Source organism: Pan paniscus, chromosome 2 (genome assembly GCF_029289425.2).
Source record: "Pan paniscus chromosome 2, NHGRI_mPanPan1-v2.0_pri, whole genome shotgun sequence".
NCBI lineage: Eukaryota > Metazoa > Chordata > Mammalia > Primates > Hominidae > Pan > Pan paniscus.
In genome coordinates, this window is record NC_085926.1 from 26564997 (window position 1) to 26709175 (window position 144179).

Genomic DNA, 144179 nt, shown 5'->3' on the forward strand with positions numbered 1-144179 from the left:
GAGCTTTATCAGGCAATTTGATGCAATAAAGTTTAGCTTTTGGTTGAAAATATTGAATTATTATAGTCACTGTTGAGAATTATTTTGCTACATCACGTTTGTTTCTTTGCCCAATTAGAGCTGTCCATAAGCAGATAAAAAAGTCAAAACAGACAGAAAGATTTAGTAACAACCTCTTCTAAATTATTTTACAAAACTCCTAAGAAGTTTTTGAAACTAATTCCTCTAAGTAATTGTATGATTTTTCTCATCCACTCCCAACTTTGAAGTGGAAGGGTGTTCATCATCTAAAGAAGTACTTATATAAATATACTGAGGCTGATATAGGTCCACCTCTAACCTCTCCTCAGTACGGAGCTGGAACCGTAGCTTAGAACTCGTCTTCTTTAGTTCTTGAGCTTTGATCACCATAACTACAATGTCTATGTCTTTGCCAGATGTTGAGGAAGCAGGCAAGCACACAGATTTATTGGATGGGCTATAAAGGTATATTTACAAATAATAGATAGAGCATAACGTCAAATGACATGGCTACATATGTGTGCATGTGATGTAAGATGGCTAAGAGCTATTCTCTCCCTCCCTCCATCTCTCTTTGTCTGTCTCTCTATGTGTCTCTGTCTCTCTCTGTTTATCTGTGTGTTTTCTTTATTTGGATGACCTATATGCAGGGTTTCTTCTTTATGAAATCTATAGATTTTTTTTTATTAAATGAAAAAGATAAATCAATTTTCTATATTTAGCCTTGCATTCTAAGCTTCTCTAAGTTTGACCACTTCCAGAGCCATTTAAGGGAAGCAGAGTCACCTGGATGGAATGCTTCTGTCCCTTTTAGGCTTTTCGTGAATTCTAGGAAGCCAGGGATTTCTTTTCTGACCTTATTCAGTGGTCAGTTCTTGATACTAAATGGTGGATTGATTTGTGGCATTGATTACTTTAAATTAAGAATCTGTGTGTTTAGAGTGGTACCAATAGGGCTGGATTTGGTGATTTTAACAGGGATAACCTTGAGATGATGTTCATTATTCCAGTAACAATGAGGCAATAAAGCTTTAGGAAAATGGCAGTGATGTGGCCCACCACAAAGAAGATCCAAGATTATGGAGCATCTTGACTCTGAAGAGCTCTGTGGAACAGGGCTCTATCTGGAAATGTGTTTGCATAAGAAAATGGAATACATTCACAGCCTAAGGCAGATCATCAGCATACCTTAGAAATCCATTGTACCTAATTATTGGAAGTCTAAAATTCTCATTGGCCAGAGGAATTTCAAAGAAATGATTACTCTTTATTCTTTCATTCAACAAGTATTTCAATGACTAATTTTCACAGGGCTTAATGCTAGGTAGCAAGGGAAATGCAAAAGTGAATAGGATATACAGCCTACCCTTAAAGAATGTGTAAATTGCACGGGTCAGATGATCATAGATAGTTTTAACCATTCTACATACACATGACAAAATAAAATGTGTTTTATGATAGAGGAGGTGGTCAAATATTGTAGAATAACAAAAAATGCAATCAATTCTAGTTACGAAAGGAACTGTGTGTATAGTGCGTATGTTAATTAGGATGCCTCCAACTCCAAACAACTAAATACCCAATTAAAAGTGGCTTAAACTTATTCTGGGAATCTTGTTAAAATGCATGTTATAATTTAGTATTTCTGGAATACTGCCCAGGCTTCTGCAGTTTTAGCAAGTTCCAGGTGATATTGATACATTTGGTCCACTGACCTCACTCTGAGTAGTAAGAACTTTTAAAATGAGATTTTGTATTATCTTATGTAACCAAAGTTTGGATGTAGGTGTTGACCTCAGTAAGGACACAGGCTCTTTCCATTGTTCCACTTCCCCATACTGGTTTTTCCCTTAAGGTCTCAAGATGGCTGCACTGATTCTAACTAGCCCATATAGACACGGCAAAGCTCATGATTAGTAGGATAAGGATATTGTTTCTCTTGTGATCTTTTTATAAGGAGAAAAGTCTTTGCTACAAATCTCCCAGCAAGCTTCTTCTTAGGTTCCTTTGACTGGAATCCTGTCTGTTTCCCATTCTTCACTGCAAGGGCATCTGAGAAAGTAGATTTTCAGCTTCTGTAATGAGAAATGGGCTCTACTGGAATAATGGTGAAGAAGATGATGGTCATTGGGTGAACAACTAACCATGTCTGCCACCGTGGGTCTGGGGTTCTCTTAGTTATGGCAATCCTGAAGGGCTAGAAATGCCTCATTAAGTTAGTACATGGAAGGGATGACTGGACTCCATCATAGCATGGGTCACTTAGATAAGGCCATATGCCTTAATTTACCTCAGAACCTTCTTCTCTTATTGGTCTATGCCTCCCCATGCCCTCTTGTCTTCTTGATTTAGAACAGCAACTTTTCTTACCTGGAGTGTTCATATGGTTTGGCTGTGTCCCCACCCAAATCTCAACTTGAATTGTTCCTCCCAGAATTCCCACATATTGCAGGAGGGACCTAGAGGGAGGCAATCAAATCATGGGGGCCAGTCTTTCCTGTGCTATTCTTGTAATAGTGAATAAGTCTCACCAGATCTGATGGTTTTATCAGGGGTTTCCACTTTTGCTTTTCCTCATTTTCTTTTGCTGCCACCATGTAAGAAGTGTCTTTCACCTCCCGTCATAATTCTGAGGCCTTCCCAGCCATGTGGAACTCTAAGTCCAATTAAACCTCTCTTTCTTCCCAGTCTCATGTATATCTTTAACCACAGTGTGAAAATGGACTAATACAAGTACTGTGATAAAGTCCTAAATGGTCTCACTATTCCCATCCCTTTTACACATTCCCACTATGTTGAATACAACTGTCAAGAGATTTCTAGCTTGAAAATGTGCTTGTGACACAATTTGTTCAAAATTATATTATGGCCCCCATATCCTTTATGTTAAAATGTTAACTCTGTATTACAGTCTTCAAGTCTCATTATAATTTCCTTTCTGCTGCTTCTCTAGCCTCACCTCTCAATACTCCCCACTAAAAGTCAAAGTCTTTGATGTTTAAGACAATAAGAGAAAAATTCTGCTGTAACCTGTGATTAAATTCTGTGGATATACAGTTGTGTAGTTAAAAATTTCTTTTAATATCTCTGCAGGTTATGAAAAGTGATCGTTGAACTTCCCCTTACTTGGGATATTGACACTTTCCAATCCATTCTGCATGCTAATGCTTGATCATCAAGGCCATCCTTAAATATGGCAGGAGGCTTTAATAGTGAGGACTCCAGAGTCTTTTTACTCCCTGTAGGGGGAAAGTCACTTGGAGCCAAAGTTCTTATTTCCTTAATATTATGCTTAGTTTGCCTTCCCTTTCATGATTTATTAGTTTTTCTTTCTGGTTTGTTACTTTTCAAAACACATGATTTTTATTATTATCTTCCCCTCCTCTCATTACTTTTATCATTCTACCAGATATAGCTCATAAAGTATGCACTGTTTCCCTCCCTGTTCCCCACCTTCCAAATATCATAGCTTTAGTAAAAATTACAAGTATGCATATGACATATTTTAGGTGTTTAGTAAATGTTCTTTCCATTCTCTTCCTTAGGCATGTATTGAGCACCTTGTATCTGGTTTGATGGTAAGGAGATGAAGACCCAATACATGGTCTCAGCCTTTAGATGATCGCACTAGAGTTTACCAGGACAATGCTAGTTTGATTATTGCCGTGTTGGAAGAATGTAGATTGAGCATTGAGAATGAGAAGGAAACAGTCCTTAGGTCTGCCTGGAGAATCAGGAAAGGGCGCTCAAGAGGGTGTTAGTGAGAGACACACAAAAGATGAGAAGCTGGCTGAATGAATTGGAGATTCCAGGCTGTATTTCAGTGAGAGGCATAAGAATGTGGTGAATTTTGGAGAACTGTGAGCATCTAAGCTCAGCTGTACCACAGAAGAAAGAAGAATGACAGGAGGTAAGGCTAGTGAAATAGGCAGACAGGAGATTATAATGAGACTTGTGGGCTGTGTAATGAAGTTAAAATGTTATCATGAACCATTGAAGAATTTTGAGCAAGGCATGTCACAGTCACATTAGCAGACTAAAAGGATCACTCCAACTGCTGTGCAGAGAATGGAAGGGAGGTAAGGGGAGAACTAGGGATGGTGAGACCTTTTAGGAGAATACTGAAGTACTCAGATGAGAAATAATAATGTTATGATTCAAGACAGCAGCTGGGAAGAGAGGAGAGAGATGGTATGCTGTGGGCCATTAGATAGTTATTTAGGAGGTACATTTGGTTGCATTTGGTGGTGCACATGGAGGGTAAGGGTGACCTAAAAGTGAATATGTGGTGTGTGAAGAGAAGAATATAACTTTCAGGTGTTCTCATTTTGGAAAGATCTCTGCTTGCTGAAATCGTTAATGGCTCCTTGTATACAAAGTTGTGTGTCAGACATACCCAACAACCTGTACATACAACTCAACTTTGATTCTTGTTAAAACTCCAGCAGGTACCTGTCTCCATTTAACTCTTGAGGAACTGAGTACCATGATTCGTAGAAGCAGGGCATTGGCCGCGAGTAAATATTGTGCTTTTTCTCTAGGGTAAGATCTCTATTTTTATTGAGCAACTGTCAGTAGGCCATGCAACACTGCCAACAACACACTGAAAATAGAATGAAGACAATTACCTCAGCAAAGATTAACGCAGAAAGTAAAATTGCACTTATGTAATACTCATCTTTCAGCCACTAAGACTAGCCTTCGGTTGGTCTCTCTTTGTCTGCATGAACATCATAACAGAGCAACAGCATCTGTGCTCATGTTGGAGGAATCTACCCTCTGTATCACTCCCTGTTCCTGTGTTCTCTAAAGCTTTCCTCAGAGCAGACATCAGAACACTGAACTGCTGTCATTAATGATCTCCGAGCAAAATGCTGCAAACAGATGAGAGATAATATTAGCTAGCAACATATCAGCACTCTTCTGGTGTTTGGCAACTGCTTGTCACTAAACTTCAGGAAAATGCTTGCATTTTGAGAGAATGTCAGGCCTGAGTGAAACTTTAGAGACATTCAAGCCAATCCTCTCATTTTACGGAAGAAAACACTGAAGCCTGAAGGGATTAGATGGCTTGTCTGTGGTTTCCTTAGTTCCTTTTAAGTTTAGAAAAAGGAACATATGTATATATATATGTATATATACATATGTGTATATATGTATATGTATATACATATATACACACGTGTATATATGTATATGTATATACATATATACATATACACACGTGTATATATACATATATACATATATACATGTGTATATATATACATACATATACATGCGTATATATAATATACATATATATATATACACGTGCGTGTGTATATATATATGTGTGTATATATATATATCTCCACATGGGTCCCTATTTTAGTTAGAGGGAGAAGGAGGAGGGGGAAAGAGAGTATTTTGCCAGGTACAGTGGTGTCATATATAATATCTCAATTGATTATTACAACCTTAAGAGATGACTGTTTTATATTTACAGAGGAGTCGCAAAGATAGCACAGAGCTGTCATGTATCTTTCACACAACATTAACATTTTGCATCACCATGTGGGGCTAGCTTTTACCACTTTTTTGAGATATAATTCATCTACTTAAAGAATACACTTCAATGGCTTTTATTGATAGATATGGGACAACCAACACTTCAGTCAATGTTAAAACATTTTTATCACCTCAAAAGGAAACCTCACACTCTTTAGTTATCATGTTTTTCATCTCCAACTCATACCACAGCCCTAAGCAACCACTAATCTACTTTCTGTCTCTGTAAATTTCTCTGTCCCAGACATTTCATGTGAATAGAATAACACAATATGTGATCTTTTGTGACTGACTTATTCTACTTACCATAGTATCATGGTCTATCCATGCTATAGCATGTATCAGTACTTCATCCCTTTTTATGGCCAAGTAATATTTCATTATATGGCTATAATATATTTTCTCTTTCCATTTGTCAGTTGATGGAGACATTTGGGTTGTTTCTACCTTTTGCCTATTATGAGTCGTGAAGCTAATTTTGATGGAAATTAAAATGTCTACTGTATTGCAAATAAAGTTGATTGGAAACGTGATTTTAGATCTATAAGGACTTTGATGTGTCCTAATACCTTACTTTTGAAGTAAACTGACTTGTTCATTCAGTGACTAAGACCTTCCCCAAAGTGCAAGTCCTTAAGCACATGGCAGGGTGCAGTCTGAACACGTTTGTGTCCTATGTACTTGATATCTTCAAAAGAGATAAATGTAAGGATAATTTTCAGTGTCTTCTTTTAAACTGATCAATCAGGTAATTTGACCCTCTCTTTTAGAGTTCAAGAGTGAATGGGCCAGAGACATGCCTTAGCTGGGGGTATCCCAGATGCAAACCTTTGGGATAAGGGTGTGAATTCAAGAAATTTATTTGGAAAATTCTGGTAGAGTTAGGGCAGTGAGACAAGGATGGGAAGGAAGCCAATAAAGGGTTCGCTTTTGGGCAAGCTAGTGTTGTGTGTAACGAGTGCTTAATCATATACAGGACTTCTGGGGCACAGTGTACAACATGCCTTAGAGACATCTCAAAAGAGGAGTTGCATGTGGGATATTTATCCATCAACTCTCATCAGTTATTGGTAATGGAGCAGTAAGTCCCCTGGCACTCGTCAAAAGACCAGGCATAGAGAAGCAGGTGCTTCCTTGCAGTTGGAAGCTGTGTGGTAGAGCAGCAACATCTACAAGAGACTAAGATGTTATGAAGTCTCTTCATGGGAAGGCAAGAGGAGCAAGAGTGGAGCTTCCATCCTGATAATAAGACTTTCAGAGAAGACATTGATGAATACTGAGGCAACACCATAGACCTCCACTTACTTGTCTATAAAATGGGAACTAATTCTTTATTCATTAAACCCTTGATATTTAAAGCTGCAATTATATATGAAGCAAAATACCAGTCTAGCTCTACACCTTACATCTTAATACCTCAGGAAAGATTTCTGCCCTATAAAGAAACACATTAATATGTGATTGTGGGATGGTAGAAAAAACACATGTTTTGGAGACAGGTGATCCTGGGTTTAACCCCTAGCCTCAATATATAGAACCTGTGTGCCCTTGAGCAAACTGTTTTATCTATGAGAACAGTTGCCCTCCATCCCCACCCCAACATCTGGTAAAAAATGAAATTTTGACAACATTTTAGCACGATGGCTGTTTTATAGCATGAGTTCAATAAATGAGAATTTTTCATATTCCTACTGGGATTAAGGAAGAGATGCAACAAGGGAATACATCAACTTATTCAATAAATATTAATATCCTACCCTACGTAGAATTCTATTCTAGTTGTTGGAATATAGTAGCAAAGGATCCAAATCTCTGCCTTCATGAAGTCTACATTCTAGTAAATTACAAACACTGGGATCACGTTTTCACATTTAAGGTCCTATTTTTACTGTCTTGAAAAATAGTTCAGTTTATGTTGCTTTTGGGCTTTTAACTTTGAAAAATGTAAGCCTTATATCAAAGCATCCCCAAATACTTCTCTCCAACTTTTAATTAAACATTTTCTGAGAGTCATTCCTCAAGTCTTTCTTTGATGTTGCATTAGTTGAAATTTTTTGGGTCCCAAATGATGGAAAGAAAATTTGAATGACTTTAAGTAAAAAGGGGAACTTATTGAAATGAGTGGATACATAAAAAGCTATGGGAAGAACAGAGACATGGCTGGACCTTTAAATAGCTGTATCCAGGGGCATAGAAGCTACAGGGAATTGCCCTGTCTCTCACATCTGTACCTGTGTGGCAGCTTTATCACTCATACTGCAGTGTGGCTTTTTCCACATGGCAGACAATATACCTGCTCATTGCACCTGTGATTTATATCTTGCGGCTTTAGCTACCAGAGAGGTTAACCCAACACTCCCAGTTTTCTTATACAAAATTTCCAGAGGAGAGACAGTTCCACTTTGGGGCAAGGATTCTCTATTAGATCATGCAGCTTTGTAGTTACATCACAGTAATTATGTGGCTGGGGCACTCCTAGAATTGTATAGGTACCCATACTATCTGTTAAGACATAGAACCCCAAGAAGGCCGATTCTCATGTCATGGTCACCTTTCTGGCAAGAAGCATGTATAAATAGTGGCTCTGAAAGTTGGAGAAATAAACAAATAATAGAGCTAGAAGAGACCACATCTTATTCAGTCCACACAGGTGTCCATTAGTAGAAATGAGCCAACAATACATTACTTTCTGCAAATTTGTCCAGTACATCCATAACAAACACATTAAAAAGGGATTATTTACCATTTATGTGGCAGGGAAGTAATAATAATGTATGTATTACACATATTAATGTTCCTATGTGCTTCTAAAGTACTGTGGAACTGCAAAACATTTTTCCAGTTTCAGGGAATTAATTAGCTTACCTGTGAAGTAACTCATGACCAATATTGCCATTTTGGAAAATGAATGATTGAATTAGAAAGCCAAGGGATGTTGAATTATTCATTTTTTCAATAAGGGTATATCAAGCACATACTTCATGCATGTCTCAGGGCTGAGGGTTGTGGGGACATAAACTGAAAAAGTCTCTGCTCTCAAGGAACTTAGAGTCTAGTAAGAAAGGGAGACTTCTCAACATTCAGCCCTAATACAAGTCAAAACAAGGCTCAGGTAAGATGGATAAATATGAGAGACTAGAGGAGGTGATGAGATAGGACTGGGAAGAGAGTTAAATTGCAGAGGCCTCTAAAAATACAATGAGAAATTTAGTCTTCCCTATGTGAAGACATCATTAATTTTTTTAATATAGAAACTATTATGAATTCATTTAATTGACTAAGACTCCAATTGTTGATGAAATTATCTCAACAAATAAAAGAAAAATTGATCCATTTGCCTAAATCGTTCAAATGATTCGTTAGTTCACTGGTTCAGTTTGCCTGGTGTGTTCTGGGCTAAAATTTATGATACTGTTTGAAGACTGGATGAATTTGTACAATTGATAAGGCTAAATTGTTCAGGTTTTCATTATCTGGAAAGGGTCTGACCCCTGTTGGAGCTCTCCTGGTGAACCCAACCGCTATGCGGTGAGGAAGTCTTTGAGAACCTATGGTGTGATGCACAGGGAGAGCCCCTCATGGAGAGAAACTAAGGTCCCTGGTTCTAAACTCCTGTCGGATGCTCAACCAATAGCCAACAGCCAACACAGCCTGTCAGGTATATGGCGAGCCATGTGGGAAGTGGATCAGAGGTGCGCATTACTCAGTGAGCCTTGTCCAAATTTTAGATTCAGGCTAAATAAATGATGGCTGTTATCTTAAGCCAAGAAGTTTAAGGATGGTTTGTTATTAGTAGTTAACTGGATCACCTTGTACAAAGGATTCATGGTAATCATATCTTCACATTTTCAACCCATTCATCCATTAGACAGCAGAGTTTCAGGCACCTCAGTGATTCAGATTTCAGAAACTCAATTTCTGGGCTCAGAGAAATGCATTTTCATTTCTGTAAAGAGTGTCAGAGAGAGAATACAATTTAAAATTCAAAGAATTTCCTTTACATGAAAAGTGTTCTGGAACATATTGATTTTTAAATCGTGTGCCCCTATTTCTAAAGAAAGTTAAACTGAAAACACCATAAATCATATTCCCCCCTGTATTTCTATAACATTTTTAATATACATAGAAAACTTGTACAAACCATCCATCTCTGACCCAGAGGGGCCACTAAAGTAGATGTGAAGGTCAAGGTCCTGCAGTGTTAGGCTTCCTTCTCTAGTTCACTAATCAAAAGTTAGAAATATAGCTTCTGATCCCTCCTTTTTCTCTCTCCCTCTCTCTGTATTCGCTGTCAAAAGAAGGCAAGGGTAGCAACCAATCAGCTCTTTATATTAAACAGCATATTTTGCTGAGCTGGACTTGACTTCTGGTTGCTACAAAACAAATCTAAGTTTATATCAGAGGTGACAAACTCCATGCCCTGTCATTTATCCTTTTTATAGCATGGGTGACACCAACAGTCAACAAGTAATGTTGATGACTTGTTGATGAATCAACAAAAACAGAAAACTTCCAAATCTAGAGGTTTCCTATGTCCATAGTCGTATTTTAATTAAAAGACAATTAAATTAAAAACAAATTCCACTGTTATTTACTATATAATTTTACTTTATGATTACTACAGAATTTTTTTAAGACACCCCAAATCCCAGTGCCAACAGAGACAGCCACTGGTAATATTGAAGTATATCTTACTGTAGAAATGAGTCTATATATGTATATATTTTTACCAGAAAATATATCATACCTTAAACTCATGTTTATACATTTGTTTGCCAGATAAATCTATTTAATATATTGAGATTTTACTATGCATTAGGCACCATGCTAAGGGCTTCATAAATGCTATTTCACTTAATAGCAACAATACTACAATGTAAATAACATCAACCCAATTATACAGTCGATGTATTGGAGGTTCAGGTCCATAATCACATAGTCAGCAAGTAGAAATGCCTGGTTTCAAACCCAGATTTGTCAACTCCAGATTTTATTTTTTACTATTCTACTTCTCACTTTGTGCATCTGAAATTTTTGACTAAAATTATATTACAACCATAAATCATGATAATATTCACCTACAACATTTTAGTGTCTGACTGATATTCCATTGTATAGATTTACAAAATATTTTACCATTCCTCTCTTGGTAGACATTTGAGTTTAGTTTTGTTTCTTTTCAATTTTTCACAAATATAAACAACACTACAATGAATATCCAGGTAGATAAATCTTGTTGCTCAACCTTAGTTATTTCCTGAGGATGAATTTGAAGAATTAGAGTCACTGGAAAAATGAAATGCAAAAATGTTATGCTTTCAATAGCATGCCAAATTTCCCTTCAGAAAAACTACACCAAATTACATACCTGCTATCCACATGTATCTATGTTTGTGTTCTAAAATCTCCTTTAAAAAACAAAAACAAAAATTAAAAAAAAAACAAACTTTAAACCACAATCTTTTAAATCACAGTATCATAACGTCTAAGAGACAGAAGATATCTTAAGAGTCATGTAGTCTAATCTCCTGCATTGTGGACATACTTTTTCATGCAGCATTCCTGATCTGAGGTATCTATCGTGCAATTTGTAGAAGGTGGGACAGAAAACAAACAAACAAACAAATCTTAAATATCCTTAAACTACAAAGCAATTTTCTTCACCTCTGAGCAATGTAACACTGTTCAAACTGTTCTAAAATGCATCCAGAATAAGAGTGCTTCAATAGAAATGAGGAAACTTTGGCAGGCTTTCAACATACTTGACACAGGTCAAGAAATAATCAAGATTTTTTGGTCATTCTCCACTTGGAATGGGTTTGCTCTAGGTGCTGGCAGCTGAACATATATGTCTTGCTCTAGGCAGTTGCTTAGCAGTTTGGTTTTCTTTTGCTTTTGGGAATTCAGGAAACGGAGGTGGGTGGTCAGTGGGAGAAGGTTGATTGTCTAGAGACCAAAATGAATTAAATACTTTATTACCTTTCCAGTAAAGGGGCTGTGAGTCTAACTGTATGTGTGGCTCCCTCCACCACACCCTAAATCAAAAGTTCCATCCCTGGAGTCTCTTTAATTCTAGAGACACTGAGATTTAGCTCATACAGAAGGAGAAAATGACCTTCAACTGGATAAGCTTTCCTTGAGTACCCATTAGATACAAAACACTGCTGGATGTTGCAGTGAGAACAAACAAACAAAAAGCACAGGGAATACTCATATGTGAGTGAAGAGATAAATCTATAAATATATAAGTTCCGCAAGTAATTGGCAAATAAAATTCTGAGAGGGCAAAGAAAGGGGAAAGATTTCTGCCTCGAGTCAGAGGACTGGGGTAGCGGAAAAAAGCTTTAGAAAAAAAAGGTGGTATTTGTAGAGTCTGGAGAGGCGGGTTCCTCTGCCCCAAACTGGTGTCTACTGCAGATATGGTAAATAATTAAAATCATGAAATAAGAACATCACTAAAACCATTAATTTGACTTACTCTTAAAACACACGCGCGCACGCGAGCGCGCTCGCGCACACACACACACACACACTGGCGTGCGCGCGCTTTTTTAAGGGGCCTATAGACTCCATTTCGGCTGCAGGTTAAAGTCATCCCAGGAAGGAGAAAGGAAAATTGAATTCCACCTTCTTCTGATTTAGAAAGCTAGATTGGTTGAGGATCGGGATCAGGGACCACAACTCAACCCCGAAACTTTGGGCTTCCAGAACTGCAGGGGAAACTGATTCTGAGATCTGACAACGGACCCTGGGGCGGGAGGCGGGTACCTTATTCATAACCCTCCCTCACAATAGCGGAGCACAGTACTCGGCACCCAGTAAACACTCATTTGTCGAATTGATTTTAAGCCTCCGCTTTTCCCCCAAGGAGGGCAATCAATCCATTGCACGTTTTGCTCCTTTCACCAGCTTAATTCAGCTCTGATCTCAGTAGTTAGAAAAATAGGAGAAAGAATGGGGCCATAGCCTGCTGCAAGTAGAGCTGTGTAAGGGGGTGCGAGGAAGGAAGGCGAGAGCAGCAGAGGGAGTTAATACTCCTACCTCAGCTGGTCTCCGGCAGCCAACGCTCAGCCCCCGCCTCCTCTCCATTCCGGACCCCGCAACCGCGAGGCGAGAGAGCAGCGCCGGCGAGGCGCTGGCTGGGCTCTGACTGTCACGTTAATTCCCTGCTGCTTTTCTAGTCCCCAGCCGCCTCGCCCCTCCTCCCTCATTCCCAGCCTGGGTTTGGAGGCGATTTCCCTCTATTGACTGAGCCGACTGCATCTGGGCAAGCGGCGCTTTGCCTCTCTCCTGTCTTTGTCTGCTCTTCCTGCAAGGCTACGGCGCCTGGAGCAGGGTCTGCAGCGGCCGCCGCAGCAACGCGAGCCAAGTCGTGCCCCGCACGGCGGCCCGGGGCCGCACCCTCGCTCGGTGGCGGCGCCCGAAGACGCCAGCCGCGCCACGCACTGCCTGCGTCCCGCGCCCCAGCCGCCGCGCACCAACGCCGCCGCCTTCGCCGGGAGCCAAGCCCGCTGGGCCGGCCCGGTCCCAGGTGGGCAGCTCGGCTTGCAGCTGGTTGGAGGTGGCGGCCGCTGCAGCCCTGGCAGCGCGCACACCCCTAAGCATACGCACCCAACGCCTCCTCCCTGAGCCACGAGGATGGAGCAGCCACCCCGGCCCGGGACTGGCGCAAGGTAAGGTGCAGCCGCCTGTTGCTTTTCGCAGAGCGCGGGATCATCCCTCTGCCCGGGTACCTAGGCCGTCCCTCCAAGGAACAAGTAGAGGAGAACTATTACACCAGTTCTAAGCCATGCCTGTCTAAGCCTCCCTGATCCCTTTTGCGCAGACCCTGGGAGAGACCTCCTCCTGGAGAGAGAGAGTCGACCCTCTTTGCTCCTGTTCAGCTGGCTGCTATACAATAGTCTGCAAACTTTTGTGACCCCTTCCCTGCGCGGTGCTCACCCGGTGCTGTGCAAGTTGCAGGTTTAGTTCTTGCCCTTCCCCCAGCCCCTCTTGCCATATGCATCTGCCCATTTCTTTCTGTGTGTTCTTGCCAGTCGACTTTTCACTCCCCGCAGCTCTGGCTCCTGAGGCGAGGGTTTGGGACCCAGCAGTGCTCGTCCTGCCTCTAGGAGCTGGGTAGGGACAGAGAAGGTGAAATAAGAGAGGTGAGACATGGAGGATGGCTGCGGCCACCCCTGAAGCTTCGTCCAGCGCGATGGGAGTCAGTCCATCCTTGCACACGCCACCCCCAACTCGGCAATGAAACCTTTGGAGTGGCTTGCGGCTGTGCGCCGTAGGAACTGCAAGTGCAGATATGGGTGGGTGAAGTAAGTGGCTCAGGGAGGGAAAGGCTGCTCGTGCGGTGGAGGAGGAAGCTGAGGGTCGGGTAGATCTGCCCACGGTTGAGGGAAATGAAAAGGTACTGCTAATGTGGGCGAGCGGCCAGCCCTGAGAGGCCATCTGACGAAGAGGAAAAGGGATTTGAGTCCGGAGGGCGCTGGCCTGGGTATGTAAATACAGATGGGGGAGGGGCTGGGTACCTGGGGGCGCGTGGAGACAAGGAATGGAGCCCCGGAATGCCGGGCCCTTGGGTACTTGGGAAGGCAGGCTGCTGAGTGCCTGGGATGGGGCGATCTCCCTCCCCAGAAGCAAACAAACCTCCCCGCGAGAATCTGAATGCGTTGGCATCTTGGGTGGTGACTGAATGGTCAGATCGTGGACTAGGGATGCTTCTCCAAGCTCTAAGAGGACCATAGTCTGCTCTCTTCTCTGGCACCCGCTTGCTTCTACGCTCCTTCACCTCCGCAGCCAGGTCGGTAGACCCACGCCCACCTTCCCTGCCAGGCACTCAGGAGTCAAGGATGTTTCCACAGCCGCAGTGTAGGAAGGGGACTCCTGCCTCCCAGGGGGAGACGTGTGTGCGGGGTAGAGGGGAGTCCCCAGCGCGCGGCGAGTAAACAGGGGTCCAAAGTGGTTGAAAGAGAGCGCAGGAGCGGAGGCTGCGGTGGGAGCCACTTTCCCCCGCCCCTCCACAAATCGCACCTGGGCGGAGCGAGGGAGTGGGGGGAGCCCTGTGCTGCGCCCGGGAGGCTGGGGAGCGCAGAGCTGGAGGGCGTGCAGGGAAACGCAGAGCTAGGAGGTGTGGGCCTCGGGTGAGGGGAGACCCAGCTCTTAGACCTGGGAGCCCAGACAGAGGTGGATCTGCCCACCTTGCAGCTTCCAGGTAGATTCTTCTTGTGGCTCCAGATGCTCTGGCGAATGCAGGAGGGGGAGGCTCTTTTCTCCTTTGCACCCCAGCAATCTGGAGTGCAAGACCGTTTGCGGGAGGGGGCTTAGTCAGCTGTTTCGAAGAGGCAGCCTCCCCTCCCTTTTATCCATCAAGCCCCCTATTTCCGGGTGGGGGCACAGTGACTGCCAAGGCCAGTAAGCACCTCACTTAACCCTTCTCTCCCTGAGGAGGTGCATGCTTCTCTCCCAGAGGTGCCTTTGGCTGAGAGTGGATCCCTGGTTCCTAGTAGCCCTATAGGGAAACATTTGGAGGTTGGGTGGGTTTGGAACCCTGTACAACCTTTAGGTCCTCCCTTTTCAGACCTTCCATGTGCAGGCTTTTCTTACTTTCTCCGCGGGTGCCCTACAGAGGACTCCTGCTGCCTTGTACCAGTTGGGAAAAAGCAAAATTCAGAGCAGTTCCTTTTTCTGGGTCCCTCGCCTTGGCCACATCGGAGGAAACGTCGACTCGCCAGGGCTCCCGGGAGAAATCCCGAGGTCAGTCCCTCCCATTCTGGGGCACCCCTGGAGCAGCTAGCTCCCTGCCTAGCGGTGGCAAACTCCAGAGCCCCAAGGAGCAGAACGGGGATTCCCTGCGCGCAGGCTCCTGGTGCAGCTCCTGAGCACAAAGGCCACACCCTCACAGACCAGGCCTGGTGAGAGAGCCGGGCTTCTTCAGAAGTACCTGGATACCTGAGGTAGGATCCTAGACTTAAAACTCGCACTCCACGAGATTTAGCTCTGACCCCCCAAGGCTCATTTCTTTCTGGGTGCTTATCTATCGCCTGAATTTGCGCTCTGGCCACTTCTTTTTGCATGTAGAAACAAGTTAGACCATGTTCCTTGGCAACTTGAGGAAAGACTCCAAATCCACACCAAGGTGGGTTTATTTCAGGTTGCTGAACTGTTCTGGGGAGACAAATAGTAATGTAACAATCAGCGCTAGCTAGCAGTTGTGGAGTTCTTACTATGTGCCAGACACTATCTTTGATGTTGTGTGTGTTTGTGTTAGATTTAACCCTCACAACAACCCTGAAAAATGGGTAGAGTTATTTATCTCATGTTATAGATGGAGAAACCCAGTATTGAAGAATTCAAGTTATTTGCTTATTGACATTCAGCCAGGAAATGGTGGGGCTGAGTGGTCTGGTGAGCAGAGAACACTGAGTGTGTCCCATACTCCCAGCCCTATTTGGTACTAAAAACCATTTGTCTAGAAGGAAGCATGAGTGAGGCCCCTAACCCTTTACTCCAAACTGCAGCGGCGTACTATAAGTGCCAGTCCTGGCCTGTGAGCACCTGTGACTAGAGTATTAGGGAGACTGATGTTACATATCGCCTGTCTCAAAGTTTGTTGGGGTACACCTTGGTATAGTGGAATACTAGTAGTGGAAATCGATTTGGAGAACTGGCTACTGTTAATGGACTTCTCTTCTGAACCTTTTGTAGACATTCCCTTTTTAAATAGGAAGGTAAATGGAAGGAGGGATCCAAATATGAACAGAGATTTGCTCTGTAGTCAAAAACTAGAGGCAGTTTTATGTAGCAATTGTATTCTGCAAATGAAAGCCTCTCTCTGAATTGAGTCACATAATTAGTTAGAGCTAAGAGGGATCTCAGACATCATCCCACCCAATCCAGACTCAGGGAGGAGATTCAATGCTGAGCTCAAGGCCACTTGGTGCCTTTGTAGCATAACTAATGCTGGAACCACTGCCTTTTGACCCGTGCTCAAATATGGTACCCTTATACATCAATAAATTATGCTCACTCCTGCTGTTTTTTTAGCATCTTAAAATTAATTAGGAAAAGGCTTTTCATTTTTAAAAAGACTGTTTTGCTTATTTTCATATAAATGCTTCTCAATCAGCATAACCAGAAAAACTCTATATCATATATAATGAATAAGCTACCACAAATGTGACTCTTTTTGCAAAAATAAAAAATTGCAGAATATTTATAAGCCTTCAACAAAAATTAACTATGCAAACTTCTGGATGATTCTAAATAAGATTAAATGATTTCTAATGATTTTAGCAGTCTTCTGTTAGATTGAGTTGCTTCATCCTTCTGCACTTCCAGGTATTTGTGAAAATAACAGGGAATTTTTCCTATCACAGGAAACATTCTTTTGAATACAATGGCATAAATTCTTGGATTTCTCCTGGATTCTTGACTTTTCATTAAAGTTTATGCTGATGTAAAGCTGAGGCAAAACAATATATTACTGTACTTGGGGCTCAGAAAGAGGAAAAATAGTTCTTTGTCACTTCCGATAATATTTGCCACTTCCTCGCCTACCTGGCCCCTTCAACAAAGGGGACTTTCTCCAGTCACTTGAGGACTTCATATACCTTTAAGCATTTTTGTGGGACAAAGTTCTAGTTTCCAAGAACACCTCATGTCTTTTCTCTGTAGCTGTAGTACCAGGATGTCCTCCCCTTGGAGACAAACCAACAGAAAGTCAGCCAGGGTAAACAGGGAGGAGGGATAGAAGAATCCTGTTTTTCAGAATCAGATCAGCGGGGCAAGAGTCATAGACAGATGGTGGAAACCTGGTGCCTTTTAGGTCACCTGGAATAGGATTTCCATCTCTAACGCTGTGGCACACTAGGACCTAGGCCATCCTATAGTGAGGACCTAGGCCATCCTATAGTGGAGGAAGAAAAGAAGAGAGTGAGGCAACAATATTGTCAGAGGAGGGATGGGGTGGAGGAAGATGGAGGTGAGGCTTGGCTGCTGAGGGACCCAAGTGTGACCAAAATGCCCACAGAGAGCCAACGTGCACTAAGAGCTGCTCATCCTCTTCCTTTTTTTCCTACCCTCAACCTCAGTCTGCGTTTTGTGTCAGGTTGACTGTTCTGAATCCCCAAGACCCCAGTTATCTCAAGGAGAAGCATTCATTTTCCGGAGCATTCATTAGAAGTCAATTTTGTTTTTATGCAAGTAGGAAAAACTTGCACAGCTGCCCCACTCTTCAGGAAGAGCCATTCAAAACGAGATCATCCAGAAGGGTGACCTTCTGGAGGTGGGGATACCGGCTTAGTTGAGTTGCAGCAGTGTTAAAGAAAAGAGACGTAACACTGAAGTTAAGTGTGACAATATCCAAAAGAAATGGTCTATGTCCTAGGAACCACAGGAAGGGGAATCCTTTGGAACCTGGGCAGACGATTCTGGTTTCCAATTCCTAGTTTATTCAGGGGAGCTCTATCCTCATCTTACTTATGTGGTCCAATCCCCTCTACTTATTTTACTGTGGCTGCTAGGTGGTGCAATATCAAAAGTCCCACATGACACTTCTGCTGGGGAGATTCTTTGGGGTGTACCTTTATCTTAAATCATATAAATATGAGTTCATTGACATTTAGAATAACAATTACTATTAAGCAATATGCTCTAAGACAAAGGATATGGAAAAATAAAAACTTTTATTCAGAACACAATGAATAGATATGTTTATACAATACATAGTATGAGTTAAAAGTCTTGGGTAAGATATTTGAAAAAAATAATCAAGATTCGGAATATCTGATCTTGATTAATTTTAATAGCAAGAGAAGCTAAATAATAAGGTTCTGTAGAAAGAGTTTGAAGAAGATAATGAAAAAAAAAAAAAGCTCAGAGTAGGACCTGAGAAGCTTTACCCTTATTGATTTTATTTAAAAAAATATAAAATATCTTAATCTATATTTAGATTTGAATAATCCATAAGATTAATAAATTTTGTATTCATTTTATTATCTGAAGATTGTGACTTTGATGAACTTTATTTGATAAATGGTTTGGAGCCATGATGGAGGCTCTGAGATGTTAGTATATATCTACATATACTTTATAAAAACTTAGTGAATTAATACATCTCAACATGATAATGACATATGAAATGGCCATTTCATATGAGAATGAAATCTGGAATCTTCTCAAAAGCTGATAGGCTTGAACATACTATTTCTCCACCACAGGTGGTAAGTTAATAGTAAGGGCCATTTAGTTCTTTCAAAATAGATAAATGAGTAAATACTAAAAAAAAAAAAAAAAAAAAAAAATCCTCCACAAATAAAAACAGATTTTATTCTTTAGGAGGATAAATGAACAGATTAGGAAAGGTTATGAAATTTACAGTTTCATTTGATCCTAAGCTCTCTAAGCTACCTTTTATGTTAATACTTGTCCAGTGCAAATGTCACTACATTTTCAGACAGTTTAAAAAATGCTTTAGGTGCCTTTTATTAGAAATAAAATGGAAACAAATATTATTTAAAAATGTGAAGCTATTCTCAACCATGGAGTAATATTTGACAAAGTGGTAAGTATGTTTTCAAATACAGATTAGTTTCCTTTTATTCTCTTTTCCTCCTCTACCCCTCCCCCTCCCTCCCTGCGTCCTTCCTTCCTTCCCTCCCTCACTCCCTCCCACTCTTCCTCCCTTCCTTCCTTTCTTCCTTTCTTCCCTTCTTCCTTCCAATTTTAGGTCATTGATAGAAGAAGTATTCAGTAACTTACTGGGAGAGACTGCTATAATATTTCAGGACAAATACGTCCTCTGGCGAGGACAGTGCTGAAGGCACAGTGCATAGTTCTCTAAAGCTAAAGCACAAAGGTCATGAGGTCTCATGGCTTTCCCCTGAGTCTTCTAACCTGAGCTCTGATTTGGAGAAATAATCATTGTATAGGCCTGCTACAGAGGGCTCCCCCTGTTAGCAGTGACTAAGCAGTATGCTTTCCCTATGCTGCACTGGGAATTTATGCACTGAGAAGAGTCCTGGTCCAGGCTGCTGATCTTCTCTAGATGTCTGGCCATCAGGGATTATTAAGTGGAATACTTTTCACCCTTTCCACAATTATATTTAAGCTTAGGGTTTCAAAGTTTTTATTTTCCTGCTGCTATGTGTTGTGTGGTTTTTTATTGGGGTGGCTAGTTTGTTATTTTAACTGTGGCTCAGAAACAGTGTCTGTTAGTAAACTGAAAATGATTCCCAAAGGGAAGATGTACTGTGGACTGTTGATACCCAATGTTTCTGCTACAAAACCTATGAAAGGGGTATGGTGTGTGGCCAGCCAAGTCAAGAGGGCCAAGCAAGAGGGAGCAGACAACAGCAGAGAAAGGTGGGAAAGGTGGGGGCAGGAGAGAAAGAGGTGTAAGAGAAGCATGGCAAAAAAAAAAAAAAAAAAAAATCTATTCAAAGGAAGATAACCCAATACTTAGCACAGTAAGACTAAGAGATATCTGATAGTAAACCTAAACCAAAGGATAAGGGGGAAAAAAATCCCATAAGAATAAGAGAAGACAAAAAAAAGAGAATGGGAGTAATAAAGACTGAAAGAAGAGGGCTTATAAGGAAGAGGAATGTACTAAATAATACCTCATAGCATAGATCAATTCAAAGGCAGCCTAGCTCCCCAGCCAGAGGGCAAGGTCTGTTTCTCACATATCAGAGTGCCACATTAATGTGGCTTTATCAATCTCCAGGCCAAGGTCTTCTACTCTGATTTACTCCATGGTGCCCTTTGACAGTCTGACAAAGCCTGTGGGCCCTGGAATGGTGTTTAAATGCATAAAATATAATACATAAGATTATAGCACAAACCAATTTTATTGAAATATCTGTTTATCGACTTATAAAAGAAACCACTGTTACTAATATATGTGCCTCTTACATAATGCCTCTATAACAAGATCTTGTAGTGGGACTAGTGGCTACTATTGTTTCGAAGTAGGAATGGGCATAAATGCTACTATGAGATAACTGTGGCAGCTGTATTGTGATATGAAAATATTTATATTGGTGACATAATCACTAGTATGGCTACTATTGAGGTTTATGGCCTGTGTTCAAATGGGAATAAGATGGTACATTGCCATTTAAGCTTCACAAACAAAGTTGCAACTTTTTTTTCCATGCAAGTTCATGGATGCCTTGAATTCTATTGGTGGATGCCTTGAATTCTATTGGTAGATGCCTTGGAGGTCTCTAACCCCAAGAACTCCAGACAATGGTAACCATATAATTTATCATTTCCCACTGGGACACTTTGGAGAATGAAAGGGCTCTCAGTTGTTTTTCCAAGACAGTAGGTATAAATCGGGACAGGCCCGGGCAAATGGTAATACAGCTGCTTTAGCTCTCTGGGATCTTCTAGCTGTGTTAGCACTTTGGGATCTTCCTCCCCAGACCAGTTTTCACTTCTCTGGCTCAGGGAATTGGCTTTTTCTGCTCTGTTCTTAAGGATCAAGACTGTGGATACTGGTATTGGAAAGTAGAGAAGACCTTCAGCTGGAAAAGGATCCTTTATCAGGGCCACAACCAAGATATGGGATGCCTTTGTAAGAAATGAAAAATGTGCTTCCTTGGAGCAGCAATAGCCTCCTGGATCCTGGCCCGATGAACATTGGCTTGTGTTTTAGCTCCCAGTGGCCCCCTTGGCTAGGTTCACTGTAGCCTTGGCCAATATCACCTGAAATGAGGGTGAATTATCAGACTACATTGCATTTCAGCCAAAAGTTTCAACTTCCCCTCCAACAATTTCTCTTAAGTAGACTTGCCAAAATAGTTTTTAAAGATTCACTTCATTTCCCTTCCCACTTCCCAGTTATCAGGAAATGGCTTTGGCACAGGCAGGTAGATGGAGAACCATGGGAAAAGGTCAGGATCTGAAGAATTTTTAAAGTAGATAATAAGGCCCTGAGTGATAAAGAGGGAACTGTGGTCATGGAGTGTTTCCTAAACAGATGGCTCATGTTATCCAGTGTTGGGAGAAGATAACAGAATGTCCCTGCTCCTGGAAATTAGCATGTTTTTGTTTGTTCTATTTGATGAAATAGAACCTGCTTAGTAGAAGAAGAAAACTCTTCTAAGAAAGCCTTTGACCTTGTAAGGGTGGCAACATCTCAGAAAATGCCCTCTTTTTGTGCACGTAGACTATTTGGGAACCAGGCAACCTAGTTCTAGTTCCAGCTTTGACTCTAACCATCTCTGTGGCACTGGGCTGGTTACATCAAATGTTCTGGGCTCTACTTCCCCAGTAAGAGGGAAATTAGGAGTTAAATGGTTTCTAAAGTCCCTTTCAGTTATATGGGTTTATAATGTCAAGGATGTGTCTGACATTCTTTTATTTTTACTCCATATGATGTCTTCTCTGTTTGACTCAGACTCATTTCTTTGCTTAGGCCTTCCAGCCCTTACATGTTACAGATCCCACAATGATAGATGGACACTCTACAGTCCTGAGGGTCTGTTACATCTAGAGCACTTCTGGGAGCCTACAATAAAAGGATGAGGGGGAGTGACACAAAAAGAGCAATAGCTGACTGGTAAAGGGACAAGGTACAAAGGGGTGAAACAATTAATAACTTCTCTTGCAGCAATAATTGCCATGCGAGCAAGATGTTGGAAGATGAAGAAGGTTCCTAAGATTTTGACTGTGTGTGCCCATCTTGTGTCCAACTCTTTATAACCATATGATCATATTACTCTGTGCTAAAAACCTTTAAATCACTCCTGCTTGCATGTAAGAGGATTACATCCTTAGTATGGCTTAATAGATCCTTGTTTAGCAATGGGCAGGTCTATGCAAACCTATCTCAAAGTTCAAGGAAGCTGAGAGGCTGAAGAAAGAGGCTGACAAATCTAGTTTATCAGAAAGAAACCTATAATTGGGACTTATGAATAGAAGCCATGTCTGTATCTCGGGCGATGGCGAGACAAGATGGTGGATCCCTGAGCCGTTACCCCCTAGACCCAGGGTTTGTATATGGTAGGAAAGGGGTGATTCAGAAAGGATTTGTAGAACTATTGAAGTAGGGTAACATCAAGTTTGTTTGACCTAAGGGCAGGATTTATAGTAAGTAAGTACCTGTTCTTACACAAGGAACATTAGATAAGTGGGAAATCTTAGAGGCCTTCCAGGAACTGAAGTTAATCAGAAGTCAACATGGTGGATTAGCATCCAAGATGGAGTTGCTTTGGCCTCCACAGTCCTTTGTCACCTGGCTGTTACCTGTCGCTTTACCTGCCATTTTCCTTGGCATACCCTGTGCCCTGGTGTGTTCGAACTGGCCTGTACTGACGATTGTCCACATTTTCTCTCTCCAACTCTGTGATCAGATATCTCCAACTCTGTGATCAGATAACCTGCCCATTGCCATGATCAGATCATGGCATCATGAAATCAGCCATGGTAGGAGGATTTACACCACTATTTATACTACAAAGCAAGCATTTTCCCCTAGAAAGCTGGTTGTAGTTTACAAGCATATACCACTGCCCCTGCCCCACCAAAAGACTTGATGTTCCTGCAACAGAAAGCGCTCTTTCACATCTGCCTCCACTGCCATTCCCTATTGCTGACAGTTTATCTGTCCTCCCCTCTCTTCTTCCTTTCTCTTCTTCTCTCTCTCTCTTTCTTCCATGTAATTATTCATCCACCTACCCATCCACCCATTCATCCAAAGGTAGCCCGACTAAGTTCTAATTAGTCGGCCATTTAATAGCTGAGTGAGTGACTGTGGGAAATTTTTCTAACCTTTAGTATGCCTCAGTTTTCTCTATGTGAAATGGGTATAATAATAGGTAGTCGTGAGGCTTAAATGAATTTACATGAACAAGGTGCTTTTTAACAGTATCTGGCACATGAGAAGTACTACTTAAGTCATTATTATTAGTATTGAACAAAATATTATTGATTGCTTACAGTGTACTCAGCACTGAATATGCACATATGAAAACAGGTTTGTAAAACAAGCATAAGAAAATGTTCAAGAACCCTGAACAAAGCCTGGTTATTCCAGGGGTATCAGAATTGACTTCACGGTCAATTCTTCATGGAACCAGGGACGTTTGAACCGAATCCTGGAAGATGATTACATATACCCACAAAATTGATAAGACAGGGATATCCCAGGAGGAGGGAAAGCACAGACACAGGAAAAGGGAACAGAATAATGACTTGTTAGGGTTTTGTGCAGCTGAGCATGAGGTCACGGACAGAGGACATCTTTGATCAGCTCTGGGTTATGGCAAGATCTTCCAGGGAGTGAGCTGCAGTTTCCTTTTAGTCCTTTTTTTAAATTTTCCTGTTGCCTGCACTAATATAGGGAACTTTGGGTCTTCCAAAAAGTGTCAGAAATCCATATTTTTATGTGTAAGCTCCTAATGTTTGGTAGAACTAATTCAATTAAAACATGGTACAACTAATTAAATTAAAAACAAAATAAAACAAAACAAAATAAAACACATATGCAGGCTATATACAGCTTTCCACAGCAAAGTGGAGCCCTGGGTTGCCAAGCTTGGTTAAAGATGATAAGCTCTGCAATTGAAATTTCTGATTTTGAATATGATTCTGCCATTAGCTGTGTGACCACAGGTGAGAGTTTCTTAAGCTCTCTGAGCCTTGGTTTTCTGCCAGATGGCTATATTTCTTGTCTTTCATGCCTTGCTGTGAGGAGCTTTTTGGATGATGGAGATAAAAGCCCTTGCAAAGAATCAGACAAGTGTTAGAATTCTTCCTGGGTCCTAGCATGCTGTGGCAGAGCCATACACTCAGTACAGCCCTACGCATGGTTTAAGTCACCCAAAGATACCTGAATGTCCTCACCTGCCTTGTTAATTTTAACAATAGATGGGGGAAGAAAAACGTAGGTGTAGTTTTCCCCTTTATTCTGTTAAAAACATCACAAGGAGCTTGACATTCCATTTTGAATGTCTGTGTGTCAAAGATCCCGCCAAGAGTTATTTATTGATTCTGCATGGATTCAGGGTGACAGGGAAAAGGTTCAGTTCACCTTGACATGGTGTGTGTTGGCTGTTCCCTTGAGATGGGGGGAGGATTCTCTGAAAAGGAATCTGCTGCACTACTTGTTAGTAGGGATTATGTCAAAATCTGCACTTGCATTTGCGTAATTTCCCATCTTTTGATCTCTTTCCATTCCAGGTTGGCTTTGATCATAAAGGCTTTTAAGGAAATGATCAAACCCTATAAAAGTCAAATTATTTCTGGTTGAGGGGCTGAGCTTGGTGGATGTTGGCTTTGACACTGCTGAGAGTTGGATATGTACCCAGCTTGCTTCATTGGGCCTGGTTAAAAGCTCTCTGTAATTGCAGCTTTGCAAAAACTCCAGGCTATTATAATATGTTGAATGTTGGTGTTGTCTGATCTGTGTTATCTTTATTTGTTTTGTTGTATTGCCTGGTCGAACATGATCATGAGAAGCTTCAAAGATACAGGCAGACCTTGAAATAAGGATACCTAACTTACAGAAGCACATTCATTTGGAGTTTTGGCTCCACTGCAGAAATTTTACTACCTCTGCTTCTGGAACTGACCTGAGCCTCAGAATGTGTTTTAGTCTCCTCTGAGCCTCAAGCCACCTGGACCTCAGGACTGCAGTGTCTGATGCCTCTATAGCTCCCATTTCCTGCCAGTTTCTGGAGCCCTATCCCCTGAGCCACTGCAGGAGTCCCAGAGGAGCCAAGGTTCCTCTCCTCTGAGATGGATTTGAGACACCTTGGTCTACTGAACTAATATTATAGATGAAATACCACATTTGCTATTAAGGAGGTATCAAAGTCCTAACCCCCAATGTGATGGTATTTGGAGATAGGGCCTTTGGGAAGTAATTAGATCTAGATGAAGTCATGAAGGTGGGGTCCTCAGCATGAGATTAGTGTTCTTACAAGAAAAGACAACAGAAAGCATGCTTCCTCTCTCTCTGCCTGCACACACCAAAGAAAGGCTATGTGAGGACACAGTGAGAAGGCGGCTGTCTGCAACCCAAGGAAAGAGCCTACACCAGGCATCAACCCTGCTGGTATCTTCTCCAGAACTGTGAGAAATGAATTCCTGTTGTTTAAGCCACCCAGTCTATGGCAATTTGTTATGGCAGCCCTAGCGAAGACAAGAAACTAATGTAGGTTAGCCTGGGCATCTAGTCACCTTGTAAGCATCTCTTGGGATAAAAATGGACCTCGCTTTTGCATCTGTGTATACCACCAGCCTGGCACATAATTGGCACTCAGTAACTGTTGAATGAATCAATGAACACTAATGATTTAAGTGAAAAATATCCAATTTATAAATAAACATTTAGTGAACAATTTATTCTAGTGTTGAGGACTTCTTGCAATCATGGAATAATGGTTTGAGATTAAGAATAAATAAATTATTTTAGGATGTGCATACACACATACACACACCCCAAAATATTAGCAGCCTCTACTTTTTTTACTAGCTCACCCCACGGTGATATAATGATACAAAAATAAATACAGTCAGCATGCTTTCCTATTTACCCATCATGCAAGCAAGTGACTGTTTCTAAGCATTTGCAATTTCATCAAGATCTCTTAGAACCATTCTCTATAAAGAGATGCTGAGTGGAGCTGCTGACCTGCCAAAACCTAATTAACTTGAGTTTAGTAAAATAAAGAAGTCCTTTAAAAAAAGAGAGAGAGAATTACAAGAAGGGAATTCTAAGGTGCCTTTTAATTTGAAATCCCCAGTGGGCAGGTTGCCATAGAAGGATGTGATTTTTTTTTTTTTTTACAAAATGGTGACTTTAGGATGCTTTCTTGTTGCTCTTTGAAATTCCTTAGACACTATGAGGAGTATACTCCATGGCTTTTGCCATTTGAGAATGGAGAAGCAATTTCCTCAAGATGCTATTCATCTTTATTCATATCTGGATGCAGATGAGTTCAGAATGTGTGGGTGTGGGATTTGAAGAGTCTGAAGTGCTTAGGTAACAGTTGGCGTGCCAGTTGTGTAATGAAGAGTATGTATTGACAATATTAAATTGTGGGCTAAATCTCATTTTTTAGTGTGAAAAAAAAAAAAACAGAACACAATTTCTAAAAGCTACGATGTTGTTTTTATGCCAGGGGTGTTTCTAAATGTTAGGACAACAGTGCTGAAAAATATGGGCCTCCAATATGCATCACTTTCTTCTGCCCAGCCTGGGTTTAGTGTGGAAAGCCCATATAGCTTTCTTTTTAACTGGAGAGTGCTGTAGTCTTTCTTTCCCTCCCTCCCTCCCTCCCTCCCTCCCTCCCTCCCTCCCTCCCTCCCTCCCTCCCTCCCTTCTTCCTTCCTTCCTTCCTTCCTTCCTTCCTTCCTTCCTTCCTTTCTCTCTCTCTCTCTCTCTCTCTCTTTCTTTCTTTCTTTCTTTCTTTCTTTCTTTCTTTCTTTCTCTTTCTTTCTCTCTTTCTCTCTCTCTCTCTTTCTCTCTTTCTTTCTTTCTTTTGAGACGGAGTCTAACTGCCACCCAGGCTGGAGTGCAATGGCGTGATCTTGGCTCACCGCAACCTCCGCCTCTCGAGTTCAAGCAATCCTCCTGCCTTAGCCTCCAGAATAGCTGTGATTACAGGCGCCCACCACCATGCCCAGCTAATTTTTTAGTAGAGACAGGGTTTCACTGTGTTGGCCAGGATGTGTTTCTAAATGTACATTCATGTTGTATTCAACTGAGTGAGGGAAATGGCATCAGTAAGAACAGGTAAGAATAATTCACTTTTCATATTGAAGAACCAACTGGTTTCTAGAAAAATTAGTGGTAATTTATGGAGTTACCATGAAGTTGTTGTTTGCTTCTCAACCTCCACCACCTCAAATTCACCGTCAACTTCTAGGGCTTTCTCAGGTGAAATTGTGTGCCATTACTAGTTTTATAAAGTCATGTTCTTTTCTCTACCTTACCTTTCCTTCATGTGGATGGCAATGAAGAGGTCTTCTTTCCACTGAGTTGTAAATTGACCAGGAAGTCTGGACACATTGTGTCCAGGGCTAGGAAACACTTGTGGATTCTGTGGATAGCAGCCATGTCTAGTAATACGTGGATATTCAGGGTCCTAGATTAGTCATGGGATGCCTAGAGCAGGAGATTTAGCTATTTTTCCTACTATAGATCCCTGGGCAGTCTGGTGAAACCTATGTACCCTTTTTCAGAATGATATTTTTAAATTTAAAAAAGTACATAGGATTACCAAGAGCAAGACAATAACACAAAGTACACTGAATCTCACAGAATTTACAACATTATGGATGACTAATATCATCAGCCAATGTGTCATCAATAATAATCTTAAAATTACTTTGAATAACACATTTCAACATTTTGTTTAACCATCAGATGTGTTTGAACTTGCCTGGTCTAGACTTGTAGCCTACATGTATATCATATTTCAAACAACAATAATAAGTTATGAAGAATCAAAAATTCTCCTTTGAACTTTCCAATTTTGCAAAATTGTAACAACTAATTTAAATGGCAGACTTCTTTCCATTGATGAAGAACAAACAAGTATGAATAAGGAATTCCGCAAAGCATTGTAGATGTCTAAATATCTAGGGTGGGATAATGCATCTTCCGCCTTTCATGGCTGAATGACTGCCAAGTGAAGAATTGACCAATACTTGTTTCTGTATATTATGAGGTGCTATGATCAGGAGAAATTAACTATCATGACTTTAATGTCATGATATAAAAAAAGTTTCGGGATTTGTAGAAAACATATTGTCATATGAAAAAAAAAGTTGTGACTTTTATTGGTGATGTCATAGGTACTATAAAGGTAGTGTAGTCTGTTGCCTGCCTTTTAAATGGAAGGAAATGCCAAATTTCAATTAAGGGTCAATGGAAAAAAAAATCAGAAAAGATCCTATACAGTTGTGGAACCCTTGCATTCTAGCCATGGCCTCATCATGGACCTGTCAGACCCTCAAGTTATAAACTTCTGTCTCAAAGTGTGAATCAATACCTGATGATGTGGAAAATAACAACTAAAGCAGTTCTTAGAAAAATAAGACCTGCAGATGGGATTATAAAAAGAATGTAATTTACTGGTTGTTAACTTATTTAACAAACATGCCATAGTTCAACCTAAAGTTTGCAATTGACTTCATAATTGGTCCCTTTGGAGAGAGATGCTGTTGCCTTTATTCAAAATAGTGTTGGGTCTTCTCTGAGAACCAGTGGTATAATGCTTTGAATATTGTCATCAGTGTTCATTCTTAGACTGTTTTGGGGTAGGTCTGGTGTTTTGAAATGAGCCAAAGTCAATTGAAGTAAGGCTGCTGAATGAAGAAGGTAATCAAGGTGTGTGAACACCAGATTGGGACTTGAAAGTCCTAAGGATTTTTTTGGAAGGGGCTCATCAGCTACCCTGAAGGTTGCTTTGTAGCGGGTGGAGACGAGGTAGGGATGAGATTCAGAAAGGATTGCATTTCCAAAATGATAACATCCTTGGAGTCAGCTTATAATCCCCTGGAATGAATACCTTATAGAGGAACACTCTTTTCCCTCATTAAATAGTCCCATTCTATATAGTCTTGAATAGAGCTGCACTGTTCAATACAAATATAATGGTAGCCACTTGTGTAATTAAAAATTTTTTTCAGTAGCTACATTAAACATGTAAAAAGAAAAAGGTATAGTTAATTTAAGTAATATACTTAACCCAGTATATTCAAAATTATCGTTTTGACTTGTAATCTAATAAAATGTATTGAATTTTACAGACTAAGTCTTTGAGATCTGGTGTTATATTTTATACTTACACCATGTTGCACTTTGGACACTAAATTTTCATTAGAAATACTTGACCTATATTTAGATTTTATAAAATTTACAGTTGAAAAAAAACAGGTTCATATGTCTAAGTTGTTTCAAACATACTTAAACATTTTCCAATGACTGAATTGGATATTAATCTTTAAATTTAAATTAATCACAGTTAAATAAACTTAAATATTTAGTTCCTCAGTCACACTAGCTACATTTCAAGTGCTCAATAGCCACATGTGGCCAGTGATTACTGCATGGACAGGACAGGTATAAACTATACGAAGAAACAATTGGAGAGGAATTCATAAGCACCTTGTGGGCTTTAAACTCACTGGAAATGTTAGAGTCCTGCTTGTCTTTCCAGTTTTTAGTTGTCTTTTCTATGAGTCACTTTGTTTAGTCTTTTTGTTAATCTAATATTTTTCCAAAAATCTCCCCACCTTCTCTTTAGAATCCTTTTGTGTGACCCTTCCCAAAGGCCTTTCCTTATGAGTATTTCTTATTTATATCCAGAGACACCACATGGTCTCTGCTTCATAGACAGAAGGTTCAGGGGTGAGTTTAGGTGACTAGATGAAGACAGGAAGTTAATGTCTCTACACCAAGTCAGGATGGATAAACAGCTAAACCACAAGAGTGAATGTCCCTTGCTCCAAGCCCCACAAGGCAGCCATCACTTTTAAAGCACCTCTGCCTCTGATTATGAAGATTTGGTGTGGGATCTAGGAAACTGCATTTTTGTTAAGTTTCTCTTACTCCCCCTACTCTCCCCACTAAGTGATTCAAAGAGCCTAATTTAAGAATTGTTACCCTAAACCCCTATCTTCCCACTATATTCTTTTTACCAGTGGTCCTCAAGCTGTGTTCTTCTCTCTTCGTGAGATCACCCTGTGTCTTGTTCAGTTGAAGAATTCTAGGCCCTGCCCCAAGTCTGCAAATCAGAATATATGAAAGCATGGCACTAGGAATCTACTTTAAAACAAAACAAAACAAAACAAAACATACCCCCAAAACTCCCTAAGTAATTGTTATGCCTTATAAACTAAAAAAAAAAAAAACCCAAAAAACAAACAAACAAACAAAAACACTGCTTTATGCAGACCCCAGCTTAGAAATAAAGAATTTGCTAATCCCAGCCTTTCTCATTCATCCTCTTTTCCAGTAACTGACATTTAAAAATCCATGTCATATTTATTCTGCCTCCCCTCTGTCAGGGTTATTTTTAAAATATGGGACTGGGATACAAAGGTATAGATCATGAGATCCTGTTTCTGATCTCAGAGAGCTTGCAGTTGTAGGAGGAAGAGAGACCTGTGGAAAACTGTGTTTATAAAGCACTATAAGTGGAGTACTGCATGTCATGCTGGGTGTAGGAAGGACATGGAGAGCACAAGAGTCATATCCATTGGACTGTGAGCTGGCGAAATGGCTTAAAAAGGACTTTGGGAATCCTGAGTTGATCCAGGAAAGGTCAAATTGGTGTTCTCCCAGACAGCTAGAGGCAGGAAAGGACACCTGGAGACTTCATATGAATTGAGGTGTGAACAGGGAAGCAGAGTCCTTATGAATGACATAGAATAATACATTTATTACTAGAATAAACAGACTTTCTACAGTTGTGGGAGATGTTTGGAATGCAAAGGTCTGGCAGCGCACAAAAAGTCACTTAGTAGGGACCGTGAAGGAAGCTGGTGAAGAAATCTATGGCAGGTATTGCCTCTACTGCTAGTGGTGGGACTGAAGTTGCTCTAGGTCAGCAGGGCTCAGAGAAGAAGAAATCGGGACTGGTGTGAAGAGAAGCAAGGGCAAACTAGAACCTATGAGGATGAACTAGGACCTGTGCCCCAGTAGCATAGGTGGCCTAAGGAGGAAGCAGGCACCCTTTGCCCTGGAGCTGCACACCCAGACTGGGAAACTGGGGGTGGAGACCCAGGGGGATGTGGAAGAGCTGTGGGCCCACCTGTGCTCTCCCCAACACTGCCAGTCAGGAGATTAGCTGCAATGTGTGTTAGCTGAGATGATGCCTTCCAAGTGTAATTCTGCATGGCATGTCTGCCTTCCAGATCTCAGGATGACTTTTTTCATGGCCAACCTCGACTGGATTCCCACAGGAAAGGGAAATCTGGGAAACATGTTCCCACGTAGCTAAGTCAACACCATAGAAAACCACTGCAGTTGGCTTAGGAAACCCGAGCTGGAAGTGGCAGGATGGAACGTGGGCACGTTGGGGCAGGAGACTGGGGTGGTATGATAGGGCGTTAGCCTATGTACAGCGGTAAAGCAGCAATGATGACCTTGAGGAGATTTATCCTCTGTATATCAATGGATTAAAATGGTGGAGTAACTTGATAAAATAGATTTTCTTTAAAAAAAAATAATAAATTTAAAAAAATCAAATTTTTAAAAAATTAAAAAATGTTAAATGTCAGAGTAGTTCTCAAACTTTTTGGTATCAGAATCCTTTTAGACACTCAGCAATTATAGAGGATCTTAAAGAGGTCTTGTTCATGTGGGTTATATTTATCCATATTCACCATATTAAAAATTAAAACTGATGAAATTTTAAAATGTTTACTAATTGAAAAAGGTAAGCCTATCACATGTTAACATGAAAACACATTTTTATGAAAAAATTATGTTTTGCAAAACAAAAAATATTTCCTGAGAAGAGTGGTATTATTGTATAGTTCTGCACGTCTCCTTCATGTCTCACTTAATAGAAAACAGTTGAATTCTCATATCTGCTTCTACATTCACTCTGTTGTGATATTCCATGTCAGGAGGCTTCAGAAAACTCCACTGTATGTTTGTGAGAGAAAGAATAAAAAAGGCAAATCACATCTTAATCACATTGTACAAATAGTCTCATCTTCAGGAATCCCCTGCAAGGATCTTAGGGACTTCCTGGAGTCCCTGGACCAAACTTTGAGAGCCACTGGTGTGGTGTAGGAGATGGCTCTACCAGCAAGTGGGGATACCAGCAGACCTTGTAATAGCTTAGGGGAGAAAGATGAAGGCCTGCGCCAAGGTGTATCTTCAGGAAAGGAGAAGAGGATGAATGGGAGAGAAGCTAAGGAGACATAAGCCAGAGAACTTCATAACCCATAGGATGTGGGGCTGGCGGAGAAAGCAGTCTCTGAGAATTACTTGGCCAAATGCATAGCTGGATGTCAGCAAGCTGCTGGTACAGGTATAGGGTGTTCCTCAGCCACCCCGACCCCACACAGGCCTGTTTCTCTACAGGCTTTGACACGGTGAAAAGGCAGCAGGAGGTCCAGCTCTAGGTCAATGACTGGACTTTAAGAATATCACTACACATCAGCAGGAATTAAATGCGCAGAGTTGCCCGGGCACGGTGCCTCATGCCTGTAATCCCAGCACTTTGGGAGGCCGAGGGAGGCAGATCACGAGGTCAGGAGATCGAGGCCATCCTGGCTAACATGGTGAAAGCCTATCTCTACTAAAAATACAAAAATTAGCTGGGTGTGGTGGTGTGTTCCTGTAATCCCAGCTATTCGGGAGGCTGAGGCAGGAGAATCACCTGAACCCAGGAGGCAGAGGTTGCAGAGAGCCGAGATCACACCACTGCACTCCAGCCTGGTGACAGAGCGAGACTCCGTTTCAAAAAAAAAAAAAAAAAAAGGCAGAATTACCAGAAGCATTCAAGTGTGGGCTGGTTTAGTCTGCGATGTTCACATATGCAGCGACACAGGGAAAACTAATTGGTGGGTGAGTGACAAAGACAATAAGGGATGAAGTTTGTGGAATACCCTTCTCCTTGGGGCTGGACACATTCATGGTTGTAAGAGCACTTGGGAGGGACTCAGGAATCCAGAATGGTGATGTGGTTTTGTATACACACACGTGTGTGTGTGTGTGTGTGTATACATGTATATGTATACATATATATATGTGGTTATATGAAAACACATATATAAAACCATATACACTAGACACATACATGTATGTACACATATATATGTGTCTGTGTTTATATGTGTGTGATATACCTGTATAGATGGTTTTATAGATAAATGGTTATGTCAGCCCAGGACTCAGCATGGAGTGGTGGAATGAGCTGGTCTGGGCATTTAGAGTCATCTCCCAGTTTTCCCCCCACCCACCCACCCACCCACTAGCTGTGTGATCTTGGACAACTCACAAGGGTCTCTGGGCCTCAGTCTCATTGTCTGGGATATACAGTAGGTGTGAAGTGTCAGGAATTCTGTGATACGATGTGCCTTTTTTACAGGCCACAAAGAGTGATCTTCTGGAGGACACAGGGATTCCATCACTGTCAGAGTTTGGCTGAGTAGCATTTTCCTGAGCCCCTTTTCAGTCTTGTCTGTTGAATGATTTGAAAATGAATGAGGATGCAGTGAGTCTGATGTCAGGGGACTATATATAGCAGCTGCAAGTCTCAGGAGTTACAGGTCTTGTCATTTATTTGGATATGGTCCCCAGTTTGGCCGGGCAACCTTGGCATTTTCTTGTTTTCTTAGTTCTAGAGAAGCCTTTTCTTACCAGCTAATTCTGCATAGACACACACTCATGCGCAAGTATGCACACACATATACACACAAAGAGCAATTTGACCACGCTCTGCTCAGCATTTCCAAGTATACCACTGCGGTGTGCAAGGTGGTTTAGATGTGTACGAATTATTTTTTGGTATTTACATATGCTTTGATAAGTATTAGAAAAATAAAACAAGCATAACAAAGCCATTTATGCAGATATTATTTCTTAGGATGAGGAATCATTTAAATAAGTTGACTTCAAGAAGAAGATTACATAAGTATGAACACAGGTAGAGCTTAGATATAGCAGAAATCTTGAAGGTAGTATTTGAGTGACTAATATGTGGGAAGCACTAACTTAATTGTGTTCATGAGGCTTTTGTTCTAACAAATTCAGAAGAGGAGACTGCCTTAGCAGGTAATACCTGGTACCTATGTCAGAAGTGTTTTTATTCATTCATTTGGTAACTCAGCCTAAAAATTCCTTTGAGAATCTGAGTTATTTCACATCTACTTCATATTGGTCATATCTGGTACTTAGAATGTTAGACTTTAACCTGGATACATTTAGGGGGAACAATCAGACACATTTAAATGAGGAAAAATTATGCAAAGCAACTGACCCTGGAATCTACGAAAATGTCAGTGTCATAAAGGACAGGGTAAAAAAACCATGCTGGAGAACAGTTCTAAATTAAAGTAAAATAAAGAGCTATGACAATGAAATATAATGTGTGATTCATAATGGAACGCTGGATTAAAAATAAAAAGTTATTAAGGGCATTTTGGGACACTTAAGGAAATCTGAAAACCCACTGCTTATTAGAAAATAGTCTAGGTATCAATTTTGGACCTCCAAAGTGTGATAATTGCAGTATAGGACCATATTCCTGGTCTTAAGAGATTCATATTGAACTATTTGAGGATGAAGTACATCAGTGTCTACAACTAACTCTCAAATGGTTCAGCCAAAATACACATACATAAACATACACTCACACATATAATGCCCATATATACACAGGTAATATACAAATATACACATATACATATGCATATGAAAACATAGACCTGCAGACACATACACATACAGACATACATATATGCATAGATACAGACAAAGACACAGACATACATCCATACATGGAGAGGGAAAGCAAACATGACAGAATATTAACAATTGGTCAATCCAGAGTGTTTATTTGCAATTCTCACAACTATTCAGTAGACTTAGACTTAAACTTTTCAAATTAATAGTTGCAGGAAAAATAGACTTTTTGAGTTAAAGAAATCTCAGAGATAAATCTTTGTCATATGGATTAAGAAGCAGGTGTTGAGAACTTGGATAAAATTTTTTGAGCCTACTAAAGAGGATGTTTACATTGTGCAGAGACCCATAGTTCCTTCCCAACTATTCCACAGACAAGATTCCCTCCACAAAGTAACTATGAGACATAAAGATGGTCTCTGGTAAGCAAAGAAATCATTTAAATAAGTAAATTGACTTGCTCAGACAAACTCAGCAAAGATAGTTCATAGTGACTGCCTGGATTCTAGCTTGCATAGACTTTACTGTAACAGCTGATCAAACAATACTATTACACACAGAATGGCCTCTGCTATTATATATGTGTGTGTGTATATATATATATATATATATATATATACACATATAATTTTTATTCAATAAATATTTTTTGAATGCCTACTATGCTTCAGGCATTGCTCTTAGGCTCTGGAGGTAAGAAAATTAAGATCCTACTTCTCAAACACATTACTTTTTGGAGTGTGAGGGATAGAAAATAGCCAAACAAGTAATTAAAGGAATGGATGTATTTCAAAAATTGCAGTCTTGTAATGGAAAAAAAATTATGAGGGTATCATGTCAGAAAGTGATTGAGGATGGGTTCTCTGAGGAGATGGCCAACCATTAAGATTAGAAGGAAGAGTATTTTATTTTTCATGTCTCTGCTATTTATTCTTAATTCCCCTAGCCTTTGAGTTTGCCCTAATATCAAGGTCAAAGGCCTTCTGAAACTTGACCATTCTGCTGGACTACCCCAGGATCTGTTTCTGACTGTGGTCCATTCCAAGTGACCATACAATGTGGCCAACCCAAGGGTGTGCGCTTGTTTCCTTGTTCTCTTGTTGATGAATGCAGACATTCTCTATATACTTATCATTCATAATGTAGGCCACCTCATCTTTATGATAAACTTTCAAAGAAGCTTAATCCAAAAACCATAGAAATCTCCTCATTTGTTCATTCTGATACATGGTGATGAAAGTGAGTTATAATCCCTGAATAATGCAGCAGGAAGCCTTCCAACCAGCGATTTTCAATAATGCCACATTGGCACCCCTCTGAATTATTATCTGCTTTTACTAATTCAATATGACAGGTTTCTAAAGCAATTTGAATTCATGTAAAAGCAGTGAGAGAGAGAGTATTCAAACTTGCTTGAAGGAGAGTCAGGGTAAAGAACTTATATTGCATTCTCCTTGCAACACCGATCAAGATCCATTTGGATTCATTTCCTGGAGGCATTAAGTATGTTTTATCTTTCTTTTGCAGTCACCTTTTCAGTTTCCTCTGATAATTATATACTATCTGCAGTGCTTTGAATTTACCCCAGAGTGTAGAACCAGTAAGCTGATTCTTCAGCCCAGAGGCCACTAAGGATAGGAGGTTAAAAAAAAAAAAAAAACAGATTTTAACATGCAGGCCAAAAATATGCTCCTCATGCAAAAATCACTCAAGAGATAGGCTAGCAGGTGAAGAGGATCCTGTGGAGGATGCAAAATATTAATGTTTTTTCTATTTCCCCTGTTTCCACCTGTGTGAACCAAAGCTAGCCTCCAGATGGTAGGGTGTGGGTAAGGCAGTGTGGTATAGTGTCAGATGTACAGGATTTGGAGTCAGGGAACCTAATTTGAGTCCCAGTCCCACCACTTATGGCTGTGAATTTGGCTCAAGGCCTGGCTCATAGTAAGTACTCAGCAAATATGAGCCCCACATCTTCCTTCTCCATCTTAATTCTTTTTACTCAAGTGGGTAGCTCCTTCTCACCTTTCCAACTCATCTCTTTCCATCCGCTCCCTCAGCTACAGCCATACTGGCCTTCCTTCTGTTTGTAGAACATACCAAGAACCTTCCTGTTTCCAAGCTGCTGAACTTACACTTCCTTCTACTTGATGCATTCCTCCCTCCAATCACCCCATGGCATGCTAATCGCTTTTTCAGTTCTCAGCTCAAATGTCACCCCTAAGAGTAGCCTTTCCTCCCTCTGTCACCCTCCAACACATGTTACCCTGAGGTTTTTCTTCATGACGTCTCTCACTATCTTAACGGTTTTGATGACTCATTTGTGTTTTGTGCCTATTGTCAGCCCCTCTCTCTCAACCCAGAGCTCCTGGGAGCAGAGACCATAGCTTTTGTGCTTTCACTCCTGTATGCCAGCACCTGGCACATACTAGTTGCTCAACAAATATTTTTGGATGGAAGTTACTTGGAACTCTAAAAGCAGCAGAACACCCTTGAAGGGCTGTTCTGAAGATCAGATAACACAAGGCTTCTGAGAGTGCCTTAGAAATTATAAAACATTATGTGAATACAATGTATTATTAAGCCTTCCCTACCTGTCCATGAAGAAACTCTTCCATTGCCCCAGTCCAAATTATCCTCTTCATATTCTTACAGCGTTATGCATCACTCTAAAGATACGGCGTTTCTGACACATGATTTAACGCCTGATACAGCTCATTGGCAGGAGTTTCAAATGAAACTCGGAGGAATTTGAAGCAAGAGAAAAAAAGTCTCCTAGCTTGGAAATTGCCACTAGGCAAAGAATTTGCAGGTGTAAACTTCAATCCCATGGAGTACACAGAGCATGCCATGTTTAAACAATACCCAGCTTCAGAGGGAGACTATTAAGAATTTAAGCTACATATAGCTTCCCCGCACCAAGCTTTGCTTAAAGAAAATGTCATATGCCTGTGTCTGGGGATGAGGAGGCAGAAATCTATGCAGAGGAGAGTTCGGCTTGGAGGCCCATTTTTGTTCATTGTGTTCCTTGACTCGACAGTGCCTTGATGAAGGACAGAACTGATGAGGAAGGAGTACATCTTGCCCATGTATGGTATAAGAAGTTTGGGATTTTTTTTTTTTTTCATCTACTTACCTTTGTGGAAAAATTTCAACCTTTACTTTTATAACATTTTCAGGCTTCAACCAAGATGTAGTATGTTGGCTTTGAAAGAGCTTGATTTAAATTGTGGAGGGAAAGAAAGGGGATTTCAGAACTCTCAATCCATTATTCATGATGTTTAGAAAGATGTGTTTTTTTTAGAAGTGTGAAAATCATCCTAATAAAGACTAAATCAGACAGCGATTGGCACTGATTTCAGAAGGTGGAAACCCCTCCTTCCCTGGCACCTTGTAGATACAGTGCAGAATAGTACTGTGCCTTTTTGTACCCACACTCCATTTTTACAAGAAATGAAAAGGACTTTTTTTTGTTTCAGTAAAAATTTAAATCTCCAGTTTTCAAGATAATGAAACAAAATCCTGAACCTGGTAGAAATCATTGTACTTGGGGCTTTCAAAATGAATACTCTCCATTTTTCTTAAAGTATCAATAAAAGGATTTTGAATCCAGTCTGTGTTTCTCCTGTGCCCTCCCTAGAGAACCAGAATCCTGCCACATCTCCTACCATACGGTCTCTCTTTGTTTGACTCCTAAGAGGACCCCTCACACAAATGCGCATGTCTACTGGGAAAAATGTGTATAGCACACCAAGATTTTGATGCTTGATTTGTAATGTTTAAACCGTAGCATTTTAATGTTTAATCTGAGTGCTTTGAAGAATGGGCATTTGCAACACCGAACTTGTAATATGGACTCTGCCTTAACATCAGCAAATGATCTGTAATAAAGACAATGAGTATACTGGCTGTCTTAAACTCTCAAAGCTTACATTCCTCCCTTGAGGCAACTCAAAAATAAGAATGGGGCATTTTTCTCCACTTCAGAGCTGAAGGTTTCTTTTAGGGAGCTTTGTTTGAAGAAAGAGGTGGATTAAGTAGTACAGAATAAATCACAAATTAAGTGCAGCCCTGAAATACAGCTCATTTAGAGGATTAAAACACTACCTTTAAAAAAGTGTTTATAATAGAGGCTACTTATGTTCTTGAGAAAAGAATTAGAAATAGAGTATAGATCTGATGCCTAAAGGGTTCCAAGGGTTTTGTCATCTGACTTAAGGCCAGGCTGTCCCAAGTACAGGAAAACACTGAACAGAATTATCTTAGAACATCACACAGGTGATCCTTTCGTTTGTTTGCTTGTTTTCGAGAATGGGCAGCCTCTACTGGTCTTAGTGGAAAAACTACCATTGGGGTTCTAAGATTCAAAAAGAATTATTTGCCTCTCTGATTTCTCCTCTATTTTGTTTCTTTGGCATATTTAGTTGAGAATATTCAGCATGAAATACTTTATCAAGGAAGCGAAGAGAACGCTCCTAGATCCCAACTGTGTGACTCTTTTTCCCCAGATCCCTGTTTTCATACTCCTCAAATTAAAGATAAAATCAAACTCTGAGTTTTAATTTCATGATGTTGCCCAATATCCTGCATTTTCATCATATTTGAAGGTACAATACCTCAACTCAGACCTTAACACTTTGTGCCTGTGTCCAAATTCACTGCTCCTTCTCCTTCTCCCTCTACCTCATATTTCACATCACTGACAGATTCATCATGTTAAAATACCACTTTAATTTGGTTACCTCCTTTAAGGCATTTGGTAACCTTAAACTATCTATAATGCCAAATTCCTTAGCCTGGCATCCAAGGCCACCCTATGGGCCCATTCTTCTCCTAAGAAGTTGCATGGTGCTATTCTGTGCTCATCTTGAACATCATCCAAAATGTTTCTTCACTTCTTAACACACTTTCCCTTTTGTACAGCCCCGATGTAGCCCCCACTTGGAACTTTCTCCCTCTTTCCCTCTACTTATCCAGTGCAATTTCATCTTTTTAAGACCCAGGACAAACACAAATACAGAAGTTTCATTGACCACCTGTGATGAAAATAATTCCTCTTTTTAAATAAACTTCTATTTCTTGAATTTATTTGTTCCATGTCTTCTGCCTATATTTCTATGTTTTCTCTCTCAAACTTAATTATAAAAATCTTAAAGTCTAAGACCATGTCTCATAGCTTTGTGTGTCTCCACTTACTGCCAACCTTGTCCTCTTACACATTATGAGTACTCAGTAAATATCTGTCACCTGCTCTCAAAAGTAAGGTTATGTCCTTTCTAAAAACCGTCAGGGCCGTATGGCTTCCATTTCTATGGGTATTAAATAAGCTTTTCTGTTGAGCCTCAGTGATTGTGTCAGGTTTTTTTTCTTTTACTTCCAGGATGTGGGTTGCTGGATTCAGAGTTTAAAAGGTCCAAGAGGGAGAGTGTAAAACATATTTGGAAGAAAAGATCATGCTAGATCTGGAAATGAAGAGAGAGGGGTCACACAGCTCCCCCCACCAGTGGCAGACTGAGGTCAGAGCAGTGGGAACAGCACACCCTGGATACAGGCAATAAGCAAGTACAGAGAGAATTTGAAAATATTGTAAACCAACTCGGAGGTGTTTTGCTTTTTTTTTCACCAAACACTAGCATTTCCAAACAATGTTAGTGATAAAATACCCCTTCTTGTCCAAAATATTTTGTTGTAGTAGTTACTATTAAATTTTAATAATGTATGCAAACTCCAAATAGCTCATTATTATTATTGCTGTTATCATTAGTTAGTAAACACTGTAGCCTATAAGAAAATTAATTCAGAGAAGTCCTAGTTATGTCCACTGACACAAGACTTCCGTTATCTACTCGACGGTAAGTGCCTAACAGTTCCAGATTTTTGTCTTGCGTCAGGCATAGCTCATGTCTCCAGCCCCTCTTGGTGCCATGTATTCCTGTATCTAAACAGTAAATTGATGTGAAACGTGGAGAGCACAGAGATTGTAAAAATGAAGAAATGCACCTCAAGTTAAATTAATTCTGTCATTCTGTGTGTCCACACTTGTGATGTTTATATTGGTGTTTAATATTTGGATACTGAAAAGTAGATCATTTTGTTTGGTGAGTGCACATTTTTTATACATGAAATATATTTGTTCCATTCCATGATGATCATTGAAAATCATTTTGTCATATAGAGAATGGGTGTAGTTAAAAATGACTTACTCTGAGACTCATAAGTACTAGGAATTCCTGTGTATCCGATGTGCTTTTGTTTTAGTGAAGAACAATTTTCTGGGAGGTCATCAGAGATGGTTATATGCAAACATCACCTCATCAGAGAGGGTTTCTGTGACCACCTGTATAAAATATGTAATCACTCCCTTTTATTCTCTGCCTTATTCTCTATCATTTTTACCACAGTTTGTTTTTCTTCCCATGCTTGTCACCACCTGAACTATTATAAATGAGCACACGTGGTGTGTACCTGTGTGTATCTGTGTGTATATTTACTTGTTTAGTATTTGTCTCCTCTGTTACTCTCTAAGTTTCATGTGGTCAGAAAATTTACTTTATCAATGCTGTGTTCTAGACACCAATGAGACAATCTGGCATAAAGTCAATACTCAATAAATATCTGTTGAATGAATGAATGAATGAATGAATGATTGAAGTGTAGTAACATATTCTGAAGAGACATTTCATCTCTTCTCTCTGGGGCTCATTTGAAGTGGGTAAAAAGAAGCTGACCTTTCAATAGGTTACAGAAGTACCCTTTTGCCTTTTTCCTAGCCTTACAAATACAGTCCTCTTGAAGTAGATGGCAATTGCCTCAACTTTCCAACCTGTCAGTTCAGCCTGTAAGCCTAATTCAGAAGGTTACCTTATAATAAAAATGGACATATATTGAGAGTTTACTAGCGTTAGACCCTTTAATACATATTATCTCAATGAATTCTCAAGAATAGCCACTTTACAGAGGAGAAATGACATCATATCTCATTGGAACTTGCCCAGGATCCTGGTGCTAGCAAACATCAAAAATTGGATTTGAACCCAGGTCTAACTGCAGAACCGGCTCTTAACTGTTACACTCTCTTGATGCTTTGCTGCCCCTACTATAATTTTATTGGGCAATGGTGGGAGTGCAGGTACAAAGTGGGTGAACCCACAGCACTTCCCATGAAATGGAAGAAAAGTCAGAGGGTTTTTCAACCAGCTAAGGTAATGTTTGGCTTTCTGCAAACCCTACAGAACACTGTATATATGTGGAATAACACCTGCATGATCAACTGGGGCTGCTCTGTCTCTGAGACTGGGAGGGAAGGACAGCTGGGGCCTGCGAAGCAGAGCCCAACCCTTTATGGGATCCTCTCCCGTTCTCACAGTCTCTGCTGACTTGGCACCTGTTCCTGCCAGCATATGCTGCCGGGAAGTGTTAGATGTCACTGCACAGCTGTGAAGTGGGGCGGAAGAAAGAAGCCAAAGGAATCTCACAGAAGAGCTGGGTAACTAAATGCAAGCCTGCAGAGGGGTAGTAGAACAGAGTCAGCTCAAATCCTGCAAGAATAAAGGAGAGTCCAGTGGGGGGAAAATGTGTAGGAATCCTTTAGTCTGCAGAGTCAACAGTACATAAAGACAGTGAGACAGTTTCCTATGTCCATGTACTAAGTATGTCTCTGCAAAGGCACACACTATTTTCTATCTCATTCCTTGGATTACTCACTTCCAAAACCCCTTTATTTTTCTTTTTTAAAAAAATCACAGATGTTTTAGAGATTTCAAGTCAACTTTTTAAAAAGTACATAATTTTTTATTTAAAAGTGTAAAATTCTAACAGTTATAACAGCACTAATGAAAGTAAACAAAGCATCTCCCCAAATTTTATTATGCTAAAAAATATTTTTGTTTCATTCTGCATTCTTCCCTTTCTAGTTCTTGTCCATATCCATACCTATTTTTATTATGGCATAATCTCATATATCTTACATGCTGAAATCTATTTCTGGAGATAATTGTCATTTCCACCAGTTCCAGGCATTGCTGGGTCAACAAGAAGGGGATGGAGATGACATTGCCCCCTAGTAGATTCATACTTAAGGAGAAGGCCTCAAAACCTTAGGCTGAGCTTGTGGGATCAAAAAAAAAAAAGAGTCAGATATCAGGTAAGGTGCTAAAGATGAGGAAACAAAAATGACTAAAAGACTGGATGAAAAAATTCAAAAGACTTAAGTGGGGAAAGAGGAAAATGAGGGAAAAATATTAGTAGGAATTAATGAAAGGAAAATGACTTGCATCTCTTTGACATTCAGTTCAGCTGGTTTGTGTTAGTCAGAGCCTGTACCTGAACAGTTCCTCCAAGAAATCTAGAATTTCTGTCATTTTTTTACAGACAGGAACAAAGACTTCAAAAAGCTGATTTGAAATATTCTCAAAGATGAGCTTGGATATACATGTGAGTTCAGATGTTGCAGAAATTGATCTGTCATTAATAATGGTTTAGGAGAAGCTGACATGTCATTTCTCACTGACTTAAGCCTCTGGGAAGCTGAGAGAGATGAAGTATAAAACAAAACATGTAAACTGTCAAAAAGAAGAACTCACAGAAAAAAAAATAAGCTGACAGTGTCCTTTAAAAAACAGTAAGATAACCTGAAGTCTAGCTGAGATTTTTGAGAACTCTTGATCATGCTGGATGTTTTAGGCCTAAGTCATTTCTCCGAGTACGGCTCAGGACCAGGTGTCAGATTTTCACCATGAATTATAATGTCCCCCATGTAAACTCACTGTGAACCGTTTGTTTCTGAGAGCAGACTGTACCCATGTGTGTGTCCTGAAGTAGTTAGCATGACCACACAGAAAGATACTTTATTGAAAACAATAGTTCACCTAATAAGTGACATTTAGTTTATAAAGAAGTGAATTAGACTATATGGATATTGGAGAAAAAGTTTATAATGCCCATACCTGGTGGCACCAGATGGCTATTTTTTTTTTCCATGTCTAATTAACAGCCTAAAATAGCCTGTGTGATACATTTCCTAGATGGGGAAACGGTCCAAAGCCTAGCTGAATTGCTGTGATGTTTTCCTGTTCCTGGTGATCTGTTTCTAATAACCTGCAAAATAATGGAATAGAATCATGATTTAAAATCTGTCAGAGAGTTGGGTGTCCTGGAACAAGACCAGGATGGACTTAAAAAATGCTGAAGTGGCTGTTTAAGTATTTCTTGAATGCTGTTCAAGTATTTCTTGCTATTCCATCTATACTAAGAGAAGCAGACATAAGAAGCCGGCTGTCCAATAGTGGGGCTTAGAGAAGATTGTGAGCATGTGTAGCAATGCTTCTCAAGTTTTGCTGCATGCTAGAATCTCTTAGAGAGCTCTGGAAAACATCCTAGGTCCAGATTGCACTATATATAAATTAAACCAGAATTTCTAAGGCTGGAACTAAGGCACCAGTAGCTTTAAAATTTTCCCAGGTGGTTCTGATACACAGCCATAAAACAAGGCCTGGTATAATAAATGCAAATGAGGATTACCTGTATGTTCTGGGAGTACTTCAGAGAAAAGAGAAATCAGAAAGACTTCTTTCATGGGGAATAAGGAGGATGTTCTAGGCAGAGAGAACAGCATAAGCAAAAACAGAGATGAGAAAGTATGTAGTGGGACAGTGCAAAGTTCTTTTTGACTATAGCCTGGAGGCATAAAGGAGCAGCAGGGGAGAATATCAGAACATCAGAATATTCTGTAGAAGTGCTTGGATACCAGGCTGATGCAATCTTATATGCCATTTCATAGGCAAAAATAATCATTGGAGAAAGAAGATTTTGTTTGTTTGTTAATGAACATAGCACCAGTGAGTAAAAAGTGCCTGGAAAAAAGCAGAAATTATAAGCCTGTGTCATATTAGTGGGCTGTTATTGCTTTAAAATGGCATTTCCTAACTTGAGTCATTGCCTTATCATCTTCATAATTTTTGAATATAATTGTCTAATATATTTTTAAATTACTTAGTTTTACTTAAATATATTTACAAAGGATATCTACCTCTTCATTTATTTATCAATCTATCTATTTAGCTATCATCTATCTGTCTGTCTATCTGTCTGTCTATCCATGAACATTTATATTGCTCTCTCAATGGAAAACTAGTACCACTTTTCATAAGTTGAAGTTTAACCTTAAAAATCAATACCATAAAAATAAAAATTGTTTCTCGTTAGATACTCTACTGCAGTGAATTAAACAGTGAAGAATTTCTTTATCTAGTAAAGAAATTAGTAGATATTACAAGAAAGAAATAAGCCTATAGTCATAGAGCAAACATTATGACCCTATCATTAAAGCCAATGATGAACTAAAAAGGAAATCTATTTCTCTCTTACCCTCTAAAGCTCTGTTAAAGCCTGTGAGAGGCACCATAATGTCTGTATCTTGAGTTACTTGCAGTTTGTTTATGTAGACTCTTAGTAAAAGCCAAACTCGAGCCTTCCTACAATGGACGTGACTAAGGCATTTTACTGATAAGCAGATCTTACTTGATAGGTTGACCTAGGATTATTAGTAAAGCCTGGTAGTGCTGAAGACAAATATTCTTTTTTCCTTTTCACTAATTCATCTGTCCTGTTTTCATTAACAATACTTAGCTTTATCTTTTTAGTTATCTTTCATAGATGTGCCCTTTTTATAATACCAAGTGAAGCAGAGCTCATATCTCCAATTCATCATTATTAACCACCCTATTACCTTCAGCTGCAATTCTAACTGTGTCATGGTGACAGAAATGCTCAGTAGTGCATTATATTAATAATGTCTACTGGTTACTAAGTGTCTGTCATATGCCAGGTACTGGGCCAAGGTCTGTGCCAAGCATATCACACACATTGTGATATGGTTTAAAATTCTTCATGACCTTATTGCTATTTATTATCACCTTTTTACAGACAAGGAAACCACGACTCAGAGACTAAAGGACTAGTCAAAATGTTCATACTAATAAATGATAGTGCTGGACTTCAGACTAAGGTTCATTTGACTGCAAAGCCTGACCTCATCTACTTCTCTATTCTGCCTCCAACTGACTATGCCTGGTTGTTCAGCTTATTTTAGCTCAATGATTTATGAAAGCCCTGAAGAATCACTGCAAGGTTGGATTTGATAGTCTCTGTAAGGCAGAACAAGAGGTATATTGGTGCTGCTGCTGCTGCTGCTGCCACTGCCACTGCTGCTGTCCCAAATGAGCTGACACGCAGGATGGTTGTGTATTGCAGCTAAGATCGTCTAATCACTATAACAAATTGATCCAAATATGTAATGACTCACCACAACAAAAGTGTATTTCTTGATTACATGATTGTGCAGGGCAGTTTGAGGGTGGTGGTAAAGTGGGAGGGGAAGGTAGGTTTGCTCCATGTTGTCATTCAGGGAGCTAAGTTGACTCTAGCTCTATTATTGTGTATACATGGCTTCCAAGTTTGCCACTGTTATCTCTATTACTGTTAGCCACAAGGCAACAAAGAGGAGCATGCATAGGATGATTTTATGGACCAAGCTTCCGAAAAGACATGAATTTTTTGCATTTCCATTCCACTGGCCAGAATTCTGTTACATGGCTACACCTAATTGCAAGAGAGGCAGTGGAATATTGTCAAGCCAGGTATCCAGGAAGAAATGAATTTTAGAGGGACCCGTATTAGGGAAGCAGAGGAAAGCATTTAAGACTAGAAATCCACAGATTGGGATCTGAATCCTGACAACCATTGCTAGAGTCACTTGACAAGTTGCTCATCTGAAAATCAGAATCAATGGCTCCTGTTGCTTTCTACTCCGCAGGGTAATAGGGTAATTTAAAATCAAAATTAGAGTGAAATAAGATGTGTGGGTATGCTTTGTAAAGCAAGTTAAGACTTAGCATGGGACAACAGACAAAGACCTAGAGTTTGGAATAGAATCCAAGTTCAGATTCTTTTTCTGCCACTTTATAGCTATGCAAGCACAACTTGGCTCTCTGAGATGCAAAAACTTTTTCTATTATTTAGGAGGAAAAACACTTGCCTCACCTTTTTTATAGGATCCGGAGTATACAACTCAGTAGCATATGATACAGTTTTTAAAAATGATTAAATATCAGAGGGATATAAAATATTTGTTTTTAATATAATCACGGCTTTCTGCTTAAGAGCCTATTGCTTAGAGAATGCTTTCCAAACCACAGACTCCCAGCTTTTCCCTGAATGAAATAAAAATAGTAAATTTTATCAAAGAACTGAAATAGATGCTCACTCTCAACACGCACCTTTAACGCCTATAAACTCTATGAGAGAACAGTCTGAATCACCTCCATGTTTGAAATTCTTAGCATTCCAGGTATATAGTGCATACCTGATTGATTGAATTATACTTACTGAATTATATTCAATTTCAAAATTTACTTTGGGTCAATGACAAAAGTGTCCAGTAGGCTGACACAAGAGTAGTGACTAAGTCTCCTGGGATGGAACATGGAACTCTTACAACTCCCATGTCTCTCCTTGAGGGTAAAATTTATCCTTAGTGATCACATTCTAACTTTCTTACTTGCTAAGTCACTTCTCTGAGTTGATGGTATTAGTCATTTAAAAAGTTCATGCCTGCTTTCATGCTTTGAGTCGATCCAGAATTAGAGTGATTCATTATTTTCCTTTTCCTCTTTTTTTTTTCTTGTTGAAGTCTCTTGAAACTTCTTAATTCCAGCCAAGGCGCTCATTACTTTCGAGGTTGCTCTCTGAGCTGCATTTGACAGAGGGATGATTGTCTGGCTTGGCTTTTCATTCATTTCTGGGCTCACCCAACTATGAATCGACGGACATAGCCTGTTCTTCTAAATGTGAAATGAGATGACTCACTCTTATTTTTCTGGGTTGTTGCAGGTGAGGCCGCATCTGCCTTTTCAAACTTTGATAAGTAAATACCAAGAGATATAAGAGAAAATCAGTGAGAGATTGGATACCTTTAGTGACAGAATAATTGCTGCATTATATCATAGTACTGACTATCAAATTTAGATAATCTTGACTTTACTCAAGCCACTGAACACCAAGCAGAGTGTCATCATTTAAGTCAGCTTTCTTTCTTTCTTTTTTTGAGACAGAGTCTCGCTCTGTTGCCAGGCTGGAGTTTCAGTGGCACCATCTTGGCTACTGCAAGCTCGGCCTCCCGGGTTCACACCATTCTCCTGCCTCAGTCTCCTGAGTAGCCACCACGCCCGGCTAATTTTTTGTATTTTTTAGTAGAGATGGGGTTTCACCATGTTAGCCAGAATGGTCTCGATCTCCTGACCTTGTGATCTGCCCGCCTCGGCCTCCCAGAGTGCTGGGTTTATAGGCATGAGCCACCACGCCCTGCCAAGTCAGCTTTTCAATGAAGCATAATTTGCAACTAAAGTATCTGCAGAGAGATAGCCCAATGCTTCCCAAATTTTCATGTGTACAGTAATTACCTGGGAACTTCTTAAAATGTGTTTTGATGCAGTAGATCTAGGATGGGGCCAGGGATTTGGCATTTCTAACAAGTTTTCCAGGGATGCTACTGGTATCACACATTGAAGAGGAGGGGGAGTTGAAGAGACAGGTCCTGTTCTTATCAAAGCCTCATTCTTTATACAAAACACTTTCAGATGATGTGCTCTCTTTGACAAAGAGTAATAACCAGGCTGCACCTATGAAAATAGATGAAAAAATTGCATTCAGGGGAAAGTGTGATCTGTTCTGTGTTTTTCAATCTACAGTATTTTTACAAAGTGCCACATCTAGGTCATTGTGAGTTTGCATAATTTAGGCAGCTTCAAGTCTAAGATTGCATCTACACTGACAATAAACAAGGAAATAATAGATCATATTGCATTTGAGTGGTGACATGGACATGACTGCAACAAATTACCTGAAAAAAGGATTGTTAACTGTAAGAGGACAGCTGTATGCGGATCTGCAGACAATTAAGGATCTGGGGTGGTATCAGGTGCTAACTTCCTAATGATTTTGCACAATGCATTGGGAGTTTCAGGAAATGCTGATGTGGATATTGGGAACTTAACTTTACAAATATATTCTTATGTTAAAAATGGGAGGTGGAAGTAAATATGTATGTGTATATCGATTAATAACAGCCATATGTATGCTGCCAAACACTTTGCAAATACTAACTTATTTTATCTTCATAACAATCCTATGAAGTAGGTACTATTATCGTCTTCACTGAATAAAGAAACTGAATCACAAAAAGGTTAAGTATGTTCCCTAAATCAGCAGAGCTCAGATTTTGAATCAGGGCAGCATTCTTACCATGCTCACATATGAAACTCACACACTCAAATACTCATGTGATTTAAGTTCAGATTCTTCCATTTGCATTTGTCCTTGAATAAGTCCTTTCATCTCTCCAACCCAGTTCCACCATCTGCAAGGTGGGCCTAAGATGCCCTGGCAACCTCTCAGGATTTTTGGAAAGTTAAAATAAGATAATACATATGAAAGTTTATAAGTGATATACAGATATTAAGAGAGATTTAAGAATTCAATGGAAACTCATAAATAGTGGCATTTGATTACCATGGAAATAATTTGAATAGTATTTTGTAAATATCCACTTTATATTTCTTTAGTCTCTATTTCTATATTTTTCCTACTTCTTTAGGAAGAACTGGTTTTGCCTGGGACACACACGTGAAAAACAATACAAAAAAAACCCCTCTCTTCTTGGATTTGCTTTGTTTAGGTTTTCTGAAAATAGAATGTTCTACAGAGGCTAAAAACCAATGGAAGATCCATCAGCTGATTTCATTCATTCCTATGTTCTGAGAAATTATCCCCTGTAGAGTCTTCTCTGAAGTGTTAGCCCATCTGGGTTGAAATGATTCTCTAACGCCTCCTGTATTTAGCTCTTCCTTTTGGAAAGGTGTTTCATGAGGAAAGTAATTTCACCATAGAATTGTGCTCTCAGATGTAGCCCATAATTTTTCTTGTTGGCTTGCCTTATCCCAGCAAATTTCTCATTCTGCAAAAACCCTCACTTTGCTTAGAGTTTTAATCTTCCAGCTGCACACATTTTTCTCCCTCCAAGTTTTAGTAGGAGAAAATATAGGGCTCCCTTCATAATTATATTACTCCATCCCTCCTCAGTCTAAGATTTCAGAGGACCTGATAATACAGAATTGTGATTAGGAAGGATTGTAGGGGGTTTGCTTGTGTTGCTGTGTCTGGTTCCCGGATGCAGGTAGTAGAGTTGCCCCTTAATTACAGATTCTCTTTTCTCTGTCAGAAAGGCATGGTAGAAAAGCAAGTAAATTTTAAGCCAGAACTTTATTCTATTTCATTTCATTTAGCCAGATCAAAATTTGTTTCCTTTTAGGCTACACATGATGATAAGTCTTTTAGAGTAAATGTTAGGGTTAGATATAATTAAGTCTCTTAAATAAATTATCAAATGCAAACTAGAACAAAGATTAAGTGATTTTTTTCTGTGTAAACAGGTAACATTTTAAAGCTGATTTAATAAAAGGAGAACCATCAAACATCATCATTTTCCTTCAACTGTGGCTTCTAAGATGGGGTTCATTTAGGTTTTTGAAGTGGCCAGTATAAGATACTTGAGTAGTCAGTACGTGCCTGTGTCTTCCAGAGCATTGCTTGCTTTCCCTGGTATTGTTCTAGAGCAAATGTTGACAAAGGAAAATGGTCTTCTGACATATCTAGATGTATATTACTGATGTAAAAAAAATCCAGACACTATAGAATAATGGTCAAAGATGTAGACCTTGAGGTCAGAGAGCACTCAGTCCAAATTCTGCTTTTTTCATTTCTGAGCTGCATGATTGAGTTACCTATTTTGCCCAAACCTATTTCCTTATTTTTACAATGGAGATAATAAGAATACATACCATGGGATTGTGGTGGGAATTATACAATCATGGTATGTGGCATATGGTAAATATATTTTAAAATAATACAAATTACCCATGTAAGAGTTACTTTTTAGATACTCTTGACCATTATTAATGTGTGATCATAATAGCTTCAAAAAATTTTCTTAGATATTTGAACAATTTGAAAAACATCCTGAATAGATTGTGTCAAATCAGCCAATAGAAGTGCTGACCCCAGGGGTATGTACATCAGTGACTGAAATCTCCCCTAACACTTGCACACACACATATTGGCTTCTGTTTAGGGGAAGGTCTTGTTCAAAGGGAATACGAAGTGTTATGGCTCCCAATGTGCAGTCAAAAGGCAGATTCCTCTCTTAAGACTTGCACTGCCTAGAGAAATGAAGTCTGTAGGTAGAGCAAGTACCCATACTTTATCCAAAGTTCACTATTGTTTTTAGTCCATCTTGTTCCTCCATGCTTAAATTGGGAGAATGCTAATAAATCAGAGGATGACAAATGCCACACAAAATCTTCTTCCTCACATCCAAACATTCTTAATATTTTGGTGATTTTTATGTCTTTAGGTATGTAGTTGTCGTGAATTGTCATCATACTATATGGGTAATTGTATATCTTCCCTTTATACCCTATTTTAAAAAATGTTTCCAAGCATTATTACTAAGTCTTTATAAACATCATTTTAATGGCTACATAACATCACATCAAATGGATATATTATAGTTACTCTAGCCAACTTTATAGAATAAAACATTTATGTCTTCCCCATTCTTTCCTGTTATAAACAATGCTGCCATGAACATCTTTGTGATTGCTAATGCTGCAGTGTTTATAGTAGTGGCCACACTCTCCTGAATATGACAAATTTATAAAAATCATTACAGTTAGAACTTGGTTGATGCAGCTTCCATTAATTTCCTACACTGCTTTTCCGTATTTCTTTAGATTCTACCAGCTCAGGATCAACACCCAAAGTTGGTCTCTGACATTTCTGTGCCTTTTAAAGACTGGTGGTCAGGAATTGCAGAAAGGCCCAGAATAAAGAGATGTTTTCTCAGAGTTACAGGTTCTGACCTCTGTGACTCCTCAAAAACTAGTAATCCCCTGAGTGTTCTGGGGCTCCTCTGAGAAATCTTGTTGTCCTTAACATATCACCCCAGCATTTACTTCTCTGTTCCAAAAACCAGTCATACCATTAAAGAAATATGAATTTCCTATCTTTTAATGAAAGTCCTCCTTTACTCCTCTTGAGTTTGATAATTGAGTCATTTTTTCTGGCTATTAATGCTAGCTTGTCCTATCTTATTTTTTCCTAGACCATTATAGTCAATTAAATTTATTTACTGTTCTTAGACTCTCTGCCATGCCCAACTTGTGCTCCACATTCTGAGATTTGGACAGTTTAATGCAAGAAAAATATTCTTGTTTGCTAGGACTGATATTCATCTGATATGCATGAGTATGAATATACAGTTGTTGAAATATTGAAATGTATTACTCCGGATTAAAATTTTCTGCCACTCTGTTCCCTTAAAGTGCCCCCATTCACCCTTTAACTTCCTCCTACTCCTACTATACCCTGGCAGCCCCAGCCCCTCCTCTGAAATCTCTCTACAGCTAAAGCTACAACATTGTCCATTCTGATTGGTTGCTAAGTCATAGATAGATAGATAGATAGATAGATAGATAGATAGATAGATAGACAGATAAACAGGCATGTATGTGGGATGTGTGTATGAGTGAGTTTTAACATTACCCTTGTTTTATTCAAGCTGGGATTTGAGTATGTAACAAAATTTCTTGAAGAGAGTGTGGCTACTTTGGTGGTAGGAATGTCTCTTGAGTCCTACCACTGCTTCTTCTTGTCACCTTGCCACCAACTCAGCCCACTTCTTTAGTGAACAGTCTTTTCTTGGGTTGGTGGTGGGATGATAAGGCCAATAGACATTATCATTATTTTTAGGAAGGCCTGAAACTGGTTTGTTTATTTTCCTGTTGCTAATTCTTTTATGTCATGAGGATTTGAAGTCAAATGGAGGATGAGGAAGGAGGGATATGAGGGTTTGCAGCTGTGTTACTCAGGAGATGCCTTCTGGGAATCAAGAGATTGAACCTTTGGGCAGAAGGGAAACCAAGTTGCTGTGCCGGATCTGCCACTCTTTCATGTTGATTCCCAGTGCATCAGATTCTAGAGGCTAGGGCTAGACTGAGTTGGGCTTTAGGCCCTGTCATGCACGATTCCAGTAAAAACTTCTTCCAAAGCATTTCCATAGGTTTCTCCTTTTTTGTAGCCAGCTTTTAGCTTGACTGAGTTCTGTCTCTGGCAATATTTTTGTGCCAGAGTTAGGTATTGTGTTTGCTTTTGTTCGTATAGTGATTTGGGGAATTCGTTTTGCAGCTTGCTCTGTTGAAAGCTCACATTAATCATGTTTTTCATTCCCCCCACCCCAATACACACATGCATCTTTATTTTACTATTTGCTCTTCTAGTAAACTTTTGCATATCTCTGTGTTTAATTCTCTTAAGAGAATTTTGTTAATTACTAAAGAAATACTGAAAAATTCTATAAACTCTCCATTTAACGTAATCATGCCTAAATTGTATTTAACTGAAAGGGCATATTTATTAATTGTACCTGGTGTTTTTGTTGATTAGGCAATTCTCTATCAGTACTAATCAGAGGTGCCTTGCATTTTTCAGCACTGATAAAGCTTTCCATTGACTGTGTTGATTTGGAATATTAATTGTATCTAGCTTTCCCAAGGTAAGGGGGTGATTCTCAGTGTGGCTGTTTTAGTCCTTACTCTGAGCTGGCAAGATGGAAATGGTTATGACTAAGTTAATTGTATCACTCAAGCCAGAAATCTGGATTTGTCCTTGCCTTATTCCTCCCTGTCAATCAATACTACATTTATTCAGTTACCATCTTGCCAGTTTGGGCTCCTACATATTTCCTGGGTTCCATATTCTCCTCCAGGTCAGAACCTTGCCATGTCTTGCTTGGATTTCCACTATAGCCTTTGAGTTGGTCTTCCTGCTGATAAAATTGCCCCTTTTTAATTCAACCAGAGGATTTTTCTACGAACACATTTGAACATGTACTTTCATGCTTAAAACCTACCAGCACATACCTGTCACCCACCAAATAAAGCCCACACTACTTAGAAGGACATAGAAGTCTTCCTATGCTTTGGAACTTCCCAATTTTTTCACTTTATCATCTGCCCCTCTCCAATTTGAACTAGACACCACATGAACACCAAATTATGCATGATTCTTCTCTGTCTCTTACTCCCATGTTTTGGTCCATGAGTTTTGCTGGAATACTTCATTCACTTTTCATACCCTGACAAGTCTTCATCCATATTCAGGAGTGAGCTTGGCCCATTGCTTCTTCCAGGAGTTTTGGGTAACATTTTTTTCTACACTGTTGAGAATTTGAGTATTGCTATATATACAATATCCTTTCAGGTGTCTGTCCCCCCACCCCCACGACTACTGCTACTACCCCTAGTTTTCTAGTGGCAGAGAAAGTCCTATTTATCTGGTTATCCCCAGCCTCTAGTGCCATGTGTGGAGTCTAGGATTATGGCTAATGTGATGCCAGATCACCAGACTGTAAACAATAAAGTTGAGGTTTTCATGAAAGAAGGTATTTTTGGTTTAGTTCCCTAGAAGCAGATCCTATGCTGAAGAGTCATATGAAATTGAATTATTAGGAAGTGGTCCTGTGAAACATTGGTTGGGTGGTGGAGAAGTAAAGAGAAGGCCAAGAAAGGCTGTGCTATCGAGAGAGACCCACAGAGAATAATTTTGGGTCAGTTCTGTGGTGGAGTTCTAGGAGACAGTTTAGGTCTCGCCTCCGATTTGTTCCCACAAGGGGTGAGGCAGCTCTCGCATCTATCAGCATTGGTTAAGGGATGCTTTCCCTCAAAATGTAAACTCCCAGTCACTTGACTCTCCACGTGTCAGTGGGTCTGAAAATTGAGCATGTATCAGAATTACTAGAGGGCTTAATAAAATGTAGTTTGATGGGCCCCTCTTCTATAGTTTCTGATCTAGTAGGTCTGGGATAGGGTACAAGAATTTACATTTTCAGCATGTTCCTAGGTGATATGGATGCTGCTGGTCTGTACCAGTTTAAGCAAAATGGGCTGCAGCAGCCTAAGGGCCATCCTACCATAAAGGTACGGTCAGGCTTTTGGGAGTGAAAGCAGCACTACAGAATCTGCTGTATTTGGAGATTATTAAGAAATCTAAGGGAATGTGGACAGAGCATCCACAGCATCTCCTTCTGAAGACTGGGCCCTGACTAAATGCCCAGGAGGATCTGAACTACCCAGAGCAGAGTTCTGTGGCCTCATTTCTAATTCAAGGCCAGATCCCAGTTTGAAAGACTGGCTTATCTCAGGATTTAACTTCTAAATCAAACTTCACTTTGCTTGATTGAAAAATCACATTTACTAAACTACTTCTTCCTGTCGTCTTTGTTTTCTTCTTGTCCTTCTTATTGTGTTCTGCTAAAAATACTTTCTGGAGGCACCATTGCTTTGTCTCGTTGATGTGTTTTTCTTCCCAGCTTACTTACGTTTGTGTTTTCTTTTATTGTAATCTACCAAAACAACTTCAAAATATTGCCATCTAATCTGAAAAGCATGGAGTTCGGTATTGACAAGTATAGAAAAGAGAGTTGAGGCAACAAGCTATAAAAACATACTGTGAAAAGTAAATAAACTGACACTAAGTTTGGCTAAATAACCAAGAAAAGACCTGGAAAAATAAATTATCTTCTTGATTTACCAGGCATTATTTGAAAACCAGTGAGAAACCTTTTGGTAATTGTTGAAATTCCAGTCAAATCTTAGGTATACTTTTTTAAGCTAAAAGAAAGTTTTCTTCACTGTATTCATCTTGGTTCTTTGTAAGAGTTCATGGAAGTCCCAAAGGCATGTGATGTTCACCAGAGTAGCTCATGTCCTGGAAAATCTGTCTAACTGGGTTCTTTGAAATAAATATAAGAGAGCTAAAAGTTTAATGTTGTAATTACATCTGACATCATGCTCAAATGTTTGCAAAGATAATAAGTCATTCAAGGATTATGAAATAGTCCTTTGACTATATCCCATCTTCATTAATTCAAATCAATTTAACAGAAACATTGAGAATGTGTTCTGTGTAAAACCAAGGGAAAGAGTGAAGGAGAGAGAACCATGGAGAAAAGAGGATTTATGTCCGTAAGTTTATCGTGGGATGCCTTTGCAAGAGTACTGAGTATGATCTGGATCCTAAATTTAGTCAAATGAATTTAGAAAGACTACAGAGAAAAAAGACGTCAAAGAAGAAAGCAGAGTAACCGCAAGGAAAAGGTGAAGACAAATAGATTATTAATAGTGGAGAAGAAAAGGAAAGGAAAATACACGGCTGCCTTCAAATTTATGAAAGTTTATTATAAGACAATTATTTTTTTCAGCCATACCAAGACAGAAGAAGTACATGTGAAAGAATTTATCTGATAATAGAAAATGTTAAAGATTGGGGGGATTTTAAGGGTCTTCATGGAAGGGAGGGTAATAATATTTATTAGATCTCTACTACAAGCTCAGGGCTTTGTACCTATTATCTCAACCAATCCTGCCAACTGCTTGGCAATAGATGCTGCTATTTTTAAATGAAATTAGAAATTTAGAATAGTTTTAGTTGTACAGAAAAGTTGTAAATATAGAACAGGGAGTTCCTGTATACCCCCACCAAGTTTCCCCTGTTGTTCACATATTATTCTGGTACATTTGCCACAATTAAGACTCCAATATGGGTTACATCACTATCAATCAAACTCCAAACAATATTTGGATGTCACCAGTTTTCCCACTAATGTGCTTTTCTTTTCCAGGATCCACATTACATTTAGTTGTCATACCACCCTTTTCTCCTCTGGTCTGTGACAGTTTCTCAATATTTCCTTGCTTTTCATGACCTTGACAGTTGTGAAGAGTCAGGTATTTTGTAGAATAGAAATTGTTGGTTCTAATAGAAATGTGTCAACTACAACACTTTCATCAAATGTAGGGATTTTAACTAAAAAGAGCGGTATTACTAACAACTAACAACTTTTGCCAGCAACAACAGTTATAACTAAGAATTAACTATTTTTTAGTGATGTATGGGCTCCTTGAATTCTAGTAAAATATCCCTCTGTGATTTTTTTTTTAAACCATTATTAGTAAAGTCTCACTTTCAAGAAAAAAAAAAAAAAGCCTCAGTTGAGACTGGTATACCCAATCCCATGGCCGTTCAGCCCCTCGGAGATTTGATGAGGATGCTAGCCTTCTAAGTGAATTTTGAAAATCACTAACACTTGATGTCCACTAACTGGACTTAGTGCATTATTAAGTTTGTTAAGGGTTCTCATTCTATATTCTGTTAAAATGTCTGGGTTGTCATGCAAAGCTCCATACCTCCTTTAAGACTAGCTTTGGCTGCAAATACAGAGACCTGAAAAAAAATTGGCCTGCATTTACAGAGATTTAAAGAAAGTAACAGTTTATTCTTTTCTCACCTAGCAACAATTTAGAGTAGGCAGTCCAGAGCTAGAAAGGGAGCTACTGAAACTATTCAGGGACTTAGGCTCCTTCCAGCTCACTGTTCTACCATCCCTAAAGTATGGCCCCCACCCAGTCTTCTGATCTGGAAGGGCTGGTGAAGCTCCTGTCATCACATCCACATTCCATGGAATTGGATAGAGCAAAAGGAGGGTGTGCCTTGTCTCTTTAAAAAAGATTTTCTGGAAATATCATATAATATTTTCTTTTTATATCTCATTGGACAAAACATGGTCACATGGGAACTTACTAAAAGAACAGACTGAGAAATATAATCTTCATTGTAGGCAGTGTTGTGCCTGGCAAAGACAGGGTGTCTCTTGTCAAAGAAGAGGATGAGCCCGGGCATTGGGAGGCAAATACCAACCCTGAACATATAAATACAGATCATTGGATTACCAATTTTTTTTTTACATAAAACAAACTTTATTTTATTTATTTTATTTTATTATTATTATACTTTAAGTTTTTAATGCACCATCAGTATTGAATTTTTTACTCAACATTGTTTTGAACCTGCCATTAATTTTTGCATAAGTAATGTTTTGGACATATAATTTTCAGAGTACACGATGGGGCATTTCTGGGTTGCAGTTAGATATTATTATAAAAAAAATATGAGTTTGCTCTCTTTGTAATCTACATGGGGAATACAGAGTAGGTTAGTTTTCTTTTTTCCCTGCATTAACGAGCCCTGTTGAAACAATCAGAGAGCCTTTGTTTCATGGGATGTGCTCTGAGAAATGACTAGACTTTTCCAAGGAGTAGCAAGCAAGAAAGCTATGAGGGGCCGTTAACAGAGCCAGAGCTGGTTACTTAAGGGAGTGATTGATCATGACATTAGAGAGCTTAGTGGTGCAGGATCAGAAAGATTTGGGGGCCATGAAATTGCCCAATGGGACAATGGGGGATCCATTGAAGGACTTCAAGGAGTGTGATAGGATAAATTTTGCAATGGAAATATGCTTGCTCTGGCCAGAAACTTAGTTTTTGTGGAATGCACATTTAGGTTTCCATAGTTTTTTACATCACTGTGAAGGAATAGGTCCCCCAGGAACAAGGAGAATCGACTATTAGGGGCATTTTCCAAGAATCTGGGTTTTTAAGTTTACAAAGGACTGCTAAAGCCTTTTTAATGTGGCAGCATTGAGACCTTTTGTTAACTTTTTTGCTTTGCTTTTTTGTTGTTTATTTTTACTACAAAAGGGATAAATAATTATTGTTAAAATTTTGGAAAATACAGAAAAGCAAATAAAGCTCCCTAAACCATTTTAGCCAGCAATGAACAGTTACCATTTCAGTGTATGATCCTCTGGCTCCTTTTCAATGCATATAGACTGCAAATTTTGCTGAATATCATGCTGGAATGCCTTCTATAAGTCTATTTTTATATTATGAGTATTTAGTAGAAGAGAAAGGGTTCAGTAGTTCCTATTTGGCAGCTGAAGAACTCTGGGGAGCTATGGATTGCTTACAAGGGTCCTCAAATCCACATACTTATCAAGCATTGTCTATAGACTGAACAAATTAATATGTCATGTACACTTGTTCAACCACTAGGTAAACATGCAAAGATGCTATTCATTAAGATTAATAAATGCAAATTCATCCGAAAGTCCTACTGAATTTAGAATAGCTTGCTGTCATTCGTTATTTTTTTCAGTCAATGAACATTAAGGAGCTCAACTATTTTGTGGATGTTCCAATGTATTCTTGTGTTTGTGAAGGTGAAAGCAAAAATTCGATGGGAAGATGAGTGTCGCGCAGAGCTATTGCTGTTTCCATTGTGCCATTTCTGAGCTCATGCCAGTTGTGTGCTTCTAGAACAATTCCTTCTCCTTCAGTTTTTTCATTCCTTTCATTACGATGGAGTGAACTGATTGCATTGTTGGATGGGCCTTCTTCCATAATTGGATTAACAAAACTCAACTAGTTTTACTAGATCCAGTAAATGAAAGATTTAATTCTTCAAGCAAAAATATTGTCTAAATTTACAAGTATTTGTGAAATAAGGAGATGATGAATATTACCTTTCTGACCCCATGATAACCCCAAGAATCATGTAGCTGAACTCCAATTTTCACTAATTGCTTGATTTTTATTCTTTAAGATTTACTCTGTTAGTAAAATCTGTCTTATTTGAAGAGAGCAAACCAATAAATTGGAAAATAAAAGAAGTTTCCTATTTGCCATTTAAAGAAAAAGCTATTTTATACTTCATTTATTTTCTTTCCCCAAAGTTGAATCTTACTTAATGTCATATGGTTGCTGGTGAAAGATGATTTTTTTGGATTTCCATAAGTGGCATGTGCTAACAGATACCCCTCACAGGCTGATTATTTTATTTTAGTTTATGTTGCTTTGGTTTGGTTCAGTTCAATTAGGTTCAGTTTGCTTCCTTGAGGATGGGGACTGGCTCCCAGGTGAGAGTCCTCCTTATCCACACCATTACATTCCAATGTTCATCACATTTTCTTGAGCTTGATAATATGCTACTTCCCCTTCCTCCACCTTGCTCTGCTTTTTCAACTTATTGGTATTAATATTCCTGATGTTTTCTGGACCTGACTGGGTCTATTATCAGTTTAGAGCTCCATGCTAATCACTTTTTTTCTTTTGTCTCACTCATTTTTATCCTGTGTGTGCTGTTAATTAATCTACTTCTTTCATCACAGGAGAAGAAATGAGGGTGATTTAGGAAAGGATGTGCATTTCTTGGTAGATGCTCAGTTTCAAAGAGAAGTCATTTCCTCACTTTGCTTTGCAGAAATGAGAGAGAGATGAAGCAGTCTCCTAGAATACAGACAGACACATTAGTAGTATGTTTCCAAAAATAACTGAAGGGATTTAGTTTTGTGTCCTAATCCCTTCTTCTTACCCCATTGCATGCTAGAAGATCATAATAGATTATACAGTGAAATGTTCATTGTGTTATGATTCCGAGGGCTTCATTTCTTGTTCATTCTACCACTTATATCTTTGGGCAAATTATTTCTTCTTTCTGAGCACTGGGTTTTTTAATCTATAAAATGGAGCTAAGGATATTACTAGGTTGTTTGGGAGTCCCATGAAATACCACATGCTCTATAAAAATGTCAGTAATTATTACTACATCAAGGGTTTTATTAAGCTGGAGGCAAAGAAACATTTGTTTCATTATTGTGGAAAGAAGTAGTGAGTCCACATATGAATCTCATTTTACTAGTTAACTGTGTGACCTTGAACAAGTTCCTTAACCTCTGTGTGTCTCAATTTCCCCAAGTATAATATAGAGATAATTATAGCTACTACTTCAATAGATTAGGAAAATGGAAAGCAATAATCTACATGAAAAGTTCAATCTGGTATTGGGGACATAATAAAAGCTCAATAACTATTAATAGTTTTATTATCACATACAAAGAACTATCAAGGAGAATTCTGGTGCCTTAGTTCTTTTATTTAATGTGTGTTCATCGCATGTTATGGCATTTGCATAATACTATACTCAGTATTGGGAGAGGTGGGCACAGTCTACCTTCTCATGTATCTTATAAATGTGTGTGTATATATGTATATATATATATAGAGAGAGAGAGAGAGACGAAGTCTTGCTCTGTTGCCAGGCTGGAGTGCAGTGGCATGATCTCAGCTCACTGCAACCTCTGCCTCCCAGTTTCAAGCAATTCTCCTGCCTCAGCCTCCCAAGTAGCTGGGACTACAGGCTTGCGCCACCAAGCCCAGCTAATTTTTTTGTATTTTTTAGTAGAGACGGGGTTTCGTCATGTTGGCCAGGACGGTCTCCATCTCTTGATCTCATGATCCGCCCGCCTTGGCCTCCCAAAGTGCTGGGATTACAGGTGCGAGCCACCGCACCTGGCCATAAAAATAATTTTATCCATGGAGTGATCAACACTAGCTCTTTTCTGCAAATGAAGAAAATGAGGCTTAGTATGTGAAGCATACTCAGGATTTGAAGCAAATTAATTTAACCAGAACCACACTTTGGGCCTTTAGATATCTGTCCTAGAATTCTTTCTCTTACATTTGCAAACTTGAGGTTGCCATCCTTCCTTGACAGAACACTCCCAGAAATGCCAAGAATTAAAATGTTGTCGCTTTTGAACACAAGATCTATTTAGGCGGTTGAAAATGGAAACTCTAGTAAAGTAACAATGACTCATTGTTAAACTCATTTTAAACACATTTTAAAGACCTTTCAATAACGTGTTCTCTGCACCTCAACACCCCAGCTCCAGGCTTTAACCATTTAAAGAAGTTGTTGCTCAGTAACTGAGGTGTTCATTTATCATTTTGTTTTATGTTTTAATTAACAGAGTGCATTTTGAAGAAAATAGTTTTGATTTTTTCAAAAGGCAAAGCAGAAGATATTAAGAAAAAAAGTGCCACAGCCTCTAGTTAATATAATATCCTAGAAATCACAGTCAGTACTCTTTTTACAGGAGAAGGGTAGTGATTAATAGGTTGCAATAGGCCATACACTTTTGCCAGCCTGATTTCTTATTTTTATTCCTCAGTTGGTAGCTCAGTTCTTAATGGCTTAGTAAGACTTGGTTTGATGCAGAGATATGAAAATATCTTCTCATAATTTCATGTTAATTGTAAATAATCCAAAACAAGTGGCCCTTCACTTGAGGGCCTGAGAAGACACTGGGAAGACCACTTTCCTTTTGAAACGGAAGGTTAATTCTATCATCCTGTTCCTGAACTGGCAGTTTATACTCAGTTTCTGCTCCCAGCCTCCAACCTAGTCAGCCTAATGGTAATAACCATTTTTATTGTTAAACGTAAAATCTCAAATTTATTATCCAGTTTCTATTAGCAAATGTAATCTCAGCCCCAACTCTATTGCTCCAATTAGAGTGGCTATGCTATGTAGCTGCTTAAGATTTTTGGATTCAGTATATTTCATCTTTTCCTTTTTTGCCCCATTTTCATGTCTTTGAGATACATTTCTAATAGAGTGTATCCAAGTCTTTATGGAACATCTTAATTCAGAAACAACTCCATAGTACGCTTTGTTTAAGAGCCACTTTTTTGAGCAATAATATTTTTAACATTCCACCAGATCAGCTGTACAGAATGACTTTGAGAGAACAGCACTTCTCCTTCAAAATGTGAAATGAGGGTTCTGGTTGGCGAAGTAGGTTTATTTATTGTCCAAAAATTTTACTCCACTAGTCCAGTATCATAGCACCTGAGAATCAAATTTCTAGCCTCTGTATGTCAGTGTTGCCACATGAAATAAATCTTAGAAATTACTCTTAAATAAAACAAAGGTCTGCTGCAGTGGCAAGCAATTGTTTTCTGCATAAATATAAAATCAAGAAAAATCAAAGTGGTCATAGGTTGCTTTTATTTTTTTTCTAGAAGTCATTCTTTAAAAAAAATCAGAACATGCAGTATTGAAAACTGAATTCATACAGTCTTTTATTTCTCTTATCTTAAGGTTTTCATTTCAAACAACAATACTGATTATAATGCTGTGCCTTTAGATACACTTTGTGTAAGATGAAAACCCAACAATGCTGAAGAGGGTATTGGGAGATAGGTAGATGGGGAGAAAAAAATAGCACCAAGGTTGAGCTACAGAACAATGAAAATGTATTCATTTCATGTTAAGTTTTGTTCAACTGCTTGGGGAGGTTTTGAGAAGCAGTCTTAGAAAATTATGCAGTGCAATAAGGTATGGTGGACACAAATACTTTCTGGTGCTTGCCTGTTTTATACGTCTTCTTTGCCTATAAAAGAGAAGAGAATATTCCAGTGGTTACAGTAGCCTGACATAGCATGAAGTGGAAGCAGTGCCCTCCATCTTGCTTCTTGGCTTGGGTCTCTAAGCTGCTCTGCCTTCTTACTGTGTCATATGACCTGTGAGATCCCCCTCATATTATCTCCATCCTTACCTCCACCTGCTGAAGAACAGCCTCCTCCACTGAAACAGGAAGTCTGCACAAAATCAGTCAGCTCTAGGAGAGTTTTCTTAATGTAGTGCATTAATTGGTGAGTGACACTCACCCTGTCCACTCTTTTGAGGTTCTTCTTGAAATTGGTCCCTGGTTTGTGGACCACATTGGAAAGCCAGCCAGACTGCAGGAGGCCCAATTTCATCTCCTGACCTAGTGTAGATTGTAAATAACAAATAATAAATACATAATAAAGAAACACGTAGGCTTGTCAGTAATGAGCTTTTGAACGAAGTCAACTTTGTGATTTAATAGAAATCATTTAAATCACTTGAATTTTTGAAACAAGCATACTCTGCATTTTGTAGGTGAAGAGAGGTTTATGTTGAGTTAGTTTTTGGATTACTGATGCTGTACTATCAGAAATATGATGACTTTCATCACCTCCAAAAGTTAATCAATGGAGAAGATCCTTCTGAAGTCTGTGGGAGGTTGCACTATCTCCAATTCAACAGGTTAATTATGAATATTTGTTAAATATTTTTTGTCATGCTGTCATAGGACAGAAGCAAAACATTTACTTATGAATGTAAAAACATTAACATGAAACTAAATGGACTAAAAAAAAGTTTAAGCTTTTGACTAATTTAGCCAGATCAAAATAAAGTAAAATATTGGTATTATGCAAATGACTTAGTACTTGGCTTCTATTCTTGTTTTCTTATAAAAAGGAAAGAAGGTTGCTTTTTAAAATTTCTAAATGAATTATATATTTCAAAACAAGTTTTCTCAAAGAATAAAAACATTCTATCTATTCAATTCCTGATGTTAAAATCTAGGTTTATTCATGGAAGCAAGGCCTATATTCTGTCTTATGCCTAGCACCAAACACAGGGTTTGATAGTAAATATATATAATGAATATTTTAGATGACTAAATAAACTTATAAGTACCCACTAGATATCACAACCGGGAAGCCCCACAAACATCTCAGATTGGGCATTTCTAAAAATGAACTCATCCTTGCTCCCTCCTTATTTGCTCCAACCTACAACCTTCTCTCTACTTCTTCTCCCATATTTTCCTTCTCAGTGAGGTTGCCCGGTCTAATACCTGGGTGTCAGTGTAGACCAGGGCCTGTCTATGGTTTTTCCTGAAGATTTCCCAAATAGCATGGGCTTAAATATAATTTAAAAAGGATTCCAAGTAGTTTTATGTTGGGCTATTTTGTTGATATTCCATGATATGACTTGAAATAATTGGAAACACCCTGGGGTATCACAGGCAGAAAGAACAAGAAATCCTCCTCTCAACATGTTCTAGTCTTTCTTTGATCTTTGTTTTCCGTGTACTTTAGTAGTATGTCTTCCCGGTGTGGTTCTGCCCACCTGATTCTATTGCATATAAGTAGATACCTATATAAGCAGGTAGATACAGGTAGGAGCTTTTGTCATTTTCTTAAAATAAAATGGATACATTCAGGTACAGCATATAAACAAAGCCAAGGATTCTTAAAATCAAATCTGCATGTGTCTTTGATACCCCAATCAGATGAATTCACCACTGACAAGATTGAGGTTGTGAGCCAGGCCTATGCCATGAGCTCTAGGTGCCACATGCCCCTTCCTGGAGTACTTGCTACCTTCAGCTAGACACACACTGTGCCAACTACCCACTGTCTTCCTGGTGCTCCAGAGAGTGAGAATGTAGGAAAAGCGGTTGGTGGCATGGAAACAGTTAATTCTCAACTTCTTTCAGTTTGCCCAGAATATTCCAAGCTGTGTGAAGAAGCCCCAGTGAGTGTTTTTTCCTTTTTTGCCAAACAGCATGTGAAACTGGAAGTCTGACAAAGGTATTGATAAAAAAATAAGTTAATTGGAATAACTGTTTTTCTTCTGGCATTGTTGAATATATATGCATATATTTGAATATATACTCAGGTTGGCAAACAGGTATCAATTAAATAATTACAGCATAGTTAAAGGAAAATTATTTTAATTTTAAATTTGAAAATATACAGTGTTTTTAAAAATAGGTTGATATGAAATGCCTTAATTGTTGTTTCTTGGGAAAAACTAGCCCTTATTCTAGAATGTTTATCTTCTTATTCTTTATGATGAAACATACAATTTTTTTATTAAATAATGGTGGTAGTTGGTAAAATAAAATGTGGCAATCTGACATCATCCTTCATTCATTTCATTTTTTTTATAGCTATAAAGCCCTTTCTTTTTTTTTTTAATGGTTTCCCAATCTTTATTTTCATGACATTAACATTTTTGAAGAGTGTTGGCCAGTTACTTCAAAGAATAGCCTTCAATTTGGGCCTGTTTTTTCTTTTTTTAAATTATTATTATTATACTTTAAGTTTTAGGGTACATGTGCACAACGTGCAGGTTTGTTACATATGTATACATGCGCCATGTTGGTGTGCTGCACCCATTAACTCGTCATTTAGCATTAGGTATATCTCCTAATGCTATCCCTTCCCCATCCCCCCGCCCCACAACAGGCCCTGGTGTGTGATGTTCCCCTTCCTATGTCCATGTGTTCTCATTGTTCAATTCCCACCTATGAGTGAGAACATGCAGTGTTTGGTTTTTGGCCTTGCGATAGTTTGCTGAGAATGATGGTTTCCAGCTTCATCTGTGTCCCTACAAAGGACATGAACTCATCATTTTTTATGGCTGCATAGTATTCCATGGTGTATATGTGCCACATTTTCTTAATCCAGTCTATCATTGTTGGACCATCATCACTGGCCATCAGAGAAATGCAAATCAAAAGCACAATGAGATACCATCTCACACCAGTTAGAATTACAATCATTAAAAAGTCAGGAAACAACAGGTGCTGGAGAGGATGTGGAGAAATAGGAACACTTTTACATGGTTGGTGGGACTGTAAACTAGTTCAACCATTGTGGAAGTCAGTGTGGCGATTCCTCAGGGATCTAGAACTAGAAATACCATTTGGCCCAGCCATCCCATTACTGGGTATATACCCAAAGGATTGTAAATCATGCTGCTATAAAGACACATGCAGACGTATGTTTCTTGAGGCACTATTCACAATAGCAAAGACTTGGAACCAACCCAAATGTCATTTCATTTTTAAATTTGCACATCCATGAACACTGATCTGGCAATGTGATTTATAAGGAGGAGGTCCAGGCTTCACTGTAGACATGCTCTGGGTGGAAGTGTAGAATGGAGGTGTTAGTACTTCCAAAATCACAATATAAAGCAGGGTTGGGCAAGGTGTCATGGTGGAATAGAAATGACACTAGTCTAGGGGTCAAGAGCACACATTCTTATTCTAGCTCCATCAGTCATGAGTCAAGAAGGTGAGTCATCAATCTCATTTGCAAAATGGAGACAAAAACCATACCATCCTTCTTCACAGGGATGTTGAATAATCAAAGAAAATCATGTGCATGAAGTACCTTGATAACTGCACAGGGCTATGCAAAAATAAGGCACTTATCATACAAGGAAGCCATGTTTTTTTCTGGAGAATGGGAATGTGAGGGGAGGGTTGATACTGAAAATAAACACCAGTATTCTGGTGTACTTCCCATAAGCTGTACTTCCCATAATGTTTCATACCAGGGTGAACCTAAGGGAGGTTCAGCCAGTGACTGCCAGTGGTCACAACCCCGGGCAGGAGGCACTGTGGGAAGTGTTCATTTGCCTGTGATCGACTTGCACTGCTGCCAGGGGGCAGGCTGCTCACCAGCATTCTAGCCCACATTGGAAGGGCTGGCAGGCTTGTATGTGAGGAAGGGATGGCCTATGTGAGTGAAAGCAGATTGGGCAGTGGGCCAGCTTGTTGGCGGACACTGGGAGCATCCCTGTGCTAATGGCATAGACCTTCGAAGAATATTTAGAGCATGTAAGGACAATAATGCCACAATACCAAAGAAACACATGTATACATATAACACATTCTTAGTCAAAATTGATCACCAATATGATAAATAGCCATTTTTTTTGTTTTGCCTTTTGTTTTTTTGTTTGTTTTGTGAGACAGGGTCTCACTCTGTCATCCAGGCTGGAGTGCTGTGGTGCGATCATGGCTCACTGCAGCCTTGACCTCCTGGGCTCAAGTGATCCTCCCACCTCAGTTCCCGAGTAGCTGGGACTACAGGCATGTGCCAACATGCTTGGCTAATTTTTGTATTTTTCTTCTTTTTTATTTTTTTGTAGAGACGAGATCTCGCCATGTTGCCCAGGCTGGTCTCAAACTCCTGGGTTCAAGTGACCAACCTGCCTTGGCCTCCCAAAGTGCTCGGTTTACAGATGTGAGCCACCACGCCCAACCAAGATTGGTATTTTTAACAGTAGTTTTAGGTACATATGAAAGTCCAAGAGGCTTTCTTGTGAGATTTATAAACATATGGGAGAAGTAGTGGAATTCACTGGGTGCGGTGGATCATGCCTGTAATCCCAGCACTTTGGGAAGCTGAGGTGGGTGGATCACATGAGACCAGGAGTTTGAGATCAGCCTGGTCAACATGACAAAACCCCATCTCTACTAAACATACAAAAATTAGCTGGGTGTGGTGGCACATGCCTGTAATCCCAGCTACTCGGGAGGCTGAGGTAGGAGAATAGCTTGAGCCTGGGAGGCGAAGGTTACAGTGATCCAAGATCATACCACTGCGTTTCAGCCTGGGTAACAGATTGAGAGCCTGTCTCAAAAAACGAAAAATAAAAAAGTAGTAGGATTCCTGGTCAGTGCTGATGCCTGAAGAATCAGATTCTGCATCCTGAGTAGCATCTATACCCAAGGTTTGTACCTAAGAGCCAGGGGACCCTCAAAACCACATGAGAAGCATGATGCTGGTTCTTAAAGCTTACTCTGAAAGAAGGATTGGAAAAGCACCACAATAGGAGGATATTAAATCATAGATTCATAGAACCAGATATAAAAATGACTTTGGGGGTTATCCAATACCCAATTCATATTCTGTTGACGGTTAGCACAAAAGCCTTAGAGAATAAAGAAAGAATAAAGACTTTCTGGGAAGAAGAATTATGAGTTGTTTCATAAGTGCTTTCCATGGGAAAGATGTGTACCTTTTCTCTTTCTCATTTAAAAAAAAAGTGAAAACTGGAATTCCTCTAACATCAGATCTTCCAGGAGTATTTGGGTGGGCTCTGTTGACAACAGGTCTGCTATCATACAACAAATACAAATGTATTTGATGAGAAAAGATATTATCAAATCCTACGCTCATGAATAAGACAGCATAGGATCGTTATGCATAGCCATAACCTAGACAGCTAGAACCATTCATTCATCCATTCATCAGTTATTCATTCAGTTATTCAAATATTTAAACAGAGTTGTACAAAATCCTCTAGGTTGGATGATCTGTCAACTGGGTGCTTCTGCAAGAAAGATGATAGCAGGTAGTCTTGGTGTGACCGCAACAGTCAGAGTGATCTTTTCAATATGTAAATCAGTTCATCTCACTTCTGTGATTAAATCCCAGTGGCTTCTCATCATTCTTAGAATAAAATCCAAACCTTCCGGCATAGTATTTGAGATCTCCATGGTCTCCCTGATGGCCTCACCAAGCCAGTCTCTACCACTGTGCCTCTGCCTGCTTAGCTGCAGTCACACTCAACTTTTCACTTTTCTTTAAAGAAGCTGAGGGTAGCTCAGGGTCTTGGTACATGGTGTTCCTTCTCCTGGAGCTCTGTACCTTTCACTGTCTTCATAGATTGTTTCCTCACTTCAGTCAGTTCTCTGTTCAAGTGTTACCTCCCTGGGGAGGCTTCTACTAACCTTCCTATTTAAAATAGCACCATCCACTGCAACATGTTCCATGCTTTTATTCTGCTTTGTTGTTATTCTGCTTGGTAGTTATTACTTCTCCTGACATTACTTCATTTTTTTGTGTGTCACCTGTCCTCCCTGCCCTCCTCCACCAGAATGTGGAGCTTTATGAGAGCAGAAACCTTGTCTGTTGTGTTCTCTGCTGTAGGCTCAACATCAAGAACAGTCCCTGGCATGTAGGAGGCTCATAAGAAAATATCTGTTAAATGAGGAAATAAATGATGAGAAGGAGTGATGAAACGATTTGGGTTAGGAGAAAAAAGGTGTGTCACGTAACAGAGAACACGGAATCCCTGAGCTTCATCTTCTCCATTGGCCACTACCCCATCCTCTACAGAGCTCACTTGCTTTTCTTCTTCAGCCTGCAGAGGAGGCCTAAGCAAAGCGATTCAAACTTTCATGTGCAAGAAATTTCCCAGATCTTGTGAAAATGCAGATTCTGACACAGTAGGTCTGAGACAGGGCTTAAAATTCAGTATTTCTAGGACTCTCCCTGCTGGTCCACAGTCCAGGGAAGGGCAAGTATTACAAAGCCCACCCAACAGGCACAGGTGCTTCCCAGCCTTTCCAATACCACCTCTCCACCCCCACTTCCCAGTAAAAACACCCATTGAGAGGGGAATAATTAAATGTATAAATTCTCTTCTTGAAGTTTCTATGTTTAGGAATCTTGTTAAGTTGTGCTTTTGGAATATTTGTCTCATTAATCTATTTAGGAAATGGCTTGTATCTCTGTTTTAGAAATAAAGTAAAAGAACGTTCTTACAGGATTTCTCCTATTTGAGGTCTAATGCCACAAGCAAAGACTGTAAATTTCCCCAAGGGGTCTGGGAAATAGAATTTTATATTGCATCCATTTGTGGGTAGGGTAGCCCAGAAGTGTCACACATATTACACTTCAGTAGTTCCCCAAAGCCTCTCCGTCATTCCATGTCACAGCGTGCAATTCCTACTCTACATCCCAGTATTGTCCAAACAATTGACCTCCCATATCTTCACACAGAATATCATAAGCCTGTGCATAAAATATGCAAAGATTATTTGGGATTGCATTTGGTAAAGGAAACTCTATAGCTGATTTTTCCCTCCTTGTCTCCAACAACTTTGTTTCATTGTGACCAAAAGATACAAAGTATAGTCTAGCCCAGACAGGGGATTTATTTTGGCATATCCTAAAAGACAGATTTCCAAATATTTCAGAAAAGCATCCTAATCTAGAAAGAAGGTGTTATCATTCCTATTTCATTATTAATCATAGGATTTAGTTTTGGAAGCCAAGGACCAAAGGTAACATTGGACAGGGAAGAGAAACATCTGTTATTTTGTTCTCTCAAATATTTATTTTTGTCACTTATATACTACAAAAGACAACTGAATTATTGTGGTCTGGAGTAGGCTTTTTAAAAAAGTAGATTTTGAGGAAGGAAGAAGAAAGGAAGGATAGTTTGGAAATAATATAGTTTCTGTTCTTATTGACATTGCTTGTACTTTTTATTGTTCTTTTGATGTTTATGGAAGTGCTTTTAGACATAATTAACAATGTGAATCCTTTGGGATCACACTGAATTGTATTAATGAACGTAATTATAGGTGTAGATTTTGTGGGGAGAAAAATGTGTCCTATTTAATATGTAGTTTTAACAGGGAAATTGATTTGAAAACTAAGGCTAAATTAAATATACTTATGAGAACATATTAGTAGCACATGCAACCTCTCTTCCTCACAGTCTACTAGGGAAGAACAGACATAAACCTCATTGTCTCTGCTCAGCAAGAGATAATATTCCATAATGTCTATGAGCTCAGGCTCTAGAATTGGCAGATCTGGATTGAAATCAGGCTTAGCAATTATTAATAATTCAAGCAAGCGTCTTTGAGACTTGATTTTTCTTATCTGTAAAAGGGGATGATAGTGATTCGTATCTTTCAGGGTAGCTCTGGAGGTGAAATAGGATAACATGAAGTGTATAAAGCCTATAGTCCCAAATAAGGGCCGAATAAATGTCAGCCACTACAATTATAATAATTATTCTTATCACTATATTATCATTAATGTCAATCACTGTCAGGCACTAGAGTAGCAACCAGATGGTTGATAGATCTGGTAAAAACAAAAGTATTTCTAAAATAAGCCAAAGCCTCTTGAATTGAATATAGTAGTCCTCACTTACCCTTAGGGAATACATTCCAAAACCCCCAGCAGATGCCTGAAGCCATGAATAGTACTAAACCCTACATATGCTGTGTTTCTTCCTATACATACAAGTTTTTGTGTATACATTTCTTGTCATATTATATCCTATGATAAAGTTTAATTTATAAATTAGACACAATAAGATATTAACAACAATAAATAATAATAAAATATAATGATTATAAAAATATTCTTAATAAAATTTATATGAATGTGGTCTCTCCCTCTTTCTCTCAGAATAACTCATGATACTGTATCCACCTATCTGGGGACTATGGTTGACCAGGGGTAACTGAAACCATGGAGAGCAAAACCGCGAATAACAGGGTACTGTGGTTAACTCCCAATCCCTTCTCCACAAGACTTGCCAATAGCTTTGTAGCTGCCCTTTCCTCTTGTCCAACTGTTTTTCAAGCTCCTTTTGTTTTTTTTACACACTACCTAGGCTTGAGAACCGCTACACACATAGCTTGCCTCTCATTACTGCCACCTTTTTCCTGGCAAACTCTGAAGTTCACTGCCCCTTTCTCCTTTGCTTCTCCTGCCACCTCTCCAACCTCAAACTTTCATGCGTATATACATTGTCACTTGCAGGAAAGAACTGCTTTGGTTGCTGTCTCAAGTCACCTTATTTACTGAATAACTGTAGTTATTCATAACTACATTTCCTTTTGCCTTTGTTCCTGGTGGGAAGATCTATTTATTTTCCCCCAGGAGGTCCTGTCATTGAGATGGGAAAGTATGTTTCCTGGCCAAGTGCCACCAGAAAGACAATCCCCAGCCTGGAGAAAAACTAAATGCTCCTTTTGGTGGGGCTGTCATTCACTTTTAAGTACCACTGGGCCTCTGCACAGCTCCCCTCTCAGGGTTCTCACATGAAAGTGGCATTGCCTCAGTGGATAGTCTTCCCCTTCCCATTGCATACTGCATGTGGCATTCAGCTGCAGCACATTAAAAGTGTCAAAAAATTGCTGTGTTTTCCTCTTCTACATCAATTAGCTCTCTATTTCCTGTTTCACTTTTCCATTTTGTTTACCCCAAACAATGTAAAATCTGAGATTGTCTAATTTATACCCTGTGTTTCTCTCACAGGCATTTTGCAGCATGTAAGAATGACACACAAAAACAATCCTATCTATAGTTTTTATGCCAGTTTTTAAGTCCCGGAAGCTCAATTCTGAGATCTTTTTTATTCCAGTCATGCTTACTTGGTTACAAGATGTTCTGGGACTTCTAGGGCACCATTTGGGAATGGGAGGAGGTTAGGAAAGGCCAAGACCAAGGAAAGAGAAACTAAGAGGCTATGGTGCATGTGCATCCCTTGTCCCATCAAGGAAGAGGGCAGCAGTTTAAAATCACACTACAGGCCAGAGGCATCCTTTGTCCCATCAAGGAAGGAGACAGCAGTTTAAACTACATTATGGGACCACTTTACTACACGATGGCATTTCAGTACCACAACCATCTGATCTGCTGGGTAAATTGTGGTAGCAGCGGCTGAAATATCCAAATATTGGCAAAGCCAGATTTGAGCAGTTGTAGCATCATAGTTCTTTGGGGCCCATCAGTTTAGGCCAAACATAAGCTCCAGCAAGGTCTAGAGAAATAAACAAGGGTGTTGGAAAAGATATGCTATGAGTTGGATCCCCAGAAGGCAGAGGTTTATGGCAGGTCCTCACCAGGGGATGTTGAACTCAAATGAGGAATAAAAGCACAGCCGTATTCAAAGTCCTTGTCCATGAGGTTAGGAAGGCTGTGGCTGGGTGGAACCATACATGCATAAGGTTGCACCCTATTGAAACAGTGAAACTAGAAATACTAGTTTCTCAAAGCAGAACCACTCCACCACTCTGTTCAGCCCATTAGTTATCAATTCTTCTGGCCTAAGACAGCAGCTTTGCCAGCTTTCCATTTTCTGTCTACCTCCCCAACCTCATTTATTTGTGTAGAGATAGGATGAACACTTTTCCTAAGATATCTGCAGCACAATTTCTCAGGAATAAATCTCTGTTCTTACTTTATAGCACTTTGTCAGACAAATCTTGGCGCCAGCTCTTTGGGTTCCTTTTTGAGCATAAGTCATACTGATGTGTGAGAAAAGCTGATCCTTTGTCCACAGGGCTTGTTTCTCTCAATATTTTCTCAGGGTCGTTCTGGCTGAATTGTCTGCTGTGGACTTGTTCCGTTTCTCCTGGTGAATCAGCCAATTTAGATGATTTGCTCAAGTTATTCAGTCAGGATCACAGTTGGATGAACAATTCCTTGGAATCTTTATTCTCCACGTTTTTTAAAAACAAAGTTAGGAAAGTTCCAGCCCTCTCTGTGCTTTCAGAAAGCTTTGTACTTTCTGATAGTATCCAAGGAACCAGGGGTGAAAGTAGACTGTATGTAACTGTCAATCCCACTGGTTCCCACTGAAATTAAGTCAGCCTCAATCTATATGGCTTTTAAAGGACTATGCGGTATTCAGAAATGGGCAAGTTGGTTGGAAAATTATGATACTATCCTTGCCTTGACCATGATATGTGCTGCATCTGTGCTTTCTCTTTTCTATCTCCTTCCTGACAATTTCTGGTTCTTTACTTCAGCTCTCTTACTGACTGCCTTAGTCCATTTTGTGCATTATGACAGAACACCCGAGACTGGGCAACTTATAATGAACAGAAGCTTATTTTCTCACAGTTCTGGATACTGAGAAGTCCAAGATCTAGGTGCTGGCATCTGGCAAGGGTGCTCTTGCTGCACCACCACATGGCAGAAGGCAGAAGGGCAAAGAGACTAAAAGGGGGCCAAACTTGTCCTTTTTTAATGGCATTAATCCACCCAGGAGGGCAAAGCCCTCATAGCCTAATCACCTCTCAAAGGTATCACCTCTTAATACTGTGGATAGCAGTTAAATGTCAACACGTGTTTTGGAGGGGACAAACATTGAAACCATAGCACTGACTTTCAGTAAACATATGTAATATGTTCAGAGTGGAACTCATTATTCATTCAGATCCCTGAGTTCACCAGTGGCAGATCTCTGTTACTCCGTTCTCACATACAATGGAGTGCTTGCAGTCACTCAAACACAGGTTTTTTAATTTTATTTTATGTTATTTTAAATGGAGTTTTGCTCTTGTTGCCCAGGCTGGAGTGCAGTGGTGCGATCTCAGCTCGCTGCAATCTCCACCTCCAGGCTTCAACCAATTCTCCTGCCTGAGCCTCCTGCGTAGCTGGGATTATGGGCGTGTGCCACCACACCCAGCTAATTTTGTATTTCTAGTAGAGATGGGGTTTCAACAAGTTGGTCAGGCTGGTCTCGAACTCCCGACCTCAGGTGATCCACCCACCTTGGCCTCTCAAAGTGCTGGGATTGCAGGCATGAGCTGCTGTGCCTGGCCCACATGGGGGTTATTGTTGTTGTTTTTTGGCGGGTTTCATGTTTGTTCATTTATTTTTGCCTTCTTGATTTTACTTGACTTTCTTGTTTTCTAAAATGATCACCTCCCTTCAGTCTCTGCTTGTCAAAATGCTACCTGTCTTACTAGTATGTGACCAAGGACCAGTCATTACATTTCTCTGAATCTTAGTTTGTGGAAGGAGGATACCCAACTAAGATATGGTAGACTCTCTCTCTCTCTCTCTCTCTCTCTATATATATATATATATATATATATATATTCACATATATTCTTCAAATATATACAAGCTTCACTCATATATATATGTGTGTGTGTGTATATATATATCTATATACCTCATTTTTAAAAACAACTATTTACTATTACTATTTTATGACTATACCTTAATTTACTTAGGCAGTGCAGTTGATGGAAATTTCATATACAATAATTCAGAAAGATCTCAGTTTCATGAATCTCTATTCACTGAGCAAGTTGCCTGCTTTCCTCCTTTCAGACTTGGGGTTTAAATACTGTGTCTAATGTCATTTAGTGGTTCAGCGGGGGCACATGCCCAGATATGCTCCATCGATAGCTTAGTCCAGTATCTCAGTTATGACATCTTTTTCTGGTGGCAAACATTCTCTAAGACTCTATTGGCAGTAGCTACCTCAGATAGGAAATACCAAGTTCTTAGGCTTAGTTAAAAAAAGTCACTTGTTCATTAATAGACTCGGCCGTGGTATAGGATTCATATAGACTATACCCCTTGCTTTGCCTAGGTAAACGGTTATTTATTTTCCTTTCTTTTTTTTTTTTTTTTTTTGAGACAGAGTCTCACTCTGTCACCCAGGCTGGAGTGCAGTGGTGCAACTGTGGCTCACTGCAAGCTCCGCCTCCCGGGTTCACGCCATTCTGTTGCCTCAGCCTCCCAAGTAGCTGGGACTACAGGTGCCCGCCACCACGCCTGGCTAATTTTTTGTATTTTTAGTAAAGTTGGGGTTTCTCCATGTTAGCCAGGCTTGTCTTGATCTCCTGGCCTCGTGATCCGCCCGCCTTGGCCTCCCAAAGTGCTGGGATTACAGGCGTGAGCCACCGCACCCGGCTGGTAAATGGTTATTTCTTAATTTTCCATGCTCCTTATGGTAACTTCAACACTGCTTCTTTAAATATTTAATTTGAAGCCTAATCTTTTTATCCAATTTCCATTTGGATCATTCATAGCCTTTTTCTCTCCTGCATCCCCCACCAACCAACCTGCATTTCTTCTTTGATGTGTTACATAACTTCTTGGAGTATATACCAACCTCATTGAAAAAAGTAAATATTCAGCTCAGAAAAAAAGTGTTAAGAAAACAAAAAAAGCCAGAGTGTGCAAAGATTAGTGACTATTAACTGTTGCATGTTGAGATTCTAGGGAAGAAGACTCTGAGATGGGATTTGGCATGCAAGAGGTTTATTAAGGAGTACCCTTGGGATCAACATTTGTGAATGGGGTGGGAAGGAATGGCAAGAAGGAGAAGATGAGCTGTGATGCAGAACCAACCACAGCCTCAGCCAACCTCACAGCCAGCTCTGGATCTAGACTGGTCCTTCAGAGTTGTCCCATATTAGGCTGAGGGAGCTAGACCTTCATCCTCCCCCACTGGTCAGTCATTGGATGTGGGCTGTTTCTGGAAGGCAAAGTGTCTCTCTGCCACAGAGACAATCCCCGAATGGGTCACTAATTGAAAGCTCTCTGCTGCCAACACTCCCAGAAGCTGGGGCAAACCCTTTCTTGCAGGGTCATCTAGGTGGTGCCTCACAATGTCCACCACTGAGAACAGGACAGGGCATTGGTGACTGTAGTCCAACCCTTTCTTATAAGTGCAGGGAGAAAAAGACAATTCCATTGGTTCCAGGGTTCTATTCTCTCCCTGCCATTCTACATGTGTTGGAAACAGTGGTTTTAAAGGTCTTAATGTATTTTTCTTCCTTTTCATTATCCTTTAGGATTTTGATACAGCCTTTGCTTGCTTCTGCCTTTGATGTCCTTGGCATAATCTTTTAAGGAAATGTCCTCTTTAAAATTTTTGCTGCTATGACAATCAGTGTATCCTCTGCATTATAATTGCTCTAAATATGTTCTAAGCATTCCTTTCTCTCTAGTTCTGAGGGGATAATATGCTTCCAAATATGAGTTTGTTTAATAAAATTTGGGCTTCTCTGTGTGGCACGCTGCCGCTGAGCATATAATTGCTTTTTCTTTTCTTTGAAGAAGCTACTGTTAGAGGGAGCTACCCCCACTTCTTTTTTCATCCCAGAGATCGTTTCCATACAGCCCACTCAATATTGCCTGGCAGCATGGGGTACAAGAATAGCAAGGAGAATTGAAACCCACAGAAGAGCTGCAGCCTCCTCCCTTTGTGTACTTGTGAGCTGAGCTGCTAACAAGTGGTAGAATCGATTCATTTGAATTTCAACTTCCTTCATTTCCTCTGTCTTCCCTCTGGTGCTGGTGATAATGAGCAGTGAAAATGACCCAGGACTGAGGAGACAGATGGAATGGGAAGAGTATCAAGGGTTGAGATAATCCGTAGTTTGAATAAGAAAGAATTAGCCTTGGCTCCTCTGCCTCCTGCAGCTTTATCTCATCCCACAGCAGCCACTGGACAGAACCACCAAACAAGGAGATGCTTCACAAGTAGCCTCTGGGAAGACTTTTGTCAGATTCCTCCTTGCTTTGGTGACATAAAGACACCTCATTGAAGCTTCCATCTTGGTTACATCAGAAGGAGGCTCAGGTATCCCTGGTGCACATGGGAGGACATAACATGGAAGTTTTATAATAACAGATTAATAGAAAAGGGACGAACCTATAAAGATATATCCAGATGTGAACCCATGAATGATGTTGAGTAAAAAATAATTAAAATACATCCACAGCTCTTTCTAAACATCTAGGCATCCATATTTTTCTGGTCAGCAGAAAAGAATGTTCCCTTACAGAGAAGAGCAGGCACACATTTTAAATAAAGAACCGCAGAAAGAATAATATTTGCTACTGCTTTGTGCCAAGGTTGAAAGTTCGACTTGGTCAGGGAATATTTGCCAGCACCAATAAAAAATAATGACTGTTCCCATCTGTATAAGCCTATTCCTAGATTGCTATAAAAAATACCTGAGACTGGGTCATTCATAATGAAAAGAAGTTTAATTTGCTCATGATTCTTTAGGCTGTACAGGAAGCATGATGCTGGCATCTGCTCAGCTTCTGGGGAGGCCTCAGGAAACTTTCAGTCATGGCACAAAGCAAAGGGGAATCAGGCATATCTTACATGGCCAGAGCAGGAAGAAGGAGAGGGAGATGCCACACACTTTTCAACAACCATATCTCGTGAGAACTCATCATCATGAGAACAGCACCAAGGGGATGGTGCTAAACCATTCATGAAAGATCCTCCCCCGTGTTCCAATCACCTCCCACCAGGCCCCACCTCCAACAATGAGAATTACAATTGAAAATGAGATTTGAGTGGGGACACAGATCCAGATCATATCACCATCTCACCCCCATAATCACTGGCTAGAGTACAGTTTTTAACCACTTTGATTTGTGGCTGTAGAATGGCAAGCACAGCATTTCCACAAATAATTGTTGGTCCATTGTAAACAGATGTGCCTAGATTCCCAAACAGATAAGAATCTACTACCTGCAAAGTAGAAGAATCAGCTTTTAAGGTCACCAAGGCCTCAGTTATCCCATAATAGGATGAGTGCCACTTTCCACAGGTGGAGAGACCTCAGTGTCTGCAGACCTGCGATGTTTCCTAGACTCCAGGGAGTTCCAGCAGCTGAGCATGAGGAGCCCTTATAGACTCTCAGACACTCCATCTCCCTAAGGGTTGAAAATGATGTCTTTTCTTCTAAGTTGGAGGCAAAGTAGAGGAAAAGAGAGAAATGCTGGTACATTTAAAGTGAAAAATCTACTTAGTACACATTCAGTCTCTCCCTGACTCTCACTCTTTGTAAATATTTTACCCTCCTGTTTTGACTAGGTGTTTCTCAAACTTGTAGGCCAGGCTAGCATCACAGGTTCAGTAACAGTGCATCTGGGACACCAGGACCAGTCCTGACAGGTTAAACAATGGTGACCTTCTCACAGAATCTGACCTCCTTCTGACAGTGGCCATCCCTGGGTGGCTTTCCCGGAGAACAGAGGTGTCATCCTCTTCATCTTTCCAGATTTTAGTTTTCATGAATTAAATACTGTTGTTTCCATTTCCCCAATGTAAGAAGCTCCCTCCTTTTGTTTTGAACCTGATTGTGCAAGGAGGAGCCGGTAATTAGTGGCTCACCCTCTCTCCTGCTCTTTCTCCATTTCCATATGGACTTCCATAAAGAGGTGGCAACATCTGCATTGTTAAGGGTAGGGTGGCCCGCCCCCAGGACTTTTAGGTTCTTGAGAGGCTCCCATCATCTTTTTAGCCATCCAGATCTTCATTGAGCAAACATATTCTGAGCACAGACTATATTATTTGCTCCAAGGCAGCTCTGCGGATGCCCACAGCTGTAACAGTCAGATGGTCCGCAGGCCCCCCAACACATGGGTATCTTGCTCTGCTCTGTCCAGTCCTCCCATCTGTGACTTTTGGTGTTGGTGAATTGGAAAGACGAAGAGGAGGAAATGCTCAGGGTGGCTTGTGCCTCTGCTTAGACTGAATGTTACTAAATCAGGGAATTGAGGAGACCCCACTTGGTTCCCCACCACCTTCTTCCTCTTACATGCTATGACTGCACAAAGCAAAAGCCATAGGCATGGTAAAAATGTAAAACATGGGTGTACCTGACCAAAAACAGGTTTGTTGAGCTGAATATGGGTAAAAATTGGTTTGATGTGGTAGCAATTTGGTCGTGATTCTTGAAACTACCTCAGAGGCCGTAAAATTTGTGACTTCATGTTAATATGATGATGTCTATTTTTAAAAGATTGTGCAAGTATCTAAAGAAGGCTAGATGAAGATTTACATTATCTTGTTCTGGAAATGGCTGTCTCTCCTCTGCTTGACTTTCTTAGTTTTGCCTGCATGGATTCTACTGTCTTTACTTATCTTACCTGCCAGTTGGTTCACCAAGAGAGAATAAATGCTAGGTTGGAGAATGCCAATCTGGTTTTATTTAAATGGATGTGTTATGTCTGAGCAAGGAGACAGGGGAAGTCTTACTGCATCGTGCAGACAATTAAATGGGTTTGGAAAGTTTTATTTGGTTCATTGTTGACAAAAGCTAAGTCCCTAGGTAGCTGTTAATTTTTCCGGGTGCTTCCCAGAGGAAAATCAACTCAGAGCAACATTATTCTCTGTGGAACTTCGACGAACTGCACAGTACAGAAAAGATGGGTGGTAATCTCAGTTCTGATTTTCTTTTTTGTTCTTGGGGGTTTCCTTACTATGAAAGGAAGATTTCTCTTGGTTGGAAAAAATCTGTATCTAACTGAGAAGATAAACTATTCATGTGATAACAGAGAGGCAAGAACATTTCTGGACCATATCCAAATAATTGGTTTAAAAGGGTTGCCTAGTTATCTATTGGCATAATTAGGTAAATAGGAGGCAGCCTATCTGATTATCTTACTGTTAGAATTACATTGCCATTGATACTATTTAGGCAACATTTTGTATGACTTCATTGTTCTACAAATATTAGTTGATTGGCTTTTCCATTCTGTCATTTTCTTTAGGGAACAAGGACTTAAGCTTTTATATACCTACATATATATATATGTGTGTGTGTATATATATATATACACACACACACACACATATGTATGTATATGAATGTGTGTATATATATATATATATATATATATGACAGGATAAATCAAATGAGGAAAACTTTGACCTTACATGATCTCCCGTGTGATCATTGAGAAGATGAAATTTGAAAATTTACATTAGGATGCTTAAGAGAATGAAGAATCTAAATCTGAAATCAAGGACAAATTATATGAAGGTTAGGGATGATTTATACACTACTTGACTTCTACCAACAAATTGGAGGGGTAGTTATTCCATTTGATTTGATGGACAGTGGTTCTGGAAAAGAAAAATGATGAGATTCACAAGAGCAACTTTGTTTTGAAATGATTCTTGAAAATTTGGCTCTCTATTTCATGCTTCATGTGTGTAAGCTGTCCCAACTCCAAGCTGCTTACCCACCTCACTGACTCTGTAACCAGATTTTTGACTTCCTGATTAGGAAATAAAAACGGGAAGGAAGGATAAGTATTGTGTGAAAATAACTTCTCCATCCATTTCTAATTGAAATCAGCATCCAGGTGTCAGTTTTAGGTCATTAGTCTGGATAGTTCAGTGAGAATTTGCATGATGCCTCAGTTCTGGACAAGGTTTGTTGGGGGACCAATGGTCAAAATGAAATGGGGGAGAGCACTCTCTTGATAGCCTACTCTTCAGTCGTGGATAATGGAGAGTGGGCTCCATTTGATGGAAGCCTTTTGCAGACATAATATTGGGTGAGAACCTTATACTATCCACATGCTGGCAATATTCCTGAATTAACAGAATGTTATTTATGTCAGTTCTGTTTCATCAGAATTGCCAAGACATGTCATTTAAATTCTTCACTGAATCTCTAGAATTTTTGCTTCCTTTGTAGTTGTCTCTTTGATGTTTGTCTTTGTGTTTGCAAAAGAGCTTCTGAGAGCTGCAGAGAATCAACATGCACTAGGATGGCTGTCCACACATGTCCACTAAGATGACTATATGCCACACAGGCTCTATTTCCAAGAGTATGCTTAAAACAAAAATCACTCAACAAAGAGAAATAGCTAATATTTATTTTGTACTTACTCTGCCAGGTCTCATTCTATTTTGCCTAAATAATGTCACTTAGTCCTTTCTGCCAATAGAAGAAATAAGTACTGCGGTTACACTCATTTTACAGGTGGAGAAACTGAGGTAAGGCAAGGTTAATATGGAAACTTGGGTTTAGACTCAGATAATCTGACTTCTGAGTCCCTGGTCTTAACCCCTGGACTATACTAATACAGCACTAATTCCACACCAGGAACTGTGCTAGACACCAGGGATATGTGAGCAAACAATATTTAAATTTATTATTCAGATTACACCTTAGACGTGCATGGATATCTTTCATCTGTGTATCAGTTTTTCTCAGCTGCTTGAAAGTTACCATAACAACTTAGAACATTATTGACTGTCATGGTCAGCAAATAGAATTAAATCATTTGATATCTAATGACAATGGAACTGCATTGTCCTTCAGCATTGAGCAATTACAAAATTTTAAAATGAGGTTTCTATTATACTTTTATTAAAAAGCATACTGTTCTGTTAGTTGTTAGTGTATATGTGTGAAACAAATATTAATCAGGGTTTGTGATAAAAACATAAATATAAATATATTAACTTATTTAATTGGTAAAATAGCCATGTGTATCAGTTAGCTTTCGCTACATAACAAGTATTTACAAATTCAGTGGCATTTATTATTGCTCACAAATCTGTGAGTAGCTTGGTGGTTCTTCTAGTCTTGGCTCCTTAGCCTATGGTCAGCTGCAGATCAAGTAGCTGGCTCTAATGATCAGGCTGGTTTTCCCGTATGTTTGGAGTGTGGCTGGCTCTAGGCTGGGATACCTCAGCTAGAACAACAGGCTTCTCCTTTATATGGTTTCTTAACATCCAGCAGGCTAGCCAGGACTTGTTCACATGATGGCTGGGCAGGGTTCTAAGATCAAGAGCAGGAACATGCAAGACCTTTTGGAGAAGCCTAGGATCAGAACTGGCATAGTGTCACATCTGCCTCATGAATCTCTCATCTGCCTCAACAGTCCCAATCTAGACTAGATTTAAAGAATGGGAAAATAGGCTCCACCTGTTAATTTAAGGAGCTTTAAGGTTGCATTGCAAAAGACCATGGATAATACAAGATGAGGAATCATGGAAGTCAGTTTTGGAAGCAATCTATCAAACCATGTGAAATAGATATTATCATGCCCATTTTATAGATGAAAACGTTGAGGTCCAGTGTTAAGCAACATGCCCTAAAAATCACAAAACTAATAAGTTCAAATTACTAGCAGTAACTAGTAACTACTAAGAGGCTGAATGACAAAGTTAGACAAACTTAGGTATGCCTAATTCCAAAGTCTTTTAAAAAAAATACTGCTTTATAAGGTTTTCAAAGCCTTTAAGGGTAATAGTATTAAATAATCTTTTCAAAAAGAAAAGTGGTATCTGAAGATAAGGAAATAGCAGAGTATAAAATTGAAACACAATAGTCCATTCATCTTCATTTACTTATAAGTATGTCTAGTTTAAGTCCAGGGACATTTCTTTAATAAAACAAAAAATAACCCTTAGTGATAACTATTGATTATTAATTTTTTCTTCTCTGCCTGCAATAGACATTAGTTGGTGGTGGGTGTTTCTCTATGGTAATATTATGCAACTTGACAGTGATCAAGTGCAACTAGAATCCTCATTTGCAAAACCTGTCACCTCATACTCTTTCAGAATATTTAGGTAAAGTGTGAATGTATTGGTAGTAGTAATTGTAGTAGTAGAGGTAGTATGAAATGTTGTGCATTTCAATCTGAATGTATTAATTTATCAATAGCAATGTTTTATTCTATGGGTGATTTCACTATAAAAATAAGAAGACCTGGGGACGCCTTCAGCAGGGAGCCGAATATATTTGGGACAATCTGGGTTAATAAATACTTTACTGCAACTGTCAGAACCTTTAACAGGCTGATATCCATTGTGAGTCTCAGAAAGAGTGTTTTTCAGACTTATGACGTCATAATATTCATTTGTAGAACTCTCAGACACCTAACTTTCCATAGAACCCCTGGAAAATGTGAATGTGATTCTGATCCCTTTGAAGGTGTATTCAGAGCTAATAATATTTGCCAAGCATCTACTGTGGGACGATCATTATCAGAACCACATCAGAAATCAATGAAATAAGCATTATTCTTAGTTCTAGTTGAGGAAACTGACACGCGGAACAATTAGTTGGCCTGTCCAAGACCTCCTAGCTGGTATCAGAAATGAAAGTTGAACTTGATTTTATCTAGCTTCAGGTTCTGGATGATTTCTATACATTTTGTTGAGAACAAGAAAGTTTAAACGGTCCAGGGTGGCTCCACTGGTAAGAAGAGGCACTATGTCTCATATACTTTCCTATCTTCCATAGCACTTAACACGGAATAGGTTGTCTATCAATGCCTCCTGGCCAATCTCTTTGTTTGTTGCTTAGTTGTTATTATGACTGTGCTCATGGTGAAAAATTATGACTATAGAAAATGATATAAGGTAAAAAGTAAAAATTCTCCTTAGTATCATCAACCCCCAGAACCGTCCCCTAAAGGTAAAACTATTATCAATTTGTTCTTGTTTTTCCACAACTTTTAAAGCTTTTGTGTGTGTGTGTGTGTGTGTGTGTGTGTGTGTGTGTAGATGCTTCTGTTCTGCCTTACACAGATGGGATTACACATTCAAATTTTTCTCTCAGTGATATGTATTTGACAACTTTTTATCAGGATTTGCAGATTGCTTCATTCATTTTGATGTACCATATTTATTTAATCAATCTCTTTATGACAAATATTTAGATTAATTCTATTTTTTTAAAAATACTTCAGCTGGGCATGGTGGCTCACGCCTGTAATCCCAGCACTTTGGGAGGCCGAGGCGGGGGGACCACGAGGTCAGGAGATCGAGACCATCCTGGCTAACACGGTGAAACCCAGTCTCTACTAAAAATACAAAAAATTAGCCGGGCATTGTGGTGAGCGCCTGTAGTCCCAGCTACTTGGGAGGCTGAGGCAGGAGAATGGCGTGAAACCGGGAGGCGGAGCTTGCAGTGAGCTGACATCGCGCCACTGCAGTCCAGCCTGGGCGATGGAGCCACACAACATCTCAAACAAACAAACAAACAAACAAAAAAAACTTCTTGATTTTTCTTTTTTGCTGTAACAGACAGTTTGAAAAAAACAGGTTTATATACATGTGTTTGCACAGTTACGTTTCTAATAGAAAACACATAAAGGGCATTATTTTTCCCCAATGTCTCTTCTTAGGAAACATAGTGGACCGTTTCTAAGAAATGTTATAGAATCTGTAGATAAACATGTGTGTTTAAATATATATTTTTGACCAAAAAGTAGGACCCTGACTTTCTGGTCTGCTCTGTTCTAACAAGGGAGCGAAAGGACTGAGACAGTGGTTCTCATCAGATGCCTATATGTCCAAAATCCACAATGGCTAAAACCAGGAGAGGGCATTTCAGCCTCCTCAGGCTGTTACCTTCCCATGGAACAGCTCTGCACAGTTTAACTTTGATGCCAAGAACACAGATGTAACCAAACCTTTCTCATTTTAAAGGTATTCCCATTTTGTTATCAGCTGGCTTGTTCAGTGATGTAGACCAGGAATGGAATAATTTTATTTCACATTATTTATGATAGCAAATCATGGGAGACAACCTAAATATCTAACAAAAGAATAATGTGTAAATAGATCTAACATATAACCCCATTCACTGAGGTACTATGCAGGCATTAAAATGATGAAAGTCATGACAATTTACAACCCTGAAAAAGACAGAAACACAAAATTGTTACCTATGCTAACATGGCAACTGTAAAATGATGCGTGTGTACACATATAAGGCCTGGAAGAACAAAATATTTGATGTGTTACATGTATGAATTATGCATTTTTTTATTTTTTAAAGTTCAAATATTTTTTAGCGCTATTTGTAAAATTTTAAATTAATAGCCTACAGGGGCTAATCTCTGTGGATGTCTAGGAAGACTATGATCTGTGCATGGAGGTTTGTTGTAGTCTCAGGGCTTGACATTTTCTTTTAAAATGGCATTCTGTAAATTTGATCAGACTCTCCCCTAACTCTTCAGAATGCTGTTTGTAAGTGAGGTTACTACATGTTCCATTTTGCCTGGGACTGTTCCTTCTTGAACCTGTTGTCCCAGCACAATTGTCACTAGCATTGCTTTTCACTGTTAGACTTGTCTTTGTTTGTACAATAAATTCTGTGGGCCCCTCACTGTGAGGGACATACTAACTATCCTGTTCCACCACATTTCTATCTCATCCTGGTTTTATCCTGACCTCTAGTAAATATCATCCCTAGATCATAATTTAACTTTCTATGGCTTAGAAAGTCTTGTACACATCAATGATTTCACTGTATGCAAAAGGCCAAAGAAGAATGTATCTGCATCATCAGTGCCTAGATCATAATTTAACTTTCTATGGCTTAGAAAGTCTTGTACACATCAATGATTTCACTGTATGCAAAAGACCAAAGAAGAATGTATCTGTGTCATCAGTGAAATCTTAAAGACGTTGTTTGGCAGCTCTTTCCTAGGATTTTTTGAAAATGATAAAATTTGAAAAAATTTTATCTCTGCTAATAACTAATTGTTTTGACTGTTTTAGATAATAACCATTTTGTAATCTGATGTTTTTGTTTTCTGTCTTTAGCTGCTAGGAAACTCAGAGTTAAGCCAGGTACTTAGTTGCAGCAAAAACTCTTAACTCACATAATGGGGAGTCAGATAGAATTGACTTCAAGTTCTATTCTCCATTTACTACTGTATTAGTTTCCTATAGCTTCTGTAGCAAATTGTCACAATCTTGGTGGCTAAAAATAACACACATCTATTTTCTTATAGTTCTGGAGGTAGAGTCTGAAATCAGTTTCAATGGACAAAAAATCAATTTTGGGGGTATGGCCACACTAACTCCAAAGACTATAAAGGACAATCCATTGCTTGCAACTTTTAGCTTCTGGTAGCTTGTCAGCACTTCTTGACTTGTGGCTATATCACTTCAATCCTTACCTTAGTTGTTACATTGCCTTTTCTTCTGTGTTAGATCTCCCTCTGTATCCTTCTTATAAGAGCACTCAAAATTACATTTAGGGCTCATCCAGCTAATCCAAGATAATCTTTCCATCTCAAGATCCTTAATTTAATCTCATCTGCAAAGATTCTTTTTCCATAAAAGGTAACATTCACAGGTTCCAGAGATCAGGACCTAGATATTTTTAGACCATTTTTGGCTTATCACAATCTACCCTCTGATTCCGAAAGATTTACATCCATCCTCCATGCAAAATATATTAATCATATTCAAACATCCCCCCAAATTCTCAATTCATTACAGCATCAACTCAGAGTACAAAATCTCATCTAAGTATCACCCCAAAACCCTCACATTTTAGCATTTAAATCAGATGTGCAAAGACTCTAGGTATAAGCATCTTGGGAGCAAAATTTCTTTCTATTTTTAAAGTAAAGCTTTTGGCCCTGTGCCTTGTATATAGAAGGTGCCCACAAAATGTTAGCCACCATCAGAATTATGCTCTTCATCCTCTTCCCTCATTATATGGTTCATTTTCTTTACCATTCTATGATTCTGATTTACCTATGTCTCTGAACGTGGATCCCTCTTGGAATAACATGAAAAAGTTGATAAAATGAAATCATTGACTCTTTAGAAACATTGTCATAGCAGAGAGAAGACAAGGTGTAAGATGGGGAAGGCTCCACATTGTCATAGCAGACATCAGTGTAAGATGATGATGATAGTGGTGGTGGTGGTGGTGGCAGTAGTACTAGGAGTGGTAGTAGCAGTAACTCTGACTGAGAGTTTATCTTGTAAAAGCAGATATTCTAAATGTTTTACATGTGTTATCTCATTTAATCCTCATCTCACCCTTGTGAGGTGGAACTTTTATTACCCTCATGTTCAGATGAGAAAACTAGGATAGAGAAATTATGCAATGAGTTAGTGGCCAAGCTGTGATCTCCATATTGGCCAATTAAAACCAAGTGCACCTTGCACATGTCTCATAGGGCAGTGAAATGGAGTCCTGGAGTTCATGAAATGCAATTGCAGAGAATCACTGCTCATTTCACCTTGGGTTTCCATTTTGTATCACTCTGAGGGGATAAGCCTTACTCTATCTAGGATTCCTAAGACTTTTTTGCATCACCAAAAAAGGACTTATCTTCCCCTTGAAGATTTTTGTTAAGATGTAGAATCTCCCCTACCCCAAATTTTTACTTGAAAAATTTGAAACTTTCAGACAAGTTGAAAAATTGGTACAATGAACACATATATCCATCACCATCCCTTTAAAATTGTTAAATTTTTTCCATCACTGTTTCTCACAATATATAGGCAGATATATTTCGTTTTTGCTGAATAATTTGACAGCTGCGGTTGTCAAGACACTTTACCCCAAAATACTTCAGTATGTGCCTCCTAAGAACAACTACCTCCATTCTACTCATATCAGGATAAATTTTAAGAAACGTAAATTTGATGCAATAATACCTTACATACAGTATACATTCAAATTTCCCCCAGTTGTTCCAATAATGTCCCTTTCTAGCATTTTCTTTAAATCCAGAAGTTGATCTCTTGCATTGTTTTCAGTTGCGACATCTCTTTTTTCTTTATCTAGAACAGTTCTAAAGCCTGTGTTTTATTGTTATTTTGTTTTATTTTTTATTTTTGTTTTTTGTTTTTCTTCAGTGAAATTTCAAAAAGTCCAGATTAGTAAAATACCTCAAGTTGTGAATTGGTCTGATGCTTTCCTCTTGATTAGATTCGGGTTAAATATGTATTGGCATGAATACTGTATGTGATGTGAGAATCATTTCCTAATTAGTTATACTTAAGAAATGTGAAACCCTCAAGACAGAATGATCTTATATTTTAGGAAAATAATTAAATTTTAAACCTAATCATCTTTGAATGGTCATTGACAGTTTTTGAAGCACATTTCACACATATTTTATTGTCTCCTTGTAACTGTGAGACCAATGAGGTGGATATTATTGATCATAGTCCTAGGGCAACTAAGGGATGGAAGTATGTGTGTTGTGCTAAATTCCTGAAATTCATTACTTGGGAAGCTGAGCTTTGAATCCAGTTTCTGAGTCTTCATTTTGGATCTCAATCCTGTGTTTTTCCCACCAACCCAGTGAATATTATTATAGCATCTTTTGTAAGAAGGATAAAGCAGGGTTAAGCAGGATATGTTTTTAAAAAAATTGTGACACTCATCTTACTCAGAAGTACAACTGAATTCAGCATAAGTAAGGGCTTTCTAAAGGAAGCTTTCAAGTTATCCTGGACTCTGGTGAATCTTGGAGAGCCTACATTTATGTAGATTAGATGTTAAAAGTTTGCAAAGCTCTCACGTTGTAAATGTCATAAGCATTTGCTGTGAAATAATAGTAGAGAAACAGAAAGAAACCAAGATGGATAGATTCCCACTCAGTCTCCCTATAAACTTGCAGCATGTTGCATAATAAATATGGATGTAGCAGAGACATCGTGGTATCTTTATGCTGTGCTCAGTAGCCACAGAGGGATAAATGCTGGTTTCATAAAAAGTGGGTTTTAAAAATGTATTTGTTTGTTTTTCCAGTGGATTCATTGATAGGAAGAACTTCTAAACCCACTCTGAAGATCCATAAGCACTAGATCTTGTAGGAAGGAGTTAATGTATTCAGAAGAGTCCATTCTTTCCCAATATATTGAGGGTTTGCTTGAAGATTTATCTTGTGAAATAGATTTCAAAAGTGGAAAAGTAGTGCCTTAACTGACTGAGATCTAGAACAAATGGATTTCATGTGATTTTGATAGAAGTTTTATATCAGAGTGGCCTTTAAGAAATTCTAACAGGAGAAGGGGTTGTCTCCCTCTTTGATTTTCCCACATTTGGCAGAAAGAGGTCAACAGAGGGCTGGTGAGGCATTTGAAACTCAGCATTTGTGTTTACAGACATTCATATAAAAAGTGGCCAGGAAAAGAGATATAGAAACCAATGCATGTTAAATGAGACCTGTTCTGGGGGATATCTGAGATGCAGGTCCTTTCCTGCTGCTAACCAGCTGTATGGCTTTGAGGAGTCTCCATTTTATGAGTTCCTCTACTGTATTAACATAGAGACTAATAATGTCCACTATGTGTAATTGACAGTGCTGTTTAGAGATAATCAAATGAAAGCATGCATGTGAACTTGCCCCACAAGCTTCTAAAATAGTTCACGAATGTAAGGCAAATGGATAATTTTAGAGCTTTTGACTTGGAAGTATACTTCCCTTAATTTAAAAATCCATCTTGGTCCTTGTTTCCTATCTTAGTGGGACCAGTTAGGAAGGAAAAAAATTAGAGTTTAGCTGTAAAATGGTGTATGGTGCCATGTTTGATCACACATGCTCTGGAAACCAAAGGACTTCAGTTAAGTTCTTGCCTCTGTCATTTAGCTGTAGTTACCATAAATGGGTTATATAACCTCTTTAAGCCTCAATTTGTTCATCCGTACAAGGGTTGCAATTACTACCTTTTAGGGGTTTTGTGAGAATTGTGGTGAGGTGATACATGTGTAACCAGTATAAAATGAAACTTTCCTTCTTGCCTCTACTGTTCCTTTAATTTCTATCCTCCTGATCATTCTCTTCTAGTCCCTGAATGCAAACATTAGTAAGCCCCACAATGTTGTACTTACTCCTAGATAATAGAGTGTCCTAATATTATTTTAAGTCACAAACTCAGTTAATTTAAACCAAAATAAAAATTAATCATGATCATTTAAATGTATAGTTTAAGAGATTAACAAAAACCCTGAATTTCATTTAACTGTTCTCCCCTTCCCTTTGTTTCAGGCTCAAAGGGAAAGAGGATTTAGTAAGTGGCTTGATTTCTCTTCTCTGCCTTCCATTCCACTCCACCCCCAGGTGAGCATAACTGGGTGGCAGCTGCTCAGGAGGTAGAATTAATAGGATGAGAGGATTCAGGTCTCTCTCTCCTGAGACTTTCATGCCCTGCGCCCATGTGGCTCCCCTGACTCTGACAGTGGATTCGTTTCAGATGGCCACTTGCTCAAAACCTAAGCATCTACCCTACAGTTTTGTGTTGCTGGAGTCCCTCTGTTCTATGAAGGAATTCTATGGGACAGTGAAATAAGACTCAAGATGCTCGCTCCATGAAAATCTCTTCCCCTCTAGTGACCGCATTTGACCTATAGGAAATAGTTTCCCATCCCTTATTGACAAACTCTGGGAGTGTAGGCTCACCCCAACATCGAAACATCACCCAACTCCATCTCTAGACAACAGGTTAACCTGGTTCTCTTTCCAAGACACTCTGCCTCCCAACTCCAGGGGTCATGTACTAAACTTTCTCCTTTCCTTGGGAAGGTGACATGATAGGTACCTCTTGACCGTTTTACTTTCAAAGTGGGCAAGGACAAATTGACTCACAGAACATGTGTCAGCCAAGCTTTATATGGTAACTTAACCCCTTAATTCCAAAAAAAGTTATATGGTAACTTTTTAACTCTACATTCATTTAACCAAGAACCTTGTCAGAATTTCAATTTTACCATCCTGCTAGATGAATTCATCACTTAACAAATACCTGATGTGTAATAAATGCCAAGCAAATGATAGCTGTGTTATAATGAAATGAGAATGGATAATTCATTTCAATAAATAAATGTTTATTAAATTCTTACCATGGGCAATGTGAGAATGTAAAATGGGTAAAACAGTGACCCTGCCTGTTGGAACCTCATGGTCTAGCAGTAGAGAAGGTAAAGTGATGTATTTAATATGAAGTAGAAAACAGTAAATAATATAGTAAAGCCTGGAATATTAGAGAAAGGAGAGTTTGGAGATTGCAAGAGTTCCTTGCCTTAAACAGTTCTGGATCTGCTACTAGATTATTCTCTTTTTAAATGAAAATATTCTCTGTTCTTCATGCATCTGTCTGCCTTGTCAGTTCATATCCTTGACTAAAGGATCACAGCTGTTGTTATTAATGAGCCACCTAAATGGCTCATGGGCCAGAACTTTATAATTGGATTTTAAATCAGGAAAGCTATTCTACAGTGTAGAGATCTTCAGCTGGATTGGTTTCTGATAAATCTCATATTTGTGGAACGAAGTGCCATTCATCATCAGTTTTCTCCTCATTGAGCTGTTTGTTGAATTCATGTTTCTGTGTCTGTGTACGAAAACATGGTGGGAGATACAACTGTAAAAGGAGATTGTTATGAACCATCGGGAGTCATTAGGGCTTTTTTGACCTGCAGGATGATGTGGTTAAGAGTGTTACTTTAACCTGACATTAGAAGGATGGAAGCACAGAGACTGGACACCAACAATTCAGGAAGGAGGCTTTTGCTCTTTCAGAACAGGATGTTGGAGATCTGAATTAGGAAAGAGGCCATGAGAATGCAAAGCAAGGGACATGTAGAATGGAGAACAGAAAAAAACTTCAAGAAATCAGGAGGGAAGACAGGGTGGTCTACAGTGGAGGCGGGAGTCATTGGGTAAAGCTGAGGGTAAAATTATGATTTTACTTTTGGGTATGCAAAGTTGAGGCCCTGATGAACTCTTCCTGTAGTAGATGGTTGAGAATGGAAATGGAGAACTAAAGTCCATGGCAGAACTCAGTCCTAAAGATGTGAATGAAGAAGTTATTATCTCCAAACATGATCCCAAAGACCAGCAGTGGAAAAATTACTTATGCAATTTATTCACTTGAATTAGCCCTGTCCCAACTCTCTTTTCCTAGTTATTTTAGTCACAAATACATAGGAATTAGACGTATTGATGGTTTATGCAACCCACACTTATTTTATGGATAACCTGATCATATAAATAAATAATATCTAAGCTCTATGATAGTCAATAAGACTAATTTTGGGAATATTGCATTAAAGATATCAAGTACTCAAACTTCAGGTTTTGTGAAAATAAACAAAAACCACCCAAATGAGAATAAGCAAATGCTATTCATTCAGAGCTTCCTATAGCAAAAGAGGCAACCACCATCCCTTGCTTTTGACAGAGAGACTCAAAGGCTGGCAGAGGAGTGTAAAAGCATTATAGTGGGAAAAAAGGAAGACTTCAGGAGAGTTCTGGTTGAAGGCTGTTGACATGGGGAAGCTATAGGTGGGCTAACTACAAGAAGGGCAGCCTACATGATTGGTTAGGGGTGTACATTTCATGTTCTTTGGTTGGTCCTAAGTTGGAAGCAGGGTCAAAAATTAGAAAAATTATCAGTTAATAATCAGTTCTTGGCTGATTTGGGCTGTTTGCTACAGAGATTGTGGTTTGGTTTCCTGATCTAGTTGCTGCAGATTGTGCGTCAGAGATCTATTTTTGTATATGGTGTGGCCACTGTCCGTTTGTATATTCAGTCTCTCATCATGAAACATGTACTGCTTTTAATAATTCATTGTTCTTTCATTTGCCTTTGCCATCTTGGCCACCATTGTTCAACTCTTTCATGCACTGAATAGTTGCTTTCTGAGGCATTAAATTTAGGTTCATTTTTTGGCTAATCTTAGTCCTTTTGCATTATCTTTTAAATATTTATTGTAAAATAAAATATACATTTATACCATCAGGAATTAAAACCGTACAAAAGAATATAAAATAAAAAGGCAATTCCTCTTCTCCCCCTGACAGCCCCTCAGTTCCACTACTCACTTGGAGTTAACCATTACTAATAGTTTCTGATATACCCTTTTGGAAGTGATCTATGCATATGTAAACATATTAATTTCATATTTATACTTACATATTTATCTTCTTTAAAAAAATCTACACAAATGTGATTATATTATAAGTATTTGCTTTTTTTTGAGCTGCTCTTTAGGGTAATCTTTGGACATCTTTATATCATCAACAGCTTATTCTTCAATTTTAAATTTTTGATAGATATTCCCAAATTGCTCGTATGACAAGAGTGCACCATCTATCCTCTTATCAAGTGTTTGAGAATGCTTTGTTCTTAACATGTTTATTGACACTAAATACTATGCCTAATTTTAATCTAGATGATAAGTACTTTAACCTGAATTTATTTTACTGCCAGTGAGATCAAGAATCTTTTTATATTGTTTATTTTGTATACATCATATACATTGCTATTTATGTATATTATTTTCCCATCCATTTTTCTTTTCTGCTTTTTTTCTTTTTCTTTTTATTTTTTAGAGACAGGGTCTTGCTATGTTGCCCTGTCTGAACTCAAACTTCTGGGCTCAAATAATCCTTGCACCTCAATCTATCTCATAAGTAGCAGGGACTATAGGTGTGTACTGTTGCACCCAGCTCTCCATTTTTTAAATTAGTTTATCATTCTTTTGTAAGGATTTTCTGTGTATTAAAATAATCAGCCTTTTGTTTTGTCATTTGTTCTTTGACTTTGCTTATGACCTTAACTTTTTGCCATAGAGAAGTTTTAAATTTTAAATAATTAAATGTATGAGGGTTTTTCCCTGTTGATTTGAATTTTATGTTTTAAATTAAAAGCCCTTCCTGTTTTGCTATCTATTTCCTTTTTAATCAAATTCTGCTGTTTAGTAATAGAGTTGCATAGACTATAATTGGAAGAAACTGGTGTATCTGGTATTTCTCTGTGAATTGGTACACTCACTTATCTCAGAAGGGTTAATAAAAGCTTTTGGGTTAGAATCTCTGAATGTTCCTATCATTTAATGATGAAAAGAAAGAAATAAGCAGAAAGACAGTTGTTAGTCAGCCACTGAATGGCCTGTCTTCTCAGTGAATGAACATCCTGTTAAATGCACTGGTTTTTTTCTTCTGGAAATGGTATTTGATGGTTGCCACCCAATCCCAGAATTAACTGCTGATGCGCAGTAACCTGGATGGCAAGAAAATATGAGCGAAATATGAGTCTGGATAAAGTAATTCTCCTTTGGGGTGCAGTGCATACTTAAACACCACATCCAGAAATATTACGGCTTCTGCTTGACCCAGACGTAGTTAAAGGGAATGAGTAGATGGGGACAGGGTAGTCCAGTGAGTCGAGATTTGCAGAGGGGGAGTTAGGAGGGAGGAAAGATGCTGTTTAACTTGGTCCGTCCCTTTAATGGGTCTTATTCCTTATCAGAAAGACAGGCAGTATTGCTGTTGCTGTTTTTGCCATTACCAGTGTGACCCCAGGCCCTTCTTTATGTTCTAACCACTCATTCTGAAGTTAGTAGGAAGGCACTCTTCTTGCCCAGCAGCATAGCTTGTTTACTGCTTTGGGTTTGTGTGTAGTTGTGATTCAATCAAAGCAGGAGGGAGTTTTAGGCTTTCAAGCTAAGGGAGTTTTAGGCTTCCAAGCTTTTTAGCCCTGTATTCTGCTGGATGATAACCAATGTCAGAAGAATATCCACCCCTTTTTCTCTGAGGCACATGTCCTCATACCTTCCTTTTCCAACAGCCACTGTTGACCTAGCTAGTAATATAAAGCAATGTCAAACTGATAATCCCTTTGGAAACTACAGAACCAGTATCATAGAGTGGAGAGCAGCTCTTCCATCCTCCCTGGTGAAGATGACCTTGACTTGATACCTTTGGCTTTGCTGTCTACATCCTGGACATCTAAGTCTTTTTGCACTGCTAAAGCAATAGAAATTTATTTCTTACAGTTCTGGAGCCTGCAAAGCTCAACATCAAGGTGCCAGAAGATTTGGTTTCTGGTGAGATCCTGTTTCTTGGCTTATTGATGGCTCTCTTCTCTCTGTTTCTTCACATGGCAGAAGGGATGAGAGAATTCTCTGGGGCCTCTTTTATAAGGGCACTAACTCCATTCGTGATGGCTCTGCTTTCATGACCTAATCACTTCTCAAAGGCCCCACCTCCAAATATCCTCACACTGGGGATTAGATTTAGATATAGATATCACAATATGTGAAGGAAGGACCCACATATTCAAACCACAGCAGCATCCCAGGGCTCAGCTCTCTACATCCTGCATCTTTTGTCACTTTATTCTGGCTGGGGGTGATGGCTCTAGAGGCTGAGTCACAGTAGCTCAGCAATATAGCCAATCCCAGAAAATTTTATTCTCTTTTTATCAAACAAACATAATAGAGAGAAAATGAAACACTTAGTTCAAGTCCAACTCCTCTGAAAGCAAGGGGTGCTCTGTATTTGTACTCCTAACAAGCATTACATCCAGTTCACAAGCATTACATCCAGTTCACAGGTAGACCATTTGGGATATGATGGATTCCATCTCAAGAAAGACTGCAATCTGAGTAGAGAACTCAACTCAACCTGTGTCCTAAACATTTCTTATATGTGACCATGACCATTGGACTGATCATTCTGGAGAAACCCTGATTAAGTATAAAGAAGCCTGCTGAGGAAGAGTTCCATTCTTCTTTCCATCTCCTAGGAGCCTGAACATATATGACTTTTCCAAAGTCCACTATGTTTCCATATAAGACCAGTAGACATTTGATGAGCCAATGTTTATGTTTAAAATATTTATAAAAATAATTGCCATGGAGAAGGAAAAGCATACCTAGACTCTTCAATATTTTGTTGCTTTATTCATATAACATATTTATTTAGTCCTCACTATATGCTAAGCACTATGCTGGGTGTTGGGAATGTATCCGAGAATAATAATAGTAACTAAAACTATGGCTAAAAAGCATTGAAATTTTACTACCAATTTCGTACTGTGCTAAGCGCAGTGGCTCACACCTGTAATCCTAGCACTTTGGGAGGCGAGGCAGGTAGATCACTTAAGGTCAGGCGTTCAAGACCAGCCTGGCCAACATGGTGAAACCCTGTCTCTACTAAAAGTACAGAAAAAAAAAAAAATAGCTGGGCGTGGTGGTGTGTGCCTGTAGTTCCAGATACTCGGGAGGCTGGGGTGGGAGAATTGCTGGAACCTGGCAGGCAGAGATTTGCAGTGAGCCGAGATCACACCACTGCTCTCCAGCCTGGGCAACAGAGCAAGACTCCATCTCAAAAAATAAAAATTAAATAAATAATAAATAAATAAAGCTGATATACAAACTCAGTGTACTTTTTACTTTTTAATTGCTTACTGTTGTCTCTGCAAGAGGCAGAAACAAGCCTCTGCCGTCATGGAGCTTGTACTCTGAATAGAGAACACTTCTTTTCTATGCCAAACTCCTTTAATGAATCCCAAGAGAAATATGAAGTGTCCTCCAGAAAAGGCTTCTCATCTTTCAGCATGTTTTAGGCTGGTTGCTTATACTCAATGGATGGAAATCACTTGGCTGATGTGGACTCCCTTTATTTTCTTCAATTACATTAATTTCTTCTATCTCCTGTGTTTTTCTCATGCCCTTTTCCTAGAATTCTTTGCCTTGTCCTTCTACTCCTCTGTCTCCTCTCTTCCCTTCCACACCTGTTTGTTTATTTTTTTTCTTTCCCATCTAGATTCCTAGAGTCCCCAAGTGCCATGCAATACAGTTTTGAAGGGAAACATGCAAGGGAGGACACTTTCATTGCCAATGAAATGATCTGTTGATGGAGGGCTTAGTAAGCTTAGGGTCTCTCTTTAGCATTCTCTGGTATTTAAGGGACTCAGTTTTCCAAAGGCACGTCTGCTCCATTCTGCTGTTGCTAATCTCATTTTTTCCATGATTAACAATCCAGATCATTATGTTTTCAGCTCACGTTAATCTTCTCTTCTGTGAGTTTGGTAACATTTGGAGTCATTTCCCTTCGTATTTATCCATCTGGGATCTTCATAAAAGATAAGTTTTCAGAAAGTCATTAGTTGCTCATGCAGAAAGTTGTTTGTTGTCCACTGCTGTAAGAGGAGTGAATGCTCTTCTTGTTTCTTAGATCCTGGGAGGGAATCTTCTAAGTCAGGCATGGGTTCCCTACAAAATGCAGAGGGACCCCTCACTTGAGCTCCATGGGGTCCTCAACTTGGAACAGTATTCATAGCATAAAAGATAGGGCTGCAACATAACAGCATCAGAAATCACAATAAGCAATACTTGCTGGATACTTATAGAGTAGATGAGACTGGAAGAGAGTGTGTGGATAGTGGAAAGAGTTTTGATATTAATGAGTCAGAACAAAGACTTTGGCTTGAGTCCTGTCTCTACACCTCAATCTGTTTGTTTGACCTTGGGTAAGTAACCTCATCTCTCTGGGATCCACTTGTCTCCTCTGTGAACTGGTCCCAAAGATGTGTGCTTTCTTCTCTATATTAAAGGGTAATTTTGAGAGTTAACTTATATTCTTATCTCTGCTGTCTGCTGTCGAGTAAGTTTCATAAATTCTGCTGTCGAGTAAGTTTCATAAATTTGTTCATCACTTAATTTTGCAATTTCTGTAGCCCCTGCCAACACAAACAGTATATGTATGCAACATGCAAGATATGGAGAGTGAAGTCTATTGGGGAAGTCTTCAAAGACAGTATTTCTTAATTCTCTTGTTATATAAAAAAGTCATGTAGGTGTGTGCCATATTTAAGCATTTATTGGGAAGGGGATATGGTCCTTAGAAAAGAGAGAGAGGATCCTCTGGAAATTCAGTTAAAAGCATCCTCCCAGGTATAATGTACTTTAAAGAGGTCACAAGGAAGCCAACTATCCTGGAGGTTCTTGGTTGTCAGCCTCTAGCAATATTTTGTTGGAATGCATTATTTTCTTAATTCAAGTAAGATGTTTCTTTAGAGACAATATTCCAAATTGGGCATCCATTCAAAAGCCATGACAGATATCCCTGTCTATAGTCATTAACCATGAAATATTGGTATTACTTCTCATTGCTGCCCAAGTGCAGGACTAAATTACATTAATGCATCTGTTATCTCAGAAAGGGTGAGAGACATAATTAAATTTTATTTCTGTAGAATTCGAAGGGGTCCAGGATGTGGAGAGCAGCAGAGAAATAGGGAGTATTTGTTCTCATTCTATCCAACTGAAAACCAGGCAACAGAATTCAGAAATATCTTCATATGTTCACAGTTCTCTCCCCCAGCACCTGGGATTTGAACAGGAGACTCCCATTTCGCAGATAACTCCCAGTGGCATTGATGGAAATTACCTGCATAACTAACCCCCCTGCTCAAGCAGAATGCCAGACACCTGAGAACACCTTTAATTACAATGTACCTCCCTTTGCAAAGGAACTAATTGCATCTATTTCCCTTTCCTTTAGGTGCCCAAGCAAGGAAAGAAATAATGAAGAGACACATGTGTTAGCTGCAGCCTTTTGAACCACGCAAGAAGGAAATCAAAAGTGTGGACAGGGCTGGAACCATTACCACGCTTGTTGGAGTAAATGAGGAATGGGCTCGTGATTATGCTGACATTCCAGCATGAATCTGGTAGACCTGTGGTTAACCCGTTCCCTCTCCATGTGTCTCCTCCTACAAAGTTTTGTTCTTATGATACTGTGCTTTCATTCTGCCAGTATGTGTCCCAAGGGCTGTCTTTGTTCTTCCTCTGGGGGTTTAAATGTCACCTGTAGCAATGCAAATCTCAAGGAAATACCTAGAGATCTTCCTCCTGAAACAGTCTTACTGTATCTGGACTCCAATCAGATCACATCTATTCCCAATGAAATTTTTAAGGACCTCCATCAACTGAGAGTTCTCAACCTGTCCAAAAATGGCATTGAGTTTATCGATGAGCATGCCTTCAAAGGAGTAGCTGAAACCTTGCAGACTCTGGACTTGTCCGACAATCGGATTCAAAGTGTGCACAAAAATGCCTTCAATAACCTGAAGGCCAGGGCCAGAATTGCCAACAACCCCTGGCACTGCGACTGTACTCTACAGCAAGTTCTGAGGAGCATGGCGTCCAATCATGAGACAGCCCACAACGTGATCTGTAAAACGTCCGTGTTGGATGAACATGCTGGCAGACCATTCCTCAATGCTGCCAACGACGCTGACCTTTGTAACCTCCCTAAAAAAACTACCGATTATGCCATGCTGGTCACCATGTTTGGCTGGTTCACTATGGTGATCTCATATGTGGTATATTATGTGAGGCAAAATCAGGAGGATGCCCGGAGACACCTCGAATACTTGAAATCCCTGCCAAGCAGGCAAAAGAAAGCAGATGAACCTGATGATATTAGCACTGTGGTATAGTGTCCAAACTGACTGGCATTGAGAAAGAAAGTAGTTTGCGATTGCAGTAGAAATAAGTGGTTTACTTCTCCCATCCATTGTAAACATTTGAAACTTTGTATTTCAGTTTCTTTTGAATTACGCCACTGCTGAACTTTTAACAAACACTACAACATAAATAATTTGAGTTTAGGTGATCCACCCCTTAATTGTACCCCCGATGGTATATTTCTGAGTAAGCTACTATCTGAACATTAGTTAGATCCATCTCACTATTTAATAATGAAATTTATTTTTTTAATTTAAAAGCAAATAAAAGCTTAACTTTGAACCATGGAAAACAGAGTGACTTATTGGTCAAGAAAACAGTATAGTCATTCTACTTGCTCTAAAGAAAAACAGACAACCTTTATGAACTCAAAGAACTATCACAATGAAAAAATGTGTTATTAAGCCCTACTGTACACTGGGGAGCCATAGCTGAATTACTGGCCGAGTTAAGTGTCTGTCAGACTCTAAAATACTGAGCTTTACTAGGTGGTTATACACAAGTGTGGCATCCTTCAGAGGCTTAAGTCAGGATGCCTTTTGGCATTTACTCTTCAAAAATAGATATAATTAGCTATTGAATCCAAATACTTATTGTACCTTTGCTCTATGCTGGACAAAATGGAAAAGAAAAAAGACAGCACATAGCCTGTACTCAAGATTACTTTCTGGTGGACTGAGGTGTGTGTGACAAATACAGAAATGGTTATGCTAGGGAGGAAGGTCCTCGTAATCATGTAGCATCAACAGGGTGCAAGCACTGTGAGAGGCATTTTTATGCTATTATTGTGTCTGTAAACTCTCACAACAAGAGAAGAAAGTGACAGCTGCTCTACTTACATAGGAAAAAAACTTCAAGTAAGAGAGATTCATTGAGTTGCCAGGTAGAAAGTATTAGAACTTAAATTTGAATCAGATCTTTCTGTCTCCAAAGAAAGGTCTTCACATTACCTTCCTACTGAGTTGGTTTATAGTTAAAAGCACCTAGGTTAAGTACACAGTTCTATGAGTTTTAAAATATATATACTCCTGGCATCTGTCATACAATCAAGATATTGTGTCCTTGTCATTGGCCAGAGATAGGAGAAAGCACCTTTGGTTCTTGAGAGTAGGGAATTGTGTGGAAGTTATTGGTTTTAAGGTACCATTACAGATAAACTTGGGTGGGATCTCATAAGGTGATGATGTAGACAAGGAAGATAGAAGAAGCAGAGGGATACCATATAGGGAGGTGTTTGGGATGAAGGAGTCCATGCAAAGAAGTGAGAAACAAGGCTGGAACTATATAGTAGAGATCTCAGTTCCAGACTAAGGAATAATAGAACTGATGGCATTTATGGAACACTTACTATGCACCAAGTACTTTCTTTGGAATATCTTAATGAATCCTTACAAACTCCCCTATGAGACAGTCTTTTGTGAATGAGAATCAGAGACACAGGAGTTAAGTAATTAATACAGAGTTTGTAAGCATAGCAGGCATTGAAACCCAGTCTGTCAACTCCAGAACCTATGAACCTTTTATCCACTGTGCTGCCTTATGGTCATCAACTTTACTACCTAAAGTTGCTGATTCCTCAGACCTAGAGTTTTGCAGCCTCCTACATGATGGTTTTATTTTTCAAATAGCACAAAAATAGCCCTTTGTGAGATTTATGTAGGTAAGAGGGAACCTCTGCCATTTTGAGACACTTAGCCTTCTCCAACCCAAGTTAGGGTATCTTTGGGCCTAATATTTCTGCTCTCGGAAAGCCCTAGGGGTCCTAGGCAGCAATAGTCTCTTTAAATGTTTATTTATTGCAAGGGACAATCAGGGTCAGCTAATCCAGGACCTGTGGCGAGGCATGCAGAGCACTGTGGCCAGGCTCTGCTCATGGTACACACACCCCAGGGCCATGGGCTTTTCACCCCAACCCCACCAAACTTGCTAAAAGTGTTAGATCTAGTCTAGAAGCCTGAGGTAACTCCTAGATGTAAAATTCAGGATATAGGCCCAAGAATTCCTGCATCCCAGCAAGAAGGAAGCCAGACTGTCTGCTTTTACGAACTGAATTGAGAATTCACTTTTCCAGTGAGACTGAAGCTTTGCTGAAGATTTATCGCCCCCTGGAGGACAATAGTATAATATATCTCTTCGGGTACTCTAGAAAAGATGCCCAACTGAACTGAAATACACATATTTTTTCCTAAAGAATAGGAAAATCAAGGCTTTGCTAAGACAACCCTTTAAAAAGGTAAATTAATTGTATTTATTTGAGTGTATGAGTCACGTTCATTTTAGAGAACTTTCACAAATAAGATAATCCATTCCAGGCTGCTGCTTCCAAAATAATCTTTGTCTTCACTAATGGGAGCTTATTTTCCCAATGGTCAATTGTGTTATTCAAGTAAAAGTACTTGTAAAGCAAAAATCTCTGAAAAGTTTTGTAAGCATAGTTATATCCTTGTTCAGATGCAGGAAAGTTAAATTTCCACATATTCACTTTGAAATTCTCCATATACATAGAGCTGAGAGGTGTGTCATAGGTTAATAATTCTCCTGCCTGAATTCCATGTGTAGATTTTTAGTTAACAGCACCTTAAGTGCTTTTTTAAAAAAAAAGCCTTTAAGTTCGGTTGCCATGAATCATGTATAAGCCATTGGAGGAGAAAATTAATTCTTTTGTTTGTTTCTTTATTTTAAAATAAATACCAGGCTATGGCACCCATTTGTGATCAGAATTGAGAAGAAGCGCTCTTCCTGCCAGCTTGTGGGAATGCTGCGTCCCCCAAGGCCAATAGTATATGCTGCCAATGAGTGAAAAGAACTAAGACTCAAGTCTGCACAGAAAAAGGCCCAACATGCATGCTTCAGTTTTGATCCCAGCTTGGCCCTTAATTTTCCAAACCCTTGCAGATGGAGAGCTACCTATTTTGGGACTGTAAGGTTTTTGAAATTAACTGTCAACTCATTATCCAAGGCACATACTATCTTACCTCTATCTTACCTTCTAAATATTTTAAATAACGCTTCTTTTCTCAGCCTTCTCTTTTGGCATCTCTTTCTTAACCCCAACCTTTTAAATTCAGAAATACCTAGGAATTTTACTCTAATCTTTGACAATGTGCTTATCTTTGGAGCAAGGAAAATCGGAAAACATGCCAACCCAACTGGAACATTTTTAACAAAGTAATGAAAAGTTATGTAATGGAAGATTTAGCTTTCAAGAACACTTTGGCAAATTGTAATGCAATGATATACAAAATCTGCCAGGTACGCATTGTTCTTTTTTACGTCCTTCTCTGATTCTTCACAATAACTCTTGTCCTGACATCAACAAACATAAGGCAGTCTCAGATGTGGGTAGGTTTTTCTTATTGGCTTAATACTTTCAATTCGTATAGTAAGTTCTCTCATCTATCTGGCAGAGGCAGGAAGTGGAAAATTCTGCTTAATTAAATGTTTTTGTTACTACAGCTAGGTGAATTCCTAGATTGTTAGGGCTGGGAGAGTCTTAGGGATGAGCTTACCTACTTATTTTACAGGTGTTGAAATTGAAACCCTTGCAGGCTTGCAGATTAGCACCCGTGTCCTCACGTTCCCCAACCAGTATCCCTTAAAGTACACTAATTTCCTCTCTTGATAAATTGTTTCCCAATCAACAAAGAAACAATAACATAACAATATACACCATGAAAATGTCACTGGCCATCAGCAAGTTTCCTTGAGGATTCAAAAGGCATGTAAGGCTCCCACATTGTCACAGAGTCATAGTAAAGAAAATTTATGATTCCAAAAACCCTCTTGTTCTTTCAAGATAGGATGAGGAGATCAGTTTGCCTTTTAAAATAGACCCCAGATAACATGCTCCATGTTGAGCATGACCTGGCTTCCCAGTGGAGAGATGGAGAAAATAATCCTGGTGCAAGTTGCTGGAGAGGGAGAGTTGATTAGCATTTGTTTCCTTGAGTAACAACATAAACCACAAGTGATCGAGTGCATCCCTGCTTGGCAGGAGGAGAATGACTGTTCATAAATGATGCCCTTCTCCATTTCCAGAGCTCTTGTCAGCTTGGCTTCCCAAAGTGGTATCACTCATCTGTCAAGTTGATTGGGTCTGACCCAGACAAAGCAAACCAGAGGCAATCTCAATTACCACACATTTGTAAATGTCCTGTCCAACTCATTCTGAAGTCCAAATAGGTGAATCAGAATTCGCAAAAAAAAAAAAAAAAAAAAAAAAGGAAGATCTGCATTCCTCATCCCACATTTGCCCACACTCATGATATGGATGGTCCCAAATGTGCCAAATGACTTAGTGGGCTACATACCCTCAGCCAGGGGCACTCCTCAAGGTCCAAGACTTTTTCATCCAACTCAGGGAAATTATGCTGTAGAGGCCACAAGGTGAACATAGAGTCTCATGGTTTCATTGGTGGATGACAGTAAAAAGGAAAGCCACTAGTTTTATGGCTATAATCTCTTCAATAGGAAAAGAACAAGAAGCTAGTGAGGATCACTTAAGAACCATGTGTGTGAGTGTGTGTGTGTGTGTGTGTGTCTGCATGCACATTGGGGTAACATGGAATTGGGTTCTGAAAACATCAGGAAAACAGATGCTGGAAACATTGAAAACAAAGTGTACCTGCCAAATTTGGCCTAGGGATGGCCTAAGTTTCAGGTTTCTGGGGAAATTACTAGATATATTTTTAAGGCTGTCTCCAAGTTGAGTGCAAACATTTACACTTGTCACTCACTAGTGGCAACTGAGTTGATCAATTTCGTAAGTTGTATTTCTTCTTTGGCTGGAAAATGTTCTGCATTTTGCTTACCATTTACAAAAAAGAATCGACGTATTTTTTTTTCTTTCCCTGTAGATGTCCAGGCATCCAAATGGCAGGAGTTCTCTGGATCTGACCTCAAAAGCTAGGCCTGAAATGAATACATTGTGGGTCTCTCTGGGGTTGGAACCAAAACCTCATTTTTTTTTTTGTTTTATTCGTTTTATTTTTATTTTCTTACAAAGAAGAGTTTGTAAAACAAAAGGCAATCTGAAATCTGGCTGTTGGTCCAAGAATTAACAAGCAATCTGTTGTGCTAATGACATCGACTGTTGAATAGATTTCCAAAGAAAATGACCCATGGGGAGTAGGATGAGGTTAATTCACAGAAAGCCGGCTTCCTTGGGATTGTCTGCATTTCTTCTGAAGGAAAATGTCTAAAAGATGCTGGTCTTCCCTCAAAGTCTTTCACTCCCACAGACAGCCCTGCCAGTTCTTGGGCTCCCACAGGAGCCAACTGCTGTGAGAAGAGGTGAATGAGATACGAGAAAGGAAGAAGAAAATCTCGGAAAAGTGTTGCCTGGAGTAAGTCTTTAGGAGGACAAACAGGACTGACTTAAACTGATATTTTCAGCACTTCACCATTAACAAGACTTTTTATATTCACATGAACTGAGGAATCCTGTGCATAAGCCACAGATAAAGAATCTCTTATCAAATAATTCCACCTTTCCCTAACAATGGTTATCATTTATTTGGCATAGTGCAAGATTCTGTTTCCATCTTTCCTAGTTCTCACAACATTTATTATCAAGTAGATATTATTTTTCTCATTTTACAGATAAGGAAACTAAAACTTAGAAAGCATCCTGCAAGAGCAGAGCCAGTTAGCTATCTGCAAAGCCCTTTGCTCCACCAATGTCACATTGCCTAGTCCTTTCGTTTTATGAAGTCTCATCTTAAGACATGATAAGTGGAGGAGGATAGGGAAAGACATTTTTCTTAATTTGCACAAGAGGGAAGTGAGGTTCTAAAGAACAAAGCAAGTCTTAGCTCACTCAGCTAGTTAGCAGAGCTTGGTGTTTGGGGACCACTATGGTTTATCCCTTTTTTATACCCATCCCTTTAGGCCCAGCTCTGAAATCCCACATACACCTAAAGTAAACTAGGCTCCTGGATGGGGCAGATGTACATATAGTTTTCAATCATGGGAATGATGACTTTTATTTCAAGGTTGCTCATGGGATGGTGGGGATGTTCAGGAGGGTGGTGTCACTGGCAGCCACATGTGCCTTCAGTCCTACCATCTGCATGTACACCAGCCAAATTCCAACTGGCACCTCCTGCCTCCACTTGCCTGAGGGTTTTCTGTGGCCACCATGGCACATTTTGCCACTTACATAGCAGGTTTGGAATGCTGGCGAGTTGCACCTTTCAGGTGCAATCCTCAGCCGATGACTACTAAGAACTTGGTGTATAAACACCCAGACCCCTCACTCTTGGAAGCATACATTCTACCCCATGTTGCAGAGTTTCCCCAGCAGAATGAAGCTCAACTCATACATCAAAATAATGGGCTTTGTGAGGGATGAATTATTGCTGTCTTTCTTCCCTTGTCTCACTTTTCTACTTCCCTTTTGGTGTTTCCCAAAGTTTTATTTGGGAAACTAAATAAACTCTTTGCATTCAAATTTCATCTCATTGCCCACTTTTCGGGAGAACCCAACCTAAGTCACCTGAATATACCCTACATCAATACTTTCCAAACCTGGCTAATGATCAGACAGATTGAGAAAGTCTTTGAAAAATATAAGTATGAATGCGTTACCCAGATCTACTAAACTAAGATCTCTGGAGGTTGGGTTCATGCCTCTGTCTTTTCTGTTAATCTCCCTTCTTCTGAAGATTTAGTGATTAGTCAGGATACCAACACTGACCCATAAAGCATCCTGCACTAGAAATTTTTTCTGGAACATTGCACTTGGCAAAACTTTGCTGCCATAAAAAAAAAAAAAAGTGAACTCTGTTCCTTCGGGAAGAGTGAGTGTCATGTGAGCCCATAATAATGTTCCCTGTTTTGCCTTACATCCTAGGAATATCATGAGAAAAACAAATCTATGCTTCAGATATACAACCTCACAGCCCATCTAGCTGTAGCCCAATTTCCTCTACTTTTGGCTATTTCATTTAAGTCATTAGTTATTCTGATTATTTTAAATTTGTTATTTGTATGTTCCCATTTTATTATAAGTATTTATTTACCATCTCTCAAATCCTTTATGTAATGAAATAAAGAAGAAAATGACATTTATTTGCTGTCTTTTACATTTCTCTCAAATTTATAGATAGTTCCCAGACTCATTTAATATTCTATATTGCTCAAGTTCTGATTTCTTATAATTTGTTTCCTCAAACTTGGTTTCATGTTCCAGAAATATTGGATATCCATTTATCCTTTGCTATGAAACTATGCCTTGATCACCAAGATTCAAGATCAGACACAAGTCTCCCAATCTCACAGCCCCCCAGTAGCTTTTGCTAATTTGATCCCCATTCACCTTGGAAGGAGGGAGGTAGAGTGGATGAGAGCATTATTTTTCAAATGAGGGAACTGAGACCCAGAGATGCTAAGTTACTTGCCCAAGGTGTTCCCTGGTAAGAGAGCTGGGACTTACAGAAAATTCAGTTGACACCAAAGCTCATGTTCCGTCCACTTTTCATTTATGAGGCATGAACACCTTTGGAGAGGCATCAGGCAATTGCAAGAAGAAGAGTAATGATCTGGCTTGAGCAGCTTCTTGGTTTTCTTTGGAGTGAAAAAGGCCCATATTTATCTGTTTACTCAGATTTGGAAGATTATCTTATCACTGTTGCTATTGTTATAAGAGAGCGAATAATATCTTAGTTGCTTTATTGTTTCATTTTGTCAATTTGTGCTTTCCAACTGATGCTATATATGACGGGCTGAATTATGACAAAAAGTAATATGTTGAAGCCCTAAGCCCTAGTGCCTCAGAATGTGACTGTATTTTGAAACAGTGCCTTTAAAGAGATAAGTCAAAAGTGAAGCTATTAGAGTGGTCCCTAATCCAATCTGACTGATATCTTAAGAAAGGTGAATAGGACACACAGAGAGTCACCAAGGATGTAAGTGTTCAAAGGCTCAGTGAGAAGTCAGCCATCTGCAAGACAAGGAGAGAGGCCTCAGAAGAAAGCAAACATGCCAGCACTTTGATCTTGAACTTCTAGCTTCAAAAGAGCTGAGAAAATGAATTTCTGGTATTTAATCCACGCAGTCTGTGCTATTATTTAGTTATGACATTCCAGCAAACTACTACACCGTATTAACCCTTTTTCTCCAAGGACTTTTGGAAGGTTTTCTTAGTAGGCAATATGGGAAAATTGTAGGAAGTGCAAATGATCAATTAATGCCATCCCATTTTGAGTGCTATATGTGTATCTTTCTGTGTTGCCCTTAGTTTTCAGGGGCAACTTTGCCTTTGAAACAGATCTACCTCTGTCTTTTGGAAATGCCCTGTGCTGAGAAGCATGTATCGTACCTCTGAGAAATGAGAACTTATGTGTAGATACATGAGAACAAATGAGAAAAAATGAATACATGATTAGATCATGCTGCCTCTATTTCCAGATAACTATTTTAAAGGGGAAATAGCCATATATCATGAAATATCTCAATTGGGAGAATTATATAATTATCTGCATTTAATTATATTTGAATTCTTATTCTACCCCCTGGCCCAGCTTCATTAGGAATTTTCCTCAGAGATAAAAATCCCAAATACCCATTAAAATAGTTTTCCTTAAAAACAGGGGAAAAAAAATGAGAAGGCTTTATTAATTCCCTTCCAGCAATTTTCACAGTAGATTGGCTCTGTTTACAACTCCAACGATCACTTCTGAGGTTGGGAGATCTGAAAACTCTGACCAGGATTGTAAATGATGGCTGTTGTCCCTTTCCTCTCAAAGAGTAACAAAAACACTGTAATTACAATCGGCTTACCATTCGGTCAATGATAATCACAGCTGGCTCGGCTCAGCTAGCAGGGGCTATGGTTCTGCCAGTAAGAGACTCAAAAAGACTTCTTCAGGCAAGAAATTTGGAAACCAGAGACAGTGGGAAGCCTATTAGAAAACAGTTCATTGGGCCAGAGATTTAGCTAATAAGAGACAAGTGCAGAGGGGCCCAATTAACTCGGTATTTTAATTTGCCTTGTGGAGTGGTAAAAAAAAAAAAAAAAAAGAGCTCAGGACTTTTGCTTTTGTTTTAGTTTGCTTACAGAACAAAAATAACTTCAATGTTTAAAAATTGGAGGGTATAAAATCATGTAGAAAATGAGAGCAATATTAAAAGACACTAGGAGAAATTATAAATTATTCCAAAGCCACTAAGAAATAAGTATTCTTTCCTATTCTGTGCTTTCTTTTAGACCTCTTCTCTCTCCCTGCACATATGTTTCTAAAATTTCATATAAAAGCGACATATTATGCACATTGTTGAGATACATTTAATAACTCCCTATGCCCCTCTCAATAATGTTCAGGCCAGACCCCTTCATGCTGATATGGCCCTTCCAGATCAACCTTGTCCAGTTTTCTGGAATAATCTCTTGTCTACATACTCATAACCCACTAGGTTCCTACCTCTCTTATCTTGAATTCCTGGAAACAACATCCTTCTAACCCGCCACTCCACCCCACTGCAATCCTTTGAAGAGCTTCAAGCTGAGATGGGAGTGTGTGATCAACTTTGTATTTCTGAAAGCTAACTGGCAGCAGCATTCAGAATGAATTGTCAAGAGTGGGGGGAAAATTGGATATAAGTAGCCCAGGTATTTATTGCACTAATTCCAGGTGAACAAAAGCTAGAGGCATAGACCAGAGTTGTGGCAGTGGAGACAGAAAGTAGGTGAATTTGAGAGATGCTTGGGAGATGCAATCAGGCATATGTTAGATGCTATCTATCTATCTATCTATCTATCTATCTATCTATCTCCCTATCTGTCTGTCTATCATTATCATCATTTTTATAGTTATTGTGCTCTGGCCCTTAAATTTAATGATTATGAAGCTCATGATTAAAATACATGGAGTCAATGAGGCTTTGTAAAACCAGCTTAATTATTCTAGCCAGCAACATAGTTTCACTGTCAAGTTGAAACTGATCTAGCCAAAAATAGGTTTGATTTAAACTGTATCACAGAATAAATGGTCTCAAATCTTTTATATTGGTTGTCAGAAAAGAATGGAGTTAATTTTATTTGAAGACATCCTTTAATGAAGGCTTTATATCAAAAACTATAACCACTTATCACCTTGCAAGAAAATGACTGAGCTCCTGTTAATGTCATTTATTACATTTCTTGTGTAATTTTTGACCTGAGAGTTGTAATAAGCTGGAACCTCTGCCCTTCTAGCACCTTCTACATCTCCACACGTGTGGACCTGTTTCTTGAAAAACCTAGGTAATGTCTGAGCTTTTTATTCAGGAGATTAGGGTGTGGCATGCTGTAACTAGAATTCACCAAAAAAGATGTCTTTTAAAGGTGGGTGAACACAACTAAATATTATTTTCCAAGCCACTCGGATACCATCCCATGGAGTCTAAAAGACCAACAAAAAATGGCATAAAGGATTAATGCCTGGTTGTCAAAATGAAATGAAGTACATTGTTTTTAAGACTCAATGTAATAAAATGCCCTCTGGGACCCTTTAGTGTTGCATAAATTCAGCACACTTTAAAATAATGAAAATGATAACTTTTAGCTAACAACAGTTATTAAGGATTTACTATGTGCCAGGTATCATGCTAAGCATTTATCATGCCTTCTTTGATTACTCTTCACAGCAACACTCTGAAGTAGATACATTACAATTCATATTTTACAGATGAAAGAACTGAAGTTCAGAGAGGGTAATAAACTCATCTGTGGTCACACCTTCTTCAAGTGGTAGAGCAGGGGATTGCAGTTCAAGCATTCTGACTCTAGAGGTCACATCACCAAACCACAGCTGTGCAATGCTGCCCCATGCCAGGATAATACACGTCTACATGTTTTTCATCATCATGATAATTAACACTTGGGTTAATTAAGCTTGAGAACTTACACTATGTACCATTATAATCTTCCATGCCCCCAAACTTTTAGTGTCTTACCAGCCTTTCAAAGTTAGTAAGGTAGAATGGGGACCATAACCTCAGTCTTCTGACACTCAGTGCTGATGAGTGTGATGTATCAGCATCATATAATCTATTTCCAAGTCTGTACTGGCAGTCCTGAATTTACCTACTTCCTGTCCTGAATTTACCTACTCTTCTGCTCATGCAGAAAAGTAGCTGAGCATTTTACAAATTAAGGAACACTAGATTTGTTAAAGGTAATTATTTGTATGTTTTAACCATCTACCATGATGTGATAAAAACTCTTGTTCATCATAAGTAATAGACTTGACAATTTAATATTAATAACTACATTCACGTTCGATTCTCACCTATATTACAGTACACTGCCAGTAACAAGAATCTACTAACCATTTTAAGATAAAAAGATCTTACTTAAGACAATAAATTAAAATGCATCACATTCTGGGCACATGCTTTAATCCAATTCATGAATGCGTACATTTCTCTGCTCTATGGAAAATTGGGTGATTTAGCTATAACATACAGACTTTTCTGTATGCAATAAATTTAGTTTCTGGTTCTTCCTAAACAGTGGAGATATCTCCAAAACACAACTATTTTATTCATCCTGAAAGAAATATAAAACATAAGAAAAATATCAGCTTTGGGGGTGAAGTAATCTCGGTGTAATTTTAATCTTCTTTTTTGAGGGTTTAGCTTTGCCTAAATTAAATATACTCTAACGTGGCTTTTCATATAGCTATTTGCTGTGATTTTATATATAGACATAGATATCAATATAGATTTAGATATATAGAAAGAGGAATCAGGAGGCAAAATTTAAAGAGCCAAAAGCAGGAAAACAAATGTCCCTGTACCAGTACGTTGGGTGCCCTGTGGCAGATTAGATCATAGCCCTATCACTTCTTACCCAGTGCCAAGGGATTTGCAGTACCTCCCACTGGTCAAAAGTAACAGTGTGTCCTTTCAGAGCCAGGGTGTCAAATGTTTCCACATGCCCTCCTACACTTCTGCTATTCATTATTAGAAGAACATATACCAGGTAGCCACTGATCTAACAAGGCTGGCAGACTCATGAAACTGACTCCTTGAGTCCCCTGAAGTGAACCACCTAGCAGCTTGAAGCAGAGTCATCCTTGCTGACTTGCAGAACAATGATCAAGAGAAATAACTCTTCCCTCTTTTAAGCCACTGAGACATTTAGGTTGTTTGTTATGCAGTATTATGGCAGCAATAGCTAACTGCTAAAACCCATAAGATATACCTAAAATAAAGGGATGAGAAAAAGAGTGATCTAAAATTTTCTGTCTGCTGCTGTACGTGAATGCTCCTCTCCATCAACAGTGGAGAAACTGATCAGTGCCACTGCATTCGGAGCCTGGAGGGGACAACCATTTTATTTTAAGAGAAAATACACCATCTGTGTGATATGTATAGAAACAACCTATGCTCTTCTTTTGTAAAATTCTTTGGGAAAACCATTCATCAATAGCAAATGCCCTTGTGTATTCAGTCTGATTCTGACATAAAAGATGAATAATGGTAGGCATTAATATCAGTTAATATTTAGCTCGCTTCTGAAAATAGCCAGAGATGACTTTAATTGAACCATTCCAAGTCACATGTCCCATTTTAATCTAAAATGTCTCCCTGAGATTGGCATGATAACTTCAAAAATCTCAAGGGAAACATAATCCATGGGAAATAGAAGCTGTTAAGGTTTTGTGAGATATTAGCACTTTCCATAAGAACCAAGGTACTCACTGTACCCAAGGGTTTTCCATCAGTTGAGCTGCAGTTCATTGAGAAGAGTAGGCATCAGGAGCATCACAAATCTACACCTCACTTTCTCATCTACATTCTAGTGTCAACATGCATTGTGAGTTGGAAGCATGGCCTGGTATGATTCACAAGGAATGCTTTACAATCTGTGTCACTATACATGTCACAACTGTAGAGAGATAGAGATCCAGGTTTGAATCTTGGATTTCCCATTTATTAGAAAATTACATGGGGTGGTTTAAATTCTATGAACTTTAGTTTCTTCAACAGTAAAATAAGAGATAAAAATAACTCTCTAGTAGAGTTATTAAGAAGGTTAAATGAGATAATATATAGAAAGTACATAGTAAGGAGATCTCACCTCACCTTCTTGGTACTATAAAGCCTGCCAACCATAGCCATTAGTTGTTTGTTCTGTTCCTGAATACAGCTTCTGTGTAACCTTATATAGTGTGTGGTATTCTTCTCCCTGGGGATGTAAGTATATGTGACTAATAAATGGCTATCAATGTCATCTGCCCAGTATAAGGTGTTGTATGTTTAGTCATCCCTATAACTCTTGGGCAAGAACCCATCTCTTAACAATGTGTTGAACAGGGTATGATCAAAAGAAATAAGCACCACATTAAAAATAATGAATGGTAATTGATGTTATAATTTTCAAGGAAAATAAACCCTAATATTGCTTTCCAGCCGCCCAGAAACACCTTTACAGTTGCTTCTCTCCAAAGCAGAGGGGTTGCCAGCCTCTGTACTGTCCAGAAGCTGACATTTGGAGCTAGGGATAGGGAAGAGGAGTGAGAGCCATAACTGCAGCAAAAAGGGGCATTTGGCCTATGTGATTCCTGATCACTGTGGCCCACAATATAAAGAAAACAGAAATGAAAGTCCAGTTCCATAGTCACTATCACTATCTCAACATCTCTAGGATCTCTTATGCCACTGTGATCTTATGCGATCACCTCAGGGACGTGTCAGTGTTATTGACAGTGTATTCCTGGAAACTTCCTGGAAGCTTCTTGGCCTGCGAGCCCAGATATAAACCCAAAAGTAGATGAGGGGAAGCTTGAGTTCAAAAAGGACCTCTGAGGGTTCTTAGAAAGCTAGAGATGGAGATAGTATATCCTTAGTTGTTGGTTCCTGCTGCTTCCTGAGGAACACTTCTTCATGAATCTTCAGTCATTACACTAAATAAGAAGCAGGGGTGTATTGTTCACTGTAGCCTTCACAGTACTTAGTATGATGCCTCACATTTAAAGGACTTTCAACAAACTTGTGTTTAATGAAATATTATTTGAATGAATGCGAAAGTGAAATGAATTTACTGTACACTTAGTACAATAAAAGTATAAGAATTATAAAATATGGTCCCTAAAATTAAGGAAACTGCAGTATTTTTGAGAAGACAAAACCCCAAAACTATATGAAGGAAGGGGAAACTCAGTGTGCACAAGGAGAATTGTTGGTGACTCCTTGAAGAAGGTAATAATTGAGTCTGAAAAGAGAAGAAATTGGGTCAGCCGGGTGTGAGAACAGGGTGAGCAAATACCTGTGCTTTCCCATTTAAGAATACTCTACATGTTTCTTGCCCCTTATTTCAAGAAGGAAAGAAACATGTAGATAAATAGGCACATGTTGTCCTGCAGGAAATGCCTGTGAGCCTTTCAAATAAATTGCCTTTTATGCATCGTACTCAAAGTATGCAAATTAAATCAAAGGATTTCTCCTAATAAAAGATAGCAATTTTGTCCCAGTTACCTTTCTTTTGAACAACATTATCAATGTTTGAATGTTCCCATCTATGAAATCCAGTGTACCCAGTGTGATACTAAAATACAGTGGATACAATGTAAATGAATTCCCACCTCAGAAATAAACTCATGAAAAGTGTCAGTTTTCCCTTGATGCTCTTGTTCATTATTTGCAGAATAAAAAGAGAGTCATGGTATAAAAAAGACTTGACAAAGCAATGTTGAAGCGACAAATATCTGAGGCATAGAGTTGAAATGTGGCATAAAATATGATCACTAAAGGAAAATAATGATACCTTTCAAATTAAAAAAAAAAAATCCTCACTATAGAAATAGAAAAATGGTAGTCATGCTGTTAGGAAGACATGAAGTCAAATTCATTCCTACTGTTAAGGTGTGGTTCTATGTCAAAATATTAGAATTAGAAATTGAAATATAGGTTTAAGAGCCTGGATTAATGGACGAAAATCACGTTAGTAAGCTAAAAGGAGTTCCTAACCTTCAGCATAAAATAAATTGTGTTTGGAGACAGCATTCCAACTCCATTGTGAACAGGAGAGATATAGAACATTCACTGATAATTTAAAAGTGTTTTATGACTGAGGTAAATAGCTTCTAGGCATCATTTTTTAACATACACACATGTGCATTCATGCACACACAAACACATGCACTGTTCCTTAGTTACTATTTTGAAATAGACACTTCATTTTTAAACCAAATGAACAATATTATCTTTATGTCTGATTAATTTACCTCAATAGCTCACCCTCACCAAAAATTCTGAAGGATACAATGCTTTCCTTTAGTTAGAAACTTGAGATAACTAACATTGTGTTGTATTGATTAGTCTTTTCCAGGGATTAGGAATTTGTGATTTGGGCTTAGAGAGTCTCTGTCATGGTAATACAAATGCTTTTTGAATTAACTCGGGGAAAGGGGTGAATGCTTTTGTAGTCATTGTAAGGCCATGCTATTAGTTTATGAAAGAAAATAAAAATTAAATTAACATGAGGAATAGTTGTTTCTCAAGACGTTCAGACTTGAGACTTAGGAAAGAAATTAAACCTTATGGTATTGTGATGTGTTTGAATTTAAATATCCCTAAAGGGGACAATTTCCTGCTTGGAATAGAACCCCTCTCTCATTCTTCCCCTTTCTGAGTGAATGGGAACCAAGCTCATCCTCCACACAATGTCCAAGCTTTTGGACACTGAGATCAGAGCAATATCAACAAAGCAAAGGATAAAAATGTTGCCAACTGATGCCCACGAGTATCAAATTTATAGGGCATAAAAAGGGGAAAATAGAGACTAAGAGTTGATCATATTCTTGGTAAATCTGGTGGTTCCCCAAATTTAAAAAAATGGACACTGGGGACCTGAGTAAAAAAGAACTAAAGGGGAAAAAGTTTCAGAAGTAGGATGGGAAACAAGCAACAGAATGTCCTGGTGAAAGCTCCTTCTAGGAAGGACGCCTTCCAGAGTATTACTTGTTTCATGGGCGTTACCTAAAACTGGGTATAGGACCTGGTGCCAAACACCCTATTCCCCTCCTCAGCTCTCTACTCCTTTGGAGTAATCTCTGAAACCCCTTTAGGTAAGGACATTGAAATTCTTCTTTGAATTCCAGTTAATATAGAAGTGGATTTCCGTTCTTCCTGATTATCAGTAAGCAGAGGTAGCACCCTCACAACAAACCACCGGTCAGGAAGGAGCTTCTGTCTGAGGCCAGACACACAATGGGAAGCACAGAATGATTCCCTCCAACCTGCCAACTTTTCCTCCTAGAGAGCAAACCTGTGAGCAGAGAAAAACTAGTAGTGCAGGGCAGTTCCTTCTTTGGTTGCTATGCTTCAGTTATGTTTTCCAGTTACAGAACTATTTCAACATGAAAAAATAAATCAAGAAAATCAGTTTGGGCCCAATCTGTGGGATGGCCAACAAGTCAAATATCGAGTAGAAAACCTTGCCCAAGCAGTCAATGCCTTGCATCAGGTACCCTGAGCAGAAGGTCCACAAAACTGTACCAGCCATCAGATGGAGGCCCAAAATACAGATGTTCAGTTCACTCCAAATGGAGTCAAAGCCTCTGTAGCAGTTTCTCATGTAGGTCATTACCCAAGGAAATTTAGCAGGAAATGGAGATGGAGAAGAGGGAGTAAGAGTAAGGGAGAAAAGGCTAGGGCAAAAATGGTATGAATTCTGTGGCCTTTAGAATTTAGTCCAGTGGGTCTCAATCTTGACCACGCATTAGAATCACCTTGGGGAACTTTAAAAGTCCCAGTGCCCATGCCACACCTTGGACCAATTAACTCAGCATTTTGAAGGGTGGGACTCAAGTTAATTTAGGCTCCCCAAGTGACTTCAATGTGCAAGAAGATTGTGAACCACGACACTGGTCCATTTTTATGTCAGAAAGCGATGGGAGGCTGTGCACGGTGGCTCATGTCTGTAATCCCAGCACTTTGGGAGGAACAGGTGGGAGGATCACTTGAGGTCAGGAATTCGAGAATAGCCTAGCCAACACAGTGAAACCCCGTCTCTACTAAAAATACAAAAATTAGCCAGGCATGGTGGCGGGCACCTGTAATCCCAGCTACTCAGGAGGCTGAGGCATGAAAATTGCTTGAACCAGGGAGGCAGAGGATACAGTGAGCCAGAATTGTGCCACTGCACTCCAGCCTGGGCAACAGGGTAAGATTTCATTTTTTAAAGTTGAAATAAAAAATGAGACCTGAAATATCAGATACAGGAGGCAAAATTAAGCCTTAGAAATATGATCAGTCTCCATAGGGTCAGTAGAGTGGAAGGTGAGTGTACATGGAGGTGAATTTGGGTAAATAACTTTGGATCAGACTGTAGTAAAGTTTCAGGTTCCAGAGGCATCTTTATATAGTATCAGGTATGTAATTAAAGAGATCTATTGGTTCTGAGAAATCAGATGCACTGCCTTAATCCCAGTCCTTGGGATTTCCAGGTGGGCCATATATCGATGAGTAGGTGACTTAGGTGAAATAGCCTTTCCTGCTTTTCCTCTAGCTGAATGGTGAGAACATAGATTGTGTCCAGCTGGGACAATTCTTCCTTTAGTTAATCATACCCCTAATGAATTTCAACCATATGTCTAGGGATAAAATTCCCCCACCCAGCATATTCTGCAGGGGACAACAATTGGTGCTGACCTGGTGAGCAGAAAGAATCAAGTTTTCTCATATTTCAGAAAAACCTTGTCTTTTTCTATTGATTGGAATAGTTTTAGAAGGAATGGTACCAGTTCCTCTTTGTACCTCTGGTAGAATTCGGCTGTGAATCCATGTGGTCCTGGACTCTTTTTGGTTGGTAAGCTATTGATTATTGCCACAATTTCAGATCCTGTTATTGGTCTATTCAGAGATTCAACTTCTTCCTGGTTTGAATCTTGGGAGAGTGTATGTGTCGAGGAATTTATTCATTTCTTCTAGATTTTCTAGTTTATTTGCATAGAGGTGTTTGTAGTATTCTCTGATGGTAGTTTGTATTTCTGTGGGATTGGTGGTGATATCCCCTTTATCATTTTTTATTGCATCTATTTGATTCTTCTCTCTTTTTTTTCTTTATTAGTCTTGCTAGCGGTTTATCAATTTTGTTGATCCTTTCAAAAAACCAGCTCCTGGATTCATTAATTTTTTGAAGGGTTTTTTGTGTCTCTATTTCCTTCAGTTCTGCTCTGATTTTAGTTATTTCTTGCCTTCTGCTAGCTTTTGAATGTGTTTGCTCTTGCTTTTCTAGTTCTTTTAATTGTGATGTTAGGGTGTCAATTTTGGATCTTTCCTGCTTTCTCTTGTGGGCATTTAGTGCTATAAATTTCCCTCTACACACTGCTTTGAATGCGTCCCAGAGATTCTGGTATGTTGTGTCTTTGTTCTCATTGGTTTCAAAGAACATCTTTATTTCTGCCTTCATTTTGTTATGTACCCAGTAGTCATTCAGGAGCAGGTTGTTCAGTTTCCATGTAGTTGAGCGGTTTTGAGTGAGATTCTTAATCCTGAGTTCTAGTTTGATTGCACTGTGGTCTGAGAGATAGTTTGTTATAATTTCTGTTCTTTCACATTTGCTGAGGAGAGCTTTACTTCCAAGTATGTGGTCAATTTTGGAATAGGTGTGGTGTGGTGCTGAAAAAAATGTATATTCTGTTGATTTGGGGTGGAGAGTTCTGTAGATGTCTATTAGGTCCGCTTGGTGCAGAGCTGAGTTCAATTCCTGGGTATCCTTGTTGACTTTCTGTCTCATTGTTCTGTCTAATGTTGACAGTGGGGTGTTAAAGTCTCCCACTATTAATGTGTGGGAGTCTAAGTCTCTTTGTAGGTCACTCAGGACTTGCTTTATGAATCTGGGTGCTCCTGTATTGGGGGCATATATATTTAGGATAGTTAGCTCTTCTTGTTGAATTGATCCCTTTACCATTATGTAATGGCCTTCTTGGTCTCTTTTGATCTTTGTTGGTTTAAAGTCTGTTTTATCAGAGACTAGGATTGCAACCCCTGCCTTTTTTTGTTTTCCATTTGCTTCGTAGATCTTCCTCCATCCTTTTATTTTGACCCTATGTGTGTCTCTGCACGTGCGATGGGTTTCCTGAATACAGCACACTGATGGGTCTTGACTCTTTATCCAATTTGCCAGTCTGTGTCTTTTAATTGGAGCATTTAGTCCATTTACATTTAAAGTTAATATTGTTATGTGTGAATTTGATCCTGTCATTATGATGTTAGCTGGTTATTTTGCTCGTTAGTTGATGCAGTTTCTTCCTAGTCTCAATGGTCTTTACATTTTGGCATGATTTTGCAGTGGCTGGTACCGGTTGTTCCTTTCCATGTTTAGCGCTTCCTTCAGGAGCTCTTTTAGGGCAGACCTAGGAGTGACAAAATCTCTCAGCATTTGCTTGTCTGTAAAATATTTTATTTCTCCTTCACTTATGAAGCTTAGTTTGGCTGGATATGAAATTCTGGGTTGAAAATTCTTTTGAGAATGTTGAATATTGGCCCCCACTCTCTTCTGGCTTATAGAGTTTCTGCCAAAAGATCCGCTGTCAGTCTGATGGGCTTCCCTTTGAGGGTAACCCGACCTTTGTCTCTGGCTGCCCTTAACATTTTTTCCTTCATTTCAACTTTGGTGAATCTGATAATTATGTGTCTTGGAGTATGACTTTCTTCACAGAATTGGAAAAAACTACTTTAAAATTCTTATGGAACCAAAAAAGAGCCCGCATCACCAAGTCAATCCTAAGCCAAAAGAACAAAGCTGGAGGCATCACACTACCTGACTTCGAACTATACTACAAGGCTACAGTAACCAAAACAGCATGGTACTGGTACCAAAACAGATATATAGATCAATGGAACAGAACAGAGCCCTCAGAAATAACGCCGCATATCTACAACTATCTGATCTTTGACAAACCTGAGAAAAACAAGAAATGGGGAAAGGATTCCCTATTTAATCAATGGTGCTGGGAAAACTGGATAGCCATATGTAGAAAGCTGAAACTGGATCCCTTCCTTACACATTATACAAAAATCAATTCAAGATGGATTAAAGACTTAAACGTTAGACCTAAAACCATAAAAACCCTAGAAGAAAACCTAGGCATTACCATTCAGGACATAGGCATGGGCAAGGACTTCATGTCTAAAACACCAAAAGCAATGGCACAAAAGCCAAAATTGACAAATGGGATCTAATTAAACTAAAGAGCTTCTGCACCACAAAAGAAACTACCATCAGAGTGAAGAGGCAACCTACAAAATGGGAGAAAATTTTCTCAACCTACTCATCTGACAAAGGGCTAATATCCAGAATCTACAATGAACTCAAACAAATTTACAAGAAAAAAAACAAACAACCCCATTAAAAAGTGGGCAAAGGACATGAACAGACACTCCTCAAAAGAAGACATTTATGCAGCCAAAAAACACATGAAAAAATGCTCACCATCACTGGCCATCAGAGAAATGCAAATCAAAACCACAATGAGATACCATCTCACACCAGTTAGAATGGCAATCATTAAAAAGTCAGGAAACAACAGGTGCTGGAGAGGATGTGGAGAAATAGGAACACTTTTACACTGTTGGTGGGACTGTAAACTAGTTCAACCACTGTGGAAGTCAGTGTGGCGATTCCTCAGGGATCTAGAACTAGAAATACCATTTGACCCAGCCATCCCATTACTGGGTATATACCCAAAGGACTATAAATCATGCTGCTATAAAGACACATGCAGACGTATGTTTATTGCGGCACTATTCACAATAGCAAAGACTTGGAACCAACCCAAATGTCCAACAATGATAGACTGGATTAAGAAAATGGGGCACATATACACCATGGAATACTATGCAGCCATAAAAAATGATGATTTCATGTCCTTTGTAGGGACATGGATGAAATTGGAAATCATCATTCTCAGTAAACTATCGCAAGAACGAAAAACCAAACACCGCATATTCTCACTCATAGGTGGGAATTGAACAATGAGAACACATGGACACAGGAAGGGGAACATCACACTCTGGGGACTGTTGTGGGGTGGGGGGAGTGGGGAGGGATAGCATTGGGAGATATACCTAATGCTAGATGATGAGTTAGTGGGTGCAGCGCACCAGCATGGCACATGTATACATATGTAACTAACCTGCACATTGTGCACATGTACCCTAAAACTTAAAGTATAACAATAATAAAAAAAGAAATACCTTGTCTTATAAATGACATCTTTATTTACCCAAAAAAGAAATAATTTAAAACATTGACATCATTTCCGTCATTTTCATACTGTACTCATTCCATACAGGTAAAGCTGGATTTCAGTTTCCCACTGAAGCTCTATTCCAATTTATTTCTTATTATTATTGCATGTGGGTCTCTAGAGACACTAAGAATCATTTCTTTAAAAGTTACATTCCTTGAAACCATTGTGAAACAATTCCAGAAACAGTCCCATCCTCACTAGAATTAATAACAAACCTCTCACTCATCCCACCATTCTTAGTAGAGTCCAATTTTGAGTCCCAGCCACTGAAGGCTTCTCCTTAAATCAGCAGTCAGCAAATTTTACTTGGATATCTAGGCTTTGGGTTTAAGCATTAGGTTTAATTGAACAAAACACACAAAGAAACAAATAAAAAAAAACAGAAAGGAAAAGACGAAACTAGTCCTTGGCTCAGCAAATTAATCTGGATAATCCAACTACAAATCCTTTTGTTAGGGACAGATTTGAAAAGCCTCAATCAACACAAATGGAACCTTTCATAAAAGCTTCTCTCTGCCACATAATATTTCGCTCTCTTATTCTTAAAAAGCAGGCCTTTCCAATGAGATGCCTAACACTCTACATTATTTAGTCTTTTTAATCCTTTCTAAAGTTTTACTACATTAAAAAATAAGATCAAGGAATTGCAGATGTCACAACAATAACATGTTTATACAATTTGCAAAATTATTCCTGAAATTGCATACTTTAGCCTATTACTTCCTTTATTTATGCTTATAGTTGTCCTTTTCTATTTTCAATTGTCATTCTTTCCTCTCTCTTTCAACCCTTTCTTCCTTCTCCCCTTTTGCTGCCAAGTACAAAGCCACCTTAGAATATATTCTAGAGAAATACATCTTTCCTGATTTTACAAAGAGACAGATTCTTTTCATGAAATCCTATCTCCTTTTCAATGGAATGTCACATTTGGTTTATAGGATGCTTTAAGACTTCTCAGTTTCTTTGGAGCTGGAGATGAAAGGAAGAATGGAAACTCATAACTTGGAAGTTTCCTATTTTTATCTGTAATGTTCAAGTTGACAGTTCTCCTTATAGGTGACTTTTATCACTTTAAAAGTCGGAGGAGGACAAAGATTGGTCTATTTCCCTTCTAAAGAAAAAAAAAAGCACAGCAATTTTGAAAACTCTGTAGAAATAATGCTTTCTCAAGGACAGATTGCTTCTTTTATTTCAGAGGCTTCTGGAATTCCACAGCACTCTTCCAGGAGAACCGCCTAGTGTCCAAAGATTGGAAACGTTATAATTCAGTTGGAGGCCATACACTCAGGAAAATAAGTGGTTAGGCCCAGGAACAACTATCATGATGAAATTTAGCATTTGTAATCAACTTCGCCAAGAGCTATAGCTCAGCTTCAGGTCAAGATATAGCCAATTTTCATTTTATACAAATGATCTCAGAAGAAATTATTCTGGTCAATTGAATATGTTAACTAGGTTATTCTAAATGTGGTTCATTAATTGTATATAAGCACATACCACACTGTATAGTGAGGATCATTCTGTGCTTTTCTGTCTCCATCAAATAGCTGTTTAATATTAAAGTCAAGAACTATGTTATATTTATCTTTGTTGGCACATACCCAATGTGTAGGAGACACAAGCACAAGTTAGGCATTGTTTTAATGTGGCAAGCAATGAAAAATGCAACTCAAATTGGCTTAAATAGTAATCTGAGCAATCTAGAAGTAATGTTAAACTGCAGATAAAGCTTGATCCAGAAGCAATGAAGATGTCTTCAGGTACCTTACACACTTAGTATGTAAGCAAAAGTTTAAAAGTACTTAAAATTATTTGAGAGTTTCTAAGCATTTCTTCCCCAGGGTATCTGTGGTACCAAAGGAAAGATGATCAGTCCCTTTAAGTCAAAGTCATGTGATTGGAAGAAGATTTAAAAGGGTCTCACACAGCACCCTGCCACAAGTACTTTCAAACATGTGCCTAATGGTTGAAAATTATTTAACAGTGGACTAAGGTGTTCTAAAGAGACCAGACTTATAAGGCAAGCATCTTTGAATGAAAAGAAAAACCGGAACAGATCTTCCCTCCAGAATGAGTGATTGAGAGAATCTTTGCAAGAGAGAAGAGTTGAGTTATGGACCAAGTGGAAGCAATGCATGTAAAGGATGAAACCACTGTTCCTGCCACTTGGAGATGTTGTTCCTCTGCTTTTCTCCTCACGAACACCTACTGATCCTAAAAAAACCTTGCTCTTATTCATTCTTATATCCGCAGTTGCTGAATTAGGGCCTGGTTCAAAATAGGCTCTGAATAAATATTTGTTGAGGAAAAGCTTATTGAGACCCATTCTATTGTAAAGGAATAAAGGAGATGTTGGTCATATAAATCCAAACTCCAGTAGCCCTCATGGCAGAGACATCAGTCATATTGTGTCTAAGGCCTATCTCAAGAGCAACCCCAAAAAGGCAGCCAAAGCTTGTGTGAGGAGGACCCCTGGCACCTTGTAAGATCTTATTCTCTGACACAGACTGCACAGATGGGGAATAGTCTCTGTACAAAAATACACAGCAGTTGCTTTCTGATGTTTTTAAAAATAGAAACTTATTTAAAATTTGAATTGTATAAAGTACTTCAAGGGTTTAAGATATCATCAAAAACTTTTTGTTTGCAGAATTGTGGGTAAAATGTCAGTTTTGAAAAGGGCAAATTTCTCAAATGCTATTGACAGAAAAAAATTCAATAACAAACATGACAGAAAAGAATTCAACAACAAACAACAAACAAACAAAAAGTACCAGCTAAGATTCCTGTTGGGAGTAACTTTTCTTTATTGAGCTTCTTGATGTTTATCATGCATGTCAGGGTGCTTTACGAGGTGGAAAAGAAAAAAAAAGACAGTAGGAATAAAAATATATGTTATATTGACCTCACTCTAAAAATATTTTGGATATTAAATTACAAATTCATGTGGAAGCTAAAGGAGGAATGAAGTACTTATTTTTAGCTTTATATCATTTATTCATTCTTTTATTCATCCATATCATCCTTCATTTCAAAAATGATTTTCATGCAACTTAAAAACATTTAAACACTATAGAGTGGTATATGTGTAGCTGTTTAATACTTTACTTTGAGGGTCAATCACTGCAGAGAAAGGACTGAGTGAGGGCACGAACTGTCACCCAAGAGTAATTTTTCTGACAATAAGCAAGAGGAAAGACAGTGCAAGTGTTATACATTAAATAAAATGAAGTTTTTATTTAAAAGGCAGTCCATTTGGTTTTCTACCTGGTATGCCATCCTATCACTTACAGCCAGGCACATTCTGTCACCATAAATATAGACTCTCTTGTCTCTTGGGAAGAGAAGCTTCCAATTGGTGAGATGGTAGGTAGGATGAATTGGGACTGGATGGGTCAAGCACTCAGCAGAGAGTTGTGAGTTGGGTAGAATGAAATGAGCTCTCTTCCTCTGTGATCCCACAGAACTCAAATATAAGCTTATTGTCTCTAAGAAACCATGAGGTTGGGAAGAGGGCAGGGTTGAGTAACAAGCTAGATTTGAGCAATGCCTACATTGAACATGTCACAAACACAGGATCAGAGTGGAAGATGCCATAAGGAATTGCAAATAGTAATTCATGGACATGTCAAGGAGAGCCATGTTTTTACAACTCTCCAGTGAAGGAAAGGTCCCAAGTGATATCTAGATTCCATATAGCTGCAGAGCCAACAGCAAGTCACTTTCTGCTTTCCTTCCCTCTACTCCATATTTGCCCCACTCATGTCAAGCTTTTCATCACCACTCCTGTGTCTTCTGGCCCCAAATAGGAGGTATTCTGAAAGATCACTACATGAACCTTTCCATTTGGACTTCATTCATGGCCTTTCTACACTTGACACACTGAAGCTAACACCTACTTAGGTCTTAGTTTACACATCAGAATTCGTGTCCCTGCTTTAAAGAATCATTGACTTTCCCATGGAGAAATTTTTAAAATTGCCTTAAAAAGTGTTAACTAGATGCCTGCATCTCATTACTGTTTCTAATTTCTGTCTGAATACCTCAGATTCGGATTTTAGGAAGTTTCATTTTTAGTTTATTCTCATTGAAGAATATACTGAATGAGGTGATCTATGGGACCACCTCTCAAGGGGGAAAAGAAGAGTCAACATTATGCAGGCTACAAAAGTCTTATTTCAGACTAAAAAAGTAATTGTAGCCCTGCAAATTGCCTTTATTATCAAAAATGTAGCACCTGTCTGCTGAGGAGTAGCCTCACTTATTTCATATGAAGCAGCTTCTTGATACTAATTACAAACATCATCAAGCATGCTATACCCAGCTGAATTCCTTAAAGTCCAGGCCCAGCTCACTGCCAACCAAATAGTTCTCTGAAGCAAATGGAAGATACAAGTTTGAGGTGGCACTGTGTGGTGATGACTTCCCCGGAAAGTAGAGTTATAAGAGTACTGGAAGACCCCTATCCTTCATAAATGTAATTGCTAGCTACTGGTACTTGAAAAATAAACAATTCTAACCTCTGTGTATCTCCATTTAATAAACAAATGGCCCTTGGGAAACTCACTTGCTTGTTAATATATTGCTGTTTGTATTCCTCATTTAATCTGATGGAACAAAGAAAGCAAATAAACAGGCATGATGATGAAGAACCAAGGTGCAGTCATGTCCAGGACACCTTGTCCCTTATAGTAATTCTAGCTCCAATCCATGTGGACATTTGGGAAGTAATGTGGAGCATGTGGTACAAGCAAAAAGCAGTGTGACCCCAGACAAATTATCACTTTCTCTGTTAATGATTCCCTCAATGAAAATAAGAGACAAGAGCTAGATAATTATGGAGGGCCCCTCCCTTAACAACACAGGTGGTGGAGACTGTCTGTTCGTAAGTCCAATCTTCTTTCTATTGTTTATGAAATAAAGTTCAAATTTATCATGTCAGCTTTACATGCCCTTAACAATCTGACCCCAATTTATATTGCACTTCTCTTCCCTCCCCCCATGCAGACAGCCACAATTTATTCTCAAGAAGGCAGGAGATAAGTACACTTATTCTGAGCTTCAGAAAATGGGTGACACCTGTGGGCCTTCCCCCATTTGTCCCTAGCCCGAGCTTTTTGCTTCTTTGAATGCCTCGGCTGACCCAGATCCTGGCACATTGTAAGTATTCAATAAGTAATTGTAATGAAGAAACACAATAACTTACTTCTGCCAGGGCCATTTATTTATTAAATGAAGATGGACAAAGGTTAAAGTTGTTTATTTTTCAAGTACCAGTAGCTAGCAATTACATTTATGAAGTATAGGGATCTTCCAGTACACTTGTAGCTCTACCTCCTGGGGATATCATTACACTCCCAAGGCTGTAGTCATTTTTATCTTCCATCCTTTTTTCATGCACTTTCTGGGGCCTGGTAAGGCTCCCTGTCTGCCTCCAATTTTTCCAAGTTCCATAGTATCCAGAAGGTCTTCTCAATATGACAGCCTATATTTGTCTTTGCTCTTCTAAAGTTCTATATCAGTTAGCACATCATCTAACATTAACTCACTGCTTATTCATTAGTATTTAACATTCCATAGGCAAAAATTTCATAGGTAAAAAAAACTCCACGTCCTGCATGTAGTAGCTGCTTTATAACGATGTTTTGAATAAATACTTAAACTAGACAAATTTTGAAAGTAGCCATTGAAATTAAATCAAAATACACTGAAAGAAATATATAGATTTCTTTTTTCAATGCATATTCTTTCAAGAGTTTATTTTTACTTCACTACTCTGAGATTTTAAAATGGGGGTTTCTCTGGAAAGAATTCCATATATCCAATGTAAGAATGAAAATATTTTAAATGCTACTAAAGGGTTATAGTCATATTCTTTATGAATTCCATATGATTAGGTAATTGAAATATTTCCTTTTTTCTCTTTTTTTTTGCATGCAGCATTTATTTTTAGCTTTATTGAGAACCATTTGCTTACCATAAAGTTAATCCTTTTAAAGTATAGAAGTCAGTAGTTTTTAATATATTAGAGGAGTGTACCCATCACCACTAATTCCAAATTTTTAAAAATAATCTCCTAAATAAACCCTGTATCTGTTTGCAGTTATTCCTCATTCTTCCCTTTCACTGGCCTCTGGTAACTATTAAACTACTTTTTGTCTCTATGGGTTTGCCTATTTTGGACATTTTCTATAAATAGAATCACACGATATGTGGTCTTTTGTATCTAGCTTCTTCCACTTTGCATAATATTTTTAAGGTTCATTTATTTTTAGCATGTATCAGTGTTTCATTTCTTTTTATGACTGAATAATATTCCATTGTATGGCTATACCACAATTTCTTCATTAACTCATCAATTCATAGACATTTGGTGCTTTTCTACTTTTTGGCTCTTATGAATAATGTTCTTATGAACACATGCAGGTTTTTGTGCAGGCGTTTGTTTTCCATTCTCTTGGGTACATATGTAAGAGGGGAATTGTTGGGTCAAATGTCAGCTCTGTTTTTAACTTTTTAAATAACTCTTAAAACAGAAATACTGGGGGATATACAGGCATAAGATTAATCACACATATTTTATTTGTATTATTGCTAAATGATAAGTCCCAACTTACCCCTCCACTTCTGTAATCAAGGAATTTAGTGACACACTTGATTAGCAGCAGGGACACTGAGGAGGGAATTGGGCTTCAGTCACGAGTAGCATGAACTAGTACAGACAGGGAAAGCCTCATCATTACTAACTCTGTCCCCACACACTTTGTGAAGATAATGCCAGTTTTCAGAAATCAGTGGGGCAGGAAATGTCAGCAGAGAGAGCAGTTATCTGTGAGATTGCTTCAAGGGAATGAGTCCTGAGTCTGATAGGCACAGCACAGGCAGCTACCAATCTTTGGACAATTTGTCAGAAATACTTCCTCCTTTTCTTTATTCTAATTATTTTCTGGGAACATCTGCTTTTCCTTTTCCACCCCACAGATCATTTTTGTTAACAATCTGGGAGCTAATTTCTTAGTGAAGATCAAAACATTTGAAAGACAACCGATCCTGAAGCTGATTCTGGAATGTACCTGAACCTGTGTTCCCATCTACAATGATACCTATTTCAGGGGATTGTTTTGAGAAAATATGACATAATCAATGAAAACTGCCTGAGGTGGTGTGATCACACAGAAGAATTCTAAATGGACCTTTCAAGTACTTTCCCTTCTCTCCAATATAATGCAAATTTGGATGGTCCAAAGAATAGTAGACTTATAGTCAGAAGACATAGATTTGGGTTTCAATTTAGTTTCTACTTACGTTTGTTTTTCTAGTTCTATGAACTTGGACAATTCAATCTAGCCTGTTTTGGTGTCTAAGATGGAGATAATCATGCCTCCTTTGCAGCTGCCTACCTCTCAAGACTTTCAAGAAAGTATAAAGAAGTGCTTTGTAAATGTATGAATATGTTTACTCTGACTCATATTCTACGAACGTGTATTAATAGGATTTCTTTTTTCCTCCATTCCCTTGACTGGTTCCATTCTTTACTCATGTTCTCACTGGCAACAAGGGATTTGAGGAAAATAAAACACACCTCGACTCCAAAAATTTGGATTGCCATGGCTGCTATCCTCACTTACCCTATGACACATACATTCCACAATATTGGGAATCAAAATTTCTCTTTTCCTGATTTCTGAAACTCAATACTGAGATAAACATTATGCTGCACTAAAATGAAGGTAAATCTTCCAACATGGAGCAGTAGCAAGTCCCCAGGTTTCAGAGATGGCACAGAATTATTGTAGGTCTGGCAGAGGTCCGTGTGCCCAGGTAAGTGAGCCCAAGTGTGTAATTTTTATTACTAACCCTCCATCATGCTAAAAGCACACAATATCAGATACACGTCCCTACAAGAACAATGAATGCTTTATTTTCTAGGGGAGGGGGATTCCAAAGAGGAAAGCCTAATACAGTTATCCCTTAGTATCCACAAGGAATTGATTCCAGGACTCCCTCAGATAACAAGATTGGCAGATGCTCAAATCCCTTATGTAAAATGGTATAGTACTTGCATATAATCTATGCACATTTGTATACTTTAAATCATCTTTTGAGTATTTATAATAGTTAATAAAATGTAAATGCTATTGAGATTGCAGTAATATTCTGTTGTTTTTATTTTTGTTGCTTTTTATTGTTGTATTTTTATTTATTTATTTAAATATTTTTAATGTGCAGTTGGTTAAATGGGCAGATGCAGAGCCCACAAATATGGAGAGGCGACTGCCCTTACAGCATCTAATGTAGATCACCTGACTTAGCACAGATTCTAGCTTGCCCTCCTGAACTACTAAGTCTGTAAAACTACAAATTACCTTTTAAAACTCTTGAGAAGCTAGAAGTCCACAGGTAAACTAAGTTTTACCACACAGACAATCCCACATTTCTTAGAGGGAGAGAGAGAAAATTGAAGCAGTGCTCCACACGAGAAGATCCACTTTTTGGAAAACAGGTGTCTGGTTACTCTGGACCATAGGGAACATTGTAAGATCCAGGCCTTGGTATTATATTGCTGAGTGGTAGATGGTAGCAGCAGTGATATTTCTAGGAGACAGCTTCATGATATGGTTTGTTTTATTTCACTGCATTGTTCTTCACTGAGTAGCATCTAAGCCTGAATCCCTGTGAAATACTTAATATCATTTCATAGCTCTTTCTGATCAATAGCTATAGTGGATTCTGTGTCAGTGACTAAGAACCTTGAGCAAAAGTACTCCATCAAGGTATTCTTACCAGAATGAAAAAGAACCACTGAATTAGAATTTAACCAAATATTTGTAAAGCTTCAAAAAGAGGTATTATTTTTATAAAATTAGTTCCATGTAATATTTATAATATTATGATGTTGAGAAATAGAGTTCTTATTCCAATGATTGTTGTAAATTTAGTGTTATATGTATGCAAGTTTGATGTAGTCATAAAGTTGGTATTTTTTCTGTAAAGTCTATTTTTCCTTTTCAATATTTTCAAACTTTTCTTCTAGCTCTGTTTTTCTCAAATTAAGAACAGCAGCTCCCTGCCAAAAGTTAATAAGGATATTTTCATTGGTGTTAGGAAAGCTACTTAATTTGCAAGTAAAGATATTTTAAAATTATGATTTGTAAAAATAGCACAGAATTAAACATATTTTGCCCTTCTGGGAATGTTCTGCTATAGAACTCTTGGTTTTTCTGGCCCAAGACCTGGAGCCACTACGTAGAAAACATGGGTTGTGCCTTGGAATAAATTTTGAGGCAGAAACACCTGTATTTATTTTAGACAAGACAGCCAGATGAAAGTCATAGCAAGTGGCTACTGCCCCATTCTTGTTAAAAATGTTCACATTAGTCTTTTGTTCCAAAACCTGGAGACTTTCACTATTTCTTCCAAGTTGAAGTCCCCATTCTATTCTTATTTGAATTTCCCAAACTGTAGTCCTTCCGTCCTTCTTTAAATCCTTTTTTAAATTTATTTTCCTGGAGACAGAGTCCCATCCTGTCACCTAGGCTGGAGTGCAGTGGCATGACCTCAGCTCACTTCAACCTCTGCCTCCCAGGTTCAAGCAATTCTCCTGCCTCAGCCTCCCGAGTAGCTGGGACCACAGGTGCACACCACCACACCCAGCTAATTTTTGTATTTTTAGTAGAGACAGGGTTTCACCATGTTGCCCACGTGGTCTCAAACTCCTTAGCTCAGGCAATCTGCCTGCCTTTGCCTCTCAAAGTGCTAGGATTATAGACCTGAGCCACCTTACCTGGCATCCTTCTTTAAATCCTAAGCACTTTGCTAGAGCACTGTAATTGGTTGAAGAATGTCAAAGATGACCTCCCTGTCTGCTCAGAGCAATGCTTGTTATCTTCTCATAATTAATTAATTCGTTTGGTGGATTACTTTCCATGTAATGGACATTGGAAAGTCCATTACATGGACATTGCTATGAATTTACCACAACCTGTTTCTTCCTTGTGGTTGATAGAATAAGGCCTCCCAAAGATGTCCAAGATGATCACATTCTAATTCCTAGGCCCTATGAATAGGTGACCTTACATGGTCAAAGGATATTTGCAGAGGTGATTAAGTTAATGATCTTGAGATGGGAAGATTATCAGAGATTATCTGGTGGGCTGAATGTAATCACAAGGGTCTTTGGAAAGCAGGAGGCTCAAAGTAAGAACAGATGTGATGACAGAGGTCACAGAAAGAGAAGAGATTGAAGGTGCTACACTGCTGGCTTTAAAGATGAAGTAATGAGTCATGAGCCAATAAATGTAGGCAGCCTCTTGAAGCTGGGTAAGGAAAGAAAATGGACTGTCAGCTAGAGCCTCCAGAAGTAATTCAGCCCAGCCAACACTTTGGTTGTAAGACTTCTGAGCTGCAGAACCCAAAGATAATAGCATTGTGCTAGCTGCTAAATTTGTGGTAATTTATTATAGCAACACTGGTATACTAATACATTCTTCTTCCTACTAATACATTCTTCTAATGTAGTTAGACTACATTTTCCAACTTGCTTTGCAGCTAGATGTGACCATATGACTGAGTTGTGGTCAATGGAACTTGGAAGAAGTGAAATGCACGATTTCCAGGCCAAGCCAATATAAAATCTTTTCTCATGATCCTGCATGATCTTTCCCCTTTAGCTAGCTGTATGAAAATGATACAGCAGAGGACTCTAAGACTCTATGAAAGGCTAGAGCCAGAATATGGAAGGATATTGCTACCCTGAATGTCCATATGGAAAGTAATCCACCAAAGAACCACACTGAACTGATATATAAGTAAAAAATAAAGTTCTAAGGTATTAAGTCACTGAGATTTTAGGTATGTTTGTTATGTAGCAGTAATGTATCACTTGATCAATAAATATTTATTAAGCATCTACACTATATTAAGCACTAACAAAATGGTGAAAAAGAGATATAATTTTTACCCTCTTAAAGTTTATAATTGTCTTAGACAATTTTCTGTCTACTTACTGAAAAACCTCAACACTAAATGATGTTGTTAATGACAATTATCTCTGTGGTGGTGGTTTTGTGTGAAGAGAAATGTGAAATGAGGTTAATAATACATTAGTGACTCACCTGTAGAAATAAAAATAACTACACCTGTTCATCAGACAATACTAACTTTATAATAAATAACCTTAAAATCTCAGTGTTTTAACACAATAAAAATTTGTTCCCCTTTCTTTCTTGATCCTGAAAATCCACTGTGAGGTGAGGTTCTTTTGGATAATTTATGTGAGAGTTGACTGAGAGACACTTTCATTTCCATCTTATAGCTCCAAGATTCCTTGGGTATCCTCTAGTCAAAAACTGGACAGAAGAAAGAGTGAGGAAGGCACACAGACACATTCAGCCAGCTAGGATCAAAGGTGTCACACATCACTTCCACTGACATATCATTAGCCAGAGCCAGCCACATGACCCCCCTAGGTGCAAGAGAGCTGGGAAACCGAGGTCCCAGATGGATCATCATTTCCCATTAGTCATTCTGGAAGAGGAGCATACACTGTGAAGGGTCTACAAAGCCATCTCTGCCAGGGATCAGTGGGCCACGGATTTTATTATTTACTCTCAAAGAAACTCTTTGAGATGGTTATTATTTTCCATAATTTACAGATGAGATAAATATGGCTCAGAAAGATGAACTGACAAGGTTGTGTAGACACTGTAGGGGCAAAGCCAGAATTCAAAGAAGTTTTTAAGCTTGTATCCTGAGAACATATAGAGTTCTCAGGATAGCAACCAACATAGCATAACCTAAAAAAAAAAAAAAGAAAGAAAGAAATTGATAACAAAATTGAAGCAGAAATGGAACTGGCTCCTAACATTCTTCTGGTGAGATAGATTGCACCTCACCTTCAGAAAGGAGTGCTTATAGAGGCTTAGGGAATGGGAATGACTGAAACAAGACTGCCTGACATTTTGTTTACTGTGGTAAGAGAATGCTTCTTCCTTCACCTCCATTCCCCCAGGGAACTTGTCCCTTCTTAACAAAAGAATTGTTCAACGTTGGGGAAGTTCTGTGCGGAATTTAACCTACCACTACAGCCTCTACATTATCTATATTATCCTTGGGAATTTAAAACATGAGAAAGTTTTAATGCTGAAAGATACAAATCAGTCCAGGTGTGAGCAATTCCTTAGCATTTTTCTTCCACTTCTTCACAGTAGGATTGAAAATTCATGTAGCTTCTCACAGGAATTCCCCTTTGCTACTGCCCTGGAGGAGAAGCCAAAAGAATCAAAGAATATATACTGTATAGTCAACAACATAAGGAAAAAATGTATTAGAGAGGTAAAATGTATTAGAGAGGCAAATTAGATAAAATGATGATAATAATATGCTTTTCTGGATTGGGCTATATTTATTGTTGCCCTGGAGGAGAAGCCAAAAGAATGCCAAGCTTTTCTTCTGTATGCCTCAAAGCATGATTAGCTTGACTCTTACCTTTAGACAAATAAAACTGAATGCAGATCTATATAGACAAAAAATATTAGCATAAATGTTATTGTTAGGAAGCTTGATTGTATTAGTCTCTTTTCACATTGCTGTAAAGAAATACCCAAGACTGGGTCATTTATAAAGCAAGAAGGATTAATTGACTCACAGTTCTGAATCATAGTAGAAGGAGAAGCAGACACCTTCTTCACAAGTCAGCAGGAAAGAGAAGAGTGAAGGAGGACTTTCAAACACTTATAAACCATCAGATCTCCTGAGAACTCTCTCACTATGTCAAGAACAGCATGGGAGAAATCACCCCCACGATCCAATCTCCTCCCTCCCTTGACATGTGGGGATTATAATTCAAGATGAGATTTGGGTGGGGACACAGAGCCAAATCATATCATCGATGATGATGAGGATGATGATGATGATAATGACGCTAACAATAAATAAGAGAAGCCTCAGGAAAAGGTTTTCATTAGTATTGCAAACAAACTGTAGCCTAACAGCTCCACTGATTTCACAGATCACAGCTGCAAGATCATCTAGCTCAGTGTCAAGGCAAAAGCAGCAAAAGTCCAGTTCTGTGAATGGATAAGGCTAGGAGTTGGGCAGGTGGTGAACGCTGGGATGCCTAGTGCCCAACTGCAGAGAAAAAGAAGGCTTTTCCCTGCCCAGAATCACCTTCTCAGGAAAGCCTTCAGTAGCTCTTAAACGCAGAACTCACTTTAGCTTTTTATCTATTTGCACTGGGGCACTGTGTTCTCCTGTATCCCTAGCTCCAATGTTAGGCAGGGTCAGGGTAGTAAGTGGCAATTTTGTGTCTGGACCTAATGTATATGGTGGCTCTTGCTACATAGTGAAAATAGTAATTCCTACTTTCCTTTCTTTAACAGCTGTCTATATTGAGCACACTCTATGGCCTCCTCGCTGTAGTGAGAAGAAAACAATGGCCAGCTTAAAAGCAATAAAGAAGGGACCCGAGCAGGAAGTAAAAAGGGAGAGTCTGTTCTGTTTAGAAAAGCACATAAATTATTTGTAGATTCTGGATATTAGCCCTTTGTCAGATGAGTAGATTGCAAAAATTTTCTCCCATTCTGTAGGTTGCCTGTTCACTCTGATGGTAGTTTCTTTTGCTGTGCAGAAGCTCTTTAGTTTAATTAGATCCCATTTGTCAATTTTGGCTTTTGTTGCCATTGCTTTTGGTGTTTTAGACATGAAGTCCTTGCCCATGCCTATGTCCTGAATGGTATTGCCTGGGTTTTCTTCTAGGGTTTTTATGGTTTTAGGTCTAACATTTACATCTTTAATCCATCTTGAATTATTTTTTGTATAATGTGTAAGGAAGGGATCCAGTTTCAGCTTTCTACATATGGCTAGCCAGTTTTCCCAGCACCATTTATTAAACAGGGATTCGTTTCCCCATTTCTTGTTTTCGTGAGGTTTGTCAAAGATCGGATGGTTGTAGATATGCGGCATTATTTCTGAGGGCTCTGTTCTGTTCCATTGGTCTATATCTCTGTTTTGGTAACAGTACCATGCTGTTTTGGTTACTGTAGCCTTGTAGTATAGTTTGAAGTCAGGTAGAGTGATGCCTCCAGCTTTGTTCTTTTGGCTTAGGATTGACTTGGCAATGCAGGCTCTGTTTTGGTTCCATGTGAACTTTGAAGTAGTTTTTTTCCAATTGTGTGAAGAAAGTCATTGGTAGCTTGATGGGGATGGCACTGAATCTATAAATTGCCTTGGGCAGTATGGCCATTTTCACGATATTGATCCTTCCTATTCATGGGCATGGAATGTTCTTCAATTTGTTTGTGTCCTCTTTTATTTCATTGAGCAGTGATTTGTAGTTCTCCTTGAAGAGGTCCTTGACATCCCTTGTAAGTTGGATTCCTAGGTATTTTATTCTCTTTGAAGCAATTGTGAATGGGAGTTCACTCATGATTTTGCTTTCTGTTTGTCTGTTATTGGTGTACAAGAAGGCTTGTGATTTTTGCCCATTGATTTTGTATCCTGAGACTTTGCTGAAGTTGCTTATCAGATTAAGGAGATTTTGGGCTGAGACAATGGGGTTTTCTAGATATACAATCATGTCATCTGCAAACAGGGACAATTTGACTTCCTCTTTTCCTAATTGAATACCCATTATTTCTTTCTCCTGCCTGATTGCCCTGGCCAGAACTTCCAACACTATGTTGAATAGGAGTGGTGAGAAAGGACATCCCTCTCTTGTGCCAGTTTTCCAAGGGAATGCTTCCAGTTTTTGCCCATTCAGTATGATATTGGCTGTGGGTTTGCCATAAATAGCTATTATTTTGAGATACGTCCCATCAATACCTAGTTTATTAAGAGTTTTTATCATGAAAGTCTGTTGAATTTTGTCAAAGGCCTTTTCTGCATCTACTGAGATAATCATGTGTTTTTTGTCATTGGTTCTGTTTATATGCTGGATTATGTTTATTGATTTGCATATGTTGAACCAGCCTTGCATCCCAGGGATGAAGCCCACTTGATCATGGTGGATAAGCTTTTTGATGTGCTGCTGGATACAAATAACTCAAACAAATTTACAAGAAAAAAACAAACAATCCTATCAACAAGTGGGCAAAGGATATGAACAGACACTTCTCAAAAGAAGACATTTATGCAGCCAAAAGACACGTGAAAAAATGCTCATCATCACTGGCCATCAGAGAAATGCAAATCAAAACCACAATGAGATACCATCTCACACCAGTTAGAATGGCAATCATTAAAAAGTCAGGAAACAACAGGTGCTGGAGAGGATGTGGAGAAATAGGAACACTTTTACACTGTTGGTGGGACTGTAAACTAGTTCAACCACTGTGGAAGGCAGTGTGGCGATTCCTCAGGGATCTAGAACTAGAAATACCATTAGACCCAGCCATCCCATTACTGGGTATATACCCAAATGATTATAAATCATGCATCTATAAAAACACATGCACACGTATGTTTATTGGGGCACTATTCACAATAGCAAAGACTTGGAACCAACCCAAATGTCCATCAATGATAGACTGGATTAAGAAAACATGGCACAAATACACCATGGAATACTATGCAGCCATAAAAAAGGATGAGTTCATGTCCCTTGTAGGGACATGGATGAAGCTGGAAACCATCATTCTCAGGAAACTATCGCAAGGACAAAAAAACCAAACACCACATGTTCTCACTCATAGGTGGGAATTGAACAATGAGAACACTTAGACACAGGAAGGGGAACATCACACACCGGGGCCTGTTGTGGGGTGGGGGGCTGGGGGACGGATAGCATTAGGAGATATACCTAATGTAAATGATGAGTTAACAGGTGCAGCACACCAACATGGCACATGTATACATATGTAACAAACCTGCACCTTGTGCACATGTACCCTAAAACTTAAAGTATAATAAAAAATAAATAAATAAATAAATAACACTTGAATGTGCCCAAGGCAAGGAGAGGAAACCTTCTCCATGTTATCAAACAAAAGAGCTTCCTCTGTAGGGAAGAAAAGTTGTTTTTAGGTATAATAAGTTTTGCTTTCCAAGAGTGTTTAAAACATTAACAGAAGAACTTTATTTTTACTGGGTTGGGTAGTAACTTAGGAGAGAAAGGAAATTGGAAAGAAGTCTGTTCTGAATGCTGGTAGCCCTTTAGGATCCCAGATGGAGGTGAGGGTTCTCCAGAGAAACAAGATTGTGTGTGTGTGTGTGTGTGTGTGTGTGTGTAGAGAGAAAGATTTTAAGAAGTTGCTCATCTGATTGTTGTGAAAGCTGACAAATCCAAAATTTCAAAAGCTTCAGGGTAGGACAGCAAGCTGGAGACCCAGGGAACAGTTGATGCTGCAATTCAAGTCTGAAGGTGGTCTGCTAGCAGAATTCACTCAAGGGAGATTGGTCTTTTTTCTATCAAGGCCTTTAACCAATTAGTTGAGACTCACTCACATTATGGAAGGTAATGTACTTTACTCAAGTCTTCTGTATTAGTCTATTTTGCATTGCTATGAAGGGATATATGAGGCTTATAAAGAAAAGAGGTTATTTGGCTCAAGATTTTGCAGGCTGTACAAGAAGCACAGTGCCAGCATCTACTTCTGGTGAGGCCTCCAGAAGTTTCCAATCATGGTGAAAGGTGAAGTGGGAGCAGGTGTGTCACTCACAGAAAGGGAGTAAAAGAGAGGGGAGGAGGTGCCAGCATCTTTTAAACAATCAGCTCTTGTATGAACTAATCAAGTGAGCACTCACTCATACCCATGAGGCAGGCAGCAAGCCATTCATGAGGATCCACCCTCATGACCTAAACACCTCCCACTAGTCCCCACCTCCAACACTGGGGACCACATTCCAACACGAGATTCGGAGGAGACAAATATCCAAACCATTACATCTACTGATTTAAGTAGAACTCTCATATAAAAATACCTTCACAGATATATCTAGAACAATATTTGAGCAAATATCTGGGTACCATGGCCTAGCCAAATTGATACATAAAGTTAACCATCTCCAAGTGCTTCTGAGAGATTCACCCAGAAGACTGCTGGTATTTAGGGGCCTCTGAACCCCTTCCTTTTTTTTTTTCTCTCCATAGCATAGGGGTCTGGAGTCTTGCATCTGACTCTACCACCTTAACAGAAGAGCCCAGGTTTTGTGGGGTTTGATGCTTATGTAATTTGAGTGGCCATCTTTGAGAAATAATTAAAAGACATAAAGTCCATTTTTCATTTCAGACATTACTGATAGGAGCAGAAAAAGAAACGAACATTTTGAAGATCAGCTAATCAGTTTCTTATGAAGGTAACAATTTCCTCTACCCAATGACAAAGCAATTCCCCTCCAAAATGAAAACATTTGTCTATAAAAATACTGCACAAGAGTTTCATAGCTGCTTTATTCATAATAGATCCAAACTGATAACTCAAATGTCCATTAAAAAATAAATGGATTAAAAATATTGATATATTCACACAATGAAATATGACCCAGAAATGAAAAAAAGGAATTACCAATATACACAAAACATGCCTAAATATAGAAAACATTATGCTGCACTAAATAAGCCAAATATAAGAGTACATGGTGTAGTATTTCATGTATATGAAGCTCTAAAACAGGTAAAACTATTCTATAATGTAAGCAGAAAAGTAGTTTCCCAGGGCTGGGGATGGAAAGTGACTTACTTCAAAGGACACAAGGAAACTTTCTGGGGTAATGGAAATGTCCCAAATCTTCACTTGCAAGGTGCTAACATTTGTAAAGTTTGTCAAACTCATTCAACAATACACTTAAAATACATCCATTTTATGTTATGTAAATTGTTCCTGAATGAAGGTGATGTAAAACAAAATTACAAAACAAAGTAAGTATAAAAGCAAATATTTATTTAGAATTAATTGAGAAAACTCAGGAGATCAATCATTTTTAAAGTTGTCAAAAATAAATATAGCCCAATCCAGAAAAGCATATTATTCTCATTTTACCTAATTTACGTCTATAATACATTTTATCTCTCTAATACATTTTTTCCTTATGTTGTTGACTATACAGTATATATCCTTTGATTGTCTCCTCATATAACAAAAGTCTTGTAATTTATCTCTAGAGAAACTAAAAAGCTATTTCAGGGTTTCCTCTGGCATGGATGCATGAAATTCTCTTTTTCATTTCTGATAATTTAGAAGGGTTTCCTTCAGTTTCTCGACACACTCTGGGTGATGACATATCTATAAGTTCTTACGGTTTTTTATGAAGGGAGTGCTTCTTGCCCAGGAGCAGCCCTGTGTATCTCCGGACATTTGATGTTTCTTGGTGTGGCCCCTGATGACCACTCAGCAGCTGGCCCACCTCAGCCAGATCCTCACTGGTCCCTGCCCTCCAGCTCCCCATTTCTGCAGGGATGATCCTGGGGGGGTGAGGTGGCCGTGAAGCCTGAGACACAGGTCCTTAGTGGAGTAGCATCTCCCTCAGATCCTTCTCTTCTGAGTGAAGATACAGCCCTGATGCTTGATGCTTGTATCAGACATAAGATGTCAGTGTGGCTGAGAGAATGTACAGTTAAAACTGGCAGTCCCAGGATCACTTCCAGAGCACAAAAGTGACCATCAGGGCACATGGCTAGAGGTACTGCTTTCTACTTTCATCCTCAGAGAGAAACACGCTAATCCTTGGAATGCCTCCGTGCAAGAGCAGGGCCTTAAAGCTTAAGCATCATGAGCATGTGCCTAATAGCTCTGGAAATTTGTTTACACTAACCTCAGTTTCCTCATTTGAAAAACAGGGATGATGATAATAATAATATTACAGGACTCAGGATTATTAAGAAAATTCTTTACATAAATTAAATTCACACTTTACAATGTATGTAAAGTACTGAGTATGATACTTGGTCCGTGGTAAATACTGAATATTGGTGCTTGGATGAACACGCCCACATCCATTTCAAATCTACTGTCTCCAGCCAATCTCCATCCTGAGCCCCCAACCAATATATTTAACATACCAACACAGTAGATAGCTCCACATGGAAGTCCACTAGACACTTATTCATCCTTCCAGAACATTCCTCCTTCTGTCATTTCTACTTTGTTGAATGACAACACAATCACAAAGTTACTCAAGATAAAAAAAAAAGGTATTTAGGTAATAATTTTAGGTCACTGCCATTCATTAAAAATATAACATGAACCACAAATGTGAGCAACACAGGTAATTTAAAATTTTCTGGTAGCCACAGTAAAACAGTACAAAGCTACGGGTGGAATTAATTTTGATGATATATTTTATTTAATCTAATATATCCAAAATAGTATCATTTCAAGGTGATCAACATACGAAATCATTAATGAGATATTGTACATTCCATTTTAATACTTTGTCTTCAAAATTAGGTATGTATTTCACACTTAACAGCATGTCTCATATTGAATTAGCCATGTCTAAAGTGCTCATTAGCTACACATGACTAATGGCTACTATGCTGGACATCATGGCTCTAGACTCTCCCAACTTGGCCCTCCCCACTACACATCCAATTGATCATCCATTTTCATAACTGCTGTCTTTTTGTTGCCTTCACAGTCTCTTACCCTCTACTTTCACTTGTCAGTGAAGAGGCTTTTTTATCCTAAACTGATGGCTCTGTCTTCTAATTATTTTCCCTTTCTTCAAGCTCACTCCCTTCCAGTCTCTCCCTCAGGCTTCTACCAGTGGATCTCTTTGTGAGAGCACATTCAATATGAAATGCTAAGGCCTTAACTCATCACACAGGGTCCATGATACATGGCCCTAGGATATCCCCACAGTTATATCTCCTACTCTAACATATTCTTCTCATTAATCTTGAGGAACATTTGACATTCTTTCAACAAATATTTATTGACCAAAACAAAATCCTTGACCTTAGTGAGTTATATTCCATCTACATAGATATGAACATGCAGTTCCATCTCTTTGACATGACTGAGGGCTCTTTCCCCTTTTCCTTCAATGGTCAACTTCTGCAACAATTCCCTCTGGCAGAGTTCATTACTGCCACCTCATTTATCAGGATACTTAGCCCTGTGTTCTTATAGCTCTCTCTTAATGGAACCATTAAAATGATCATTATATACTGTTCTGTGCTTTCTGGTTTTCTCATCTGTCTCCAGCACCTTACTCTATGTGTGTATGGAGAGTAGAGCAAATATTTTACTTAAGTCGCTGCCCCATCACTTGGCATAGGGACTGAAACATCATGGGTCCTCGATAAATACTTTTTGAGCCCACGAATGAAATAAGACCAGAAACAGCAATCCTGAGTTTTGTTTAGTTCATGTTTCATCAATAAAACCTAATTTCATATTTTAAAAGGCGAAGTAAGTCATTTCCTCCCACTGTTTGGCAAAAAGGACATTTCCCAGGCCCATTTGAGAAGGTTACTGAAAAAGCGTAGGAGAGGTTTTAAAATGTTTTTAAAAACCATATTCCACACAAAAGGCATCTCTAAAGAAGATTAAATAAGCATCTACCTAAGAACATCTGACAATGGTATATTTATGTGGGAGTATCCAGGGTTCCCAAGGATTCCAGCCAAGAAAAATAACAACTTATGTCCTTGTCTCAATTTTGTCATTTTAATAAAAAGTTTTGCTTTTAAATTCATTCTGTAGCATGTTGCATAAACAGCAGAGTGAGCAGATGTGCTCTTCTTTTAGCCAACTGATTTATACAAAGTCTGATTCATTGAAAAAAATCATACGGGGCTTTCTTCACTTTATGGAAAGGCTTACCTACCATGTAGGTAGAGCTGCACAGCTGGTACATGTACCTAATCTAGGCTTCTGAGATGCTGAAGGAGATCCATCAGGATCTGGAGGAGCTGCAGGCCTGGCTCTGCTGCCATATGCCAACCGACAAGATGAGATAGCAGATCAGTAATAGCATGCATGACCTGCAACAACATCCAGTACCTTGCATTGATCTCGAGAGCGTGATGACTACTGATTTGCTTCTATCTTCCAGATTGCATGCAAATATCTTTGTGGCCATCCCTAACATGGAACTTTATAGGAAGAGACTTCTGGATGTTTCCAGCTTTGCTATGTTGACACAGTAAATAGGTGCCAAAGTCTACACTCTTGTTTTACTCAAGATTCTTCAGCTTGACAATGGTAGAAATCCATCTAAAACTGGTTTAATTTGGCTAAAGGGATTGAAAAGTCTATGGCATCAGTCTTCAGGCATGATTAGTTCCAGATGTTCAGACAATGTTGCCAGAAATCTGTACATCTTCTTGACACAGCAAAGAAAACAATCAACAAAGTGAAAAGGCAACTTAAGAAGTGGGAGAAAATATTTTAAAGCCATGTATTTGATTAAGGGCTAATCTCCATAATAGATAAGGAACTTCTACAGCTCACTAGTAAAAATACTAATGACCCATTTTAAAAATGGACTAAGGACTTGAATAGACGTTTCTATTTGTATGCCAAAAAAGACATACAAATGGCCAACAGATGTATGAAAAAAAAATGTTCAACATCACTAATCATCAGGGAAATGCAAACCAAATCCACAATGAGATATTACCTCATACCTGACATGATGGCAATTATCAAAAAATAAGACCACAAGCATTGGCAAGGATGTGAAGAAACTTGAATCCTTGCACAGTGTTGGTGAGAATGTAAAATGATGCAGCTGCTGTGGAAAACAGTATGGAGATTCCTCAAAAAATTAAAAATAAAACTACTATATGATCCATCAATCACATATATGTCTATCAAAATAATTGAAATCATGATCTCAAAGAGACATTAGCACTTGTATGTTCATTACAGCACTATTCACAATAGCAAGATGTGGAAATAACCTAAATGTTCATTGACAGTGGGATGGATAAAGAAAATATGGTATTAGGTTGGTACAAAAGTAATTTGCAGCTTTTGCCATCACTTTTAATGGCAAAATCCACAGTTACTTTTGCACCAAATGAGTGTATTCATACCATGGGATACTATTCAGCCTTTCAAAAAAAGGACATTTTGCAACATGTGACAACATGGATGAAACTTCAGGACATTATGCTAACCGAAATAAGTCACTCATGGAAAGACACATACTGCATGATTCTACCTATATGAGGTATCTAAAGTAGTCAAGTTTGCAGAATCAAAGAGTAGAATGGTGATTGCTGGGGGCTGAGGAGAAGGGGAAATGGGGCATTACTAATCAACTGACACAAAATTTCAGTCAAGCAAGATAAATGAGCACTAGAGATCTGCTATGTGACATTGTACCTTTAGGCAACAATAATGTATTGTACACTTAAGAATGTGTTAAGAGGATAGATCTCATTTTAAATGTTCTTAATACAATGAAAAGAAATCTGTGTTTACTTATCTAAGTGTCCTGTTTTTCTCGTGGTTGATTTTATTCACAGATGGGTTCTCCTAATGTGGTGGCAAGAATTACCATCAGGAGCTCCCAGCTTGCATTCTACTGGCTTGGGGACCCTTATGGAATAAGAGTACTTCTGTCCTCTGGGGTTCTTTATGATTCTAGAAAGAGTTTTAAATAAGGCCTTGTATTGGTTTCCCAATGCTGCTGTAACAAATTACCACAAACTTAATGGCTTAAAATAGACTAAGTTTATTATAACTCTGGAAGTCAGAAAAATTCAAAATGGGTCAGCAGAGCTACATTTCTTTTAAAGGCTCTAGGGGAAAATGTATTTCCTTGATTTTTTCAGCTTCTAAAGGCTGCCTGCATTTCTTCACTCATGGCTTATTTTTCCATGCTCAAAGCCAACAATATAGCACCTTCAAATCTCGCTTTTCTCTCTCTTCTCTCTCTCTGTCTCCCTGACACACCTCTATTTCTGTCATTACATCTAATTGTCTGTGTGATAGTTAATTTATAATACATGTCAACTTGACTAGGATTAGCCTATTAACATCTCAATCAGTAGACTGAATAAATCAGATTACCTTACCTAATGTGGGTGAACCTCACTTGATCAGTTGAAAGCTGAATAGAAAAAAAAGCTGACCCTCCCTCAAGTTTGAGGAAACTTTTCCTGCCTAACCACTTTGAGCTGGAACATTGGTGTTTTGTTTTGCTTTGTTTCATTTTGATTTGTTTTGTTTTGTTTTCCTTCAAAAACATTAGCTCTTCTTGA

At 38.9% G+C, this 144179-nt stretch overlaps 1 protein-coding gene across 6 annotated transcripts; it reads left to right on the forward strand.

Moving 5' to 3' along the window:
* Positions 1-12885: 12885 nt before the first annotated feature.
* LRRC3B (leucine rich repeat containing 3B) lies at positions 12886-100064 on the forward strand. Of its 6 annotated transcripts, none has more exons than XM_034955997.3 (3): positions 14457-14776; positions 15143-15518; positions 98815-100064. In XM_034955997.3, exon 3 carries the CDS (start codon positions 98975-98977, stop codon positions 99752-99754), a length of 780 nt encoding a protein of 259 aa, XP_034811888.1. In that variant the 5' UTR covers positions 14457-14776; positions 15143-15518; positions 98815-98974; the 3' UTR covers positions 99755-100064. The 6 variants fall into 6 exon arrangements, with proteins under 6 accessions (XP_034811886.1, XP_034811887.1, XP_063458806.1 ...); XM_034955998.3 differs by having other exon boundaries at positions 15191-15518; XM_034955995.4 differs by lacking the exons at positions 14457-14776; positions 15143-15518 and adding an exon at positions 12886-13244.
* The last annotated feature ends 44115 nt before the right edge of the window (positions 100065-144179 follow it).

Excerpts from the sequence above, each read along its gene's own strand:
- LRRC3B (XM_034955995.4), top strand. The coding sequence starts at position 98,975 with ATGAATCTGGTAGACCTGTGGTTAACCCGTTCCCTCTCCATGTGTCTC.